At 47.8% G+C, this 139,235-nt stretch overlaps 60 non-coding genes across 60 annotated transcripts; all 60 read right to left on the bottom strand.

Moving 5' to 3' along the window:
* Positions 1 to 43,573: 43,573 nt before the first annotated feature.
* trnak-uuu (transfer RNA lysine (anticodon UUU)) lies at positions 43,574 to 43,646 on the bottom strand. The gene has a single exon. It is a non-coding gene; the product is annotated as a tRNA-Lys (tRNA).
* Positions 43,647 to 44,740: 1,094 nt separating this feature from the next.
* trnak-cuu (transfer RNA lysine (anticodon CUU)) lies at positions 44,741 to 44,813 on the bottom strand. Its single transcript has one exon. It is a non-coding gene; the product is annotated as a tRNA-Lys (tRNA).
* A 1,094-nt stretch (positions 44,814 to 45,907) lies between these two features.
* On the bottom strand, positions 45,908 to 45,980 carry trnak-cuu (transfer RNA lysine (anticodon CUU)). Its single transcript has one exon. It is a non-coding gene; the product is annotated as a tRNA-Lys (tRNA).
* Positions 45,981 to 47,074: 1,094 nt separating this feature from the next.
* On the bottom strand, positions 47,075 to 47,147 carry trnak-uuu (transfer RNA lysine (anticodon UUU)). The gene has a single exon. It is a non-coding gene; the product is annotated as a tRNA-Lys (tRNA).
* A 1,094-nt stretch (positions 47,148 to 48,241) lies between these two features.
* On the bottom strand, positions 48,242 to 48,314 carry trnak-uuu (transfer RNA lysine (anticodon UUU)). Its single transcript has one exon. It is a non-coding gene; the product is annotated as a tRNA-Lys (tRNA).
* A 1,094-nt stretch (positions 48,315 to 49,408) lies between these two features.
* Positions 49,409 to 49,481, bottom strand: trnak-uuu (transfer RNA lysine (anticodon UUU)). Its single transcript has one exon. It is a non-coding gene; the product is annotated as a tRNA-Lys (tRNA).
* Positions 49,482 to 50,565: 1,084 nt separating this feature from the next.
* trnak-uuu (transfer RNA lysine (anticodon UUU)) lies at positions 50,566 to 50,638 on the bottom strand. Its single transcript has one exon. It is a non-coding gene; the product is annotated as a tRNA-Lys (tRNA).
* Positions 50,639 to 51,732: 1,094 nt separating this feature from the next.
* Positions 51,733 to 51,805, bottom strand: trnak-uuu (transfer RNA lysine (anticodon UUU)). The gene has a single exon. It is a non-coding gene; the product is annotated as a tRNA-Lys (tRNA).
* Positions 51,806 to 52,899: 1,094 nt separating this feature from the next.
* Positions 52,900 to 52,972, bottom strand: trnak-uuu (transfer RNA lysine (anticodon UUU)). The gene has a single exon. It is a non-coding gene; the product is annotated as a tRNA-Lys (tRNA).
* A 1,093-nt stretch (positions 52,973 to 54,065) lies between these two features.
* trnak-cuu (transfer RNA lysine (anticodon CUU)) lies at positions 54,066 to 54,138 on the bottom strand. Its single transcript has one exon. It is a non-coding gene; the product is annotated as a tRNA-Lys (tRNA).
* Positions 54,139 to 55,232: 1,094 nt separating this feature from the next.
* trnak-uuu (transfer RNA lysine (anticodon UUU)) lies at positions 55,233 to 55,305 on the bottom strand. The gene has a single exon. It is a non-coding gene; the product is annotated as a tRNA-Lys (tRNA).
* Positions 55,306 to 56,399: 1,094 nt separating this feature from the next.
* On the bottom strand, positions 56,400 to 56,472 carry trnak-uuu (transfer RNA lysine (anticodon UUU)). Its single transcript has one exon. It is a non-coding gene; the product is annotated as a tRNA-Lys (tRNA).
* A 1,094-nt stretch (positions 56,473 to 57,566) lies between these two features.
* On the bottom strand, positions 57,567 to 57,639 carry trnak-uuu (transfer RNA lysine (anticodon UUU)). Its single transcript has one exon. It is a non-coding gene; the product is annotated as a tRNA-Lys (tRNA).
* Positions 57,640 to 58,734: 1,095 nt separating this feature from the next.
* Positions 58,735 to 58,807, bottom strand: trnak-cuu (transfer RNA lysine (anticodon CUU)). Its single transcript has one exon. It is a non-coding gene; the product is annotated as a tRNA-Lys (tRNA).
* Positions 58,808 to 59,901: 1,094 nt separating this feature from the next.
* Positions 59,902 to 59,974, bottom strand: trnak-cuu (transfer RNA lysine (anticodon CUU)). The gene has a single exon. It is a non-coding gene; the product is annotated as a tRNA-Lys (tRNA).
* Positions 59,975 to 61,068: 1,094 nt separating this feature from the next.
* Positions 61,069 to 61,141, bottom strand: trnak-uuu (transfer RNA lysine (anticodon UUU)). Its single transcript has one exon. It is a non-coding gene; the product is annotated as a tRNA-Lys (tRNA).
* Positions 61,142 to 62,234: 1,093 nt separating this feature from the next.
* On the bottom strand, positions 62,235 to 62,307 carry trnak-uuu (transfer RNA lysine (anticodon UUU)). Its single transcript has one exon. It is a non-coding gene; the product is annotated as a tRNA-Lys (tRNA).
* Positions 62,308 to 63,401: 1,094 nt separating this feature from the next.
* Positions 63,402 to 63,474, bottom strand: trnak-cuu (transfer RNA lysine (anticodon CUU)). The gene has a single exon. It is a non-coding gene; the product is annotated as a tRNA-Lys (tRNA).
* A 1,094-nt stretch (positions 63,475 to 64,568) lies between these two features.
* Positions 64,569 to 64,641, bottom strand: trnak-uuu (transfer RNA lysine (anticodon UUU)). Its single transcript has one exon. It is a non-coding gene; the product is annotated as a tRNA-Lys (tRNA).
* Positions 64,642 to 65,735: 1,094 nt separating this feature from the next.
* On the bottom strand, positions 65,736 to 65,808 carry trnak-cuu (transfer RNA lysine (anticodon CUU)). The gene has a single exon. It is a non-coding gene; the product is annotated as a tRNA-Lys (tRNA).
* Positions 65,809 to 66,903: 1,095 nt separating this feature from the next.
* On the bottom strand, positions 66,904 to 66,976 carry trnak-uuu (transfer RNA lysine (anticodon UUU)). The gene has a single exon. It is a non-coding gene; the product is annotated as a tRNA-Lys (tRNA).
* A 1,095-nt stretch (positions 66,977 to 68,071) lies between these two features.
* Positions 68,072 to 68,144, bottom strand: trnak-uuu (transfer RNA lysine (anticodon UUU)). Its single transcript has one exon. It is a non-coding gene; the product is annotated as a tRNA-Lys (tRNA).
* Positions 68,145 to 69,237: 1,093 nt separating this feature from the next.
* trnak-uuu (transfer RNA lysine (anticodon UUU)) lies at positions 69,238 to 69,310 on the bottom strand. The gene has a single exon. It is a non-coding gene; the product is annotated as a tRNA-Lys (tRNA).
* A 1,093-nt stretch (positions 69,311 to 70,403) lies between these two features.
* Positions 70,404 to 70,476, bottom strand: trnak-uuu (transfer RNA lysine (anticodon UUU)). Its single transcript has one exon. It is a non-coding gene; the product is annotated as a tRNA-Lys (tRNA).
* A 1,093-nt stretch (positions 70,477 to 71,569) lies between these two features.
* trnak-uuu (transfer RNA lysine (anticodon UUU)) lies at positions 71,570 to 71,642 on the bottom strand. Its single transcript has one exon. It is a non-coding gene; the product is annotated as a tRNA-Lys (tRNA).
* Positions 71,643 to 72,735: 1,093 nt separating this feature from the next.
* Positions 72,736 to 72,808, bottom strand: trnak-uuu (transfer RNA lysine (anticodon UUU)). The gene has a single exon. It is a non-coding gene; the product is annotated as a tRNA-Lys (tRNA).
* A 1,093-nt stretch (positions 72,809 to 73,901) lies between these two features.
* Positions 73,902 to 73,974, bottom strand: trnak-uuu (transfer RNA lysine (anticodon UUU)). Its single transcript has one exon. It is a non-coding gene; the product is annotated as a tRNA-Lys (tRNA).
* Positions 73,975 to 75,069: 1,095 nt separating this feature from the next.
* Positions 75,070 to 75,142, bottom strand: trnak-uuu (transfer RNA lysine (anticodon UUU)). Its single transcript has one exon. It is a non-coding gene; the product is annotated as a tRNA-Lys (tRNA).
* A 1,094-nt stretch (positions 75,143 to 76,236) lies between these two features.
* On the bottom strand, positions 76,237 to 76,309 carry trnak-uuu (transfer RNA lysine (anticodon UUU)). Its single transcript has one exon. It is a non-coding gene; the product is annotated as a tRNA-Lys (tRNA).
* Positions 76,310 to 77,402: 1,093 nt separating this feature from the next.
* On the bottom strand, positions 77,403 to 77,475 carry trnak-uuu (transfer RNA lysine (anticodon UUU)). The gene has a single exon. It is a non-coding gene; the product is annotated as a tRNA-Lys (tRNA).
* Positions 77,476 to 78,568: 1,093 nt separating this feature from the next.
* trnak-uuu (transfer RNA lysine (anticodon UUU)) lies at positions 78,569 to 78,641 on the bottom strand. The gene has a single exon. It is a non-coding gene; the product is annotated as a tRNA-Lys (tRNA).
* Positions 78,642 to 79,734: 1,093 nt separating this feature from the next.
* Positions 79,735 to 79,807, bottom strand: trnak-uuu (transfer RNA lysine (anticodon UUU)). The gene has a single exon. It is a non-coding gene; the product is annotated as a tRNA-Lys (tRNA).
* Positions 79,808 to 80,901: 1,094 nt separating this feature from the next.
* trnak-cuu (transfer RNA lysine (anticodon CUU)) lies at positions 80,902 to 80,974 on the bottom strand. Its single transcript has one exon. It is a non-coding gene; the product is annotated as a tRNA-Lys (tRNA).
* A 1,095-nt stretch (positions 80,975 to 82,069) lies between these two features.
* trnak-uuu (transfer RNA lysine (anticodon UUU)) lies at positions 82,070 to 82,142 on the bottom strand. The gene has a single exon. It is a non-coding gene; the product is annotated as a tRNA-Lys (tRNA).
* Positions 82,143 to 83,236: 1,094 nt separating this feature from the next.
* Positions 83,237 to 83,309, bottom strand: trnak-uuu (transfer RNA lysine (anticodon UUU)). The gene has a single exon. It is a non-coding gene; the product is annotated as a tRNA-Lys (tRNA).
* A 1,094-nt stretch (positions 83,310 to 84,403) lies between these two features.
* Positions 84,404 to 84,476, bottom strand: trnak-uuu (transfer RNA lysine (anticodon UUU)). Its single transcript has one exon. It is a non-coding gene; the product is annotated as a tRNA-Lys (tRNA).
* Positions 84,477 to 85,570: 1,094 nt separating this feature from the next.
* Positions 85,571 to 85,643, bottom strand: trnak-uuu (transfer RNA lysine (anticodon UUU)). Its single transcript has one exon. It is a non-coding gene; the product is annotated as a tRNA-Lys (tRNA).
* A 1,093-nt stretch (positions 85,644 to 86,736) lies between these two features.
* trnak-cuu (transfer RNA lysine (anticodon CUU)) lies at positions 86,737 to 86,809 on the bottom strand. Its single transcript has one exon. It is a non-coding gene; the product is annotated as a tRNA-Lys (tRNA).
* A 1,093-nt stretch (positions 86,810 to 87,902) lies between these two features.
* trnak-uuu (transfer RNA lysine (anticodon UUU)) lies at positions 87,903 to 87,975 on the bottom strand. The gene has a single exon. It is a non-coding gene; the product is annotated as a tRNA-Lys (tRNA).
* A 1,093-nt stretch (positions 87,976 to 89,068) lies between these two features.
* Positions 89,069 to 89,141, bottom strand: trnak-cuu (transfer RNA lysine (anticodon CUU)). The gene has a single exon. It is a non-coding gene; the product is annotated as a tRNA-Lys (tRNA).
* A 1,093-nt stretch (positions 89,142 to 90,234) lies between these two features.
* Positions 90,235 to 90,307, bottom strand: trnak-uuu (transfer RNA lysine (anticodon UUU)). The gene has a single exon. It is a non-coding gene; the product is annotated as a tRNA-Lys (tRNA).
* Positions 90,308 to 91,401: 1,094 nt separating this feature from the next.
* trnak-uuu (transfer RNA lysine (anticodon UUU)) lies at positions 91,402 to 91,474 on the bottom strand. Its single transcript has one exon. It is a non-coding gene; the product is annotated as a tRNA-Lys (tRNA).
* A 1,093-nt stretch (positions 91,475 to 92,567) lies between these two features.
* Positions 92,568 to 92,640, bottom strand: trnak-uuu (transfer RNA lysine (anticodon UUU)). Its single transcript has one exon. It is a non-coding gene; the product is annotated as a tRNA-Lys (tRNA).
* Positions 92,641 to 93,733: 1,093 nt separating this feature from the next.
* Positions 93,734 to 93,806, bottom strand: trnak-uuu (transfer RNA lysine (anticodon UUU)). Its single transcript has one exon. It is a non-coding gene; the product is annotated as a tRNA-Lys (tRNA).
* Positions 93,807 to 94,898: 1,092 nt separating this feature from the next.
* Positions 94,899 to 94,971, bottom strand: trnak-cuu (transfer RNA lysine (anticodon CUU)). The gene has a single exon. It is a non-coding gene; the product is annotated as a tRNA-Lys (tRNA).
* A 1,094-nt stretch (positions 94,972 to 96,065) lies between these two features.
* trnak-uuu (transfer RNA lysine (anticodon UUU)) lies at positions 96,066 to 96,138 on the bottom strand. The gene has a single exon. It is a non-coding gene; the product is annotated as a tRNA-Lys (tRNA).
* Positions 96,139 to 97,230: 1,092 nt separating this feature from the next.
* On the bottom strand, positions 97,231 to 97,303 carry trnak-cuu (transfer RNA lysine (anticodon CUU)). Its single transcript has one exon. It is a non-coding gene; the product is annotated as a tRNA-Lys (tRNA).
* Positions 97,304 to 98,397: 1,094 nt separating this feature from the next.
* trnak-uuu (transfer RNA lysine (anticodon UUU)) lies at positions 98,398 to 98,470 on the bottom strand. The gene has a single exon. It is a non-coding gene; the product is annotated as a tRNA-Lys (tRNA).
* Positions 98,471 to 99,564: 1,094 nt separating this feature from the next.
* Positions 99,565 to 99,637, bottom strand: trnak-uuu (transfer RNA lysine (anticodon UUU)). Its single transcript has one exon. It is a non-coding gene; the product is annotated as a tRNA-Lys (tRNA).
* A 1,093-nt stretch (positions 99,638 to 100,730) lies between these two features.
* On the bottom strand, positions 100,731 to 100,803 carry trnak-uuu (transfer RNA lysine (anticodon UUU)). The gene has a single exon. It is a non-coding gene; the product is annotated as a tRNA-Lys (tRNA).
* Positions 100,804 to 101,896: 1,093 nt separating this feature from the next.
* Positions 101,897 to 101,969, bottom strand: trnak-uuu (transfer RNA lysine (anticodon UUU)). Its single transcript has one exon. It is a non-coding gene; the product is annotated as a tRNA-Lys (tRNA).
* A 1,093-nt stretch (positions 101,970 to 103,062) lies between these two features.
* On the bottom strand, positions 103,063 to 103,135 carry trnak-cuu (transfer RNA lysine (anticodon CUU)). The gene has a single exon. It is a non-coding gene; the product is annotated as a tRNA-Lys (tRNA).
* A 1,092-nt stretch (positions 103,136 to 104,227) lies between these two features.
* On the bottom strand, positions 104,228 to 104,300 carry trnak-cuu (transfer RNA lysine (anticodon CUU)). The gene has a single exon. It is a non-coding gene; the product is annotated as a tRNA-Lys (tRNA).
* A 1,093-nt stretch (positions 104,301 to 105,393) lies between these two features.
* On the bottom strand, positions 105,394 to 105,466 carry trnak-uuu (transfer RNA lysine (anticodon UUU)). Its single transcript has one exon. It is a non-coding gene; the product is annotated as a tRNA-Lys (tRNA).
* A 1,094-nt stretch (positions 105,467 to 106,560) lies between these two features.
* trnak-uuu (transfer RNA lysine (anticodon UUU)) lies at positions 106,561 to 106,633 on the bottom strand. Its single transcript has one exon. It is a non-coding gene; the product is annotated as a tRNA-Lys (tRNA).
* A 1,093-nt stretch (positions 106,634 to 107,726) lies between these two features.
* On the bottom strand, positions 107,727 to 107,799 carry trnak-uuu (transfer RNA lysine (anticodon UUU)). Its single transcript has one exon. It is a non-coding gene; the product is annotated as a tRNA-Lys (tRNA).
* Positions 107,800 to 108,892: 1,093 nt separating this feature from the next.
* On the bottom strand, positions 108,893 to 108,965 carry trnak-uuu (transfer RNA lysine (anticodon UUU)). The gene has a single exon. It is a non-coding gene; the product is annotated as a tRNA-Lys (tRNA).
* Positions 108,966 to 110,059: 1,094 nt separating this feature from the next.
* On the bottom strand, positions 110,060 to 110,132 carry trnak-uuu (transfer RNA lysine (anticodon UUU)). Its single transcript has one exon. It is a non-coding gene; the product is annotated as a tRNA-Lys (tRNA).
* A 1,093-nt stretch (positions 110,133 to 111,225) lies between these two features.
* On the bottom strand, positions 111,226 to 111,298 carry trnak-uuu (transfer RNA lysine (anticodon UUU)). Its single transcript has one exon. It is a non-coding gene; the product is annotated as a tRNA-Lys (tRNA).
* Positions 111,299 to 112,391: 1,093 nt separating this feature from the next.
* trnak-cuu (transfer RNA lysine (anticodon CUU)) lies at positions 112,392 to 112,464 on the bottom strand. The gene has a single exon. It is a non-coding gene; the product is annotated as a tRNA-Lys (tRNA).
* Between the last annotated feature and the right edge of the window lie 26,771 nt (positions 112,465 to 139,235).

Here is a 139,235-nt window from a genome sequence, read left to right as displayed (position 1 = left end):
CAGCAAGCTGCAACAGAAATGCACTCAGAAAAGTGGCTAGCATTTCCACACAAACATTTGGTAACTTGATAAAGGTACACAAACACAGATGAATTAGGAGAATTCTTCAAGCCCCCTCTACTATTCAGTAAAGGCGTAACTACTACAAGATTATGAAACGATCAGATCATATTCATTCACTTCAGTGTACCAACAATTCATTTTGCTTGTTATGAATGATGCCAGCATTTGGATACAGAACCATTAACTTAGTTTGTTTTTGTTGTATTTGCAGCATCTAGTCTTGACTACTTAAGTTTATTTCTTAATGTTATTTCTGTCCTTTCCTGTCATTCTCTGGCCTGCATTTTCCACATAGTATTTTTCTGTCCTGCCTTGACTCCATTCCTTGATTTGTTACATTTAACCAAGCTTGGTTCCTCATCCAAGACTATGGTGCTGGAAATGCACAGCAAGTCAGGCAGCATCTGAGGAGCAGGAGAATCGGTGTTTCAGGCATAAGACCTTCCTGATGATCTCCAGCATCTGCAGTCATCATTTTCTCCCTTGGTTCCTCAGCCCCTTTGTTTAGAATTATAGAACACCAACAGTGTGGAAGCAGGCCATTCGGCCCATCAAGTGCACATTGACTGTTCGAAGATCATCCCATCCAGATCCATTCCCCCTGTATTTTCACCCAGTAACCCTGTATTTTCCATGGCTATCCTATCCTGCACGTCCCTGGACACAGGGCAATTTAGCATGGTCAATCCACCTAACCTGCACCATTTTGCACTGTGGGAGGTAACCAGAGCACCTGGAGGAAACTCTCCCAGATATGGGGAGAATGTCTGTTTGGAGTTTGCACATCATGAGGCTGGAATCAAACCCAGGTCCCTGGTACTGTGAGGCAGCAGTGCTAACCACTGAGCTACTATGCCAACCTTAGTCTAAAGCCCCCTCCATTTTAGTCATTGTGTTGCATGTGGGACCACTGGTCCCAGCATGGTGAAGGTGTAGACGATCCTAATGGCACAGAGTCCACTTTCCGTAAGTACTGGTGCTATCACCCCATGGTACAGAACCCCCTACTCCCACATGTTCAGTTCTTGACTCTTATTCATCCTTTGCCAAGTTGCATATGGCTCAGGTAATCATCCAGAGATTATTACATTTGACGTTCCAGTTTTATAATTTAACATCTAACATTGCAACATTTAAAGGGCATCAGGATGGGCATATAATAGGAGGGATTTGGAGAGATATGGGCCAGGTGCTGGCAGGTGGGACTAGATTGGGTTGGGATATCTGGCCAGTATGGATGATTTGGACCGAAGGATCTGTTTCTGTGCTATACATCTCTATGACTGTATGACTGTATCTCATGCTCCTGCAGCAGAACCTCTTTTGTTATGTTCGATCTGTGTCATTGGTATCAATGTGGACCACTGGATCCTCCCTTGCCCCCTGCAAATTCTACTCTGGGTCAGATCTGATGTGCTTGTCACGGGGGGAAAACACTACTATCTGAACTCGTTATTTAATGTCGAGAACACTTTCAATCCCCCTCACTATACTGTCACCGGCTACCATTACAGTCTTTCTTATTTCCCAGCTTGAATCTTCTTCCATCACAGATCATTCATCCTTGCAGCCCTTATTACCATCCAAAAATTCAAACCTGTTGGGCAAATGCTCCTGTATTCCTGCTCTCTGGGTCATCTTTCCCACCTCACTTGCAGTGACACCAACCTTCCCTGACCATTGATGAAATTAGAAGACTTAAACCGAGGGGGAGTTACCATCTCCCAGAATAAAGTGTCCAGTATATTTGCCCTGTCCACTATCCTGCAAAAATCTACAGATTTGGAATGGTTCTGGTGACTGGAATGTAAAAAATGTGGCGCACTATTAAACAAGAGAGGAAAAGGAGAAAGCAGGGAACCCCAAGCCCATTAACCTTACTTCAATAGTGGAGAATGTATCAAAAAGCATGTGATAAATGGAAGTGGGATTTAAGGAAAAAGATCTGATTGAATGTAATCGGCATGGACTTACAAATGGGAAATGGAGTTTGACAAAGTTGGTGTTTGATGATGTTATGAACAAATCTGATAAAAGGGTATTGGCGGATGTAGAATACTTGGGTTTTCAGAAGGATTTTAATGAAGTGCCCACAAAAGGCTCGTTAGCAAAATTAAAATAGGAGGTAATAAACTGGCATGGATCAAAAATTGGCAAACAGAGTGAGAATGTATGGATCATTCTTGCATCAGCAGGTTGTGACGAGTGGGGTTTGTACTTGAACACCAGCTGTTCACAATACATATCAATGTCATGGCTGTGGTGACCAAAGGTATTATGTCCAAGCTGGTGGATGAGTCACAACTAGATGAGAACATGTGCTGTCAGGAAGATGCAAAGCAGCTTCAAGACAAGTGTAAAATCACACAACTGAAAATGTGTTGCTGGAAAAGCGCAGCAGGTCAGGCAGCATCCAAGGAGCAGGAGAATCGACATTTCGAGCATGAGCCCTTCTTCAGGAAACCTGAAGAAGGGCTCATGCCCGAAAAGACGATTCTCCTGCTCCTTGGATGCTGCCTGACCTGCTGCGCTTTTTCAGCAACACACATTTTCAGCTCTGATCTCCAGCATCTGCAGTCCTCACTTTCTCCTAAAATCACACAACAGGTTTAATTGGAAGCACACTAGCTTTCGGAGCATCACTCCTTCCTCAGGTGATAGTGGAGGACTCAATCCTAAAACACAGAATATATAGCAAAAAATTTACAGTGTGATGTAACTGAAATTATATATTGATGGTATTCAAACAGATGAAAGACTCAACAGACAATCAAGATATTTTTCAATGTATAGTTTCAGTTACATCATACTGTAAATTTCTGCTATAAATTTTGTGTTTTAGGATTGAGTCCTCCACTATCACCTGATGAAGGTGCGACTCTCCGAAAGCTAGTGTGCTTCCAATTAAACCTATTGGACTATAACCTGGTGTTGTGTGATTTTTAACTTTGTACACCCCAGTCCAACACCGGCATCTCCAAATCAAGACAAGTGGACTGAGTGATTGCCCCTTTGTTCCTAATTTCCTTATTTATAGGAAAGAAAATTGGAGTTTATTTGTAATAAAAGCAGGAAAAAAGGACAGATGGATGTATGGGGTCAAGGATCTTCTGGCAAACTCTGAAATATCTCCACAAAAGGCCAGTATCCAGTCACCAAGTTACCCCTTACTTACATGTGTAGAATCCTTGACAATAACCCAGCTCCCTCAGAGCCAGCTCTCTGAACAGGATGTCTGACAATGTCAGTCAGGGCTCCCTGATTGGACAAAATTAAACAGCTCTGAGCAGGGAACTCATTCTATGAAGTCCATCTGGTTGACCTTGTTGCAACCACTACAATGATTCTGACTCAAGACCAAGCTTGTTATGGGCAATCCTAGAACAGACACCTCATCCACAGTCTTGCCTCATTCAAATTCTCCTTCTGTCCAGCTGAATCCAAGTGTCCACACGGAGAAGCTAAATTCCCATCACCTTTAGAAGGAAGTGATGACATGTTTGTAGACAATGAAATCACCATTGCAATCACCCATTTTAAAAAACAAATTGAAGTCAGGCTGTTGTATGAGTAGCATAATGGGTAGAATCAGACTTGGTGGGAGATGCTGGTTTCAGTCTGACTGTATGATATTTTAATGAGACACTTAAATATCACATGAAGTAATGCAAATCGTTTGATCTTGCTCTTGCCTGCAGACTCATGTCAAGATGAACTCACACCGAAATGTTTAATAAAGTTCATGGTTTCCTGTCCCCAGTACACTCTGTATATAGTTTCCAGGAACGAGACCAAAATATTCTAATTCTGTCAAGTTGGCACCAAACAAGAGTGAAACATCTGAGCAGCTCAGGAGTGATACACATTCATGTAATACAAGTACCAGTCTGGTATTCTGTTACTGTCTTGAAAAATTCAAACCATTTGGGTTCTGCTCAATATAATAATATTGTTCTAGTCTAGGACACAGTGCAAGATAACAAGACTTACTACAGTCTAATAGCTCTGGCATATTAGTACACCATTGGTACTTTACTGAAAGCAGCTTCATTCTTCCTATTAAGTTTGTCCGCAGGTTAAAGCATGTTTTGTTGGGATGGGTATGTGTGCTGCCGAATGTTTTTCTCTGTATAACTGGTCCAAGGAGGAAAAGGCTTGCAAACCATTACTCTAAGTTCCAACATAAGTTTAGCTATAACAATTATACATGAACAAAGGGCTGGATCCAACTTCAACACACTAAGTAGTGATTGTAGTTTATTACAAGTGCCTGAAAAGTCTGGAAAGTCTCAAGACTGATGACTAGTTGCTCTTTTTTGATGAAGTTTGTCAAATTTTCAAAGTAACTCCCCTGATTTTTTTACACAGCTCTTCTTCAGCCAGCATATGGTGCCCTTGCCATTTTCATTGTTGCTTGCATTTTTGGCTGTGCACATAATATTTCTTATAGCACTGAGATGTAAAATGACCACAGAATGTTTCAATTGTTACTTTGGCTGTGTCCAAATGGGAATTCAGCTTTTCAATTTGCAAGCCATATCACCATAACCTGGTGGAGTTGGAAAGTAGAAACCAAAACTTCAACACCCAAACAGTTGATTGAGCAGATTAAAACCTTTCTATCAATACTGGATCTATAAAGATCATTTTAATGTGTGGCTGAAACTGCAGAAATTTCCATGTCTCAATTGCAATGGAAATGCTATTTGTATGGGCAGCAAACCAAAAGCAATAAAAGTAATTGCAGGCACCATGTGATGGATGAATCTGCAAAAACACAAAATGAAGCATTGTCACCAATGCTATTTTCATGCAGCCTTCACAACAGGGATAGCCTGTGGGCTGTAATCCTGTGGCACTTCAATCATGACAATGCGATAAACTTGAAGGTCCACAATTACTGGTCACAAAAATGCAAATTTTATTTGTGGCCTCAATCATTACAATGAAGGTCCACACCATCAATGGTTTGAGAATCCCTATGGGGCATAGCTTTACTGTGCTGTTATCAATATGAAGCAGTTATCCAGCCTGCATCACTTATGAAACAGGGAACTGGGATTCTTTCCAGTGAGCTCTGGATGAGCTTGGGGGCTGAGTACCCGAATGAGTTGGATGCTTAAAATTGCATAGGTTTCTTTTCTCTCATTACATGTTTTTTTTTACTCTAATCTGACTGCTTCATGGCATTTATTGATTTTTTAAAAAGTCAAATTGCCATGGTGATAATTGAACACATTTTCTGGTAAATGTCTGAGTACCCAGTTTGTTAATGCAGGAGGATGGCTAGCACACATCCAAACCCCTCAGTATAGAAGAATATCAGCTTCAATTCTATTAGGTTTGGCAACGTGCATGAGGATTTTCTGTTATAAGTCACCTTTGTTCCAATGTCACCCAGAGTAAAAGTAAAAGCTAAGGCCAGCTCTAGTCAACCCAAAACATGCAGAAGTATCAAGAAAAACAGTAACAAAACCATGAGCAGACCAAAAGTTAACAAATTAACAGATAACGACACATTACAAATGTAGCCCAATATGAGCAGATAGACACTCTGGGCTGGACTCCAGAAAGCATATCATGTACAAGCAGAACTGTCAAATTTAAAAAAGTGTAAGTAGTGTTATCCAAGCAGCATCTGCAACCACACAGTGTTACTCAGCCCTCAGTCTGAGGTAAATGGGGACCTGATAAGATCAGGGTCGAGATTAGGGTGGTGCTGGAAAAGCACAGCATGTCAGGCAGCATTCAAAGAACAGGAAAATCGACGTTTCGGGCAAAAGCCCTTCATCAGGAACAGTCTATTCCTGATGAACAGCTTTTGCCCAAAATGTCAATTTTCCTGTTCCTCAGATGCTGCCTGACCTGCTGTGCTTTTTCCAGCATCACTCTAATCTCGACTCTGGTTTCCAGCATCTGCAGTCCTTGTTTTTACCTACTTGATAAGTTCATCCCACTGCTTACTAAAGAGGGCAAAATAAATAAACAGGACCTCACTTCAGATTTGCAATCAGTTTACAATTTCTACAATGAGTCATTTGTCTTCAGACCAATTCTTTCCTAATACTTCTTCTCCAAGGATTTACCAATCATAACTTAATGCAATGCCGAAAAACAAACTTGTATTTTAGAAAATAACTTTCTGCTTGTAATTAGTGAATTACAATTTGGTTCCTCGTGTTACTTAAGGGCACGTGTTACATGAGAAATGCCATAAATATTTTCCTATAAAGTGGAAAAAAGTTAAACAATGATTGGTGGGCAATCAGTAAAACATTGTAGACCGAACGTCCCATTCCTGTGCTGTATAGTTCTGTGTTCTTTTGCTAGCAATCCCTCCACAGTCCCCCGCTCACCCAGGTACTGCACTCCACACGAAGCATCATTCTAAGACCCCCATAACCAACACTATCTTCAATCTGTGTCAAAGCTTATCATCCTGTGGCATTCTCATTAAACCAACCAAAATAATTTTCCAATCAGTGTTAAGTCTTTGTTTAAATACTTTGAAATTTCCTGCCTAATTAAAAATCAAAAGGGAGACATTTAGGAAGAATGGCAAAATCATGACAATCAATATTTTAATGAATTAATCTACTTGAAACCCAGATATTGTCCAAAGACATATATCCCTTTGAATTAGGCTAAATGTAGCTAATCTTATGTCTCAAACTACCCAAAGAGCTGAAATAAAAACAGGAAGTGCTAGAGAAAGTCATTCAGGTCGAGCAGCACCTGTACAGACAGAAACATAGTTAACCTTTCAAGTCCAATCTGACTCTGGAATTGAAGGGAGCTGGAAAATAACCTTTATCTCATACTGTTGTCAAGGGGGAAAGAGGATAAAATGGAGTTTAAAAAACTAGAATCTTGCACAGTCTCAGTGTAGTTTTAGACCTCTTGTCAAAGGACGGATATGTTTACCACAGAGGGAGTGTAATAAGGATTCGCTAGACTGATCCCTGGCATAACTCCTCCTTTGAGGAGCCTGACAAATGGGTTTTGCCTGAAATGTCGATTTTCCTGCTGTGCCTTTCCAGCACCACACTAACCCTGACTATAATCATAACAGTTTAGACAAATGAGAGGTCATCTTATTGAAGCATAAAAATATTCAAACAAACAGGGGCACACTCAGTTTAATGTTATGATAGAGGTCAAACTCCTCTGCTGTTTAAAACCAAAACACACAGAAAAGCTCACCTCAATCTTTTAAGAGAGAGTGAAAGAAAGCCTTCTGATTTCTATTGTTTAAAGAAAACAATAACAATTTATTTTTCTAAGTCTAAAAATGAACACAAAACAAAAACTATTAGCAAACCTGTTAAGCTTTTCTCTTAAAGAAAAACTCTGACCACACCGCAATTAAAATGCTGCATCAATAACACAATTATTAAACATTAACTCAATTTTATCTCTCAAAGTCCATACAGTCACTTATCATATAACCCCCTACAGTGTGGAAAAAGGCCATTTCGGCCAACAAGTGCACACCAACCCACCAAAGAACAACCCACTCAGACCCATTCCCCTACTTTATTACTCTACATTTACTCCTGACTAATGCACCTAACCTACTCATCCCTGAACATTACTGGCAATTTAGCATGGCCAATTAACCTAACGTGTACATCTTTGGATGCTGTCTTCCTTCCAATTTTGCTGTTTCCGTTCCATTTTGCTGCCTTCTCCCTGGGTCATCTACTTTTTTGTGAATGTCTTTGTATACAATTTCATGGTACCTTAAATAGATGATACCTTCTGCGATATTTCTTTTGACAAAAAGATGTTTATTGCTTCAGAGAGCAGTTAGCGCTGACCAATTTTCAAAATGCCCTTCCGTTTACAACCCCCAGCGTCGTACCCTCTCATTGGTCTGATGTTTTCAATACAATAAATCCAAACTCAATTGGTTTATGGTATTCTGGGCATAATTAAAATTAATTGTTAAATTCAAATCCAATTGCCTGAGCATCAAATCCCAAGCTGTTTGTTATATATTATCCAACTCTCAGCATTCTCTGCACCTGTCAGCTCAACACAGATAAACATCTCTCAGCTCAGAAAAGACACTTGTCTCTGAAAGTGACCATACACTCTTTCGACTTCATAACAATAAGAGGCAGGCCCATTTAGGACTGAGATAAGGAAGAAATGAATTTTTGGAATTCTCTATCCCAGAAGCCTGGAGGGGGTTCAATCATTGAGTTCTGTTCAAGAGAGAAATTGACACATTTTTGGATATTAAAGATATCACGGCTTGAGGCATAGTAAAGGAAAATAGCCTTGGAGTAACTTGATCTAGTTGAGTGACGGATTGTGCTTGAGGGGCCACATGGCCTCTTCCTGCTTTTGTTTCTTGTCGTAATTTCTTGCTTTTGTACTCGATGGATAGTATCTTCTCAGGCCCTGAGCAACATGGGCTCTGGTGCGATGATTGGTAGAGTCACATGAGGCTCAGCTCATTGCATCGTATTTGCTTTACGGAAGTGACATAGCAATATTTATACTAGGCAGCAACTGAGTCTTTTTTGTTGCATGCTAAAAGCCTTATCAAGAGCCAAACTCACCATGACTTTCTATGTCACCAAACTTACCATACAAGCTAGTGTCAGGATACCTCAGTATGGAAATCTAATCAGTTTCTCAGTGGGTTCAACTCACCGAGAGTTAATCCAAGAGAGCCCCATGTTAAACACCAGGCACCAGCATCTTGGGGACACTTCACAGGCTCCAGCCACACACACAGTGCTGGACATCCTTCTAGATGGTTGAATTTACACTAACCCACTTGGCAACCTTGGACCAGGCTGGTATGTCTGCTGTGGTGGCCTACACTGCTGGTCCTTGGGGAAGAGGAAATTATGAGTCTGCAACACCTTGTCAATTTTCGCCTGGTCTTCCATATTTGGGGCAAATGCTAGGAGCCATGCAGGACAGCTCTAGATTGACAGTGCTTGGCCGGGTGCACAAAGGGCTTTTAAAGATGGTACTTGTGCCACGAAATCTGGGTCAGTTGGTATCTCCAATAAGAGGAGAGCTGCTCCAGGAATGGCATATGGTAAGTCGGGGTGAAAATCAGACCAACCATTCAGACTGAAACGTCAATGGATGTGATGAGTTTGAAAAGATACAGTGAGAAAACTTGCTCAGACCAGTGGTGAGACTTAGGCCACCAAACTTGATGTGCTTTGCCTGCAGCACATAAACCACACGATTCAGCCGTATGCCTCTCTCTTCAAAGTCAGCGGAGACTGAGAGACAAAAGAATTCAAGGAAAAATTTAAATTTGCACAAAATAAGTTAATTTGACGGTATGTAATGTTTGATTTTGGCATCAGGAACTCTTTTAATTTTATCACCTGCTGTTCTCTGGAGAATAAATTTCAGGCCTCAGCTCAGGGCTCACTGATGTTGTTAAAAACCTCCTTCTTGGAAACTTGACTGTTTCCTAGCCCCTGCCCTATTTTGATATCTTTGGGCAGTGAGAGGTCATCCCACAGAGTTCAGGAACAGTGCAAACTGTTGGAAAGTGATGGATTGCAGAAAGATTGAAATTGCTGATGCAAATATTTGTGTGAGATGTTTGGAAAATTAGGTATTTAGAAGAAACTGCCATCTAGTAATTGGAGGAACTGGCTCCAGACAGACTCATTAGTGGATCTTATCATCCTGAAGGAAAGTATGTAGTGACTGAGAATTGAATACTACACAGCAGCTAAAAAAAACAACCATAGTTACCTCTGCACCACTGCCTCAGTTGTCAATAACACTTAATACAGTGCCGAGTAATTTTGCAGTCTGCCCTGCAGCACCTTGAACTGAAATAAGCACACAAAACGGTTGAGGAGACAGAAAATGGAAAGAATTCCAAGGAAGGGGTTGAACAGTTCAACAAAACTGTTCACAGGCAAAACAATTTCAACAATTTTGCAAGTTGCATGCAGGATCATATGGAGAATCTTTTCACATATTTAGTCCCTCACTGTCATCTGAAATATAATGAAATCCCAGAGAGGATTGTCACTCTATAAGCACTTGTTTTTCCGTGGTGTTGAATACAGTGTCATCTACTCAGCAAAATCATGAGTCCACATTCACTCTGATTCAGGAAATCATTGTCCCCACGATCAGTCTCATTTAACAAAATTAAAACTCCACACATTGAGTCTGATTCAGCAAGTTCACTACTCCTACACTGACTCTGGTATGAGAGACACAAGGATTGCTTCAGGAAACTGGGATTATTATCCTTAAGAATGAGAAGCAAGAGAAAGACATTTGATCAGCAATTTAAAAACACAAAGGGGATAGGGAAAAACTGTTCCTGGTGTTGATTATTTCTGAGCCATACGGGGCACTGATTTAAAAAAATTGACCAAGGGGCCAGACTTCATGAGGAATGACCTTTCTGTTGAGTTAGAGGTTAGGATCAAAATTGCACTGTTGGAGTATGTATTCGAGACAGATTCAATTATTGCTGTCAAATGAGAATTAGTTAATTGCGTGAAGAGAAATTATTTGCAGGGCCGCAGTGTTGGAGGATCCCAAAGGTGGCAGATGAGGCCTTCTTCCTCCAGCTGTCAGGTAGCTTGGATTTGGCGGGGGAGGAGGCTCTGGACTTGCACGTCCTTGGCGGAATGGGTGGGTGTTGAGGTGGTTGGCCACAGGGCTATGGGATTGTTTGGTGCGTGCTTTCCAAAGATATTCCCTGCAACATTCTACAAATTGGCTTCCACTCTCCCTGATGTAAAGGAGACCAAATCAAAAGCAACAAACACAGAGATAACATGTTTGGATGTGCAGGAAAATCTCTGTTGGATGTGGTCTCTTCTATATCGGGGAGACAGGACACCAACTCATGGAATCATTTCAGTGAATATCACTGGGACACATGTACCAAACAATCCCATAGCCCTGTGGCCAACCACCTCAACACCCACCTCCAACTCTCCCAAGGACATGCAAATCCTGGGCCTCCTCCACTGCCAAAGCCAAACCACCCAATGGCTGGAAGAAGAAGGCCTTGTCTGCCGCCTTGGGACCCTTCAACCACACAGCATCAACATCAACTTCACTAGTTTCCTAACCTCCCCTCCCCCACTGTATTGCAGGTCCAACCCTCCAACTTGACACCACTTTCTAGACCTGTCCTACCTGTCTATCTTCCTTCTCAACTATCCACTCCACCCTCCCCTCTGACCTATCACTATCACCCTCCACCTGCATCTACCTATCGCCTTCCCAGCTACCTTCATCCACCCCTACACTCCTATTTATCTCACAGTTCCCTAACCTGCCCCATCCCTCCGCCACATTCTTGATGGAAAGCTTGTGCCTGAAATGTTGTCTCTCTTGTTCTTCAGATGTTGCTTAACCTGCTTTGCTTTTCCACTTTTCAACACTGACTCTCCAGCATTTGCAGTTCTCACTATCTTCATGAGTAGATTTGATCAGCTATGATCACGATGAATGGTACGGCAATAATAAAGGGCCAAAACACTTCCTCCTGCTCTCATTTTCAATGTCTCTCGATTCACTGTTGGGTTGACTGGGTTGCCAGGACAGTTCTAGTTCTCAATATATTCTGGATGTCAAATATCCCATCCTCTGAGACGCTGCAGGTTAATTCCTATCTCCTGTCTCTGGGTACTGAGAGCTCCTCAGCTGGGATGGGATGGCACTGTTGCCCTTCAGAATGTAATGGATTGATTGTACCAAGGGGAGCACACCTTTGTGGCATTTTGGACTCACACACGTCTCCTGGGAGTTAATTGTTGGAGCTGGTTTCAATCTTTCAGAAATCCCCTCATCCTCCCGTGAAAGCTGGGGATCGAACCCAGATCAATTGTGCACATAGCAACCATATTTCTTGGAAGCCGTTTGGATATTAATCAATCTCAATCCATCAGTAACTGTTTTAGACTTTATCTGGAGCAGTTTTAACAGAACAACCTGAGAGAGCCCATTGTTGCATATGTTTTAACTCAGCATTTTGTGCGGATTTCCCTGGGGCCATTATTTGGCTTCTCTTTGTGTGACCATGATTCTGCAAAATGACAGTCACATTTCCTTAATGCAGTTGAGATTGCATTAGAACATAGAACATAGAACAGTATAGCACAGGAATGGGCCTTCCAGCCCACGATTTTGTGCCAAACTTGACGCAAAATTAAAGTAATCCTTTCTGCCTGCCCTTGATCCATATCCTTCTATTTCTTGCATATTCCTGTGCTTATCTAAAACATCCCCATCGCAACTGCCTCCATCATTACCTCTGGCAACATCTTACAGACATCTACCACTCTCTGAGTAAAAGACTTGCCCCTCACATGTCCTTTGAACTTTTTCCCTCTCACCTTAAATACATGTCCCCTAGTAAAAGACATTTCAACTCTGGGAAAAAAATATTTCTGACTGTCAACCTTATCTAAGCATCTCCTAATTTTACAGACTTCAATCAAGTCTCCCCTTTGTCTCCACTGCTCCAGAGAAAACAACCCAAGTTTATCTAGCTTTTCTTATAGCTCTTACCCTCTAATCCAGGCAACATCCTGGTAAACCTCTTCTGCACCCTCTCCAAAGCCTTTATGTCCTTCCTGTAGTGTGGCAACCAGAATTAAATGCAATTTTGCATTGCAAAAGTACTTCATTGGCTGTGAAGCACTTTGAGATGTGTTGAGCTGAATTGTATCAATCGAGGTTCTCTCTTGCGCCTCGAACACAAAGCATTTCAGTATCATCTCTGTACCATATTGTGAGAAATAAAGCTCACTCACTTCAATAATTTTAGTCCGAGACAAGATCTGAAGCAATCAGTATGTTTATTATAATCTTGCAAGCCTGGTGCCTGGTATTGACACACAGAGTTTAGCAAGTACATATCTTATTTCGGATTCACTACTCCAAACCCGGTGCCCATTACTATTGTTTATCTCTTGCCTTATCCGGCCTTGTGCATAACAAAGCAGAAGCTTTACTCAGCCATTTCACCACATCCTGCTGTGGCCCATTGTTGGGTATATCCTTCTTCATGATTATCTACTTCCTCCACTTGTGCCATTTCCTCCCTTTCCCCAACCATATTGATCCTTATGACCTTTTAATTGGGGTTTGTTTTTGTGTTTTTGCAAAAGTGGGAAACAAACACTGATAATTACTGCTTGTACAAGCATATCTGGCTTAACCTACATCCTCACAGCACCTTTCTATTTGTCTACCATTGTTAGCAGGCACGTTTTCATTCTAGCATTCACATTTTAGCTTATACAAAATCAATTATATATTTCCTCCACATAGTTTTCATTCTTGTTGACTCAGCTCTTTGTTGAAACAATTATACACTGGTGTAAGTGCATTTACCTTGCATAAGTAATTATAATTGTAGAATTAACACTACTTTACCTATATCCCACAATATGACATACTAGCTGGTAGGAAATGGAATTATGGCCAAGGTGAGATCAGCCATGATCTCAATAAATGAAAGAGCGGGCAGGAGCTGCTGAATTGCCCACTCCCCCAATCCTTATGTGCATTGATCATGATCTCTCTCATGTAAGTTCTTCTTCACTGATCATAGAATCCTTAAAGTTGGAGATAGGCCATTCAGCCCAACAAATCCACACTAACTCTCCAAAGTGCTTCCCACCCAAATTCACTCCCTACTCGATCCCTGCATTTCCCATGGTCAATCCACCTAACCTGCACATCTTTGGACTGAGGTAGGAAACTACAGCACCCGAAGGAAACCCACACAGATGCAGGAAGGACATGCAAACTGCACACAGTCTGTCACCCAAGACTGGAATTGAATTTAGGTCACTAGAACCATAAGGCAGTGCTAACCACTGAGCCACTGAAATAGCTCTTCTCCCCATTGAACATGGATAACAAAAACAGGGAAAAGATTCCCCAGCCATCACCATTCCTTCCTCTTGGTGTATTTCTCAGACTTCTTCCCTTCTTTGAAGGTGTGGCCACATTATCCCTTTTGGTTCCAGTAATCACCTCCCAAGCTACTGTTTGGGATATTGTGTTTTCCGGCCTAGTCTTTGTCATTTCATAGACTCATAGGAACTCTACAATGCAGAAAGAGGTCATTCAGCCCATTGAGTCTGGACTGACCCTCCAAAGAGCATCCACCTAGACCTCATCCAATCCCATCCTCATAACCCTGCATTTCCCATGGCTAATCCGCCTAGCCTGCACATCTTTGGAATGCATTCTGCACAGTTTGCTGAAGGCCTCCTCAATGAAACAAAAACTCTCAAATTATTTTTAATCAACGTATTCAGACTTAAACCCACGCCTTCTAACCCATGGGTAGAGGTACTGGCACTGCACCAGAAGACCGTCAGTTCCCAATGCTTTTTCATACTCCTTCAAATTGATGCTGAGGGATTTGCAAATTGTCCATATCACTGGGATCAATTGAAGTTTCATCACCAGCTTTTCCTGAGTTTGTTGCTCCGCTCCAGATTCACTGTAGGATGTCTAATCTTCGGTATTGATTCCCGATCAATGCCATATAAGTGTTAAGAAGTCAGCGCATGAAAAATACCAGAGCGCTGCTGGCATTCTACACCTGCTCGCCCCGTTATTGGACAGGATTACAATATTAGAAAATGAAATTAGATTGAAATTAGTTTAGTGCACGATTAATGTGTTTAACAACCAGAAGGGAATTTAAGTGCCAGATTGAAAAAATAGCCAACAATATCCATTTCCTTTCTTAAATACTGTCTTTGTCAATGTGAGTTCAGGGAGAGACATAAATATTTTGGCTATGCTTTGTGGGTGGCATTGAGTGATTAAAGTCATTGACCTTACTCCGTTTATTCCTATGGTACAATGAAGGTAGCAGTATGTTTAGCTTCGAGACTGAGCAAAGGGCAGTGGGGATGTGGTGGAATTTTGATCATATCAACAGCCCTTCAGAAACACAGGGACATAAATTTCTATGTCTGTTTTACTCCTAGTATTTATTGTTCCTAGTGATTTTATCTTGAGCTCTCCCCGGAAAGAAAGAATCTGAAAAATCCAGAAAGCAGTGAGAATGTTCCAGCTTTTGTTTACTGGCTTCACCATGAGCTTAGTGCAGATATTCCCCATTCAAAGTAAGTTCTAATCATACATTTTTATTTTAACATAGTTTATACATTGACAACCCCCAAATAGTTTTGTTGAATCAACATTACTGCAAGTGTTTCTTTCTTTAGAATAATGGTATTTAATTTTAACAAAAGTATTTTATTCAAGAAGCATGTTCCCATCTGTGATTTACATCCAAAAATTAATCAAGTTCATTTGAGACTAAAAAGTAATCAAGACATGGAAATGTTGTAATTACACAATAACAAAAAGAGACAAATTCAGCAGCCAAAAAGAAAATGGTGGATGGGAAATTGAAGGAAAGATTGCATTAAATTCACAAACTGGGTTGCAATAAATGTCAACTTTCTTATATCACGGGTATAAATTTCATCATTTCAGCCAGGGCTACTCAAAGCTGAGGGTGTGGCCCCAAGTGGGTCAAGAGCTACAATTTTGAGGTTGAATCTGAGATGATTGGCTGCTGTAGAGTTGGAACCAAGTTACAACAGCTGTGTCCCAACTCTAAAGAACTCCCAGCTCTCACATTTCTCAAGGCGATTTTGCTATTGTATTCAAGCTTCAAGATAGATTCACAGAGTCATACTGTTGTACAGCACAGAAACTAGCCCTTCTGTCCATGCTGACCAGATATCCAAAATTAATCTCATCCCATTTGCAAGTACTTGGCCTATATCCCTCTAAATCCTTCCGATTGATGTACCCATCCAGATGCATTTATATGCTGTAATTGTCTCCGTCTCCATCACTTCGTCTGTCAGCTCATTCCATACACACATAGCACCCTCTATGTGAAAAGAAGTGCTCCTTAGGTCCCTTCTAAATCTTTCCACTCTCACCTTAAACCTATGCCCTCTAATTTTGTACTCTTCTAACCTGGGGAAAAGACCTTGGCTATTCATGGTATCCATACCCCTAAAGATTTCATAAACCTCTGTAATGTTACCCCTCAGCTTCCAACACTCCAGGGACAAAAGCCGCAGCCTATTCAGCCTTTCCCTATTGCTCAAACTCTACAAGCCCAGAAACATCCTTGTAAATCTATTCTGCATCCTTTCAAGTTTAACAACATCCTTCCTATAGGGGGGAGACCAGAACTGATTATAGTATTCCAAAAGTGGCCTCACCTATGTCCGGTATAGCTGCAACATGACATCCCAACTCCGAAACTCAGTACACTGACCAAAAAAGGCAAGCATAACAAATGTCTTTGTCAACACCCTGACTACCTGTGACTCCACCTTCAAGGAACCCCAAGATCTCTTGTTCGGCAACAATCCCCAGGGCCCGACCATTAAGTGTATAAGTCCTGCCTTGATTTGCTTATCAAAATGCAACATCTCACATTTATCTAAATTAAACTCCATGGGCCCATCTGATCAAGGTCCCGTTGTACTCTGAGAAAACCTTTTTCACTCTCCACTATCTCATCCATTTTGGTGTCATCTGCAAACTTACTAACCATTCCTCCTATATTCACATCAAAATCGCTTATAAAAATGAAGAAAATGTATTGGGATGAGATCACAATGAGCAAATATTTCAGATTCACTGACTGAGGGCCCAAACCATGTAAGGAGAGGATACACTTTTAACAACATAAGACATCAACTCCCTCTTCCTTCCCTCCTGCTTTCATTTGTCCTGAACTCTACCCCACTTCCCACTTTCCCCTCTTGATGCTGACTACTTTGCACTCATTGCTTCATTCACCACATCTCTCCACAAGAGCTCATGAGAAAAGCAATAAGAATTGAGAAAGGAATAAGGATGTGTAGGGAGGGATAGAGTGGGGTGAATGGCAGAAAGATGTGACATAAGAGATAGCCAGTGACAAGAATCAGTGAGTCACTGACTCACACAGTGATGTACAGCACGGAAACAGACCCTTCGGACAAATTTTTCCATTTCAATCCTAAATAAGTCGAGTCCCATCTTCCAGCATTTATAAACCTCTATAAGAGGTAAAAGTTAGGAATAGTATCTTTGAAGATAGATGGCTGCAGATTAGATTGGATTTAGATTAATTGTCATATGTATATAAAAATACAGTGAAAAGTGTTTTATCATGCGTTGTATGCAAAGTGTCACCATGCCCCTCTGCCATCTTGAAACACTGAATATAAGGCATGATTTTACTGCAATAGAGTTCTTCCTTCTCTCTTCTTGTTCCTCCTATTGATGCTTGGTAGTGGCCAGAGTCTGTGTAACGGGCTCTGGATTACCAGCTTCCCCAATCACAACTGCCGCATCAGAGCTGGATGTGGGGGTCCCATCCCTCCCATTCCCTATACAATGTCCCTCACAATGTTGCCAATATCCATCAGGGTCTCCCTCATCCCTTTCACCAATTCTTCCACTCCTTCAGGTACCCAGGCCCAGCCTCAAACCTGGAGCCTTGGCTCAGCCTGTGTGTCCAGGCTAGGTGAGTCAACCTTGCTTGCCAGGACACCCTGGGCTGGGTGGAGCTGTGTCCAGCACATCCTGGCTTTGTTGCTGCCGCCATTGGAAGCCTCTTCCTTTACCTGCCACACTCAAGGCAGAATTGCTAGAATTTTTGCCTGTGTCCTCGTAACAGGGATATTCGCCAATGACATCCAATGCAAGAGAGATGCCAGACCTGAGTGGTTACGGTCATGGATCAAAATTATTTTGGTGTTACCGCCTCCCCCCATGCCCACCCCACCCCCCACCACCACCACCCTATCCCACATTGGTTTGAATCCTGTTGACTACGATCCTTACCTTACTGAAGCAAGTGCGATAGTTTTATAAATTCATCTGTGTGGGAATCGCTGGCTGGACAGCATTTATTACCCATCCTTGGTTGCCCTTGAGAAGATAGTGGTGAGTTATCTCAGAGTCTCAGAGTCATGGAAATGTACAGAATGCAAACAGACCCTTCAGTCCAACTTGTCCATGATCAACAGATTTCCTAAACTGATCTAGTCCCATTTGCCAGCATTTGGCCCCTATCCCTCGAAATCCTTCCTATTCATATAACCATCCAGATGTTTTTTACATGTTGTAATTGTACCAGCCTCCACCACTTCCTCTGACAGCTCATTCCATACACGCACCACCCTCTGCATGAAAAAGTTGTTCTTTAGGTCCCTTTTAAATCTTTCTCCTCTCACCTTAAACCTACACCCTCTCGTTCTGGACTCCCCCATTCAAGGGAATTTCTATAAGGTCACCCCTCAACCTCTGACACTTCAGGGAAAACAACGCCAACCTGTTCAGCCTCTCCCTATAGCTCAAACCATCCAATCCTGGCAACATCCTTGTAACTCTTTTCTGGTCCCTTTCAAGTTTTACAACATCCTTTCTACAGGAGGGAAACCAGAATTGCACACAACATTCCATGAGGGAGTGAATGTCAGGATGTTGACCCAGCGACAGTGAAGGAATGGTGATATATTTCCAAGTCAGGATGGTGAGTGGCTCGGATGGGAACTTGAAAGAGGTGGTGACCCCATGCACCTGCAGGCCTTGTCCTTCCAAAGGGAAGTGGTTATGGGTTCAGAAGGTGCTGTGTGATGATCTTTGGTGAATTTCTACAGTGCATCTTATAGATAGTGTGCACTGCTCCTACTGAGCATTGGTGTTGGAGCTTCACTCATTCAGGCAAGTGGGGCGTATTCCATCATACTCCTGACTTGTGCTTTGCTAATAGTGGACTGGTTTTGTGTGTCAGAGGTGAGTTATACATCATGGTATTCCTTGCCTCTGACATGCTCTTGTAGTTGCTGTGTTTACGTGGTGAGTCCATTTAAGTTTCTGGTCAACGATAAACCCCAGGATGTTGTTAGTTGGGGATTCAGTGATGAAAACACCATTGAATATCAAAGGGTGGTAGTTAGACTGTCTCTTCTTGATGATAGTCATAGCCTGGCATTTGTGTAGCACAATTTGCTGGCTAAATTAGACACACTCACATTTTATCATGGTTTTTTCAAGGACATTTGCAACATACAAAAACATAGGAGAACAGGGAAATCTTAACAGGGAGTCAACAAAAGCAAGGCACATGCATTTCTGATGTCGTCGATGGGAATTTAACATAAAATTTACAGAACAGATAACATAGTTCCTTTATCATCTGCTTTCTGATAAGAAAGTGATTTTCAATTAGTACTTCCTAATTTAGTATGCCGTTTTCCAGGACCACATGTGGGATTGCTGGAATACTTTGGCTGAATGGAGAGCTTTGAACTATACCAATGACATTTATAACTCAGAGGCCACCAAAACCTTTTGAATAGAGATAAAAGGAGAAAAATAACTCCCAAAGGAAAGAGTGATCAATCGGAGTCTGCAAGGATCAAAGCTATGTCAGGATTTCAGATGTAACCCTAACTCATCAGTCCATTACTGGTGGAGATTTACTAACCTGTGCTCTCTCTCAGATGCTACAACCTCCCAATGTTTATTGCCTATCCAATGTGAGAAGTGATTTATGTTCCTGACCTGTAATTTTCACAATTAATACCTAGAAACTACCTACTCCCAAAATACCTTTCTGCAGTCACCATGGCAAATGTTTACCTTACAGTCACCTGCCACTTGGAGAACTTGTAAACCAAAGATGCCCCACTTGGTCTGAAATCTGTACATCAATGTCATATACACACAGTGTTCGAATGATCAGGGGTGTACAGAGATTGTGAACATTAGCAGAAAACAGACAGTGAAAATAAGGCAATCCAGTCCATTACATCTTTCCCAGAGCTAGTTCTGAAGAGGGAGAGACTGTTAACACGGTAGCCAGAGTGTTTCAGGGTCAGTAGAGGGGAGAGGGGGCTTAGGTGACACTGCCATGTGAGACGTATACTACAGCAAAGTAGATCTGTACCATAATAATATGCAAATGATGAAGGCATAACTAATATTAGTATTAGAGATTGAAATAAAGCATCAAACTGGAAGAAGTACATAGGGAGGTCTCAGACTACTATATTTAGTAACCTGCAATGCATAGATGTAATAAAAGAGTAAGGTAAAGTCAGTATTGTTTTATCAGACCAAAGGGCTGCTCTGTTGTTGCAGAGAGAGAAATGTCTGGTGGTGGTTTACCCTAAGGGTCACCACGCCTCAGGTGAGGGGTGAAATTGAGAAGGAGAATCTTTCCTGGTAACCTCAGCAGGTGTGGGAATTGAATCTATGCTGTTGAAATCACTCTGCATTACAAACCAGCCATTCAGCAAACAGACCACCACTAACTGTTACAGGAAGGTATATTGTTAAGCTGGAGGGAGCTCCGAAGAAATTTACCACAATGTTGCCACGAATGGAGGGTCTGAGTTATAAAGAAAGGCTGCTTAGGCTGGGATTGTTTTTCTCAGGAATACAGGAGGTTGAGGTGTAACCTTAGAGAGGTCTATGAAATCATGGAGGACACAGATAGGGTGAATAGCTGGTGTATTTTCCCGAGGATGTGGGATGTCAAAACAAAGGGTATTTGTTTTAAGTGAGAGGAGAAAGATTTTAAGAAGATGTGGCAATTTGGTTTTACACAGAGAGTGGTTTGTGTGTGGAATGAAATTCCAGAGGAAGTGGTGGATGCGGGCATAGTTATGAAGTTTAAATGATATTTGGATAACTACATGAATAAGAAATGTTTGGAGCAGGTGCAGGCAGGTGGGATGAGTTTGGTTAGGATTATGATTGGCATGAACTGATTGGACCAAAAGTTCTGTTTCTGTGAGGTTATATGACTCTATAATGTTATACATCAGGAGTTGAAGGGCATTACCTAAGGATAAGGAGACACTAGCAATGTTTCCTCTCTTTTTCCGACTCCTCTGTGGATCTCCAGGGTTTGTATTCAACATAAAATCATCGAGATGTACAGCATGGAAACAGACCCTTCGGACCAAATCATCCATGCCAACTAGATATCCCAACCCAATCTCGTCACATCTGCCAGCTCCTGGCCCATATCCCTCCAAACCCTTCCTATTAATATACCCATCCAAATGCCTCTTAAATGTTGCAATTGTACCAGCCTCCACCACGTTCTCTGGTAGCTCAATCCCATACACTTACCACTCTCTTGCTGGATTCACCATTGCTGGCTGAAGATTGCTGCAAATGATTGAGCTTCATCTTTCGCATTGAGAGATGAGAGTGTTTGTGGAGCTTTCTCCTCCAGTGAGTTGGCAGTTCATTCCATACATGCACCACTCTCTGAGTGAAAACATTGTCTCTTAGGTCTCTTTTATATCTTTCCCTTTTCATTCTAAACCTAAGCCCTCTAGTTCTGGACTCCCCGAACCCAGGGAAAAGACTTTGCCTATTTACCCTATCCATGCCCCTCATAATTTTGTAAACCTCTATAAAGTCACCCCTCAGCCTCCGACACTGCAGGGAAAACAGCCCTAGCCTATTCAACCTCTCCCTATAACTCAAATCCTCCAACCCTGGCAATATCCTTGTAAACTTTTTCTGGACCCTTTCAGGTTTCACAACATCTTCCCAATAAGAAGGAGACAGAATTGCATACAATATTCCAACAGTGGCCTAACTAATGTCCTGTACAGCCACAACATGACCTCCCGATTCCTGTATTCAATATTCTGACCAACAAAGGAAAGCCTTTTGCACTATCCTATCTTCCTGTGACTCCACTTTCAAGGAGCTATAAACATGCACTCCAAGGTCTCTTTGTTCAGCAACACTCCCTAGGACCTTACCATTAAGTGTATAAGTCCTGCCAAGATTTGCTTTCCCAAAATGCAACACTCACATTTATCTAAATTCAACTCGATCTGTCTCTTCTCAGCCCATTGGCCCATGTGTTCAAGATCCTGTTGTAATCTGAGATAACCTTCTTTGCTGTCCACAATACCTCCAATTTTGGTGTCATCTGCAAACTTAGTAACTATACGTCTTATGCTCACATCCTCATCTCTGTCATAAACCCTTGACTCTTTATTATGTCCTATGATCCTCAACCTCTCACAAGGAGTAAGGACCTTTCAGGGATACTATCAGCATGAATTTCCAAAGCTATTCAGAGACTTAGACAGCTTAAAGCAGGAATATCACATTGCTCCACAAGAAGGTAGTAAGCATATTCACTTACACGTATCCTTGGCAAGCTTCCATTCATAATCTATTTTCCCTCTCTCAATCAATTGTTTTGTCCTTCTTTGCTGGTATTTAAACTGTTCCCAATCCTTAGCTCTCCTACTTTTTTGGCTAATGTCCGTGTCTCTTACTTGGATCTAATATTATCACTAATTTCCATGTTACCATTCTCATGCCATTGTTTTCCATTGCATTTTTGATCCAAACAGGGATGAACACTTGTTCCAATTCCTCCATACACTCTTCAATGTTTGTCATTGCCCATCCCTTTTAATAACATTTCTCAACTTATCATAGCCAGCTTTTGCCTCATACCATTGTAGTTTCCTCTACCTTGATTCAGAACCTTAGCCTCAGAATCACTTGCATGCCTCTCATTTTGATGAGGAATTCTATTATATTATGGTCACTCATCCCTAAGGGGTGCTGCACAGCTAATTTGCCAAATACTCCTTTTTCATTATGCAATAACAAATTGAGGATAGCCTGTTCTCTAATTAAATCTTCAGCGTAGAGAGCCAGAAAACCATCCAGTGCACACTTCATGAATTCCTCCTCTACCATATTATTACTAATTTAATTTGCCCAATCCATAAACAGATTAAAGTAATTGATAATTACAGCTGTATCTTTATTCATTGTGCCTCTAATTTCCTTTTTAACCTCTTCTCTAACATTGCCTCTACAGTCAGGGGTCTAGTCAAATCTTCAGAAGGTTTATCATGGAGGGTCTAGACAGAGTGGATAGACAGAAACCTGTTCCTGCTCATAAGTGGATTGAGTACACAAAGGGAACGGTTTTAAAGTGTTTTGCAAAAGAAGCCAGTATGCGGGAAGAAAATGTTTTTCATAAAGCAAGGAATGTACTGCCTGGGAGTGGCATCAGATGATTATTTACATAGAAACATTGTGCAGGGTTATGGGAAAAGTCTGGAAGAATGGCACAAAGCTAAAATGTTCCGAGAGTCAGTCCAGACGTGATGGGCCAAATGGTCTTCTTCTGTAATAACAATTCCGTGATTCTGTAAAGTTGACATGATCATGACCCCATTCCTGCTGGGCTGGCTGTCCATTGACTTGCATATCCCTCCCTAGAGCTAATCTATAAAGTATATCTGTGTCTGAACTGGTTCCTTTGTCATGTCTTGCACTTGTATCACTGTCAGACAAAATTGCAGTTCTTCACCATCTGAAGGTGTTGCAGTGAAGGGAGTGGACAAATGTATGCAAAAATAAATCCTTAAACTGTCTGCAGCTTGTAATCAGAGGAGATTGGGGGAATGAGGCAAAAAAGGATAAGAACATTCTGACATTTTCATTCCGTCACTGGCCACAGCCTCGGCATGGCCACTCCAGTGATAGCATGCACTGTTTCCAAAAGCATCTTCTTCTTGGGATTATTTATTTTTTAAGCCATAGCTTCCGAGAACATGTGCTAACCTATCAGGACTTCTCTAATCCTATTGAAGCAAGCAGCTAGTTATGAATTCACATTGGCAATACAAGTATTTGTTGCCCATCCCTAATTGACCTTCAGAATGTCGAGTTCACTTACCTTCTTGAACTGTAGCTGTATACCCACTGCATATCCACAGTGCAGTTCAAAAGTGAGTTCCAGGAATTTAACCTGCTGGAAGTGAAGGAACTGTGACATAGTTTCAAATGAGGTTGGGATGTGAGTCTGAGGAGAACTTGCAGGTGATGGGTACCCATCTATCTAATGCCCTTGTCTTTCTAGATGGTAGAGGTTGCAGTTTTGAAGGGAGCTCTAGTCCAGTGAAATCTGCATGACAATGTCGAAAATTGCACAGGTAGTCCTGGCCTCAAATTCAATCCAATTTGTATCAGGAGAAGCACAGAGTAGGCCATTCAACCCTACTGCATCTTTGAATATGATCATGGTCTCTCATCCAATTCACTGCCCAGTTTCTCATACTCTATGATCCCTTTAGTCTTAAGTACTATATCTAACTCCTTCTTCAAAACATTCAATGTTTTGGCCTCGATCGTTTTTTTTGAGCAGAGTCCCATAAACTCACCACTCTGTGAATGAAGAAATTTCTCCTTAATCCTACATGGGCTACCTGTGAGCCCTGGGTTGGGACTCTCCAGTCAATTCAGGAACATAATTCCAGCATTTACCCTGTCTAATCCTGTGAGAGTTTTGTAGGTTTCTGTCACACACACACACACACAGTCCGATGATCCAGTCTCTCTCTTCATATGTCAGGTCTGCCATCCCAGGAATCAGTCTGATAAATCTTCCCTTTACACCAGAACACTTTTCCTATGGTGAGACCTAAACTGCAGACAAAACTCCAGAAGTTTCCTGGTTCAAGTCCCACTCCAGAGACTTGAAAACTTGACTGTCATACTGAGGCACTGTTGGTGGTGCTGTCTTTTTGTTGAGACATTAAAGAGGTGGCAGGCATTAGTCAATATGAATGACCCCATGGGACTATTTGAAAAGGTAGAGGGAGTCGCCCTCGGTCTGACCTTCAGGCCAAACATCCATCAGCTAACATGTGACCCAGCTCAGGCTGACCTAAGTGAAAATTTCAAGGCGTGAGCAGGAATCCACAAGGAATACCAACTCTTCCCAGTGAAAGGAAATACAACTGGAAACTGTATCCACCCATTGTTAGAGAACCAAAATAACATATTAGAATTCCAAGCCTTCAAGACCCATGTGAATAACCTCTTTCTACAATTATATAGATGACTGTAAATAGAGGTATAAAATACAAAAGCAAGACTGCTATGTTGAACTTATATACAATACTGGTTTAGCCACATCTGAAGTACGGGTCATCATACCTTGAAAAAAACATCGAGTATTTAAAGAGGCCACACAAGAGATTTACTGGAATATTGTGAGGCATGAGGAACTTCAGTCACATGGACAGTTGGGATTGGTTAATGATTAAAGCAAAGATTTAATATACATATCAAAATCATGAAGGATTTGATTGAGTAAATAAGCAGTAATAGTTTCCACTGGTGAGAGAACTGATGATCAGAGATTATTTGCCTAAAATCCAGGGATCGAGGCTGAAGCAAAATGTTTTTACATAGCAGGTTCTCACAGGTTGCAGAATATGTACTGCATGAAGTAACTTTCAACATGGCATATTGGTGACAAAAATGAACAGGGTACAAGTGGTGAGTAATACCGTTTGATGACTCCAACACATACTGTCTGTTTCCGATATTGCGACAACTACACAAAAGTAAACTGGAAATCACCAGGTTAAAAGGCTCAATCATTTGAAGCATCCAATCTAAAGAAAAAAACAGGACAAAATCTATTTTGGAAATTCTTGACATTTTTCTTTTTGCTGCATTGTAACTGTTCAACTGTTTCTTCCAGAGATTCTCTAATGCTTTCTTGGAGTGAAAGATGGCAAAAATTCTGACTAGGCTGCAGTACTCTAGCAGCCTAAGGCCCCTTCCATTAACTGCTCACTTAATTTGAGTTTCCGAACAGTGTCTTAACACACGGTTTCAGGCATTTATGCGCAATGGGATTACTGATGATGAATGGTCAGCTCATGACAGAATCTCAGGTCATCTTCGTTCACTTAGCAGAAATTTAACATTTGCCTTAAGGCTATAACCAAACTATTTGAGAATCTTCTGAACCTTCTGTCTTACAGTTACTGGTCTTTAAATCCCAACCCTCAATCAGAACAATTTAGAAGAAACTCCAGGACTCAGCAAATGATGTGAGGCTACAGTCATTTTGTTTACTTACATTCAGATCCAATGATGTTTATAAACTGTTTAACGTTCCCAGTCAGTATTAAATGTCTCCATTTGTATTTCAATGTTAGGTTCCCTCATTTCATTTCCCTCACAGACTGAAGTGAGCTAGCAGGTTTATTGCAATATTCTGGCTGAGGATAATTTGCAGTTTAGAAATTAATGGACATGTTCATTGTGTATTTATGTCCTTCCCCTCACTTTGTCGTTCTATTTCAAAACATTAGATTTATTCTGTTGCCAAACTAAAGGGTCATCTCACAAATATAGCGGTTAACCAAAGGCTAATTTTGTGAAGACTGATTAGATGAGATTAGATTAGATTCCCTACACTATGGAATACTGAAGATGCCTATTCATAGAATCCCTACAGTGCAGAAACAAGCCATTCAGCTCATTGAGTCCACACTGATCTTCTGAAGAGCACCCTCCCAGACCCACCTTCCCCTGTGATATCCCTGTAAACCAGCATTTCCCAGGTCTAACCCACCTAGCCTGCACACCTGTCCATGCTATGGGCAATTTAGCATGGTCAATCCACCTAACCTGTATATCTTTGGACTGTGGGAGGAAACCGAAGCACCCAAAGGAACCCCACACAGACACAGGGAGAATATGCAAGCTCCACGCAGATAGATGAGGCGGGAATCAAACCCGGGTAACGAGTGCTGTGAGGCAGTGGGTCTTATCACTGAGCTACCATGCCTCCCCAACCAACGAATTGTTCAAATGATTTACCTGATTATATCATTAGAGGGGACACAGTTTTACTATCTGTAGCATTGAAAGGGTTTTATATTTTTCACACAACACAGACAGCTTTTTGTGAAAGGCATGAATGATGTGTCTGATGGGAGCTATATTGCAGTTGATCAGGGAAGTTAACTGGAAACACTATTATAGCAAAGGGATCCAATTGATGGAGATGCGCAGATTGTCTTTTAGAATGTAAACATAACCTGCTTTACTGACAGGTTAGGGCACAGCATGAGTCAGCTCCAGCATTTAGTGTACAGTATGGAAGCAGAACTCAGGGATGTGAAGGCTAAAAGTGGGAGTCATGTGAGATACATCTCTGATAGGACCAGTCACCTGCACCAGTTCACAGGTCAAGGTGATCAACTGGACCACTTTTTTTTCATGGGATCACTATTGTCCTGCATTCCTTTCTCCTCAGGACAATATTTGTAACGTAATTTTGAAATTATTTATGCAGCCTCACTTCTGTTGTTGGCCAGAAGATGGCAGTGGTTTGGCATCCTAAGAAACTTTTTCACAGGGGGCAATAGGCTGCCAGAACATGTTTGTCCATCCTGGGTTAGGAAGCTGGATGAGAAGGACTTCAACATCCTTTCCCTCAACAAAGATTATCACTCTGTTGCCAGTGCATCACCTCACAACAAATCAAACCAGGCTCAAAGCCAACTGACAGGGAGCCAGTGACATAATGATAATTTACTGGGCTAGTAAGCCAGACTGTTGCTGCAGGGATATGAGCTCAAATAGCAAAGAGTTTGAATTTGATCGAGAATCTAAGTTGAAAACTAGTCTGTGATGACCATTCCATCTATTATCAATTATAGTCAAGAAATGTATTCTTTTAGGGAAGGAAATTTGTGGTCCTTACCTCATTTGCATATTGTTCTTTATTCACTTACTATTTGAGAGGCCCTTCCATGTTTCCAGAGCAATAGTGTTTGTAAGTTATCATAGAGTCATAGAATTTCATAGCATGAAAACAGACACTTTGCTCCAACTTTTCCATGCTGACCAGATATGTTAAATTAATCTAGTCCCATTTGCCAGCATGTAGCCCATATCACTCTAAATCATTCCTATTCATAAACCTATCCAAATTCCTTTTAAATGTTGCAATTATATCAGCCTCCACAACTTCCTCCAGCAGCTCATTTCATATACACACCATGCTCTGCATGAAAACGTTTCCTCTCAGATCCTTTTTAAATCTTTCTCCTCTCACTTTAAACCTATGGCCTCTAATTTTGGACATCCCCATTCCAGGGAACCAGAGTAATAGTGTTTGCAAGTTATCATAGAGTCATAGAATTTCATAACATGAAAACAGACCCTTTGGTCCAACTTGTCCATGCTGACCAGATATGCTAAATTATCTAGTCCCATTTGCCAGCATGTAGCCCATATCACTTTAACTCATTCTTATTCCTAAACCTATCCAGATCCCTTTTAAATTTTGTAATTATATCAGCCTCCCTCATGAATTTATAAGCCTCCATATGGTCACCCCTCAGCCTCGAATGCTCCAGGGAAAATAGTCACAGCATATTCAGCCTCTCCTTGTAGCTCAAACCCTCCAACCCTTGCAACATCCTTGTAAATCTTTTCTCAACCCTTTCCAGTTTTACAACATCCTTCCTATAGCATCAACAGCAGTATTGCACACAACATTACAAAAGTGGCCTAACCAATGTCCTGTACAGCTGCAACATGACCTGCCAACTCCTATACTCAATGCATTGCCCAATTAAAAACAAGCATACAAATGCCTCTTCACTCTCCTAACTACCTATGATTTCACTGTCAAAGAACTATGAACCTGTACTCCAATGTATCTGTTCAGTAACACTCCCCAGGACGTTATGATTAAGTGTAGAAGTGCTGCCTTGATTTGTCTTTCCAAAATGCAGCACCTCACATTTATTTGCGTTAAACCCCATCTAATCAAGATCCCGTTGTACTCTGATTGGTACCCTGCCCTCATTGGTAAAGAAACCTATGTTGACCTCATTTGAGGAAATGTAATGCATGTAGCATCTCAACCCTGTCCACCTCGTGTTTTTGGTCCATCTAGTTAATGAGTATGTTCCAGTTATGCAAAGCCTGTGTTAAACTAAGCCTCAAGTTGACCAGATTGATTACTGGGATGACAAGTTTGTCTTATCCAGAGCAATTGGTCAATTGATTTTATATTCACTGGAGTTTAGAGAAATGAACAGGAATCTTGTTAAAATGTAGAAAACTCTAAGGGTGCTGGACAGACTGGAAGTGAGGATGAAATTTCCCCTGACCAGCAGTGGGGAGGGGTGTTCCAGAAGGAGAGGCAACAGTATCAAGATATACGTTAATTCTATCCATTTCCGACTGAGATGATGAGAGATTTCTTCACTCAGAGGGTGGTGAACCTATGGAAGCCTCTCCTATAAAAGTCTGTGGAACCTAAGTCACTGAATATATTGAAGCAAAAGATAAATTTCTAGAGATTGCAGGTGTCAAAGGGTATAGACACAGAGTATGGTGTTGAGATAGACAATCAGCAGTGGTCATGTTGAATGCAGAGTGGGCTTGACGGGCCAAGTGGACTACACTTGCACATATTTCTGAGTCTTTATGTTTCTACAGTCAGCAGTTTTAGCCACCATCCTTAAAAAAGGATAAATGTGCCTTGGAAAGAGTTTAGAATTAATGGGTGAATATCTGCACTGCAAAGGTTTAATTAAAAGGTGTGATTGCACCAGATGGCCCTGCCTTGCTGGAATTTGATGAATAGTTTAGAGTTTACAAGCAGTTTGGAGGAACAGGTAAGTTCAATGGAGATAAACTATTTCCTGGAAGTTTAAGACTCGTCTAAATGATTAGAGCCTGAATTTTCATGAGTGAAATCAGGACATGCATCTTCACGTAAATGATTAGTTTCCCTACAGTGTGGAAACAGGCTCTTTGGCCCAACCAGTCCACACTGACCCTCCAGAGAGTAACCCATCCAGACCATTTCCCTCTGATTAATGCACCTAACACTATGGGCAATTTAGCATGGCCAATTCACCTGACCTGCAGAAAGAAACCCTCACAGACATGGGGAGAAAATGCAAACTCCACATCTGAAGTTGCCCTCGGCTGGAATCAAACCTGTGACCCTGGTGCTTTAAGGCAGACGTGCTAACCACTGAGCGACCATGCCACCCCATTTCTTGATCGAGGGCTTTGGCCCAAGACATTGACTTTCCTGCTCCTCAGATGCTGTGTGACCTGCTGTGCTTTTCCAGCTCCATATCTATTGACCCTTCATATCAATGGTGTTGGAAATTGGAGCATTTTTCCCAAATAACCATTGATATTGTATTGGTTGTAAATGTGAAACGTAAACTTGCTAGGTTCTTGTTATCCAGTGGTATTAAGGGATATAGGGATAGGTAGATGTGTTGAGTTGAGTCACAGATCAACCATGATCTTGTTGGATAGCGGAATATGTTCAAGGGACTAAATGGTCAAGCTCTGTTCCAATATCCTAAAGAATTACTCTTCAGATTTCAAGTATTGATGCAGTGCACATTAGCCCACACTGCTTATCAGCGTAAAGATTTATGAAATGTCCCAGGAGTTATAATGTCATTGGGAGTTGTATGTTACAGTATGAATGTATATCTTGTATTTGTATTGAAATGCTAGCTCAGCAACAACAGCTGTAAATGACCTGAAGGCTTGTCAGAGTGGCAATTACAGAGAGCACTTGATAAATTTGGGTACATTTCCCTGTCAGGCTGTTTTACCATTGTCATGTCCATAAACTGAAGCATATACCTCTGCATCAGTCTGAGATTGACCTCACGTGGAGACCAATAGCTCTGGGCAGGCTGCTATTCCCAGCCTTGGAGGGTGAATGCCTTGTGTACCAAGCTACACTCTCTTTCCAGGCTGGGAAACCAAATATCACTAGGTGGATTAAAGTTTTGATCTTGTATCATGTAGCCTCCCAGCTCCAGATCTATTAATTCCATCTTACCCCCTTATGGTCTTATTTCACACTGTAAATAGAAATGAATCCCTCTGTTAATTTACTCCTTGGCACCTATGGGAACCTCTTACAATAACAAATTAATACTAACTCGAGAAAGTCAGTGAAGATGGAGGCTGGTGAACACCAAGTTCATGATACTTTAGATTCCAGATAAATTGCCCACTATTTTTAATTTTAGGAATGCCTACATGATCGAGGATGCCCTGCATGATGTGCTAAAGGGTCCAAGCAGCCGAATAGTCTTTTCTGATTTGAAGCTTTCATACAGTGTTATATCAGACATTGTACATCCAGTTTCTTCCTTAGAGAAGGACCTATGAATGACAACGTCCTCAGAACCATAAGGCATTTCGAAGTGGAAAGGAGGAGCAAATAAAGAAATTAAGCTTCTGAGTTCTTGATTTGAGAGACACTGATTTCACCCTCTCATTTTAGAGGTTTTCATAAGAGTGGCTGCACTGTGTCATGACACCGACTCAGTACCTGATGTTGGAGTTGGGCTTGCTCATGGCATGTTCCGTGATCACAATATGCACCTTGTCAACCACTCCAAGTTCAAATATAGACTGGGAAACCTGGAAGACTATCCATGGGAAAAAGTACAACAGTAAGGTAAGAAAGGTCTCAGAGGTGAAGAATACTTATCCAGGATGCTTCTTTTTCCTTTTGAATTGGATAAATATCTGACAAACCAGTGTTCAGGTACATAATTCTTTGACGTTTGCATCACATATAGGCAGGGTGGTCGAGAAGGCATTTAGCACGCTTTTTAAAGGTTTTAAAAGGACATGAGGTGCAACGTTTTGACACAGAGATTGGTTTATATGTGGAATGAACCGCCAGAAGAAGTAGTGGATGTACAGTTTTAATATTTAAAGGGCATTTGGATAAGTACATGGATAAGAAAGGTATGAAGGGATAGGCCCAAATGCAGACAAGTGCGACTAGTTTAATTTGGGAGCGTGGTTGGCATGGATTGATTGGACATAGGGGTATGGTTCCATGCAGAGTGACTCTATGACTGTAAAACAAAATTTTAAATGGGCTGTTTCGTTCTGGAAGGTGACAAGTTTTCTTAGTGTTGTTGAAATCTTGCACTCATCTGTCCAATTGGAGACTATTCCTTCTGGCTCCTGGATTATCCTTTTTAAAAAGGCCTTTGGATATATCTCATTGAATCCCTGCAGTGTGGAACAGGCCATTAGGCCCAAGAAGTCCACACTGACCCTCAAAAGAGTAGCCCACCCAGACTCTTTCCCCTACCCTATTACTCTACATTTCCCCTGACTCGTGCACCTAGCCGACACATCTCTGCACACTATGAGCAATTTAACATGGCCAATTCACCTAACCTGCACATCTTTGTGACTGTGGGAGGAAACTGGAGCACCCGGAGGAAACCCACACAGACTCGGGTGGAATGTGCAAATTCCACAAATACAGTTGCCCGAGGCTGGAATCGAACCTGGAACCCTGGTACTGAGCCACCATGCCACTTAGGAGTTAGGAGGTTAATTACTCACTGCAGAATTTCTAGCCTTTGACTTACTGCTGCAGCCAGAGTGATTATAGAGCTGGTTCAATTCAGTTTCTGATCAATGATAACCCATGCGATGCTAATTCTGTAGGATTCATGATGGTAAAGTCATTGAAGGAGAGCTGCTGGGTTGACGGAGTGATTCTATGTTTCTATGGCCATTACCTGGTCCCGTGTGGTGCACATATTACGGGCTATTTATCAGCCCAAGATAGGATCTTGTCCAGGTCTTGCAGAAGGAGTTCCGCAGGGATCAGTTCTGGGTCCTCTGCTGTTCGTAATCTTTATTAATGACTTGGATGAGGGAGTCGAAGGGTGGGTCAGTAAATTTGCAGATGATACGAAGATTGGTGGAGTTGTTGATAGTGAGGAGGGCTGTTGTCGGCTGCAAAGGGACTTAGATATTTTGCAGAGCTGGGCTGAGGAGTGGCAGATGGAGTTCAACCCTGCCAAGTGTGAGGTTGTCCATTTTGGAAAGACAAATAAGAATGCGGAATACAGGGTTAACGGTAGGGTTCTTAGTGAGGTGGAGGAACCGAGTGATCTTGGGGTCTATGTTCATAGATCTTTGAAAGTTGCCACACAGGTGGATAGAGCTTGTAAGAAGGCCTATGGTGTATTAGCATTCATTAGCAGAGGGATTGAATTCAAGAGTCAGGCCACATTTGGAGTACTGTGTGCAGTTCTGGTCGCCTCACTTTAGGAAAGATGTGGAAGCTTTGGAGAGGGTGCCGAGAAGATTTACCAGGATGTTGCCTGGAATGGAGAATAGGTCGTACGAGGATAGGTTGAGAGTGCTAGGCCTTTTCTCGCTGGAACGGCGAAGGATGAGGGGTGACTTGATAGAGGTTTATAAGATGATCAGAGGAATAGATGGAGTAGACAGTCAGAAACTTTTTCCCCGGGTACAACAGAGTGTTACAAGGGGACATAAATTTAAGGTGAAGGGTGGAAGGTATAGGGGAGATGTCAGGGGTGGGTTCTTTACCCAGAGAGTGGTGGGGCATGGAATGCGCTGCCTGTGGGAGTGGTAGAGTCAGAATCTTTGGTGACCTTTAAGTGGCAATTGGATAGGTACATGGATGGGTGCTTAAGCTAGGACAAATGTTCGGCACAACATCATGGGCCGAAGGGCCTGTTCTGTGCTGTATTGTTCTATGTTCTATGTTCTAAGGAACACAAATTGCTTCGGCATCTGAGGAGGTACAAAGGGGATTGCTGAAGTTTCAAATTTGCAAAGCCGAGTACATGAGCAGAGATGGGGCAGGTCTCAGATCTAGGATTCACAAGCATTTGAGGTTGAGATGCTTTTAGTCATTATCGAATTGTAAGATCTCACTGGATCATTGGCTGAAGTTTGGATTAATTTCTTAACATTTTCAATTATGTCTTTAGGTACATTTGCCCCAGATTAACTTGTAAACAATAAAACGCTAGCATATGGTGCCCTTGCCATTTTCATTGTTGCTTGCATTTTTGGCTGTGCACATAATATTTCTTTTAGCACTGAGATGTAAAATGACCACAGAATGTTTCAATTGTTACTTTGGCTGTGTTCAAATGAGAATTCAGGGTTTCAATTTGCAAGCCATATCACCATAACCTGGTGGAGTTGGAAAGTAGAAACCAAAACTTCAACACACAAACAGCTAAATTAAGCAGATTAAAACCTTTCTATCAATATTGAAACTTTAAAGACCATTTTAATGTGTGGCTGAAACTGCAGAAATTTCCATGTCTCAATTGCAATCGAAATGCCATTTGCATGGGCAGCAAACCAAAAGCAATAAAAGTAATTGCAGGCACCATGTGATGGATGAATCTGCAAAAACACAAAATGAAGCATTGTCACCAATGCTATTTTTATGCAGATACCCAGAACAGGGATAGCCTGTGGGCTGTAATCCTGTGGGGGCACTTCAATCATAACAATGCGATAGACTTGAAGGTGCACAATTACTGGTCACAAAAATGCAAATTTTATTTGTGGCCTCAATTATTACAAAGAAAGTCCACACCATCAATGGTTTGAGAATCCCTATGGGGCATAGCTTTACTGTGCTGTTATCAATATGAAGCAGTTATCCAGCCTGCATCACTTACGAAACAGGGAACTGGGATTCTTTCCAGTGAGCTCTGGATGAGCTTGGGGGCTGAGTACCCGAATGAGTTGGATGCTTAAAATTGCATAGGTTTCTTTTCTCTCACTATCTGTTGTTTTACACTAATCTGACTTCTTCATGGCATTTATTGATTTTTTAAAAAGTCGAATTGCCATGGTGATAATTGAACACATTTTCTGGTAAATGTCTGAGTACCCAGTTTATTAATGCAGGAGATGGCGAGCACACAGCCAAACCCCTCAGTATAGAAGATTATCAGCTTCAATTCTATTAGGTTTGGCAACGTGCATGAGGATTTTCTGTTATAAGTCACCTTTGTTCCAATGTCACCCAGAGTAAAAGTAAAAGCTAAGGCCAGCTCTAGTCAACCCAAAACATGCAGAAGTATCAAGAAAAACAGTAACAAAACCATGAGCAGACCAAAAGTTAACAAATTAACAGATAAGGACACATTACAAATGTCGCCCAATGTGAGCAGATAGACACTCTGGGCTGGACTCCAGAAAGCATATCATTTACAAGCAGAACTGTCAAATTTAAAAAAGTGTAAGTAGTGTTATCCAAGCAGCATCTGCAACCACACAGTGTTACTCAGCCCTCAGTCTGAGGTAAATGGGGACCTGATAAGATCAGGGTCGAGATTAGGGTGGTGCTGGAAAAGCACAGCATGTCAGGCAGCACTCGAAGAACAGGAAAATCGACGTTTCGGGCAAAAGCCCTTCATCAGGAACAGTCTATTCCTGATGAAGAGCTTTTGCCCAAAATGTCGATTTTCCTGTTCCTCGGATGCTGCCTGACCTGCTGTGCTTTTTCCAGCATCATTCTAATCTCGACTCTGGTTTCCAGCATCTGCAGTCCTTGTTTTTACCTACTTGATAAGATCATCTCACTGCTTACTAAAGAGGGCAAAATAAATAAACAGGACCTCACTTCAGATTTGCAATCAGTTTACAATTTCTACAATGAGTCATTTGTCCTCAGACCAATTCTTTCCTAATACTTCTTTTCCAAGGATTTACCAATCATAACTTAATGCAACGCCGAAAAACAAACTTGTATTTTAGAAAATAACTTTCTGCTTGTAATTAGTGATGTAAACAATAAAATCCCGCAGACACACTCCACAATGAGTTCAAGAGAATAGAATTCTGTCAGTGAGAAGTTTCATGATTACAAGAACGTCAAATTATCTTTTGTTATCTGGAACAGATTGGTACAGACACTCTTTCTCATCTTTTTCTCCCAGACCCATTTTCCCATGGATTCAACTCCTTGGTTGAAAGGTCATATTTTCAACACTGTTTGGCCAATTTCCTAAAAGGTGCAATTAATGGACATTGCAAAGACAGACAGATTAAAATTTAACATCCCAGGGGTGCAGTAAAATGCTGCTGGTTCCTGACATACAGATCCCACATAACATGGGGTGTCATCAGGGTAAACCTACTAGATGCACCAAGACTAAGCAACGTTCCCTCACCAATATTCAAGCAGCTACACTTCAAAACTAATAGCTGTAAAACACTTTGGGACATTCTGAGGTCTCCAGACGTGCTATTGAAAGGCAGACACATCTTCAAGATGACAACACCTTATTTCTCAGTGTTCTGTGTCCAGAAAACAGAGGCTCTCAGAAAAGGAACCTGGCTGCAAAATCTGAAGAAAATTAAGGAGCATAATGAACATCAAAAGTCAACGTTTATGATGGCCATGAATAGTTTTGGTGATTTGGTGAGTGACGTCTTGGTTAAGGTGGCCTATTGGTTACATACATAATCCAGTGCTTCGAACTTAAATTCTACCAGGACAAGCTGAGAAATGAAACTCGACAGAATCGGGGATTTGTTGGTTAGTGTCGGATAAATGCATTCATGCTTTTATTGTGAAAGCCCAGCACAAGAATGGGGATCTGCTACATAAACCTGACGGAGTCACATATCATTCTGTCCTATACTACATAATTGGCTCTTAATGTTCTCAAGTCAACTACTCAGGTCAACTCAGGTCAATGAGCAATAAATACCCCATGTGGTTAATCCAAGATGGAGGACAGGAAAAAAATTGTGGCTGTAAGAACTGTTCCTTTTATGAGATTTTTCAGTGTTGGAGCTGATTTCCTCAAATTCTAGGAGCAGTAGTTAGTGTTTAATAAGCTGTTATATTGTTTTAGAACTTTGGAAAAAAAGAGATCGAAACAACAGCACTTGTAAAAGGAAGAAGAGAGACAGATAGCGACGACGTGGGAGGTGAAACAATCGGAGAAATCAGTCAGCACAACTGTCTGACCCAGCAATGAACCTGCACAGCTGACTGCCTCTGCTGTTTGGTTTCAAGTATCTTTGGACATCAGAGTTCTTCTAAGAAAAATAAAGAGTGAAGTTCACAGCTAACCTGTTTAGGGGAGCTCACAGCATGGGAACAGCTCAGTGGCTAGGTTTTAAAGTGTAATCTCACTTTTTTAAAATATAAATCTACAACAGTGAGTACAGTGGTTTTATTTTTGATTAAATGTTTTTGTTGAGGTCTGTCTCTTGATTAAACTTTAAAAATATAAAACATAGATACTAAGTTGGCCTGGAGAAGTGTTTTTACATCAGGAAGACTGGGCTATTTTCTGGGTCTGCAGATTGTTAAGGTGCAAAGGCGGCCTTTAGTAGAGTGATGTGCTCTTCCTGTCGGATGTGGAAGATTAGAGAGAGTTTCCATGTTACTGATGATTATATCTGCATGAAGTGTGTCTGGTTGATAATCTTATTGGATCGCATGGAGCAGTTGGAATGGCAGCTAGAGGCAATGAAGAGTTTACAGAAGCAAGGAGGGTGTGATAGATGGTAGTTGCAGGAAGGGAGATAAACCACAGATACATTCAGGTTGATAGATTACCTCCAGGAAACGTAGGCGAGGGAGGCAGGTAGTGCAGGCATCTCCTGTGGCTATCCCCAACTTGAACAAGTATGCTGTTTTGGAAAATTAGGGAATGATGGACTCATAGCTGTATGTAGTACTGACAGCCAGGTTTCTGGTACCGAACATCATAGCAGTTACTAACATGTGGCTCAGGGGTGGACAGGACTGGCAGTTTAATGTTCCAAGGTATAGATGCGATCAGAAGAATAGAAAGGGGGCAAGGGAGGAGGGGGATTGGCATTCTTGATCAAGGTTTAGTTAGCTGTACTTAGGGAAGGTATTCCAGGGAATATGTCCAGGGAAGTTATTTGAGTGGAACTGAGAAATAAACAAAGGGATGATCATCTTACAGGGACTGTACTATAGACCCTCCAATAGTCAGTGGGAAAATAGAGAAAATAACTTGTAAGGAGATCTCAGTTATTTGTCAGAATAATAGGGTGGTTATTGTAGGAGGCTTTAACTTTCCAAAAGTAGATTGGGACTGCCATAGTGTTAAGGGCTTAGATGGACAGGACTTTGTTAAGTGTCTACAAGAAAATGTTCTGAGTCAGGATGTGGATGTACCGACTCGAGAAGGTGCAAAACATGACCTACTCTTGAGCAATAAGGCAGAGCAGGTGACTGAGGTGTCAGTGGGGAAGCACTTTGGGGCCAATGTCCAAAATTCTATTAGTTTTGAAATAGAGATGGAAAAGGATCGATCGAATCTAAAAGTCAAAATTCTAAATTGCAGGAAGGGTGATTTTGATGGAATTTGGCAAGAACTTTCAAAAGGTGAATGGGGGCAGATGTTCACAGGTAAGGGACAGTAGGACATTGCGAAACCTTGATAAATGAGATGACGAGAGACCAGGGACAGTATATTCCTGTTAGGGTGAAAGGAAAGTCTGGTAGGTGTAGGGAATGCTGATGAATTGAGAAATTGAGGCTTTAGCTAAGAGAAAGAAGGAAGGTTATGTCAGGTATAGACAGCAGGGACAGAGTGGATGCCTAGAAGATTATAAAGGCAGTAGGAGTACACTTCAAAGGGAAATCAGGAAGGCAAAAAGGGGACATGAAGTAGCTTTGGCAAATAGGTGACTGGGAGGTCAGGTTGGCCTCTTCAGGCACTGCTGAAATGCTCGCTGAAACGTTCCCTTAGTTAACATTTGGTGTCTCCGATGTAGAGAAAACCACATCGGGAGCACCAGATACAGTAAACTAGGTTGGAGGCGAGGCAGGTGAACCCCTGTCTCACATGCAAGGATTGTTTAGGGCCCTGGATGGAGGTGTGTTGGGGGGTGGGGGGGGGTGTAACTGCAGGTTTTGCATCTTTTACGATTACAGGGGAAGGTCCCTGGGGATTCGGGGGGTCGGTGGGGAGAGTGGTGCAAACAAAGGATTGGCGAAGGGAGTAGTCCTTGCGGAAGGCAGAAATGGGTGGGGAGACGAAGATGTTCTTGGTGTTGGGGTCTAGTTGGAGTTGGCAGAAGTGTTTAAGGATATACATTGGATGCAGAGACTGATCGGGTGGGAGGCGAGGAGTGGGGGACTCTGTCTTTGTGGTGGTTGGAAGGGTGGGGGTTTAAAGCAGTGGAGCAGGGAATGGAGTAAGTGCAGAGGAGGGCTGTCTGGATGACAGAGGGGGAAAAGCATGTTGTTCAAAATGAGTGGACGTCTGGGATGCTTGCGAGTGGAAGGTCTCCTCATCTGAGGAGATGCAACAAAGGCAGAGGAATTGGAAAAATGGGATAGCATTCTTGCAGGCTACTGGGGTGGGTGGAGGTATTGTCCAGGTAGTTATGCGAGTCTGTGGGTTTATAGTAAAAGTCCGTGGTGGGTAAGTTGTTGGAGGGAATCTGGAGGGATAGGAGTTACATGTATTTGGAAATGCAAAAACTGATTAGGGACAGTCAACATGGCTTTGTGCGTGGGAAATCACAACTCATTAACTTGATTGAGTTTTTTAAAGAAGTAATTAAGGGGATTTATGAGTGGTGGACGTGATCTATATAGACTTCAGTATGGCATTCGACAAGTTTGCTCATGGTATATTGGTTAGCAAGGTTAGATCTCATGGAATATAGTGAGAATTAGCCATTTGGATACAGACTGGCTCAAAGGAAGCAGACAGATGGTGGTGGTGGAGGGTTGCTTGTCAGATTGGAGGACTGTGACAAGTGGAATGCCACAAGGATCGGTGCTGGGTCCACTGCTTTTCATTATTTATATAAATGGTTTGGATGCGAACATAGGAGGTTCATAAGTTTGCAGATGACACCAAAATTGGAGATGTAGTGGACAATGAAGAAGGTTACCTCATAGTACAATATGACCTTGATCAGATAGGTAAATGGGCTGAGGAGTGTCAGATAGAGTTTAATTCAGATAAATGTGAGGTGTTGCATTTTGTAAAGGCAAATCAGGGCAGGACTTATACACTTAATAGTAAGGTCCTGGGGAGTGTTGCTAAATAAAGACAGCTTGGAGTGGAGGTTCATAGATCCTTGAAAGTGGGCTCCCTGGTTGATAGAATAGTGAAGATGGCATTTGGTATGCTTGCTTTTATTGGTCAGTGCATTGAGAATAGGAGTTGGCAGATCATGTTGTGGCTGTAAAGAACAGTGATTAGTCCACTTTTGGAATCATGCATGCAGTAGGAAGAATGTTGTGAAACGTGAAAGGATTCAGAAAAGATTTATAAGGATGTTGCCAGGGTAGGGAGGTTTGAGCTATAGGGAGAGGCTGAATAGAATGGGGCTGTTTTCCCTGGAGCATCGGAGGCTGAGGGGTGATCTTATAGAGGTTTATAAAATCACAAGGGGCATGGATAGATTGAATAGCCAAGGTCTTTTCCCCAGACTGGGAGAGTTCAAGACTAGAGGACATATGTTTAAGGTGAGAGGGGAAAGATTTGAATGGGATCTGAAGGACTATATTTTCATGCAGACAGTGGTGCAAGTATGGAATGAGTTGCCAGAGGAAGTGGTGGAGGCTGGTACAATTACAACATTGAAAAGGCACTTGGATGTATAGAAAAGGGTTAGAGGGATATGGCCCAAGTGCTGGAAAATGGGACTAGATTAATTTATGATATAAGGTCGGCATGGATGAAATGGACTGAAGGAATTGTTTCTGTTCTGTACATCTCTATGACTTTCTGACTCCAAATGTTGTTTTAACAGCATTGTTTATATCTTGAGGGCCCACATGTTCAAGTAACAAATCACCACAAAATCTGCTTTTTGTAATGCATTTACAAGATGAAGACATTGCTGGCTGGGCCAGAATGTTTTGCCAGAGGCTAGTTAAGAGTCAACCACATTGCTATAAGTCTGGAATCATATGTAGTCCCGACCAGGTAAGGATGGCAGTTTTCTTTTCTAAAGGATATTAGTGAACCAGTTGCATTTCTTTTCGGACAATGGTTTCATAATCATCATTCAATTTGGAACTCCAAATTTCTGTTGAATTCAAATTCTGCCATCTACCATGAAGACTTTCAAACCTAGGCCCCCAGAACATTACCTGAGTCTTTGGATTAACTGTCCAGTGATAATACCACGAGGCAACAACCTCCACCCATAGCTACCATGATCCAGAGTGATGAAATGCGAGAGAAACACAAGCTTAGATTTTGACCTGAGATCAAATGTTTGGACATAGCATAGTGCAAATAAAAAAAAAAAAATCAAGGCGCAGATACAAATGTTGTCCTGTCTTTATAATAGAATACTGCATCCCAAACAGCATCATTTACAAAGCTGAAAATGTGTTGCTGGAAAAGCGCAGGAAGTCTTCCCGCAACACATTTTCAGCTCTGATCTCTAGCATTTGCTGTCCTCACTTTCTCCTCGAGCATCATGTACAAACACCAGAAAGAATTGGTGCAGTTTCCTGGTCAATGTTGACTTTCCAGATAGCATTAGCAGAAGACTATCTGATCATTTACCACATTACTGTCCATGCAATTTCCTATGCACAAATTGGCAGCTGTGTTTCCTAAATCCCTATTGCATTAGATGGCCTGAGTCTGTGAGACATACTGTAGAAAATCTAATTCTTTCTTTTTCTTCAGACACTAAAAGAATTTGCTGAATTATTAAACACATATGAGAGGAAAGCTGTGCCAATGAATAACCAGACACGAGAGCCAATGAAGGCTCGACACTATTACCGTATTCCAGAGAGTGTGGACTGGCGCACAGCTGGTTATGTTAACCCACCAAAGAACCAGGTTCCTAATCTTCTTATTTGTTTCTACCATGCATGAGTATTGCTTCAAAATTCCTCAATCATTATTGTATTATTGTTTGGATCAGTAATGTGTCCTTATTCTAAGAGTAGGGAAATTCCACAGCAGAATAGTGTCGTTGAGGAAGAAATACTGTTCTGTGCAACAAAATGTAGACTCCCGAAGGCTACATTGATAGCAAGATTCAGGAAAACTCTTCAGGGCTGGATAACAATTTGCAGTGGTAGTTGAAGGTTGTAGTTGTAAATCTGTAGTTGTCATGGTCCATGTAGGTATGGACAATATAGACAGGACTAAGAAAGATTTGTGCTGAGGGATTGCAAACTGCTCAAAGCTAAATAAAAGAGCAGAACCAAATGGAATTTTTGTCAGGTTACTATCGGAGCCAGGTGCAAATTGGTGTAGGGTAAATAAGTTTCAAGAGATAAATATGTGATTCAAAGATTGTTATGGGAGCAATGGGCTCTGTACATGGGATTCTGGCTCCAGTATTGGGTAAAGACAGCGCTGTGTTGTGGGGACAGGATTCATTTGAACCAGACTTTGGGACTGCTGTCCTAGTGAATAGTATAACTAGGGTGTGAACTAACTAATTCGTTGAGGGTGGTTTCAATTGTAGGGGAGTTTCAAAAGTCGAAAAAATTCAAACAGAGGTGCGGGAATAAAGTATCAAAACCTAGTGGTAGGCCATAGGATTGGGATTTTTTTAGAAACCAGCAGTAGATGATCAAACGGCTAATAAAGGTAGAGAACATTTACTATGAATGTAAATTGGATAAATATAACAAAATAGATAGCAAGAATGCTTATGGGCATATAATAAGCAAGCAAGTAACTGAACTAAGTGTGTGGAAGATGTGACTAAATAATTACAGGGAAACTACAGATGGTTGAAACCCATATTTTGAACTTCATGATCAAGGACACGATAAATATCCCAAAGTTAACAAATAAGCGAAGTGCTAATTTGAGGACAGATCTGGCAATAATCTGTATCATGAGGAAAAAAGCATTGAACAAACGAATTGGATAAAAGTCAGACAATTTGCCAGAACCTGATGGCTTACATCCAAGGGTTTTAAAGGAAGTGGCTGCAGAGATAATGGAGGCACTGTTTTTAATTTAGTAAAGTGTGAGGCCATGCACTTTGGTAGGAAGAACCAAAAAGCTGGCTATTATTTAAATGGAGAGACAGTCTAAAAAGACCAGCATTGAAGGATTTTGGAGTTCTCAAAACAAAAGCAGTTAGTGTTTGGGTTCAGCAAGTAATTAAAAAGGGAAATAGAATTTGGCTTTTATTGATGGTAACTTGGAATTAAAATTAAGGAATTCTTATTATAACTGTACAGGCTGTTGGAAAGGCTGCATCTGGAGAACTGTGTACAGTTTTGATCCTTGTGTTTCAGAAAAGCTAATGTATAGCATTAGAGGCTGCTCAAGAGAGATTCACAAGGTTTATTCTTGGGATATAGCGTTTGATTTATTCTGAACGGTTAAATGGGTTAGGTTTTTTTTCATTAGAGTTAAGGATGATCTTGTTGAATCATACAAATTCTGTGGGAGCTTGAAAGGGTGAAAGTTGAGAAGATGATTCCATTACTGGTGGACACAGTTACAGAATAAGGGAGGCACTCATGTAGAACGAAGAAGTGAAAGCATTTCTTCTCCCAGAATGTATGGAGAATGCAGTCCAAAGAGCTGCAAAGATAGCGAACTAAAAGTATCGAAAGAGGTGGTGAGTCGATTTTTGAAATATCAGGAAGTTGAGATCTATGAGGAGCTGGTATGAAAAAGGAACCGAGTTGTGACACATAGCACTTCCGATCTTGTTGGAAAAGAGGACTTAGGAGACTTCTCACACTCCTATTTCCCCTGTTCATCTGATGACGAGAGTGTTGGATTTAACCAAAGAAACGAGAACACCATCCCATCTGATTGTAGTACGCTTACTTCACATAATGCGAAGCCCGAGCAGGGACTTGAACCCTGGACCCTCCGATTAAGAGTCTGATGCCCTACCGACTGAGCTACCCGGGCTCGCGGCAAGCCGCCGCCCTGCTGCGGCTTTTCCTGCTTGAGCTGGAAAAGACGTTCGCGCTTCACACTCTCGCGCAGCCATTCTGACACAATCCACACAATTCAGTAGGAAAGACGGGCAGCCCCGACTGTGCAGGGCCGATTCCAAACCGCTGTCTCTCTTCATCACCCCCATTCCATTGCCGCCCCGACCTCTCTCTACTGTAACAACCCTCCTCAACACACACCTCTGGCACCGTCAAAGCCATCAGCAAGCTTACAACACAGCACCGCCAAAGTAAGAACGGTGCTCATGAGACGGCCTCATCATCATCCCTCCAACACCACGCACAGTCCCTACCCCCAGCATCCACTCTCTGCTCGACACAATCCACCCGAACACAAGCCGCAGGCACCGACACTCCCACACGCACTGCCACATCACCATCAGCTCCAAAACAAGGAAGATGTGCATGAAAGGTTCCGTTTGAAGTGTCTGACTTGATTTTAAAAAAGCAGACCATCGATGACAGCAGTGTCCATAAATCGAAGCTTCAGCACGTGCAAATAGAATCAGGATTTCACTGCTGCCTCCCAGCGCCACGGACCCTTGTCGGATTCGAGCCTCGGGCGACTACCTGTGTGCAGTTTGCACATTCTACCCGTGTCTGCGTGGATTTCGTCGGACGGATCCGGTTTCCTCCCACAGTCCAAAGGTGTGCAGGTCAGGTGTTCTGGCCATGCTAAATTGCCCATTGTTTTCAGGGATGTGTAGGTTCGGTGCATTTGTTCGGGGTAAATAGAGTCATGCGGTAGGGGTTTGGGTGTGTGGGGGATACTACTGGGAGAGTCGGGAGCCTGTTTCCACAGTCGAGGGATTCGATGCTAATTTCTGATTACGCACATTTGGAGGACCTGAAAGAGATCAATTCAAACAGAAGCCACGCTTTGCGGGAGAAACACCGCGAGTTTGGCAGCAACTGCCACATTTCGGAAATGCAGGCAAAAGTGGCCTGTGCTTGCTTCCCACCGCCACAATGTGAGGGCCATTCAGTCTGATTTGCTCGCACTACGCCTTCGCTGTTGTCCCGTGGCAGTGCAATTTAAAAGCGACCCGCCCGAGCAGGCACTTGAACCCTGGACCCTCAGATTAAGAGTCTGATGCTCTACCGACTGAGCTACCCGGGCTCGCGGCAAGCCGCCGCCCTGCTGCGGCTTTTCCTGCTTGAGCTGGAAAAGACGTTCGCGCTTCACACTCTCGCGCAGCCATTCTGACACAATCCACACAATTCAGTAGGAAAGACGGGCAGCCCCGACTGTGCAGGGCCGATTCCAAACCGCTGTCTCTCTTCATCACCCCCATTCCATTGCCGCCCCGACCTCTCTCTACTGTAACAACCCTCCTCAACACACACCTCTGGCACCGTCAAAGCCATCAGCAAGCTTACAACACAGCACCGCCAAAGTAAGAACGGTGCTCATGAGACGGCCTCATCATCATCCCTCCAACACCACGCACAGTCCCTACCCCCAGCATCCACTCTCTGCTCGACACAATCCACCCGAACACAAGCCGCAGGCACCGACACTCCCACACGCACTGCCACATCACCATCAGCTCCAAAACAAGGAAGATGTGCATGAAAGGTTCCGTTTGAAGTGTCTGACTTGATTTTAAAAAAGCAGACCATCGATGACAGCAGTGTCCATAAATCGAAGCTTCAGCACGTGCAAATAGAATCAGGATTTCACTGCTGCCTCCCAGCGCCACGGACCCTTGTCGGATTCGAGCCTCGGGCGACTACCTGTGTGCAGTTTGCACATTCTACCCGTGTCTGCGTGGATTTCGTCGGACGGATCCGGTTTCCTCCCACAGTCCAAAGGTGTGCAGGTCAGGTGTTCTGGCCATGCTAAATTGCCCATTGTTTTCAGGGATGTGTAGGTTCGGTGCATTTGTTCGGGGTAAATAGAGTCATGCGGTAGGGGTTTGGGTGTGTGGGGGATACTACTGGGAGAGTCGGGAGCCTGTTTCCACAGTCGAGGGATTCGATGCTAATTTCTGATTACGCACATTTGGAGGACCTGAAAGAGATCAATTCAAACAGAAGCCACGCTTTGCGGGAGAAACACCGCGAGTTTGGCAGCAACTGCCACATTTCGGAAATGCAGGCAAAAGTGGCCTGTGCTTGCTTCCCACCGCCACAATGTGAGGGCCATTCAGTCTGATTTGCTCGCACTACGCCTTCGCTGTTGTCCCGTGGCAGTGCAATTTAAAAGCGACCCGCCCGAGCAGGCACTTGAACCCTGGACCCTCAGATTAAGAGTCTGATGCTCTACCGACTGAGCTACCCGGGCTCGCGGCAAGCCGCCGCCCTGCTGCGGCTTTTCCTGCTTGAGCTGGAAAAGACGTTCGCGCTTCACACTCTCGCGCAGCCATTCTGACACAATCCACACAATTCAGTAGGAAAGACGGGCAGCCCCGACTGTGCAGGGCCGATTCCAAACCGCTGTCTCTCTTCATCACCCCCATTCCATTGCCGCCCCGACCTCTCTCTACTGTAACAACCCTCCTCAACACACACCTCTGGCACCGTCAAAGCCATCAGCAAGCTTACAACACAGCACCGCCAAAGTAAGAACGGTGCTCATGAGACGGCCTCATCATCATCCCTCCAACACCACGCACAGTCCCTACCCCCAGCATCCACTCTCTGCTCGACACAATCCACCCGAACACAAGCCGCAGGCACCGACACTCCCACACGCACTGCCACATCACCATCAGCTCCAAAACAAGGAAGATGTGCATGAAAGGTTCCGTTTGAAGTGTCTGACTTGATTTTAAAAAAGCAGACCATCGATGACAGCAGTGTCCATAAATCGAAGCTTCAGCACGTGCAAATAGAATCAGGATTTCACTGCTGCCTCCCAGCGCCACGGACCCTTGTCGGATTCGAGCCTCGGGCGACTACCTGTGTGCAGTTTGCACATTCTACCCGTGTCTGCGTGGATTTCGTCGGACGGATCCGGTTTCCTCCCACAGTCCAAAGGTGTGCAGGTCAGGTGTTCTGGCCATGCTAAATTGCCCATTGTTTTCAGGGATGTGTAGGTTCGGTGCATTTGTTCGGGGTAAATAGAGTCATGCGGTAGGGGTTTGGGTGTGTGGGGGATACTACTGGGAGAGTCGGGAGCCTGTTTCCACAGTCGTGGGATTCGATGCTAATTTCTGATTACGCACATTTGGAGGACCTGAAAGAGATCAATTCAAACAGAAGCCACGCTTTGCGGGAGAAACACCGCGAGTTTGGCAGCAACTGCCACATTTCGGAAATGCAGGCAAAAGTGGCCTGTGCTTGCTTCCCACCGCCACAATGTGAGGGCCATTCAGTCTGATTTGCTCGCACTGCGCCTTCGCTGTTGTCCCGTGGCAGTGCAATTTAAAAGCGACCCGCCTGAGCAGGGACTTGAACCCTGGACCCTCAGATTAAAAGTCTGATGCTCTACCGACTGAGCTACCCGGGCTCGCGGCAAGCCGCCGCCCTGCTGCGGCTTTTCCTGCTTGAGCTGGAAAAGACGTTCGCGCTTCACACTCTCGCGCAGCCATTCTGACACAATCCACACAATTCAGTAGGAAAGACGGGCAACCCCGACTGTGCAGGGCCGATTCCAAACCGCTGTCTCTCTTCATCACCCCCATTCCATTGCCGCCCCGACCTCTCTCTACTGTAACAACCCTCCTCAACACACACCTCTGGCACCGTCAAAGCCATCAGCAAGCTTACAACACAGCACCGCCAAAGTAAGAACGGTGCTCATGAGACGGCCTCATCATCATCCCTCCAACACCACGCACAGTCCCTACCCCCAGCATCCACTCTCTGCTCGACACAATCCACCCGAACACAAGCCGCAGGCACCGACACTCCCACACGCACTGCCACATCACCATCAGCTCCAAAACAAGGAAGATGTGCATGAAAGGTTCCGTTTGAAGTGTCTGACTTGATTTTAAAAAAGCAGACCATCGATGACAGCAGTGTCCATAAATCGAAGCTTCAGCACGTGCAAATAGAATCAGGATTTCACTGCTGCCTCCCAGCGCCACGGACCCTTGTCGGATTCGAGCCTCGGGCGACTACCTGTGTGCAGTTTGCACATTCTACCCGTGTCTGCGTGGATTTCGTCGGACGGATCCGGTTTCCTCCCACAGTCCAAAGGTGTGCAGGTCAGGTGTTCTGGCCATGCTAAATTGCCCATTGTTTTCAGGGATGTGTAGGTTCGGTGCATTTGTTCGGGGTAAATAGAGTCATGCGGTAGGGGTTTGGGTGTGTGGGGGATACTACTGGGAGAGTCGGGAGCCTGTTTCCACAGTCGAGGGATTCGATGCTAATTTCTGATTACGCACATTTGGAGGACCTGAAAGAGATCAATTCAAACAGAAGCCACGCTTTGCGGGAGAAACACCGCGAGTTTGGCAGCAACTGCCACATTTCGGAAATGCAGGCAAAAGTGGCCTGTGCTTGCTTCCCACCGCCACAATGTGAGGGCCATTCAGTCTGATTTGCTCGCACTGCGCCTTCGCTGTTGTCCCGTGGCAGTGCAATTTAAAAGCGACCCGCCTGAGCAGGGACTTGAACCCTGGACCCTCAGATTAAAAGTCTGATGCTCTACCGACTGAGCTACCCGGGCTCGCGGCAAGCCGCCGCCCTGCTGCGGCTTTTCCTGCTTGAGCTGGAAAAGACGTTCGCGCTTCACACTCTCGCGCAGCCATTCTGACACAATCCACACAATTCAGTAGGAAAGACGGGCAACCCCGACTGTGCAGGGCCGATTCCAAACCGCTGTCTCTCTTCATCACCCCCATTCCATTGCCGCCCCGACCTCTCTCTACTGTAACAACCCTCCTCAACACACACCTCTGGCACCGTCAAAGCCATCAGCAAGCTTACAACACAGCACCGCCAAAGTAAGAACGGTGCTCATGAGACGGCCTCATCATCATCCCTCCAACACCACGCACAGTCCCTACCCCCAGCATCCACTCTCTGCTCGACACAATCCACCCGAACACAAGCCGCAGGCACCGACACTCCCACACGCACTGCCACATCACCATCAGCTCCAAAACAAGGAAGATGTGCATGAAAGGTTCCGTTTGAAGTGTCTGACTTGATTTTAAAAAAGCAGACCATCGATGACAGCAGTGTCCATAAATCGAAGCTTCAGCACGTGCAAATAGAATCAGGATTTCACTGCTGCCTCCCAGCGCCACGGACCCTTGTCGGATTCGAGCCTCGGGCGACTACCTGTGTGCAGTTTGCACATTCTACCCGTGTCTGCGTGGATTTCGTCGGACGGATCCGGTTTCCTCCCACAGTCCAAAGGTGTGCAGGTCAGGTGTTCTGGCCATGCTAAATTGCCCATTGTTTTCAGGGATGTGTAGGTTCGGTGCATTTGTTCGGGGTAAATAGAGTCATGCGGTAGGGGTTTGGGTGTGTGGGGGATACTACTGGGAGAGTCGGGAGCCTGTTTCCACAGTCGAGGGATTCGATGCTAATTTCTGATTACGCACATTTGGAGGACCTGAAAGAGATCAATTCAAACAGAAGCCACGCTTTGCGGGAGAAACACCGCGAGTTTGGCAGCAACTGCCACATTTCGGAAATGCAGGCAAAAGTGGCCTGTGCTTGCTTCCCACCGCCACAATGTGAGGGCCATTCAGTCTGATTTGCTCGCACTGCGCCTTCGCTGTTGTCCCGTGGCAGTGCAATTTAAAAGCGACCCGCCCGAGCAGGGACTGGAACCCTGGACCCTCAGATTAAAAGTCTGATGCTCTACCGACTGAGCTACCCGGGCTCGTGGCCAGCCGCCGGGCTGCTGCGGCTTTTCCTGCTTGAGCTGGAAAAGACGTTCGCGCTTCACACTCTCGCGCAGCCATTCTGACACAATCCACACAATTCAGTAGGAAAGACGGGCAGCCCCGACTGTGCAGGGCCGATTCCAAACCGCTGTCTCTCTTCATCACCCCCATTCCATTGCCGCCCCGACCTCTCTCTACTGTAACAACCTTCCTCAACACACACCTCTGGCACCGTCAAAGCCATCAGCAAGCTTACAACACAGCACCGCCAAAGTAAGAACGGTGCTCATGAGACGGCCTCATCATCATCCCTCCAACACCACGCACAGTCCCTACCCCCAGCATCCACTCTCTGCTCGACACAATCCACCCGAACACAAGCCGCAGGCACCGACACTCCCACACGCACTGCCACATCACCATCAGCTCCAAAACAAGGAAGATGTGCATGAAAGGTTCCGTTTGAAGTGTCTGACTTGATTTTAAAAAAGCAGACCATCGATGACAGCAGTGTCCATAAATCGAAGCTTCAGCACGTGCAAATAGAATCAGGATTTCACTGCTGCCTCCCAGCGCCACGGACCCTTGTCGGATTCGAGCCTCGGGCGACTACCTGTGTGCAGTTTGCACATTCTACCCGTGTCTGCGTGGATTTCGTCGGACGGATCCGGTTTCCTCCCACAGTCCAAAGGTGTGCAGGTCAGGTGTTCTGGCCATGCTAAATTGCCCATTGTTTTCAGGGATGTGTAGGTTCGGTGCATTTGTTCGGGGTAAATAGAGTCATGCGGTAGGGGTTTGGGTGTGTGGGGGATACTACTGGGAGAGTCGGGAGCCTGTTTCCACAGTCGAGGGATTCGATGCTAATTTCTGATTACGCACATTTGGAGGACCTGAAAGAGATCAATTCAAACAGAAGCCACGCTTTGCGGGAGAAACACCGCGAGTTTGGCAGCAACTGCCACATTTCGGAAATGCAGCCTGTGCTTGCTTCCCACCGCCACAATGTGAGGGCCATTCAGTCTGATTTGCTCGCACTGCGCCTTCGCTGTTGTCCCGTGGCAGTGCAATTTAAAAGCGACCCGCCCGAGCAGGGACTTGAACCCTGGACCCTCAGATTAAAAGTCTGATGCTCTACCGACTGAGCTACCCGGGCTCGTGGCCAGCCGCCGGGCTGCTGCGGCTTTTCCTGCTTGAGCTGGAAAAGACGTTCGCGCTTCACACTCTCGCGCAGCCATTCTGACACAATCCACACAATTCAGTAGGAAAGACGGGCAGCCCCGACTGTGCAGGGCCGATTCCAAACCGCTGTCTCTCTTCATCACCCCCATTCCATTGCCGCCCCGACCTCTCTCTACTGTAACAACCTTCCTCAACACACACCTCTGGCACCGTCAAAGCCATCAGCAAGCTTACAACACAGCACCGCCAAAGTAAGAACGGTGCTCATGAGACGGCCTCATCATCATCCCTCCAACACCACGCACAGTCCCTACCCCCAGCATCCACTCTCTGCTCGACACAATCCACCCGAACACAAGCCGCAGGCACCGACACTCCCACACGCACTGCCACATCACCATCAGCTCCAAAACAAGGAAGATGTGCATGAAAGGTTCCGTTTGAAGTGTCTGACTTGATTTTAAAAAAGCAGACCATCGATGACAGCAGTGTCCATAAATCGAAGCTTCAGCACGTGCAAATAGAATCAGGATTTCACTGCTGCCTCCCAGCGCCACGGACCCTTGTCGGATTCGAGCCTCGGGCGACTACCTGTGTGCAGTTTGCACATTCTACCCGTGTGTGCGTGGATTTCGTCGGACGGATCCGGTTTCCTCCCACAGTCCAAAGGTGTGCAGGTCAGGTGTTCTGGCCATGCTAAATTGCCCATTGTTTTCAGGGATGTGTAGGTTCGGTGCATTTGTTCGGGGTAAATAGAGTCATGCGGTAGGGGTTTGGGTGTGTGGGGGATACTACTGGGAGAGTCGGGAGCCTGTTTCCACAGTCGAGGGATTCGATGCTAATTTCTGATTACGCACATTTGGAGGACCTGAAAGAGATCAATTCAAACAGAAGCCACGCTTTGCGGGAGAAACACCGCGAGTTTGGCAGCAACTGCCACATTTCGGAAATGCAGGCAAAAGTGGCCTGTGCTTGCTTCCCACCGCCACAATGTGAGGGCCATTCAGTCTGATTTGCTCGCACTGCGACTTCGCTGTTGTCCCGTGGCAGTGCAATTTAAAAGCGACCCGCCCGAGCAGGGACTTGAACCCTGGACCCTCAGATTAAAAGTCTGATGCTCAACCGACTCAGCTACCCGGGCTCGCGGCAAGCCGCCGCCCTGCTGCGGCTTTTCCTGCTTGAGCTGGAAAAGACGTTCGCGCTTCACACTCTCGCGCAGCCATTCTGACACAATCCACACAATTCAGTAGGAAAGACGGGCAGCCCCGACTGTGCAGGGCCGATTCCAAACCGCTGTCTCTCTTCATCACCCCCATTCCATTGCCGCCCCGACCTCTCTCTACTGTAACAACCCTCCTCAACACACACCTCTGGCACCGTCAAAGCCATCAGCAAGCTTACAACACAGCACCGCCAAAGTAAGAACGGTGCTCATGAGACGGCCTCATCATCATCCCTCCAACACCACGCACAGTCCCTACCCCCAGCATCCACTCTCTGCTCGACACAATCCACCCGAACACAAGCCGCAGGCACCGACACTCCCACACGCACTGCCACATCACCATCAGCTCCAAAACAAGGAAGATGTGCATGAAAGGTTCCGTTTGAAGTGTCTGACTTGATTTTAAAAAAGCAGACCATCGATGACAGCAGTGTCCATAAATCGAAGCTTCAGCACGTGCAAATAGAATCAGGATTTCACTGCTGCCTCCCAGCGCCACGGACCCTTGTCGGATTCGAGCCTCGGGCGACTACCTGTGTGCAGTTTGCACATTCTACCCGTGTCTGCGTGGATTTCGTCGGACGGATCCGGTTTCCTCCCACAGTCCAAAGGTGTGCAGGTCAGGTGTTCTGGCCATGCTAAATTGCCCATTGTTTTCAGGGATGTGTAGGTTCGGTGCATTTGTTCGGGGTAAATAGAGTCATGCGGTAGGGGTTTGGGTGTGTGGGGGATACTACTGGGAGAGTCGGGAGCCTGTTTCCACAGTCGAGGGATTCGATGCTAATTTCTGATTACGCACATTTGGAGGACCTGAAAGAGATCAATTCAAACAGAAGCCACGCTTTGCGGGAGAAACACCGCGAGTTTGGCAGCAACTGCCACATTTCGGAAATGCAGGCAAAAGTGGCCTGTGCTTGCTTCCCACCGCCACAATGTGAGGGCCATTCAGTCTGATTTGCTCGCACTACGCCTTCGCTGTTGTCCCGTGGCAGTGCAATTTAAAAGCGACCCGCCCGAGCAGGGACTTGAACCCTGGACCCTCAGATTAAAAGCCGGATGCTCTACCGACTGAGCGACCCGGGCTCGTGGCAAACTGCCGTCCTGCTGCGGCTTTTCCTGCTTGAGCTGGAAAAGACGTTCGCGCTTCACACTCTCGCGCAGCCATTCTGACACAATCCACACAATTCAGTAGGAAAGACGGGCAGCCCCGACTGTGCAGGGCCGATTCCAAACCGCTGTCTCTCTTCATCACCCCCATTCCATTGCCGCCCCGACCTCTCTCTACTGTAACAACCCTCCTCAACACACACCTCTGGCACCGTCAAAGCCATCAGCAAGCTTACAACACAGCACCGCCAAAGTAAGAACGGTGCTCATGAGACGGCCTCATCATCATCCCTCCAACACCACGCACAGTCCCTACCCCCAGCATCCACTCTCTGCTCGACACAATCCACCCGAACACAAGCCGCAGGCACCGACACTCCCACACGCACTGCCACATCACCATCAGCTCCAAAACAAGGAAGATGTGCATGAAAGGTTCCGTTTGAAGTGTCTGACTTGATTTTAAAAAAGCAGACCATCGATGACAGCAGTGTCCATAAATCGAAGCTTCAGCACGTGCAAATAGAATCAGGATTTCACTGCTGCCTCCCAGCGCCACGGATCCTTGTCGGATTCGAGCCTCGGGCGACTACCTGTGTGCAGTTTGCACATTCTACCCGTGTCTGCGTGGATTTCGTCGGACGGATCCGGTTTCCTCCCACAGTCCAAAGGTGTGCAGGTCAGGTGTTCTGGCCATGCTAAATTGCCCATTGTTTTCAGGGATGTGTAGGTTCGGTGCATTTGTTCGGGGTAAATAGAGTCATGCGGTAGGGGTTTGGGTGTGTGGGGGATACTACTGGGAGAGTCGGGAGCCTGTTTCCACAGTCGAGGGATTCGATGCTAATTTCTGATACGCACATTTGGAGGACCTGAAAGAGATCAATTCAAACAGAAGCCACGCTTTGCGGGAGAAACACCGCGAGTTTGGCAGCAACTGCCACATTTCGGAAATGCAGGCAAAAGTGGCCTGTGCTTGCTTCCCACCGCCACAATGTGAGGGCCATTCAGTCTGATTTGCTCGCACTACGCCTTCGCTGTTGTCCCGTGGCAGTGCAATTTAAAAGCGACCCGCCCGAGCAGGGACTTGAACCCTGGACCCTCAGATTAAGAGTCTGATGCTCTACCGACTGAGCTACCCGGGCTCGCGGCAAGCCGCCGCCCTGCTGCGGCTTTTCCTGCTTGAGCTGGAAAAGACGTTCGCGCTTCACACTCTCGCGCAGCCATTCTGACACAATCCACACAATTCAGTAGGAAAGACGGGCAGCCCCGACTGTGCAGGGCCGATTCCAAACCGCTGTCTCTCTTCATCACCCCCATTCCATTGCCGCCCCGACCTCTCTCTACTGTAACAACCCTCCTCAACACACACCTCTGGCACCGTCAAAGCCATCAGCAAGCTTACAACACAGCACCGCCAAAGTAAGAACGGTGCTCATGAGACGGCCTCATCATCATCCCTCCAACACCACGCACAGTCCCTACCCCCAGCATCCACTCTCTGCTCGACACAATCCACCCGAACACAAGCCGCAGGCACCGACACTCCCACACGCACTGCCACATCACCATCAGCTCCAAAACAAGGAAGATGTGCATGAAAGGTTCCGTTTGAAGTGTCTGACTTGATTTTAAAAAAGCAGACCATCGATGACAGCAGTGTCCATAAATCGAAGCTTCAGCACGTGCAAATAGAATCAGGATTTCACTGCTGCCTCCCAGCGCCACGGACCCTTGTCGGATTCGAGCCTCGGGCGACTACCTGTGTGCAGTTTGCACATTCTACCCGTGTCTGCGTGGATTTCGTCGGACGGATCCGGTTTCCTCCCACAGTCCAAAGGTGTGCAGGTCAGGTGTTCTGGCCATGCTAAATTGCCCATTGTTTTCAGGGATGTGTAGGTTCGGTGCATTTGTTCGGGGTAAATAGAGTCATGCGGTAGGGGTTTGGGTGTGTGGGGGATACTACTGGGAGAGTCGGGAGCCTGTTTCCACAGTCGAGGGATTCGATGCTAATTTCTGATTACGCACATTTGGAGGACCTGAAAGAGATCAATTCAAACAGAAGCCACGCTTTGCGGGAGAAACACCGCGAGTTTGGCAGCAACTGCCACATTTCGGAAATGCAGGCAAAAGTGGCCTGTGCTTGCTTCCCACCGCCACAATGTGAGGGCCATTCAGTCTGATTTGCTCGCACTGCGACTTCGCTGTTGTCCCGTGGCAGTGCAATTTAAAAGCGACCCGCCCGAGCAGGGACTTGAACCCTGGACCCTCAGATTAAAAGTCGGATGCTCTACCGACTGAGCTACCCGGGCTCGCGGCAAGCCGCCGCCCTGCTGCGGCTTTTCCTGCTTGAGCTGGAAAAGACGTTCGCGCTTCACACTCTCGCGCAGCCATTCTGACACAATCCACACAATTCAGTAGGAAAGACGGGCAGCCCCGACTGTGCAGGGCCGATTCCAAACCGCTGTCTCTCTTCATCACCCCCATTCCATTGCCGCCCCGACCTCTCTCTACTGTAACAACCCTCCTCAACACACACCTCTGGCACCGTCAAAGCCATCAGCAAGCTTACAACACAGCACCGCCAAAGTAAGAACGGTGCTCATGAGACGGCCTCATCATCATCCCTCCAACACCACGCACAGTCCCTACCCCCAGCATCCACTCTCTGCTCGACACAATCCACCCGAACACAAGCCGCAGGCACCGACACTCCCACACGCACTGCCACATCACCATCAGCTCCAAAACAAGGAAGATGTGCATGAAAGGTTCCGTTTGAAGTGTCTGACTTGATTTTAAAAAAGCAGACCATCGATGACAGCAGTGTCCATAAATCGAAGCTTCAGCACGTGCAAATAGAATCAGGATTTCACTGCTGCCTCCCAGCGCCACGGACCCTTGTCGGATTCGAGCCTCGGGCGACTACCTGTGTGCAGTCTGCACATTCTACCCGTGTCTGCGTGGATTTCGTCGGACGGATCCGGTTTCCTCCCACAGTCCAAAGGTGTGCAGGTCAGGTGTTCTGGCCATGCTAAATTGCCCATTGTTTTCAGGGATGTGTAGGTTCGGTGCATTTGTTCGGGGTAAATAGAGTCATGCGGTAGGGGTTTGGGTGTGTGGGGGATACTACTGGGAGAGTCGGGAGCCTGTTTCCACAGTCGAGGGATTCGATGCTAATTTCTGATTACGCACATTTGGAGGACCTGAAAGAGATCAATTCAAACAGAAGCCACGCTTTGCGGGAGAAACACCGCGAGTTTGGCAGCAACTGCCACATTTCGGAAATGCAGGCAAAAGTGGCCTGTGCTTGCTTCCCACCGCCACAATGTGAGGGCCATTCAGTCTGATTTGCTCGCACTGCGACTTCGCTGTTGTCCCGTGGCAGTGCAATTTAAAAGCGACCCGCCCGAGCAGGGACTTGAACCCTGGACCCTCAGATTAAAAGTCTGATGCTCAACCGACTGAGCTACCCGGGCTCGCGGCAAGCCGCCGCCCTGCTGCGGCTTTTCCTGCTTGAGCTGGAAAAGACGTTCGCGCTTCACACTCTCGCGCAGCCATTCTGACACAATCCACACAATTCAGTAGGAAAGACGGGCAGCCCCGACTGTGCAGGGCCGATTCCAAACCGCTGTCTCTCTTCATCACCCCCATTCCATTGCCGCCCCGACCTCTCTCTACTGTAACAACCCTCCTCAACACACACCTCTGGCACCGTCAAAGCCATCAGCAAGCTTACAACACAGCACCGCCAAAGTAAGAACGGTGCTCATGAGACGGCCTCATCATCATCCCTCCAACACCACGCACAGTCCCTACCCCCAGCATCCACTCTCTGCTCGACACAATCCACCCGAACACAAGCCGCAGGCTCCAACACTCCCACACGCACTGCCACATCACCATCAGCTCCAAAACAAGGAAGATGTGCATGAAAGGTTCCGTTTGAAGTGTCTAACTTGATTTTAAAAAAGCAGACCATCGATGACAGCAGTGTCCATAAATCGAAGCTTCAGCACGTGCAAATAGAATCAGGATTTCACTGCTGCCTCCCAGCGCCACGGACCCTTGTCGGATTCGAGCCTCGGGCGACTACCTGTGTGCAGTTTGCACATTCTACCCGTGTCTGCGTGGATTTCGTCGGACGGATCCGGTTTCCTCCCACAGTCCAAAGGTGTGCAGGTCAGGTGTTCTGGCCATGCTAAATTGCCCATTGTTTTCAGGGATGTGTAGGTTCGGTGCATTTGTTCGGGGTAAATAGAGTCATGCGGTAGGGGTTTGGGTGTGTGGGGGATACTACTGGGAGAGTCGGGAGCCTGTTTCCACAGTCCAGGGATTCGATGCTAATTTCTGATTACGCACATTTGGAGGACCTGAAAGAGATCAATTCAAACAGAAGCCACGCTTTGCGGGAGAAACACCGCGAGTTTGGCAGCAACTGCCACATTTCGGAAATGCAGGCAAAAGTGGCCTGTGCTTGCTTCCCACCGCCACAATGTGCGGGCCATTCAGTCTGATTTGCTCGCACTACGCCTTCGCTGTTGTCCCGTGGCAGTGCAATTTAAAAGCGACCCGCCCAAGCAGGGACTTGAACCCTGGACCCTCAGATTAAAAGCCTGATGCTCTTCCGACTGGGCTACCCGGGCTCGTGGCAAGCCGCCACGCCCTGGTGCGGCTTTTCCTGCTTGAGCTGGAAAAGACGTTCGCGCTTCACACTCTCGCGCAGCCATTCTGACACAATCCACACAATTCAGTAGGAAAGACGGGCAGCCCCGACTGCGCAGGGCCGATTCCAAACCGCTGTCTCTCTTCATCACCCCCATTCCATTGCCGCCCCGACCTCTCTCTACTGTAACAACCCTCCTCAACACACACCTCTGGCACCATCAAAGCCATCAGCAAGCTTACAACACAGCACCGCCAAAGTAAGAACGGTGCTCATGAGACGGCCTCATCATCATCCCTCCAACACCACGCACAGTCCCTACCCCCAGCATCCACTCTCTGCTCGACACAATCCACCCGAACACAAGCCGCAGGCACCGACACTCCCACACGCACTGCCACATCACCATCAGCTCCAAAACAAGGAAGATGTGCATGAAAGGTTCCGTTTGAAGTGTCTGACTTGATTTTAAAAAAGCAGACCATCGATGACAGCAGTGTCCATAAATCGAAGCTTCAGCACGTGCAAATAGAATCAGGATTTCACTGCTGCCTCCCAGCGCCACGGACCCTTGTCGGATTCGAGCCTCGGGCGACTACCTGTGTGCAGTTTGCACATTCTACCCGTGTCTGCGTGGATTTCGTCGGACGGATCCGGTTTCCTCCCACAGTCCAAAGGTGTGCAGGTCAGGTGTTCTGGCCATGCTAAATTGCCCATTGTTTTCAGGGATGTGTAGGTTCGGTGCATTTGTTCGGGGTAAATAGAGTCATGCGGTAGGGGTTTGGGTGTGTGGGGGATACTACTGGGAGAGTCGGGAGCCTGTTTCCACAGTCGAGGGATTCGATGCTAATTTCTGATACGCACATTTGGAGGACCTGAAAGAGATCAATTCAAACAGAAGCCACGCTTTGCGGGAGAAACACCGCGAGTTTGGCAGCAACTGCCACATTTCGGAAATGCAGGCAAAAGTGGCCTGTGCTTGCTTCCCACCGCCACAATGTGAGGGCCATTCAGTCTGATTTGCTCGCACTACGCCTTCGCTGTTGTCCCGTGGCAGTGCAATTTAAAAGCGACCCGCCCGAGCGGGGACTTGAACCCTGGACCCTCAGATTAAGAGTCTGATGCTCTACCGACTGAGCTACCCGGGATCGCGGCAAGCCGCCGCCCTGCTGCGGCTTTTCCTGCTTGAGCTGGAAAAGACGTTCGCGCTTCACACTCTCGCGCAGCCATTCTGACACAATCCACACAATTCAGTAGGAAAGACGGGCAGCCCCGACTGTGCAGGGCCGATTCCAAACCGCTGTCTCTCTTCATCACCCCCATTCCATTGCCGCCCCGACCTCTCTCTACTGTAACAACCCTCCTCAACACACACCTCTGGCACCGTCAAAGCCATCAGCAAGCTTACAACACAGCACCGCCAAAGTAAGAACGGTGCTCATGAGACGGCCTCATCATCATCCCTCCAACACCACGCACAGTCCCTACCCCCAGCATCCACTCTCTGCTCGACACAATCCACCCGAACACAAGCCGCAGGCACCGACACTCCCACACGCACTGCCACATCACCATCAGCTCCAAAACAAGGAAGATGTGCATGAAAGGTTCCGTTTGAAGTGTCTGACTTGATTTTAAAAAAGCAGACCATCGATGACAGCAGTGTCCATAAATCGAAGCTTCAGCACGTGCAAATAGAATCAGGATTTCACTGCTGCCTCCCAGCGCCACGGACCCTTGTCGGATTCGAGCCTCGGGCGACTACCTGTGTGCAGTTTGCACATTCTACCCGTGTCTGCGTGGATTTCGTCGGACGGATCCGGTTTCCTCCCACAGTCCAAAGGTGTGCAGGTCAGGTGTTCTGGCCATGCTAAATTGCCCATTGTTTTCAGGGATGTGTAGGTTCGGTGCATTTGTTCGGGGTAAATAGAGTCATGCGGTAGGGGTTTGGGTGTGTGGGGGATACTACTGGGAGAGTCGGGAGCCTGTTTCCACAGTCGAGGGATTCGATGCTAATTTCTGATTACGCACATTTGGAGGACCTGAAAGAGATCAATTCAAACAGAAGCCACGCTTTGCGGGAGAAACACCGCGAGTTTGGCAGCAACTGCCACATTTCGGAAATGCAGGCAAAAGTGGCCTGTGCTTGCTTCCCACCGCCACAATGTGAGGGCCATTCAGTCTGATTTGCTCGCACTACGCCTTCGCTGTTGTCCCGTGGCAGTGCAATTTAAAAGCGACCCGCCCGAGCAGGGACTTGAACTCTGGACCCTCAGATTAAGAGTCTGATGCTCTACCGACTGAGCTACCCGGGCTCGAGGCAAGCAGCCGCCCTGCTGCGGCTTTTCCTGCTTGAGCTGGAAAAGACGTTCGCGCTTCACACTCTCGCGCAGCCATTCTGACACAATCCACACAATTCAGTCGGAAAGACGGGCAGCCCCGACTGTGCAGGGCCGATTCCAAACCGCTGTCTCTCTTCATCACCCCCATTCCATTGCCGCCCCGACCTCTCTCTACTGTAACAACCCTCCTCAACACACACCTCTGGCACCGTCAAAGCCATCAGCAAGCTTACAACACAGCACCGCCAAAGTAAGAACGGTGCTCATGAGACGGCCTCATCATCATCCCTCCAACACCACGCACTGTCCCTACCCCCAGCATCCACTCTCTGCTCGACACAATCCACCCGAACACAAGCCGCAGGCACCGACACTCCCACACGCACTGCAACATCACCATCAGCTCCAAAACAAGGAAGATGTGCATGAAAGGTTCCGTTTGAAGTGTCTGACTTGATTTTAAAAAAGCAGACCATCGATGACAGCAGTGTCCATAAATCGAAGCTTCAGCACGTGCAAATAGAATCAGGATTTCACTGCTGCCAACCAACGCCACGGACCCTTGTCGGATTCGAGCCTCGGGCGACTACCTGTGTGCAGTTTGCACATTCTACCCGTGTCTGCGTGGATTTCGTCGGACGGATCCGGTTTCCTCCCACAGTCCAAAGGTGTGCAGGTCAGGTGTTCTGGCCATGCTAAATTGCCCATTGTTTTCAGGGATGTGTAGGTTCGGTGCATTTGTTCGGGGTAAATAGAGTCATGCGGTAGGGGTTTGGGTGTGTGGGGGATACTACTGGGAGAGTCGGGAGCCTGTTTCCACAGTCGAGGGATTCGATGCTAATTTCTGATTACGCACATTTGGAGGACCTGAAAGAGATCAATTCAAACAGAAGCCACGCTTTGCGGGAGAAACACCGCGAGTTTGGCAGCAACTGCCACATTTCGGAAATGCAGGCAAAAGTGGCCTGTGCTTGCTTCCCACCGCCACAATGTGAGGGCCATTCAGTCTGATTTGCTCGCACTACGCCTTCGCTGTTGTCCCGTGGCAGTGCAATTTAAAAGCGACCCGCCCGAGCAGGGACTTGAACCCTGGACCCTCAGATTAAAAGTCTGATGCTCTACCGACTGAGCTACCCGGGCTCGTGGCAAGCCGCCGCCCTGCTGCGGCTTTTCCTGCTTGAGCTGGAAAAGACGTTCGCGCTTCACACTCTCGCGCAGCCATTCTGACACAATCCACACAATTCAGTAGGAAAGACGGGCAGCCCCGACTGTGCAGGGCCGATTCCAAACCGCTGTCTCTCTTCATCACCCCCATTCCATTGCCGCCCCGACCTCTCTCTACTGTAACAACCCTCCTCAACACACACCTCTGGCACCGTCAAAGCCATCAGCAAGCTTACAACACAGCACCGCCAAAGTAAGAACGGTGCTCATGAGACGGCCTCATCATCATCCCTCCAACACCACGCACAGTCCCTACCCCCAGCATCCACTCTCTGCTCGACACAATCCACCCGAACACAAGCCGCAGGCACCGACACTCCCACACGCACTGCCACATCACCATCAGCTCCAAAACAAGGAAGATGTGCATGAAAGGTTCCGTTTGAAGTGTCTGACTTGATTTTAAAAAAGCAGACCATCGATGACAGCAGTGTCCATAAATCGAAGCTTCAGCACGTGCAAATAGAATCAGGATTTCACTGCTGCCTCCCAGCGCCACGGACCCTTGTCGGATTCGAGCCTCGGGCGACTACCTGTGTGCAGTTTGCACATTCTACCCGTGTCTGCGTGGATTTCGTCGGACGGATCCGGTTTCCTCCCACAGTCCAAAGGTGTGCAGGTCAGGTGTTCTGGCCATGCTAAATTGCCCATTGTTTTCAGGGATGTGTAGGTTCGGTGCATTTGTTCGGGGTAAATAGAGTCATGCGGTAGGGGTTTGGGTGTGTGGGGGATACTACTGGGAGAGTCGGGAGCCTGTTTCCACAGTCGAGGGATTCGATGCTAATTTCTGATACGCACATTTGGAGGACCTGAAAGAGATCAATTCAAACAGAAGCCACGCTTTGCGGGAGAAACACCGCGAGTTTGGCAGCAACTGCCACATTTCGGAAATGCAGGCAAAAGTGGCCTGTGCTTGCTTCCCACCGCCACAATGTGAGGGCCATTCAGTCTGATTTGCTCGCACTACGCCTTCGCTGTTGTCCCGTGGCAGTGCAATTTAAAAGCGACCCGCCCGAGCAGGGACTTGAACCCTGGACCCTCAGATTAAAAGTCTGATGCTCTACCGACTGAGCTACCCGGGCTCGTGGCAAGCCGCCGCCCTGCTGCGGCTTTTCCTGCTTGAGCTGGAAAAGACGTTCGCGCTTCACACTCTCGCGCAGCCATTCTGACACAATCCACACAATTCAGTAGGAAAGACGGGCAGCCCCGACTGTGCAGGGCCGATTCCAAACCGCTGTCTCTCTTCATCACCCCCATTCCATTGCCGCCCCGACCTCTCTCTACTGTAACAACCCTCCTCAACACACACCTCTGGCACCGTCAAAGCCATCAGCAAGCTTACAACACAGCACCGCCAAAGTAAGAACGGTGCTCATGAGACGGCCTCATCATCATCCCTCCAACACCACGCACAGTCCCTACCCCCAGCATCCACTCTCTGCTCGACACAATCCACCCGAACACAAGCCGCAGGCACCGACACTCCCACACGCACTGCCACATCACCATCAGCTCCAAAACAAGGAAGATGTGCATGAAAGGTTCCGTTTGAAGTGTCTGACTTGATTTTAAAAAAGCAGACCATCGATGACAGCAGTGTCCATAAATCGAAGCTTCAGCACGTGCAAATAGAATCAGGATTTCACTGCTGCCTCCCAGCGCCACGGACCCTTGTCGGATTCGAGCCTCGGGCGACTACCTGTGTGCAGTTTGCACATTCTACCCGTGTCTGCGTGGATTTCGTCGGACGGATCCGGTTTCCTCCCACAGTCCAAAGGTGTGCAGGTCAGGTGTTCTGGCCATGCTAAATTGCCCATTGTTTTCAGGGATGTGTAGGTTCGGTGCATTTGTTCGGGGTAAATAGAGTCATGCGGTAGGGGTTTGGGTGTGTGGGGGATACTACTGGGAGAGTCGGGAGCCTGTTTCCACAGTCGATGGATTCGATGCTAATTTCTGATTACGCACATATGGAGGACCTGAAAGAGATCAATTCAAACAGAAGCCACGCTTTGCGGGAGAAACACCGCGAGTTTGGCAGCAACTGCCACATTTCGGAAATGCAGGCAAAAGTGGCCTGTGCTTGCTTCCCACCGCCACAATGTGAGGGCCATTCAGTCTGATTTGCTCGCACTACGCCTTCGCTGTTGTCCCGTGGCAGTGCAATTTAAAAGCGACCCGCCCGAGCAGGGACTTGAACCCTGGACCCTCAGATTAAGAGTCTGATGCTCTACCGACTGAGCTATCCGGGCTCGCGGCAAGCCGCCGCCCTGCTGCGGCTTTTCCTGCTTGAGCTGGAAAAGACGTTCGCGCTTCACACTCTCGCGCAGCCATTCTGACACAATCCACACAATTCAGTAGGAAAGACGGGCAGCCCCGACTGTGCAGGGCCGATTCCAAACCGCTGTCTCTCTTCATCACCCCCATTCCATTGCCGCCCCGACCTCTCTCTACTGTAACAACCCTCCTCAACACACACCTCTGGCACCGTCAAAGCCATCAGCAAGCTTACAACACAGCACCGCCAAAGTAAGAACGGTGCTCATGAGACGGCCTCATCATCATCCCTCCAACACCACGCACAGTCCCTACCCCCAGCATCCACTCTCTGCTCGACACAATCCACCCGAACACAAGCCGCAGGCACCGACACTCCCACACGCACTGCCACATCACCATCAGCTCCAAAACAAGGAAGATGTGCATGAAAGGTTCCGTTTGAAGTGTCTGACTTGATTTTAAAAAAGCAGACCATCGATGACAGCAGTGTCCATAAATCGAAGCTTCAGCACGTGCAAATAGAATCAGGATTTCACTGCTGCCTCCCAGCGCCACGGACCCTTGTCGGATTCGAGCCTCGGGCGACTACCTGTGTGCAGTTTGCACATTCTACCCGTGTCTGCGTGGATTTCGTCGGACGGATCCGGTTTCCTCCCACAGTCCAAAGGTGTGCAGGTCAGGTGTTCTGGCCATGCTAAATTGCCCATTGTTTTCAGGGATGTGTAGGTTCGGTGCATTTGTTCGGGGTAAATAGAGTCATGCGGTAGGGGTTTGGGTGTGTGGGGGATACTACTGGGAGAGTCGGGAGCCTGTTTCCACAGTCGAGGGATTCGATGCTAATTTCTGATTACGCACATTTGGAGGACCTGAAAGAGATCAATTCAAACAGAAGCCACGCTTTGCGGGAGAAACACCGCGAGTTTGGCAGCAACTGCCACATTTCGGAAATGCAGGCAAAAGTGGCCTGTGCTTGCTTCCCACCGCCACAATGTGAGGGCCATTCAGTCTGATTTGCTCGCACTACGCCTTCGCTGTTGTCCCGTGGCAGTGCAATTTAAAAGCGACCCGCCCGAGCAGGGACTTGAACCCTGGACCCTCAGATTAAAAGTCTGATGCTCTACCGACTGAGCTACCCGGGCTCGTGGCAAGCCGCCGCCCTGCTGCGGCTTTTCCTGCTTGAGCTGGAAAAGACGTTCGCGCTTCACACTCTCGCGCAGCCATTCTGACACAATCCACACAATTCAGTAGGAAAGACGGGCAGCCCCGACTGTGCAGGGCCGATTCCAAACCGCTGTCTCTCTTCATCACCCCCATTCCATTGCCGCCCCGACCTCTCTCTACTGTAACAACCCTCCTCAACACACACCTCTGGCACCGTCAAAGCCATCAGCAAGCTTACAACACAGCACCGCCAAAGTAAGAACGGTGCTCATGAGACGGCCTCATCATCATCCCTTCAACACCACGCACAGTCCCTACCCCCAGCATCCACTCTCTGCTCGACACAATCCACCCGAACACAAGCCGCAGGCACCGACACTCCCACACGCACTGCCACATCACCATCAGCTCCAAAACAAGGAAGATGTGCATGAAAGGTTCCGTTTGAAGTGTCTGACTTGATTTTAAAAAAGCAGACCATCGATGACAGCAGTGTCCATAAATCGAAGCTTCAGCACGTGCAAATAGAATCAGGATTTCACTGCTGCCTCCCAGCGCCACGGACCCTTGTCGGATTCGAGCCTCGGGCGACTACCTGTGTGCAGTTTGCACATTCTACCCGTGTCTGCGTGGATTTCGTCGGACGGATCCGGTTTCCTCCCACAGTCCAAAGGTGTGCAGGTCAGGTGTTCTGGCCATGCTAAATTGCCCATTGTTTTCAGGGATGTGTAGGTTCGGTGCATTTGTTCGGGGTAAATAGAGTCATGCGGTAGGGGTTTGGGTGTGTGGGGGATACTACTGGGAGAGTCGGGAGCCTGTTTCCACAGTCGAGGGATTCGATGCTAATTTCTGATTACGCACATTTGGAGGACCTGAAAGAGATCAATTCAAACAGAAGCCACGCTTTGCGGGAGAAACACCGCGAGTTTGGCAGCAACTGCCACATTTCGGAAATGCAGGCAAAAGTGGCCTGTGCTTGCTTCCCACCGCCACAATGTGAGGGCCATTCAGTCTGATTTGCTCGCACTACGCCTTCGCTGTTGTCCCGTGGCAGTGCAATTTAAAAGCGACCCGCCCGAGCAGGGACTTGAACCCTGGACCCTCAGATTAAGAGTCTGATGCTCTACCGACTGAGCTATCCGGGCTCGCGGCAAGCCGCCGCCCTGCTGCGGCTTTTCCTGCTTGAGCTGGAAAAGACGTTCGCGCTTCACACTCTCGCGCAGCCATTCTGACACAATCCACACAATTCAGTAGGAAAGACGGGCAGCCCCGACTGTGCAGGGCCGATTCCAAACCGCTGTCTCTCTTCATCACCCCCATTCCATTGCCGCCCCGACCTCTCTCTACTGTAACAACCCTCCTCAACACACACCTCTGGCACCGTCAAAGCCATCAGCAAGCTTACAACACAGCACCGCCAAAGTAAGAACGGTGCTCATGAGACGGCCTCATCATCATCCCTCCAACACCACGCACAGTCCCTACCCCCAGCATCCACTCTCTGCTCGACACAATCCACCCGAACACAAGCCGCAGGCACCGACACTCCCACACGCACTGCCACATCACCATCAGCTCCAAAACAAGGAAGATGTGCATGAAAGGTTCCGTTTGAAGTGTCTGACTTGATTTTAAAAAAGCAGACCATCGATGACAGCAGTGTCCATAAATCGAAGCTTCAGCACGTGCAAATAGAATCAGGATTTCACTGCTGCCTCCCAGCGCCACGGACCCTTGTCGGATTCGAGCCTCGGGCGACTACCTGTGTGCAGTTTGCACATTCTACCCGTGTCTGCGTGGATTTCGTCGGACGGATCCGGTTTCCTCCCACAGTCCAAAGGTGTGCAGGTCAGGTGTTCTGGCCATGCTAAATTGCCCATTGTTTTCAGGGATGTGTAGGTTCGGTGCATTTGTTCGGGGTAAATAGAGTCATGCGGTAGGGGTTTGGGTGTGTGGGGGATACTACTGGGAGAGTCGGGAGCCTGTTTCCACAGTCGAGGGATTCGATGCTAATTTCTGATTACGCACATTTGGAGGACCTGAAAGAGATCAATTCAAACAGAAGCCACGCTTTGCGGGAGAAACACCGCGAGTTTGGCAGCAACTGCCACATTTCGGAAATGCAGGCAAAAGTGGCCTGTGCTTGCTTCCCACCGCCACAATGTGAGGGCCATTCAGTCTGATTTGCTCGCACTACGCCTTCGCTGTTGTCCCGTGGCAGTGCAATTATAAAAGCGACCCGCCCGAGCAGGGACTTGAACCCTGGACCCTCAGATTAAAAGTCTGATGCTCTACCGACTGAGCTACCCGGGCTCGTGGCAAGCCGCCGCCCTGCTGCGGCTTTTCCTGCTTGAGCTGGAAAAGACGTTCGCGCTTCACACTCTCGCGCAGCCATTCTGACACAATCCACACAATTCAGTAGGAAAGACGGGCAGCCCCGACTGTGCAGGGCCGATTCCAAACCGCTGTCTCTCTTCATCACCCCCATTCCATTGCCGCCCCGACCTCTCTCTACTGTAACAACCCTCCTCAACACACACCTCTGGCACCGTCAAAGCCATCAGCAAGCTTACAACACAGCACCGCCAAAGTAAGAACGGTGCTCATGAGACGGCCTCATCATCATCCCTCCAACACCACGCACAGTCCCTACCCCCAGCATCCACTCTCTGCTCGACACAATCCACCCGAACACAAGCCGCAGGCACCGACACTCCCACACGCACTGCCACATCACCATCAGCTCCAAAACAAGGAAGATGTGCATGAAAGGTTCCGTTTGAAGTGTCTGACTTGATTTTAAAAAAGCAGACCATCGATGACAGCAGTGTCCATAAATCGAAGCTTCAGCACGTGCAAATAGAATCAGGATTTCACTGCTGCCTCCCAGCGCCACGGACCCTTGTCGGATTCGAGCCTCGGGCGACTACCTGTGTGCAGTTTGCACATTCTACCCGTGTCTGCGTGGATTTCGTCGGACGGATCCGGTTTCCTCCCACAGTCCAAAGGTGTGCAGGTCAGGTGTTCTGGCCATGCTAAATTGCCCATTGTTTTCAGGGATGTGTAGGTTCGGTGCATTTGTTCGGGGTAAATAGAGTCATGCGGTAGGGGTTTGGGTGTGTGGGGGATACTACTGGGAGAGTCGGGAGCCTGTTTCCACAGTCGAGGGATTCGATGCTAATTTCTGATTACGCACATTTGGAGGACCTGAAAGAGATCAATTCAAACAGAAGCCACGCTTTGCGGGAGAAACACCGCGAGTTTGGCAGCAACTGCCACATTTCGGAAATGCAGGCAAAAGTGGCCTGTGCTTGCTTCCCACCGCCACAATGTGAGGGCCATTCAGTCTGATTTGCTCGCACTACGCCTTCGCTGTTGTCCCGTGGCAGTGCAATTATAAAAGCGACCCGCCCGAGCAGGGACTTGAACCCTGGACCCTCAGATTAAAAGTCTGATGCTCTACCGACTGAGCTACCCGGGCTCGTGGCAAGCCGCCGCCCTGCTGCGGCTTTTCCTGCTTGAGCTGGAAAAGACGTTCGCGCTTCACACTCTCGCGCAGCCATTCTGACACAATCCACACAATTCAGTAGGAAAGACGGGCAGCCCCGACTGTGCAGGGCCGATTCCAAACCGCTGTCTCTCTTCATCACCCCCATTCCATTGCCGCCCCGACCTCTCTCTACTGTAACAACCCTCCTCAACACACACCTCTGGCACCGTCAAAGCCATCAGCAAGCTTACAACACAGCACCGCCAAAGTAAGAACGGTGCTCATGAGACGGCCTCATCATCATCCCTCCAACACCACGCACAGTCCCTACCCCCAGCATCCACTCTCTGCTCGACACAATCCACCCGAACACAAGCCGCAGGCACCGACACTCCCACACGCACTGCCACATCACCATCAGCTCCAAAACAAGGAAGATGTGCATGAAAGGTTCCGTTTGAAGTGTCTGACTTGATTTTAAAAAAGCAGACCATCGATGACAGCAGTGTCCATAAATCGAAGCTTCAGCACGTGCAAATAGAATCAGGATTTCACTGCTGCCTCCCAGCGCCACGGACCCTTGTCGGATTCGAGCCTCGGGCGACTACCTGTGTGCAGTTTGCACATTCTACCCGTGTCTGCGTGGATTTCGTCGGACGGATCCGGTTTCCTCCCACAGTCCAAAGGTGTGCAGGTCAGGTGTTCTGGCCATGCTAAATTGCCCATTGGTTTCAGGGATGTGTAGGTTCGGTGCATTTGTTCGGGGTAAATAGAGACATGCGGTAGGGGTTTGGGTGTGTGGGGGATACTACTGGGAGAGTCGGGAGCCTGTTTCCACAGTCGATGGATTCGATGCTAATTTCTGATACGCACATTTGGAGGACCTGAAAGAGATCAATTCAAACAGAAGCCACGCTTTGCGGGAGAAACACCGCGAGTTTGGCAGCAACTGCCACATTTCGGAAATGCAGGCAAAAGTGGCCTGTGCTTGCTTCCCACCGCCACAATGTGAGGGCCATTCAGTCTGATTTGCTCGCACTACGCCTTCGCTGTTGTCCCGTGGCAGTGCAATTTAAAAGCGACCCGCCCGAGCAGGGACTTGAACCCTGGACCCTCAGATTAAAAGTCTGATGCTCTACCGACTGAGCTACCCGGGCTCGTGGCAAGCCGCCGCCCTGCTGCGGCTTTTCCTGCTTGAGCTGGAAAAGACGTTCGCGCTTCACACTCTCGCGCAGCCATTCTGACACAATCCACACAATTCAGTAGGAAAGACGGGCAGCCCCGACTGTGCAGGGCCGATTCCAAACCGCTGTCTCTCTTCATCACCCCCATTCCATTGCCGCCCCGACCTCTCTCTACTGTAACAACCCTCCTCAACACACACCTCTGGCACCGTCAAAGCCATCAGCAAGCTTACAACACAGCACCGCCAAAGTAAGAACGGTGCTCATGAGACGGCCTCATCATCATCCCTCCAACACCACGCACAGTCCCTACCCCCAGCATCCACTCTCTGCTCGACACAATCCACCCGAACACAAGCCGCAGGCACCGACACTCCCACACGCACTGCCACATCACCATCAGCTCCAAAACAAGGAAGATGTGCATGAAAGGTTCCGTTTGAAGTGTCTGACTTGATTTTAAAAAAGCAGACCATCGATGACAGCAGTGTCCATAAATCGAAGCTTCAGCACGTGCAAATAGAATCAGGATTTCACTGCTGCCTCCCAGCGCCACGGACCCTTGTCGGATTCGAGCCTCGGGCGACTACCTGTGTGCAGTTTGCACATTCTACCCGTGTCTGCGTGGATTTCGTCGGACGGATCCGGTTTCCTCCCACAGTCCAAAGGTGTGCAGGTCAGGTGTTCTGGCCATGCTAAATTGCCCATTGGTTTCAGGGATGTGTAGGTTCGGTGCATTTGTTCGGGGTAAATAGAGACATGCGGTAGGGGTTTGGGTGTGTGGGGGATACTACTGGGAGAGTCGGGAGCCTGTTTCCACAGTCGATGGATTCGATGCTAATTTCTGATACGCACATTTGGAGGACCTGAAAGAGATCAATTCAAACAGAAGCCACGCTTTGCGGGAGAAACACCGCGAGTTTGGCAGCAACTGCCACATTTCGGAAATGCAGGCAAAAGTGGCCTGTGCTTGCTTCCCACCGCCACAATGTGAGGGCCATTCAGTCTGATTTGCTCGCACTACGCCTTCGCTGTTGTCCCGTGGCAGTGCAATTTAAAAGCGACCCGCCCGAGCAGGGACTTGAACCCTGGACCCTCAGATTAAAAGTCTGATGCTCTACCGACTGAGCTACCCGGGCTCGTGGCAAGCCGCCGCCCTGCTGCGGCTTTTCCTGCTTGAGCTGGAAAAGACGTTCGCGCTTCACACTCTCGCGCAGCCATTCTGACACAATCCACACAATTCAGTAGGAAAGACGGGCAGCCCCGACTGTGCAGGGCCGATTCCAAACCGCTGTCTCTCTTCATCACCCCCATTCCATTGCCGCCCCGACCTCTCTCTACTGTAACAACCCTCCTCAACACACACCTCTGGCACCGTCAAAGCCATCAGCAAGCTTACAACACAGCACCGCCAAAGTAAGAACGGTGCTCATGAGACGGCCTCATCATCATCCCTCCAACACCACGCACAGTCCCTACCCCCAGCATCCACTCTCTGCTCGACACAATCCACCCGAACACAAGCCGCAGGCACCGACACTCCCACACGCACTGCCACATCACCATCAGCTCCAAAACAAGGAAGATGTGCATGAAAGGTTCCGTTTGAAGTGTCTGACTTGATTTTAAAAAAGCAGACCATCGATGACAGCAGTGTCCATAAATCGAAGCTTCAGCACGTGCAAATAGAATCAGGATTTCACTGCTGCCTCCCAGCGCCACGGACCCTTGTCGGATTCGAGCCTCGGGCGACTACCTGTGTGCAGTTTGCACATTCTACCCGTGTCTGCGTGGATTTCGTCGGAGGGATCCGGTTTCCTCCCACAGTCCAAAGGTGTGCAGGTCAGGTGTTCTGGCCATGCTAAATTGCCCATTGTTTTCAGGGATGTGTAGGTTCGGTGCATTTGTTCGGGGTAAATAGAGTCATGCGGTAGGGGTTTGGGTGTGTGGGGGATACTACTGGGAGAGTCGGGAGCCTGTTTCCACAGTCGAGGGATTCGATGCTAATTTCTGATACGCACATTTGGAGGACCTGAAAGAGATCAATTCAAACAGAAGCCACGCTTTGCGGGAGAAACACCGCGAGTTTGGCAGCAACTGCCACATTTCGGAAATGCAGGCAAAAGTGGCCTGTGCTTGCTTCCCACCGCCACAATGTGAGGGCCATTCAGTCTGATTTGCTCGCACTTCGCCTTCGCTGTTGTCCCGTGGCAGTGCAATTTAAAAGCGACCCGCCCGAGCAGGGACTTGAACCCTGGACCCTCAGATTAAAAGTCTGATGCTCTACCGACTGAGCTACCCGGGCTCGTGGCAAGCCGCCGCCCTGCTGCGGCTTTTCCTGCTTGAGCTGGAAAAGACGTTCGCGCTTCACACTCTCGCGCAGCCATTCTGACACAATCCACACAATTCAGTAGGAAAGACGGGCAGCCCCGACTGTGCAGGGCCGATTCCAAACCGCTGTCTCTCTTCATCACCCCCATTCCATTGCCGCCCCGACCTCTCTCTACTGTAACAACCCTCCTCAACACACACCTCTGGCACCGTCAAAGCCATCAGCAAGCTTACAACACAGCACCGCCAAAGTAAGAACGGTGCTCATGAGACGGCCTCATCATCATCCCTCCAACACCACGCACAGTCCCTACCCCCAGCATCCACTCTCTGCTCGACACAATCCACCCGAACACAAGCCGCAGGCACCGACACTCCCACACGCACTGCCACATCACCATCAGCTCCAAAACAAGGAAGATGTGCATGAAAGGTTCCGTTTGAAGTGTCTGACTTGATTTTAAAAAAGCAGACCATCGATGACAGCAGTGTCCATAAATCGAAGCTTCAGCACGTGCAAATAGAATCAGGATTTCACTGCTGCCTCCCAGCGCCACGGACCCTTGTCGGATTCGAGCCTCGGGCGACTACCTGTGTGCAGTTTGCACATTCTACCCGTGTCTGCGTGGATTTCGTCGGACGGATCCGGTTTCCTCCCACAGTCCAAAGGTGTGCAGGTCAGGTGTTCTGGCCATGCTAAATTGCCCATTGGTTTCAGGGATGTGTAGGTTCGGTGCATTTGTTCGGGGTAAATAGAGACATGCGGTAGGGGTTTGGGTGTGTGGGGGATACTACTGGGAGAGTCGGGAGCCTGTTTCCACAGTCGATGGATTCGATGCTAATTTCTGATACGCACATTTGGAGGACCTGAAAGAGATCAATTCAAACAGAAGCCACGCTTTGCGGGAGAAACACCGCGAGTTTGGCAGCAACTGCCACATTTCGGAAATGCAGGCAAAAGTGGCCTGTGCTTGCTTCCCACCGCCACAATGTGAGGGCCATTCAGTCTGATTTGCTCGCACTACGCCTTCGCTGTTGTCCCGTGGCAGTGCAATTTAAAAGCGACCCGCCCGAGCAGGGACTTGAACCCTGGACCCTCAGATTAAAAGTCTGATGCTCTACCGACTGAGCTACCCGGGCTCGTGGCAAGCCGCCGCCCTGCTGCGGCTTTTCCTGCTTGAGCTGGAAAAGACGTTCGCGCTTCACACTCTCGCGCAGCCATTCTGACACAATCCACACAATTCAGTAGGAAAGACGGGCAGCCCCGACTGTGCAGGGCCGATTCCAAACCGCTGTCTCTCTTCATCACCCCCATTCCATTGCCGCCCCGACCTCTCTCTACTGTAACAACCCTCCTCAACACACACCTCTGGCACCGTCAAAGCCATCAGCAAGCTTACAACACAGCACCGCCAAAGTAAGAACGGTGCTCATGAGACGGCCTCATCATCATCCCTCCAACACCACGCACAGTCCCTACCCCCAGCATCCACTCTCTGCTCGACACAATCCACCCGAACACAAGCCGCAGGCACCGACACTCCCACACGCACTGCCACATCACCATCAGCTCCAAAACAAGGAAGATGTGCATGAAAGGTTCCGTTTGAAGTGTCTGACTTGATTTTAAAAAAGCAGACCATCGATGACAGCAGTGTCCATAAATCGAAGCTTCAGCACGTGCAAATAGAATCAGGATTTCACTGCTGCCTCCCAGCGCCACGGACCCTTGTCGGATTCGAGCCTCGGGCGACTACCTGTGTGCAGTTTGCACATTCTACCCGTGTCTGCGTGGATTTCGTCGGAGGGATCCGGTTTCCTCCCACAGTCCAAAGGTGTGCAGGTCAGGTGTTCTGGCCATGCTAAATTGCCCATTGTTTTCAGGGATGTGTAGGTTCGGTGCATTTGTTCGGGGTAAATAGAGTCATGCGGTAGGGGTTTGGGTGTGTGGGGGATACTACTGGGAGAGTCGGGAGCCTGTTTCCACAGTCGAGGGATTCGATGCTAATTTCTGATACGCACATTTGGAGGACCTGAAAGAGATCAATTCAAACAGAAGCCACGCTTTGCGGGAGAAACACCGCGAGTTTGGCAGCAACTGCCACATTTCGGAAATGCAGGCAAAAGTGGCCTGTGCTTGCTTCCCACCGCCACAATGTGAGGGCCATTCAGTCTGATTTGCTCGCACTTCGCCTTCGCTGTTGTCCCGTGGCAGTGCAATTTAAAAGCGACCCGCCCGAGCAGGGACTTGAACCCTGGACCCTCAGATTAAAAGTCTGATGCTCTACCGACTGAGCTACCCGGGCTCGTGGCAAGCCGCCGCCCTGCTGCGGCTTTTCCTGCTTGAGCTGGAAAAGACGTTCGCGCTTCACACTCTCGCGCAGCCATTCTGACACAATCCACACAATTCAGTAGGAAAGACGGGCAGCCCCGACTGTGCAGGGCCGATTCCAAACCGCTGTCTCTCTTCATCACCCCCATTCCATTGCCGCCCCGACCTCTCTCTACTGTAACAACCCTCCTCAACACACACCTCTGGCACCGTCAAAGCCATCAGCAAGCTTACAACACAGCACCGCCAAAGTAAGAACGGTGCTCATGAGACGGCCTCATCATCATCCCTCCAACACCACGCACAGTCCCTACCCCCAGCATCCACTCTCTGCTCGACACAATCCACCCGAACACAAGCCGCAGGCACCGACACTCCCACACGCACTGCCACATCACCATCAGCTCCAAAACAAGGAAGATGTGCATGAAAGGTTCCGTTTGAAGTGTCTGACTTGATTTTTAAAAAGCAGACCATCGATGACAGCAGTGTCCATAAATCGAAGCTTCAGCACGTGCAAATAGAATCAGGATTTCACTGCTGCCTCCCAGCGCCACGGACCCTTGTCGGATTCGAGCCTCGGGCGACTACCTGTGTGCAGTTTGCACATTCTACCCGTGTCTGCGTGGATTTCGTCGGACGGATCCGGTTTCCTCCCACAGTCCAAAGGTGTGCAGGTCAGGTGTTCTGGCCATGCTAAATTGCCCATTGTTTTCAGGGATGTGTAGGTTCGGTGCATTTGTTCGGGGTAAATAGAGTCATGCGGTAGGGGTTTGGGTGTGTGGGGGATACTACTGGGAGAGTCGGGAGCCTGTTTCCACAGTCGAGGGATTCGATGCTAATTTCTGATTACGCACATTTGGAGGACCTGAAAGAGATCAATTCAAACAGAAGACACGCTTTGCGGGAGAAACACCGCGAGTTTGGCAGCAACTGCCACATTTCGGAAATGCAGGCAAAAGTGGCCTGTGCTTGCTTCCCACCGCCACAATGTGAGGGCCATTCAGTCTGATTTGCTCGCACTACGCCTTCGCTGTTGTCCCGTGGCAGTGCAATTATAAAAGCGACCCGCCCGAGCAGGGACTTGAACCCTGGACCCTCAGATTAAAAGTCTGATGCTCTACCGACTGAGCTACCCGGGCTCGTGGCAAGCCGCCGCCCTGCTACGGCTTTTCCTGCTTGAGCTGGAAAAGACGTTCGCGCTTCACACTCTCGCGCAGCCATTCTGACACAATCCACACAATTCAGTAGGAAAGACGGGCAGCCCCGACTGTGCAGGGCCGATTCCAAACCGCTGTCTCTCTTCATCACCCCCATTCCATTGCCGCCCCGACCTCTCTCTACTGTAACAACCCTCCTCAACACACACCTCTGGCACCGTCAAAGCCATCAGCAAGCTTACAACACAGCACCGCCAAAGTAAGAACGGTGCTCATGAGACGGCCTCATCATCATCCCTCCAACACCACGCACAGTCCCTACCCCCAGCATCCACTCTCTGCTCGACACAATCCACCCGAACACAAGCCGCAGGCACCGACACTCCCACACGCACTGCCACATCACCATCAGCTCCAAAACAAGGAAGATGTGCATGAAAGGTTCCGTTTGAAGTGTCTGACTTGATTTTAAAAAAGCAGACCATCGATGACAGCAGTGTCCATAAATCGAAGCTTCAGCACGTGCAAATAGAATCAGGATTTCACTGCTGCCTCCCAGCGCCACGGACCCTTGTCGGATTCGAGCCTCGGGCGACTACCTGTGTGCAGTTTGCACATTCTACCCGTGTCTGCGTGGATTTCGTCGGACGGATCCGGTTTCCTCCCACAGTCCAAAGGTGTGCAGGTCAGGTGTTCTGGCCATGCTAAATTGCCCATTGTTTTCAGGGATGTGTAGGTTCGGTGCATTTGTTCGGGGTAAATAGAGTCATGCGGTAGGGGTTTGGGTGTGTGGGGGATACTACTGGGAGAGTCGGGAGCCTGTTTCCACAGTCGAGGGATTCGATGCTAATTTCTGATACGCACATTTGGAGGACCTGAAAGAGATCAATTCAAACAGAAGCCACGCTTTGCGGGAGAAACACCGCGAGTTTGGCAGCAACTGCCACATTTCGGAAATGCAGGCAAAGGTGGCCTGTGCTTGCTTCCCACCGCCACAATGTGAGGGCCATTCAGTCTGATTTGCTCGCACTACGCCTTCGCTGTTGTCCCGTGGCAGTGCAATTATAAAAGCGACCCGCCCGAGCAGGGACTTGAACCCTGGACCCTCAGATTAAAAGTCTGATGCTCTACCGACTGAGCTACCCGGGCTCGTGGCAAGCCGCCGCCCTGCTGCGGCTTTTCCTGCTTGAGCTGGAAAAGACGTTCGCGCTTCACACTCTCGCGCAGCCATTCTGACACAATCCACACAATTCAGTAGGAAAGACGGGCAGCCCCGACTGTGCAGGGCCGATTCCAAACCGCTGTCTCTCTTCATCACCCCCATTCCATTGCCGCCCCGACCTCTCTCTACTGTAACAACCCTCCTCAACACACACCTCTGGCACCGTCAAAGCCATCAGCAAGCTTACAACACAGCACCGCCAAAGTAAGAACGGTGCTCATGAGACGGCCTCATCATCATCCCTCCAACACCACGCACAGTCCCTACCCCCAGCATCCACTCTCTGCTCGACACAATCCACCCGAACACAAGCCGCAGGCACCGACACTCCCACACGCACTGCCACATCACCATCAGCTCCAAAACAAGGAAGATGTGCATGAAAGGTTCCGTTTGAAGTGTCTGACTTGATTTTAAAAAAGCAGACCATCGATGACAGCAGTGTCCATAAATCGAAGCTTCAGCACGTGCAAATAGAATCAGGATTTCACTGCTGCCTCCCAGCGCCACGGACCCTTGTCGGATTCGAGCCTCGGGCGACTACCTGTGTGCAGTTTGCACATTCTACCCGTGTCTGCGTGGATTTCGTCGGAGGGATCCGGTTTCCTCCCACAGTCCAAAGGTGTGCAGGTCAGGTGTTCTGGCCATGCTAAATTGCCCATTGTTTTCAGGGATGTGTAGGTTCGGTGCATTTGTTCGGGGTAAATAGAGTCATGCGGTAGGGGTTTGGGTGTGTGGGGGATACTACTGGGAGAGTCGGGAGCCTGTTTCCACAGTCGAGGGATTCGATGCTAATTTCTGATACGCACATTTGGAGGACCTGAAAGAGATCAATTCAAACAGAAGCCACGCTTTGCGGGAGAAACACCGCGAGTTTGGCAGCAACTGCCACATTTCGGAAATGCAGGCAAAAGTGGCCTGTGCTTGCTTCCCACCGCCACAATGTGAGGGCCATTCAGTCTGATTTGCTCGCACTTCGCCTTCGCTGTTGTCCCGTGGCAGTGCAATTTAAAAGCGACCCGCCCGAGCAGGGACTTGAACCCTGGACCCTCAGATTAAAAGTCTGATGCTCTACCGACTGAGCTACCCGGGCTCGTGGCAAGCCGCCGCCCTGCTGCGGCTTTTCCTGCTTGAGCTGGAAAAGACGTTCGCGCTTCACACTCTCGCGCAGCCATTCTGACACAATCCACACAATTCAGTAGGAAAGACGGGCAGCCCCGACTGTGCAGGGCCGATTCCAAACCGCTGTCTCTCTTCATCACCCCCATTCCATTGCCGCCCCGACCTCTCTCTACTGTAACAACCCTCCTCAACACACACCTCTGGCACCGTCAAAGCCATCAGCAAGCTTACAACACAGCACCGCCAAAGTAAGAACGGTGCTCATGAGACGGCCTCATCATCATCCCTCCAACACCACGCACAGTCCCTACCCCCAGCATCCACTCTCTGCTCGACACAATCCACCCGAACACAAGCCGCAGGCACCGACACTCCCACACGCACTGCCACATCACCATCAGCTCCAAAACAAGGAAGATGTGCATGAAAGGTTCCGTTTGAAGTGTCTGACTTGATTTTTAAAAAGCAGACCATCGATGACAGCAGTGTCCATAAATCGAAGCTTCAGCACGTGCAAATAGAATCAGGATTTCACTGCTGCCTCCCAGCGCCACGGACCCTTGTCGGATTCGAGCCTCGGGCGACTACCTGTGTGCAGTTTGCACATTCTACCCGTGTCTGCGTGGATTTCGTCGGACGGATCCGGTTTCCTCCCACAGTCCAAAGGTGTGCAGGTCAGGTGTTCTGGCCATGCTAAATTGCCCATTGTTTTCAGGGATGTGTAGGTTCGGTGCATTTGTTCGGGGTAAATAGAGTCATGCGGTAGGGGTTTGGGTGTGTGGGGGATACTACTGGGAGAGTCGGGAGCCTGTTTCCACAGTCGAGGGATTCGATGCTAATTTCTGATACGCACATTTGGAGGACCTGAAAGAGATCAATTCAAACAGAAGCCACGCTTTGCGGGAGAAACACCGCGAGTTTGGCAGCAACTGCCACATTTCGGAAATGCAGGCAAAAGTGGCCTGTGCTTGCTTCCCACCGCCACAATGTGAGGGCCATTCAGTCTGATTTGCTCGCACTTCGCCTTCGCTGTTGTCCCGTGGCAGTGCAATATAAAAGCGACCCGCCCGAGCAGGGACTTGAACCCTGGACCCTCAGATTAAAAGTCTGATGCTCTACCGACTGAGCTACCCGGGCTCGTGGCAAGCCGCCGCCCTGCTGCGGCTTTTCCTGCTTGAGCTGGAAAAGACGTTCGCGCTTCACACTCTCGCGCAGCCATTCTGACACAATCCACACAATTCAGTAGGAAAGACGGGCAGCCCCGACTGTGCAGGGCCGATTCCAAACCGCTGTCTCTCTTCATCACCCCCATTCCATTGCCGCCCCGACCTCTCTCTACTGTAACAACCCTCCTCAACACACACCTCTGGCACCGTCAAAGCCATCAGCAAGCTTACAACACAGCACCGCCAAAGTAAGAACGGTGCTCATGAGACGGCCTCATCATCATCCCTCCAACACCACGCACAGTCCCTACCCCCAGCATCCACTCTCTGCTCGACACAATCCACCCGAACACAAGCCGCAGGCACCGACACTCCCACACGCACTGCCACATCACCATCAGCTCCAAAACAAGGAAGATGTGCATGAAAGGTTCCGTTTGAAGTGTCTGACTTGATTTTTAAAAAGCAGACCATCGATGACAGCAGTGTCCATAAATCGAAGCTTCAGCACGTGCAAATAGAATCAGGATTTCACTGCTGCCTCCCAGCGCCACGGACCCTTGTCGGATTCGAGCCTCGGGCGACTACCTGTGTGCAGTTTGCACATTCTACCCGTGTCTGCGTGGATTTCGTCGGACGGATCCGGTTTCCTCCCACAGTCCAAAGGTGTGCAGGTCAGGTGTTCTGGCCATGCTAAATTGCCCATTGTTTTCAGGGATGTGTAGGTTCGGTGCATTTGTTCGGGGTAAATAGAGTCATGCGGTAGGGGTTTGGGTGTGTGGGGGATACTACTGGGAGAGTCGGGAGCCTGTTTCCACAGTCGAGGGATTCGATGCTAATTTCTGATACGCACATTTGGAGGACCTGAAAGAGATCAATTCAAACAGAAGCCACGCTTTGCGGGAGAAACACCGCGAGTTTGGCAGCAACTGCCACATTTCGGAAATGCAGGCAAAAGTGGCCTGTGCTTGCTTCCCACCGCCACAATGTGAGGGCCATTCAGTCTGATTTGCTCGCACTACGCCTTCGCTGTTGTCCCGTGGCAGTGCAATTTAAAAGCGACCCGCCCGAGCAGGGACTTGAACCCTGGACCCTCAGATTAAAAGTCTGATGCTCTACCGACTGAGCTACCCGGGCTCGTGGCAAGCCGCCGCCCTGCTGCGGCTTTTCCTGCTTGAGCTGGAAAAGACGTTCGCGCTTCACACTCTCGCGCAGCCATTCTGACACAATCCACACAATTCAGTAGGAAAGACGGGCAGCCCCGACTGTGCAGGGCCGATTCCAAACCGCTGTCTCTCTTCATCACCCCCATTCCATTGCCGCCCCGACCTCTCTCTACTGTAACAACCCTCCTCAACACACACCTCTGGCACCGTCAAAGCCATCAGCAAGCTTACAACACAGCACCGCCAAAGTAAGAACGGTGCTCATGAGACGGCCTCATCATCATCCCTCCAACACCACGCACAGTCCCTACCCCCAGCATCCACTCTCTGCTCGACACAATCCACCCGAACACAAGCCGCAGGCACCGACACTCCCACACGCACTGCCACATCACCATCAGCTCCAAAACAAGGAAGATGTGCATGAAAGGTTCCGTTTGAAGTGTCTGACTTGATTTTAAAAAAGCAGACCATCGATGACAGCAGTGTCCATAAATCGAAGCTTCAGCACGTGCAAATAGAATCAGGATTTCACTGCTGCCTCCCAGCGCCACGGACCCTTGTCGGATTCGAGCCTCGGGCGACTACCTGTGTGCAGTTTGCACATTCTACCCGTGTCTGCGTGGATTTCGTCGGACGGATCCGGTTTCCTCCCACAGTCCAAAGGTGTGCAGGTCAGGTGTTCTGGCCATGCTAAATTGCCCATTGTTTTCAGGGATGTGTAGGTTCGGTGCATTTGTTCGGGGTAAATAGAGTCATGCGGTAGGGGTTTGGGTGTGTGGGGGATACTACTGGGAGAGTCGGGAGCCTGTTTCCACAGTCGATGGATTCGATGCTAATTTCTGATTACGCACATATGGAGGACCTGAAAGAGATCAATTCAAACAGAAGCCACGCTTTGCGGGAGAAACACCGCGAGTTTGGCAGCAACTGCCACATTTCGGAAATGCAGGCAAAAGTGGCCTGTGCTTGCTTCCCACCGCCACAATGTGAGGGCCATTCAGTCTGATTTGCTCGCACTACGCCTTCGCTGTTGTCCCGTGGCAGTGCAATTTAAAAGCGACCCGCCCGAGCAGGGACTTGAACCCTGGACCCTCAGATTAAGAGTCTGATGCTCTACCGACTGAGCTATCCGGGCTCGCGGCAAGCCGCCGCCCTGCTGCGGCTTTTCCTGCTTGAGCTGGAAAAGACGTTCGCGCTTCACACTCTCGCGCAGCCATTCTGACACAATCCACACAATTCAGTAGGAAAGACGGGCAGCCCCGACTGTGCAGGGCCGATTCCAAACCGCTGTCTCTCTTCATCACCCCCATTCCATTGCCGCCCCGACCTCTCTCTACTGTAACAACCCTCCTCAACACACACCTCTGGCACCGTCAAAGCCATCAGCAAGCTTACAACACAGCACCGCCAAAGTAAGAACGGTGCTCATGAGACGGCCTCATCATCATCCCTCCAACACCACGCACAGTCCCTACCCCCAGCATCCACTCTCTGCTCGACACAATCCACCCGAACACAAGCCGCAGGCACCGACACTCCCACACGCACTGCCACATCACCATCAGCTCCAAAACAAGGAAGATGTGCATGAAAGGTTCCGTTTGAAGTGTCTGACTTGATTTTAAAAAAGCAGACCATCGATGACAGCAGTGTCCATAAATCGAAGCTTCAGCACGTGCAAATAGAATCAGGATTTCACTGCTGCCTCCCAGCGCCACGGACCCTTGTCGGATTCGAGCCTCGGGCGACTACCTGTGTGCAGTTTGCACATTCTACCCGTGTCTGCGTGGATTTCGTCGGACGGATCCGGTTTCCTCCCACAGTCCAAAGGTGTGCAGGTCAGGTGTTCTGGCCATGCTAAATTGCCCATTGTTTTCAGGGATGTGTAGGTTCGGTGCATTTGTTCGGGGTAAATAGAGTCATGCGGTAGGGGTTTGGGTGTGTGGGGGATACTACTGGGAGAGTCGGGAGCCTGTTTCCACAGTCGAGGGATTCGATGCTAATTTCTGATTACGCACATTTGGAGGACCTGAAAGAGATCAATTCAAACAGAAGCCACGCTTTGCGGGAGAAACACCGCGAGTTTGGCAGCAACTGCCACATTTCGGAAATGCAGGCAAAAGTGGCCTGTGCTTGCTTCCCACCGCCACAATGTGAGGGCCATTCAGTCTGATTTGCTCGCACTACGCCTTCGCTGTTGTCCCGTGGCAGTGCAATTATAAAAGCGACCCGCCCGAGCAGGGACTTGAACCCTGGACCCTCAGATTAAAAGTCTGATGCTCTACCGACTGAGCTACCCGGGCTCGTGGCAGGCCGCCGCCCTGCTGCGGCTTTTCCTGCTTGAGCTGGAAAAGACGTTCGCGCTTCACACTCTCGCACAGCCATTCTGACACAATCCACACAATTCAGTAGGAAAGACGGGCAGCCCCGACTGTGCAGGGCCGATTCCAAACCGCTGTCTCTCTTCATCACCCCCATTCCATTGCCGCACCGACCTCTCTCTACTGTAACAACCCTCCTCAACACACACCTCTGGCACCGTCAAAGCCATCAGCAAGCTTACAACACAGCACCGCCAAAGTAAGAACGGTGCTCATGAGACGGCCTCATCATCATCCCTCCAACACCACGCACAGTCCCTACCCCCAGCATCCACTCTCTGCTCGACACAATCCACCCGAACACAAGCCGCAGGCACCGACACTCCCACACGCACTGCCACATCACCATCAGCTCCAAAACAAGGAAGATGTGCATGAAAGGTTCCGTTTGAAGTGTCTGACTTGATTTTAAAAAAGCAGACCATCGATGACAGCAGTGTCCATAAATCGAAGCTTCAGCACGTGCAAATAGAATCAGGATTTCACTGCTGCCTCCCAGCGCCACGGACCCTTGTCGGATTCGAGCCTCGGGCGACTACCTGTGTGCAGTTTGCACATTCTACCCGTGTCTGCGTGGATTTCGTCGGACGGATCCGGTTTCCTCCCACAGTCCAAAGGTGTGCAGGTCAGGTGTTCTGGCCATGCTAAATTGCCCATTGTTTTCAGGGATGTGTAGGTTCGGTGCATTTGTTCGGGGTAAATAGAGTCATGCGGTAGGGGTTTGGGTGTGTGGGGGATACTACTGGGAGAGTCGGGAGCCTGTTTCCACAGTCGAGGGATTCGATGCTAATTTCTGATTACGCACATTTGGAGGACCTGAAAGAGATCAATTCAAACAGAAGCCACGCTTTGCGGGAGAAACACCGCGAGTTTGGCAGCAACTGCCACATTTCGGAAATGCAGGCAAAAGTGGCCTGTGCTTGCTTCCCACCGCCACAATGTGAGGGCCATTCAGTCTGATTTGCTCGCACTACGCCTTCGCTGTTGTCCCGTGGCAGTGCAATTTAAAAGCGACCCGCCCGAGCAGGGACTTGAACCCTGGACCCTCAGATCAAAAGTCTGATGCTCTACCGACTGAGCTACCCGGGCTCGTGGAAAGCCGCCGCCCTGCTGCGGCTTTTCCTGCTTGAGCTGGAAAAGACGTTCGCGCTTCACACTCTCGCGCAGCCATTCTGACACAATCCACACAATTCAGTAGGAAAGACGGGCAGCCCCGACTGTGCAGGGCCGATTCCAAACCGCTGTCTCTCTTCATCACCCCCATTCCATTGCCGCCCCGACCTCTCTCTACTGTAACAACCCTCCTCAACACACACCTCTGGCACCGTCAAAGCCATCAGCAAGCTTACAACACAGCACCGCCAAAGTAAGAACGGTGCTCATGAGACGGCCTCATCATCATCCCTCCAACACCACGCACAGTCCCTACCCCCAGCATCCACTCTCTGCTCGACACAATCCACCCGAACACAAGCCGCAGGCACCGACACTCCCACACGCACTGCCACATCACCATCAGCTCCAAAACAAGGAAGATGTGCATGAAAGGTTCCGTTTGAAGTGTCTGACTTGATTTTAAAAAAGCAGACCATCGATGACAGCAGTGTCCATAAATCGAAGCTTCAGCACGTGCAAATAGAATCAGGATTTCACTGCTGCCTCCCAGCGCCACGGACCCTTGTCGGATTCGAGCCTCGGGCGACTACCTGTGTGCAGTTTGCACATTCTACCCGTGTCTGCGTGGATTTCGTCGGACGGATCCGGTTTCCTCCCACAGTCCAAAGGTGTGCAGGTCAGGTGTTCTGGCCATGCTAAATTGCCCATTGTTTTCAGGGATGTGTAGGTTCGGTGCATTTGTTCGGGGTAAATAGAGTCATGCGGTAGGGGTTTGGGTGTGTGGGGGATACTACTGGGAGAGTCGGGAGCCTGTTTCCACAGTCGAGGGATTCGATGCTAATTTCTGATTACGCACATTTGGAGGACCTGAAAGAGATCAATTCAAACAGAAGCCACGCTTTGCGGGAGAAACACCGCGAGTTTGGCAGCAACTGCCACATTTCGGAAATGCAGGCAAAAGTGGCCTGTGCTTGCTTCCCACCGCCACAATGTGAGGGCCATTCAGTCTGATTTGCTCGCACTACGCCTTCGCTGTTGTCCCGTGGCAGTGCAATTTAAAAGCGACCCGCCCGAGCAGGGACTTGAACCCTGGACCCTCAGATTAAAAGTCTGATGCTCTACCGACTGAGCTACCCGGGCTCGTGGCAAGCCGCCGCCCTGCTGCGGCTTTTCCTGCTTGAGCTGGAAAAGACGTTCGCGCTTCACACTCTCGCGCAGCCATTCTGACACAATCCACACAATTCAGTAGGAAAGACGGGCAGCCCCGACTGTGCAGGGCCGATTCCAAACCGCTGTCTCTCTTCATCACCCCCATTCCATTGCCGCCCCGACCTCTCTCTACTGTAACAACCCTCCTCAACACACACCTCTGGCACCGTCAAAGCCATCAGCAAGCTTACAACACAGCACCGCCAAAGTAAGAACGGTGCTCATGAGACGGCCTCATCATCATCCCTCCAACACCACGCACAGTCCCTACCCCCAGCATCCACTCTCTGCTCGACACAATCCACCCGAACACAAGCCGCAGGCACCGACACTCCCACACGCACTGCCACATCACCATCAGCTCCAAAACAAGGAAGATGTGCATGAAAGGTTCCGTTTGAAGTGTCTGACTTGATTTTAAAAAAGCAGACCATCGATGACAGCAGTGTCCATAAATCGAAGCTTCAGCACGTGCAAATAGAATCAGGATTTCACTGCTGCCTCCCAGCGCCACGGACCCTTGTCGGATTCGAGCCTCGGGCGACTACCTGTGTGCAGTTTGCACATTCTACCCGTGTCTGCGTGGATTTCGTCGGACGGATCCGGTTTCCTCCCACAGTCCAAAGGTGTGCAGGTCAGGTGTTCTGGCCATGCTAAATTGCCCATTGTTTTCAGGGATGTGTAGGTTCGGTGCATTTGTTCGGGGTAAATAGAGTCATGCGGTAGGGGTTTGGGTGTGTGGGGGATACTACTGGGAGAGTCGGGAGCCTGTTTCCACAGTCGAGGGATTCGATGCTAATTTCTGATTACGCACATTTGGAGGACCTGAAAGAGATCAATTCAAACAGAAGCCACGCTTTGCGGGAGAAACACCGCGAGTTTGGCAGCAACTGCCACATTTCGGAAATGCAGGCAAAAGTGGCCTGTGCTTGCTTCCCACCGCCACAATGTGAGGGCCATTCAGTCTGATTTGCTCGCACTACGCCTTCGCTGTTGTCCCGTGGCAGTGCAATTTAAAAGCGACCCGCCCGAGCAGGGACTTGAACCCTGGACCCTCAGATTAAAAGTCTGATGCTCTACCGACTGAGCTACCCGGGCTCGTGGCAAGCCGCCGCCCTGCTGCGGCTTTTCCTGCTTGAGCTGGAAAAGACGTTCGCGCTTCACACTCTCGCGCAGCCATTCTGACACAATCCACACAATTCAGTAGGAAAGACGGGCAGCCCCGACTGTGCAGGGCCGATTCCAAACCGCTGTCTCTCTTCATCACCCCCATTCCATTGCCGCCCCGACCTCTCTCTACTGTAACAACCCTCCTCAACACACACCTCTGGCACCGTCAAAGCCATCAGCAAGCTTACAACACAGCACCGCCAAAGTAAGAACGGTGCTCATGAGACGGCCTCATCATCATCCCTCCAACACCACGCACAGTCCCTACCCCCAGCATCCACTCTCTGCTCGACACAATCCACCCGAACACAAGCCGCAGGCACCGACACTCCCACACGCACTGCCACATCACCATCAGCTCCAAAACAAGGAAGATGTGCATGAAAGGTTCCGTTTGAAGTGTCTGACTTGATTTTAAAAAAGCAGACCATCGATGACAGCAGTGTCCATAAATCGAAGCTTCAGCACGTGCAAATAGAATCAGGATTTCACTGCTGCCTCCCAGCGCCACGGACCCTTGTCGGATTCGAGCCTCGGGCGACTACCTGTGTGCAGTTTGCACATTCTACCCGTGTCTGCGTGGATTTCGTCGGACGGATCCGGTTTCCTCCCACAGTCCAAAGGTGTGCAGGTCAGGTGTTCTGGCCATGCTAAATTGCCCATTGTTTTCAGGGATGTGTAGGTTCGGTGCATTTGTTCGGGGTAAATAGAGTCATGCGGTAGGGGTTTGGGTGTGTGGGGAATACTACTGGGAGAGTCGGGAGCCTGTTTCCACAGTCGATGGATTCGATGCTAATTTCTGATACGCACATTTGGAGGACCTGAAAGAGATCAATTCAAACAGAAGCCACGCTTTGCGGGAGAAACACCGCGAGTTTGGCAGCAACTGCCACATTTCGGAAATGCAGGCAAAAGTGGCCTGTGCTTGCTTCCCACCGCCACAATGTGAGGGCCATTCAGTCTGATTTGCTCGCACTACGCCTTCGCTGTTGTCCCGTGGCAGTGCAATTTAAAAGCGACCCGCCCGAGCAGGGACTTGAACCCTGGACCCTCAGATTAAGAGTCTGATGCTCTACCGACTGAGCTACCCGGGCTCGTGGCAAGCCGCTGCCCTGCTGCGGCTTTTCCTGCTTGAGCTGGAAAAGACGTTCGCGCTTCACACTCTCGCGCAGCCATTCTGACACAATCCACACAATTCAGTAGGAAAGACGGGCAGCCCCGACTGTGCAGGGCCGATTCCAAACCGCTGTCTCTCTTCATCACCCCCATTCCATTGCCGCCCCGACCTCTCTCTACTGTAACAACCCTCCTCAACACACACCTCTGGCACCGTCAAAGCCATCAGCAAGCTTACAACACAGCACCGCCAAAGTAAGAACGGTGCTCATGAGACGGCCTCATCATCATCCCTCCAACACCACGCACAGTCCCTACCCCCAGCATCCACTCTCTGCTCGACACAATCCACCCGAACACAAGCCGCAGGCACCGACACTCCCACACGCACTGCCACATCACCATCAGCTCCAAAACAAGGAAGATGTGCATGAAAGGTTCCGTTTGAAGTGTCTGACTTGATTTTAAAAAAGCAGACCATCGATGACAGCAGTGTCCATAAATCGAAGCTTCAGCACGTGCAAATAGAATCAGGATTTCACTGCTGCCTCCCAGCGCCACGGACCCTTGTCGGATTCGAGCCTCGGGCGACTACCTGTGTGCAGTTTGCACATTCTACCCGTGTCTGCGTGGATTTCGTCGGACGGATCCGGTTTCCTCCCACAGTCCAAAGGTGTGCAGGTCAGGTGTTCTGGCCATGCTAAATTGCCCATTGTTTTCAGGGATGTGTAGGTTCGGTGCATTTGTTCGGGGTAAATAGAGTCATGCGGTAGGGGTTTGGGTGTGTGGGGGATACTACTGGGAGAGTCGGGAGCCTGTTTCCACAGTCGATGGATTCGATGCTAATTTCTGATACGCACATTTGGAGGACCTGAAAGAGATCAATTCAAACAGAAGCCACGCTTTGCGGGAGAAACACCGCGAGTTTGGCAGCAACTGCCACATTTCGGAAATGCAGGCAAAAGTGGCCTGTGCTTGCTTCCCACCGCCACAATGTGAGGGCCATTCAGTCTGATTTGCTCGCACTACGCCTTCGCTGTTGTCCCGTGGCAGTGCAATTTAAAAGCGACCCGCCCGAGCAGGGACTTGAACCCTGGACCCTCAGATTAAAAGTCTGATGCTCTACCGACTGAGCTACCCGGGCTCGTGGCAAGCCGCCGCCCTGCTGCGGCTTTTCCTGCTTGAGCTGGAAAAGACGTTCGCGCTTCACACTCTCGCGCAGCCATTCTGACACAATCCACACAATTCAGTAGGAAAGACGGGCAGCCCCGACTGTGCAGGGCCGATTCCAAACCGCTGTCTCTCTTCATCACCCCCATTCCATTGCCGCCCCGACCTCTCTCTACTGTAACAACCCTCCTCAACACACACCTCTGGCACCGTCAAAGCCATCAGCAAGCTTACAACACAGCACCGCCAAAGTAAGAACGGTGCTCATGAGACGGCCTCATCATCATCCCTCCAACACCACGCACAGTCCCTACCCCCAGCATCCACTCTCTGCTCGACACAATCCACCCGAACACAAGCCGCAGGCACCGACACTCCCACACGCACTACCACATCACCATCAGCTCCAAAACAAGGAAGATGTGCATGAAAGGTTCCGTTTGAAGTGTCTGACTTGATTTTAAAAAAGCAGACCATCGATGACAGCAGTGTCCATAAATCGAAGCTTCAGCACGTGCAAATAGAATCAGGATTTCACTGCTGCCTCCCAGCGCCACGGACCCTTGTCGGATTCGAGCCTCGGGCGACTACCTGTGTGCAGTTTGCACATTCTACCCGTGTCTGCGTGGATTTCGTCGGACGGATCCGGTTTCCTCCCACAGTCCAAAGGTGTGCAGGTCAGGTGTTCTGGCCATGCTAAATTGCCCATTGTTTTCAGGGATGTGTAGGTTCGGTGCATTTGTTCGGGGTAAATAGAGTCATGCGGTAGGGGTTTGGGTGTGTGGGGAATACTACTGGGAGAGTCGGGAGCCTGTTTCCACAGTCGATGGATTCGATGCTAATTTCTGATACGCACATTTGGAGGACCTGAAAGAGATCAATTCAAACAGAAGCCACGCTTTGCGGGAGAAACACCGCGAGTTTGGCAGCAACTGCCACATTTCGGAAATGCAGGCAAAAGTGGCCTGTGCTTGCTTCCCACCGCCACAATGTGAGGGCCATTCAGTCTGATTTGCTCGCACTACGCCTTCGCTGTTGTCCCGTGGCAGTGCAATTTAAAAGCGACCCGCCCGAGCAGGGACTTGAACCCTGGACCCTCAGATTAAGAGTCTGATGCTCTACCGACTGAGCTACCCGGGCTCGTGTCAACCCGCCGCCCTGCTGCGGCTTTTCCTGCTTGAGCTGGAAAAGACGTTCGCGCTTCACACTCTCGCGCAGCCATTCTGACACAATCCACACAATTCAGTAGGAAAGACGGGCAGCCCCGACTGTGCAGGGCCGATTCCAAACCGCTGTCTCTCTTCATCACCCCCATTCCATTGCCGCCCCGACCTCTCTCTACTGTAACAACCCTCCTCAACACACACCTCTGGCACCGTCAAAGCCATCAGCAAGCTTACAACACAGCACCGCCAAAGTAAGAACGGTGCTCATGAGACGGCCTCATCATCATCCCTCCAACACCACGCACAGTCCCTACCCCCAGCATCCACTCTCTGCTCGACACAATCCACCCGAACACAAGCCGCAGGCACCGACACTCCCACACGCACTGCCACATCACCATCAGCTCCAAAACAAGGAAGATGTGCATGAAAGGTTCCGTTTGAAGTGTCTGACTTGATTTTAAAAAAGCAGACCATCGATGACAGCAGTGTCCATAAATCGAAGCTTCAGCACGTGCAAATAGAATCAGGATTTCACTGCTGCCTCCCAGCGCCACGGACCCTTGTCGGATTCGAGCCTCGGGCGACTACCTGTGTGCAGTTTGCACATTCTACCCGTGTCTGCGTGGATTTCGTCGGACGGATCCGGTTTCCTCCCACAGTCCAAAGGTGTGCAGGTCAGGTGTTCTGGCCATGCTAAATTGCCCATTGTTTTCAGGGATGTGTAGGTTCGGTGCATTTGTTCGGGGTAAATAGAGTCATGCGGTAGGGGTTTGGGTGTGTGGGGGATACTACTGGGAGAGTCGGGAGCCTGTTTCCACAGTCGATGGATTCGATGCTAATTTCTGATACGCACATTTGGAGGACCTGAAAGAGATCAATTCAAACAGAAGCCACGCTTTGCGGGAGAAACACCGCGAGTTTGGCAGCAACTGCCACATTTCGGAAATGCAGGCAAAAGTGGCCTGTGCTTGCTTCCCACCGCCACAATGTGAGGGCCATTCAGTCTGATTTGCTCGCACTACGCCTTCGCTGTTGTCCCGTGGCAGTGCAATTTAAAAGCGACCCGCCCGAGCAGGGACTTGAACCCTGGACCCTCAGATTAAAAGTCTGATGCTCTACCGACTGAGCTACCCGGGCTCGTGGCAAGCCGCCGCCCTGCTGCGGCTTTTCCTGCTTGAGCTGGAAAAGACGTTCGCGCTTCACACTCTCGCGCAGCCATTCTGACACAATCCACACAATTCAGTAGGAAAGACGGGCAGCCCCGACTGTGCAGGGCCGATTCCAAACCGCTGTCTCTCTTCATCACCCCCATTCCATTGCCGCCCCGACCTCTCTCTACTGTAACAACCCTCCTCAACACACACCTCTGGCACCGTCAAAGCCATCAGCAAGCTTACAACACAGCACCGCCAAAGTAAGAACGGTGCTCATGAGACGGCCTCATCATCATCCCTCCAACACCACGCACAGTCCCTACCCCCAGCATCCACTCTCTGCTCGACACAATCCACCCGAACACAAGCCGCAGGCACCGACACTCCCACACGCACTGCCACATCACCATCAGCTCCAAAACAAGGAAGATGTGCATGAAAGGTTCCGTTTGAAGTGTCTGACTTGATTTTAAAAAAGCAGACCATCGATGACAGCAGTGTCCATAAATCGAAGCTTCAGCACGTGCAAATAGAATCAGGATTTCACTGCTGCCTCCCAGCGCCACGGACCCTTGTCGGATTCGAGCCTCGGGCGACTACCTGTGTGCAGTTTGCACATTCTACCCGTGTCTGCGTGGATTTCGTCGGACGGATCCGGTTTCCTCCCACAGTCCAAAGGTGTGCAGGTCAGGTGTTCTGGCCATGCTAAATTGCCCATTGTTTTCAGGGATGTGTAGGTTCGGTGCATTTGTTCGGGGTAAATAGAGTCATGCGGTAGGGGTTTGGGTGTGTGGGGGATACTACTGGGAGAGTCGGGAGCCTGTTTCCACAGTCGAGGGATTCGATGCTAATTTCTGATTACGCACATTTGGAGGACCTGAAAGAGATCAATTCAAACAGAAGCCACGCTTTGCGGGAGAAACACCGCGAGTTTGGCAGCAACTGCCACATTTCGGAAATGCAGGCAAAAGTGGCCTGTGCTTGCTTCCCACCGCCACAATGTGAGGGCCATTCAGTCTGATTTGCTCGCACTACGCCTTCGCTGTTGTCCCGTGGCAGTGCAATTTAAAAGCGACCCGCCCGAGCAGGGACTTGAACCCTGGACCCTCAGATTAAAAGTCTGATGCTCTACCGACTGAGCTACCCGGGCTCGTGGAAAGCCGCCGCCCTGCTGCGGCTTTTCCTGCTTGAGCTGGAAAAGACGTTCGCGCTTCACACTCTCGCGCAGCCATTCTGACACAATCCACACAATTCAGTAGGAAAGACGGGCAGCCCCGACTGTGCAGGGCCGATTCCAAACCGCTGTCTCTCTTCATCACCCCCATTCCATTGCCGCCCCGACCTCTCTCTACTGTAACAACCCTCCTCAACACACACCTCTGGCACCGTCAAAGCCATCAGCAAGCTTACAACACAGCACCGCCAAAGTAAGAACGGTGCTCATGAGACGGCCTCATCATCATCCCTCCAACACCACGCACAGTCCCTACCCCCAGCATCCACTCTCTGCTCGACACAATCCACCCGAACACAAGCCGCAGGCACCGACACTCCCACACGCACTGCCACATCACCATCAGCTCCAAAACAAGGAAGATGTGCATGAAAGGTTCCGTTTGAAGTGTCTGACTTGATTTTAAAAAAGCAGACCATCGATGACAGCAGTGTCCATAAATCGAAGCTTCAGCACGTGCAAATAGAATCAGGATTTCACTGCTGCCTCCCAGCGCCACGGACCCTTGTCGGATTCGAGCCTCGGGCGACTACCTGTGTGCAGTTTGCACATTCTACCCGTGTCTGCGTGGATTTCGTCGGACGGATCCGGTTTCCTCCCACAGTCCAAAGGTGTGCAGGTCAGGTGTTCTGGCCATGCTAAATTGCCCATTGTTTTCAGGGATGTGTAGGTTCGGTGCATTTGTTCGGGGTAAATAGAGTCATGCGGTAGGGGTTTGGGTGTGTGGGGGATACTACTGGGAGAGTCGGGAGCCTGTTTCCACAGTCGATGGATTCGATGCTAATTTCTGATACGCACATTTGGAGGACCTGAAAGAGATCAATTCAAACAGAAGCCACGCTTTGCGGGAGAAACACCGCGAGTTTGGCAGCAACTGCCACATTTCGGAAATGCAGGCAAAAGTGGCCTGTGCTTGCTTCCCACCGCCACAATGTGAGGGCCATTCAGTCTGATTTGCTCGCACTACGCCTTCGCTGTTGTCCCGTGGCAGTGCAATTTAAAAGCGACCCGCCCGAGCAGGGACTTGAACCCTGGACCCTCAGATTAAAAGTCTGATGCTCTACCGACTGAGCTACCCGGGCTCGTGGCAAGCCGCTGCCCTGCTGCGGCTTTTCCTGCTTGAGCTGGAAAAGACGTTCGCGCTTCACACTCTCGCGCAGCCATTCTGACACAATCCACACAATTCAGTAGGAAAGACGGGCAGCCCCGACTGTGCAGGGCCGATTCCAAACCGCTGTCTCTCTTCATCACCCCCATTCCATTGCCGCCCCGACCTCTCTCTACTGTAACAACCCTCCTCAACACACACCTCTGGCACCGTCAAAGCCATCAGCAAGCTTACAACACAGCACCGCCAAAGTAAGAACGGTGCTCATGAGACGGCCTCATCATCATCCCTCCAACACCACGCACAGTCCCTACCCCCAGCATCCACTCTCTGCTCGACACAATCCACCCGAACACAAGCCGCAGGCACCGACACTCCCACACGCACTGCCACATCACCATCAGCTCCAAAACAAGGAAGATGTGCATGAAAGGTTCCGTTTGAAGTGTCTGACTTGATTTTAAAAAAGCAGACCATCGATGACAGCAGTGTCCATAAATCGAAGCTTCAGCACGTGCAAATAGAATCAGGATTTCACTGCTGCCTCCCAGCGCCACGGACCCTTGTCGGATTCGAGCCTCGGGCGACTACCTGTGTGCAGTTTGCACATTCTACCCGTGTCTGCGTGGATTTCGTCGGACGGATCCGGTTTCCTCCCACAGTCCAAAGGTGTGCAGGTCAGGTGTTCTGGCCATGCTAAATTGCCCATTGTTTTCAGGGATGTGTAGGTTCGGTGCATTTGTTCGGGGTAAATAGAGTCATGCGGTAGGGGTTTGGGTGTGTGGGGGATACTACTGGGAGAGTCGGGAGCCTGTTTCCACAGTCGATGGATTCGATGCTAATTTCTGATACGCACATTTGGAGGACCTGAAAGAGATCAATTCAAACAGAAGCCACGCTTTGCGGGAGAAACACCGCGAGTTTGGCAGCAACTGCCACATTTCGGAAATGCAGGCAAAAGTGGCCTGTGCTTGCTTCCCACCGCCACAATGTGAGGGCCATTCAGTCTGATTTGCTCGCACTACGCCTTCGCTGTTGTCCCGTGGCAGTGCAATTTAAAAGCGACCCGCCCGAGCAGGGACTTGAACCCTGGACCCTCAGATTAAAAGTCTGATGCTCTACCGACTGAGCTACCCGGGCTCGTGGCAAGCCGCCGCCCTGCTGCGGCTTTTCCTGCTTGAGCTGGAAAAGACGTTCGCGCTTCACACTCTCGCGCAGCCATTCTGACACAATCCACACAATTCAGTAGGAAAGACGGGCAGCCCCGACTGTGCAGGGCCGATTCCAAACCGCTGTCTCTCTTCATCACCCCCATTCCATTGCCGCCCCGACCTCTCTCTACTGTAACAACCCTCCTCAACACACACCTCTGGCACCGTCAAAGCCATCAGCAAGCTTACAACACAGCACCGCCAAAGTAAGAACGGTGCTCATGAGACGGCCTCATCATCATCCCTCCAACACCACGCACAGTCCCTACCCCCAGCATCCACTCTCTGCTCGACACAATCCACCCGAACACAAGCCGCAGGCACCGACACTCCCACACGCACTGCCACATCACCATCAGCTCCAAAACAAGGAAGATGTGCATGAAAGGTTCCGTTTGAAGTGTCTGACTTGATTTTAAAAAAGCAGACCATCGATGACAGCAGTGTCCATAAATCGAAGCTTCAGCACGTGCAAATAGAATCAGGATTTCACTGCTGCCTCCCAGCGCCACGGACCCTTGTCGGATTCGAGCCTCGGGCGACTACCTGTGTGCAGTTTGCACATTCTACCCGTGTCTGCGTGGATTTCGTCGGACGGATCCGGTTTCCTCCCACAGTCCAAAGGTGTGCAGGTCAGGTGTTCTGGCCATGCTAAATTGCCCATTGTTTTCAGGGATGTGTAGGTTCGTGCATTTGTTCGGGGTAAATAGAGTCATGCGGTAGGGGTTTGGGTGTGTGGGGAATACTACTGGGAGAGTCGGGAGCCTGTTTCCACAGTCGATGGATTCGATGCTAATTTCTGATACGCACATTTGGAGGACCTGAAAGAGATCAATTCAAACAGAAGCCACGCTTTGCGGGAGAAACACCGCGAGTTTGGCAGCAACTGCCACATTTCGGAAATGCAGGCAAAAGTGGCCTGTGCTTGCTTCCCACCGCCACAATGTGAGGGCCATTCAGTCTGATTTGCTCGCACTACGCCTTCGCTGTTGTCCCGTGGCAGTGCAATTTAAAAGCGACCCGCCCGAGCAGGGACTTGAACCCTGGACCCTCAGATTAAGAGTCTGATGCTCTACCGACTGAGCTACCCGGGCTCGTGTCAACCCGCCGCCCTGCTGCGGCTTTTCCTGCTTGAGCTGGAAAAGACGTTCGCGCTTCACACTCTCGCGCAGCCATTCTGACACAATCCACACAATTCAGTAGGAAAGACGGGCAGCCCCGACTGTGCAGGGCCGATTCCAAACCGCTGTCTCTCTTCATCACCCCCATTCCATTGCCGCCCCGACCTCTCTCTACTGTAACAACCCTCCTCAACACACACCTCTGGCACCGTCAAAGCCATCAGCAAGCTTACAACACAGCACCGCCAAAGTAAGAACGGTGCTCATGAGACGGCCTCATCATCATCCCTCCAACACCACGCACAGTCCCTACCCCCAGCATCCACTCTCTGCTCGACACAATCCACCCGAACACAAGCCGCAGGCACCGACACTCCCACACGCACTGCCACATCACCATCAGCTCCAAAACAAGGAAGATGTGCATGAAAGGTTCCGTTTGAAGTGTCTGACTTGATTTTAAAAAAGCAGACCATCGATGACAGCAGTGTCCATAAATCGAAGCTTCAGCACGTGCAAATAGAATCAGGATTTCACTGCTGCCTCCCAGCGCCACGGACCCTTGTCGGATTCGAGCCTCGGGCGACTACCTGTGTGCAGTTTGCACATTCTACCCGTGTCTGCGTGGATTTCGTCGGACGGATCCGGTTTCCTCCCACAGTCCAAAGGTGTGCAGGTCAGGTGTTCTGGCCATGCTAAATTGCCCATTGTTTTCAGGGATGTGTAGGTTCGGTGCATTTGTTCGGGGTAAATAGAGTCATGCGGTAGGGGTTTGGGTGTGTGGGGGATACTACTGGGAGAGTCGGGAGCCTGTTTCCACAGTCGAGGGATTCGATGCTAATTTCTGATTACGCACATTTGGAGGACCTGAAAGAGATCAATTCAAACAGAAGCCACGCTTTGCGGGAGAAACACCGCGAGTTTGGCAGCAACTGCCACATTTCGGAAATGCAGGCAAAAGTGGCCTGTGCTTGCTTCCCACCGCCACAATGTGAGGGCCATTCAGTCTGATTTGCTCGCACTACGCCTTCGCTGTTGTCCCGTGGCAGTGCAATTTAAAAGCGACCCGCCCGAGCAGGGACTTGAACCCTGGACCCTCAGATTAAAAGTCTGATGCTCTACCGACTGAGCTACCCGGGCTCGTGGCAAGCCGCCGCCCTGCTGCGGCTTTTCCTGCTTGAGCTGGAAAAGACGTTCGCGCTTCACACTCTCGCGCAGCCATTCTGACACAATCCACACAATTCAGTAGGAAAGACGGGCAGCCCCGACTGTGCAGGGCCGATTCCAAACCGCTGTCTCTCTTCATCACCCCCATTCCATTGCCGCCCCGACCTCTCTCTACTGTAACAACCCTCCTCAACACACACCTCTGGCACCGTCAAAGCCATCAGCAAGCTTACAACACAGCACCGCCAAAGTAAGAACGGTGCTCATGAGACGGCCTCATCATCATCCCTCCAACACCACGCACAGTCCCTACCCCCAGCATCCACTCTCTGCTCGACACAATCCACCCGAACACAAGCCGCAGGCACCGACACTCCCACACGCACTGCCACATCACCATCAGCTCCAAAACAAGGAAGATGTGCATGAAAGGTTCCGTTTGAAGTGTCTGACTTGATTTTAAAAAAGCAGACCATCGATGACAGCAGTGTCCATAAATCGAAGCTTCAGCACGTGCAAATAGAATCAGGATTTCACTGCTGCCTCCCAGCGCCACGGACCCTTGTCGGATTCGAGCCTCGGGCGACTACCTGTGTGCAGTTTGCACATTCTACCCGTGTCTGCGTGGATTTCGTCGGACGGATCCGGTTTCCTCCCACAGTCCAAAGGTGTGCAGGTCAGGTGTTCTGGCCATGCTAAATTGCCCATTGTTTTCAGGGATGTGTAGGTTCGTGCATTTGTTCGGGGTAAATAGAGTCATGCGGTAGGGGTTTGGGTGTGTGGGGAATACTACTGGGAGAGTCGGGAGCCTGTTTCCACAGTCGATGGATTCGATGCTAATTTCTGATACGCACATTTGGAGGACCTGAAAGAGATCAATTCAAACAGAAGCCACGCTTTGCGGGAGAAACACCGCGAGTTTGGCAGCAACTGCCACATTTCGGAAATGCAGGCAAAAGTGGCCTGTGCTTGCTTCCCACCGCCACAATGTGAGGGCCATTCAGTCTGATTTGCTCGCACTACGCCTTCGCTGTTGTCCCGTGGCAGTGCAATTTAAAAGCGACCCGCCCGAGCAGGGACTTGAACCCTGGACCCTCAGATTAAGAGTCTGATGCTCTACCGACTGAGCTACCCGGGCTCGTGTCAACCCGCCGCCCTGCTGCGGCTTTTCCTGCTTGAGCTGGAAAAGACGTTCGCGCTTCACACTCTCGCGCAGCCATTCTGACACAATCCACACAATTCAGTAGGAAAGACGGGCAGCCCCGACTGTGCAGGGCCGATTCCAAACCGCTGTCTCTCTTCATCACCCCCATTCCATTGCCGCCCCGACCTCTCTCTACTGTAACAACCCTCCTCAACACACACCTCTGGCACCGTCAAAGCCATCAGCAAGCTTACAACACAGCACCGCCAAAGTAAGAACGGTGCTCATGAGACGGCCTCATCATCATCCCTCCAACACCACGCACAGTCCCTACCCCCAGCATCCACTCTCTGCTCGACACAATCCACCCGAACACAAGCCGCAGGCACCGACACTCCCACACGCACTGCCACATCACCATCAGCTCCAAAACAAGGAAGATGTGCATGAAAGGTTCCGTTTGAAGTGTCTGACTTGATTTTAAAAAAGCAGACCATCGATGACAGCAGTGTCCATAAATCGAAGCTTCAGCACGTGCAAATAGAATCAGGATTTCACTGCTGCCTCCCAGCGCCACGGACCCTTGTCGGATTCGAGCCTCGGGCGACTACCTGTGTGCAGTTTGCACATTCTACCCGTGTCTGCGTGGATTTCGTCGGACGGATCCGGTTTCCTCCCACAGTCCAAAGGTGTGCAGGTCAGGTGTTCTGGCCATGCTAAATTGCCCATTGTTTTCAGGGATGTGTAGGTTCGGTGCATTTGTTCGGGGTAAATAGAGTCATGCGGTAGGGGTTTGGGTGTGTGGGGGATACTACTGGGAGAGTCGGGAGCCTGTTTCCACAGTCGAGGGATTCGATGCTAATTTCTGATTACGCACATTTGGAGGACCTGAAAGAGATCAATTCAAACAGAAGCCACGCTTTGCGGGAGAAACACCGCGAGTTTGGCAGCAACTGCCACATTTCGGAAATGCAGGCAAAAGTGGCCTGTGCTTGCTTCCCACCGCCACAATGTGAGGGCCATTCAGTCTGATTTGCTCGCACTACGCCTTCGCTGTTGTCCCGTGGCAGTGCAATTTAAAAGCGACCCGCCCGAGCAGGGACTTGAACCCTGGACCCTCAGATTAAAAGTCTGATGCTCTACCGACTGAGCTACCCGGGCTCGTGGCAAGCCGCCGCCCTGCTGCGGCTTTTCCTGCTTGAGCTGGAAAAGACGTTCGCGCTTCACACTCTCGCGCAGCCATTCTGACACAATCCACACAATTCAGTAGGAAAGACGGGCAGCCCCGACTGTGCAGGGCCGATTCCAAACCGCTGTCTCTCTTCATCACCCCCATTCCATTGCCGCCCCGACCTCTCTCTACTGTAACAACCCTCCTCAACACACACCTCTGGCACCGTCAAAGCCATCAGCAAGCTTACAACACAGCACCGCCAAAGTAAGAACGGTGCTCATGAGACGGCCTCATCATCATCCCTCCAACACCACGCACAGTCCCTACCCCCAGCATCCACTCTCTGCTCGACACAATCCACCCGAACACAAGCCGCAGGCACCGACACTCCCACACGCACTGCCACATCACCATCAGCTCCAAAACAAGGAAGATGTGCATGAAAGGTTCCGTTTGAAGTGTCTGACTTGATTTTAAAAAAGCAGACCATCGATGACAGCAGTGTCCATAAATCGAAGCTTCAGCACGTGCAAATAGAATCAGGATTTCACTGCTGCCTCCCAGCGCCACGGACCCTTGTCGGATTCGAGCCTCGGGCGACTACCTGTGTGCAGTTTGCACATTCTACCCGTGTCTGCGTGGATTTCGTCGGACGGATCCGGTTTCCTCCCACAGTCCAAAGGTGTGCAGGTCAGGTGTTCTGGCCATGCTAAATTGCCCATTGTTTTCAGGGATGTGTAGGTTCGGTGCATTTGTTCGGGGTAAATAGAGTCATGCGGTAGGGGTTTGGGTGTGTGGGGGATACTACTGGGAGAGTCGGGAGCCTGTTTCCACAGTCGAGGGATTCGATGCTAATTTCTGATTACGCACATTTGGAGGACCTGAAAGAGATCAATTCAAACAGAAGCCACGCTTTGCGGGAGAAACACCGCGAGTTTGGCAGCAACTGCCACATTTCGGAAATGCAGGCAAAAGTGGCCTGTGCTTGCTTCCCACCGCCACAATGTGAGGGCCATTCAGTCTGATTTGCTCGCACTACGCCTTCGCTGTTGTCCCGTGGCAGTGCAATTTAAAAGCGACCCGCCCGAGCAGGGACTTGAACCCTGGACCCTCAGATTAAAAGTCTGATGCTCTACCGACTGAGCTACCCGGGCTCGTGGAAAGCCGCCGCCCTGCTGCGGCTTTTCCTGCTTGAGCTGGAAAAGACGTTCGCGCTTCACACTCTCGCGCAGCCATTCTGACACAATCCACACAATTCAGTAGGAAAGACGGGCAGCCCCGACTGTGCAGGGCCGATTCCAAACCGCTGTCTCTCTTCATCACCCCCATTCCATTGCCGCCCCGACCTCTCTCTACTGTAACAACCCTCCTCAACACACACCTCTGGCACCGTCAAAGCCATCAGCAAGCTTACAACACAGCACCGCCAAAGTAAGAACGGTGCTCATGAGACGGCCTCATCATCATCCCTCCAACACCACGCACAGTCCCTACCCCCAGCATCCACTCTCTGCTCGACACAATCCACCCGAACACAAGCCGCAGGCACCGACACTCCCACACGCACTGCCACATCACCATCAGCTCCAAAACAAGGAAGATGTGCATGAAAGGTTCCGTTTGAAGTGTCTGACTTGATTTTAAAAAAGCAGACCATCGATGACAGCAGTGTCCATAAATCGAAGCTTCAGCACGTGCAAATAGAATCAGGATTTCACTGCTGCCTCCCAGCGCCACGGACCCTTGTCGGATTCGAGCCTCGGGCGACTACCTGTGTGCAGTTTGCACATTCTACCCGTGTCTGCGTGGATTTCGTCGGACGGATCCGGTTTCCTCCCACAGTCCAAAGGTGTGCAGGTCAGGTGTTCTGGCCATGCTAAATTGCCCATTGTTTTCAGGGATGTGTAGGTTCGGTGCATTTGTTCGGGGTAAATAGAGTCATGCGGTAGGGGTTTGGGTGTGTGGGGGATACTACTGGGAGAGTCGGGAGCCTGTTTCCACAGTCGATGGATTCGATGCTAATTTCTGATACGCACATTTGGAGGACCTGAAAGAGATCAATTCAAACAGAAGCCACGCTTTGCGGGAGAAACACCGCGAGTTTGGCAGCAACTGCCACATTTCGGAAATGCAGGCAAAAGTGGCCTGTGCTTGCTTCCCACCGCCACAATGTGAGGGCCATTCAGTCTGATTTGCTCGCACTACGCCTTCGCTGTTGTCCCGTGGCAGTGCAATTTAAAAGCGACCCGCCCGAGCAGGGACTTGAACCCTGGACCCTCAGATTAAAAGTCTGATGCTCTACCGACTGAGCTACCCGGGCTCGTGGCAAGCCGCTGCCCTGCTGCGGCTTTTCCTGCTTGAGCTGGAAAAGACGTTCGCGCTTCACACTCTCGCGCAGCCATTCTGACACAATCCACACAATTCAGTAGGAAAGACGGGCAGCCCCGACTGTGCAGGGCCGATTCCAAACCGCTGTCTCTCTTCATCACCCCCATTCCATTGCCGCCCCGACCTCTCTCTACTGTAACAACCCTCCTCAACACACACCTCTGGCACCGTCAAAGCCATCAGCAAGCTTACAACACAGCACCGCCAAAGTAAGAACGGTGCTCATGAGACGGCCTCATCATCATCCCTCCAACACCACGCACAGTCCCTACCCCCAGCATCCACTCTCTGCTCGACACAATCCACCCGAACACAAGCCGCAGGCACCGACACTCCCACACGCACTGCCACATCACCATCAGCTCCAAAACAAGGAAGATGTGCATGAAAGGTTCCGTTTGAAGTGTCTGACTTGATTTTAAAAAAGCAGACCATCGATGACAGCAGTGTCCATAAATCGAAGCTTCAGCACGTGCAAATAGAATCAGGATTTCACTGCTGCCTCCCAGCGCCACGGACCCTTGTCGGATTCGAGCCTCGGGCGACTACCTGTGTGCAGTTTGCACATTCTACCCGTGTCTGCGTGGATTTCGTCGGACGGATCCGGTTTCCTCCCACAGTCCAAAGGTGTGCAGGTCAGGTGTTCTGGCCATGCTAAATTGCCCATTGTTTTCAGGGATGTGTAGGTTCGGTGCATTTGTTCGGGGTAAATAGAGTCATGCGGTAGGGGTTTGGGTGTGTGGGGGATACTACTGGGAGAGTCGGGAGCCTGTTTCCACAGTCGATGGATTCGATGCTAATTTCTGATACGCACATTTGGAGGACCTGAAAGAGATCAATTCAAACAGAAGCCACGCTTTGCGGGAGAAACACCGCGAGTTTGGCAGCAACTGCCACATTTCGGAAATGCAGGCAAAAGTGGCCTGTGCTTGCTTCCCACCGCCACAATGTGAGGGCCATTCAGTCTGATTTGCTCGCACTACGCCTTCGCTGTTGTCCCGTGGCAGTGCAATTTAAAAGCGACCCGCCCGAGCAGGGACTTGAACCCTGGACCCTCAGATTAAAAGTCTGATGCTCTACCGACTGAGCTACCCGGGCTCGTGGCAAGCCGCCGCCCTGCTGCGGCTTTTCCTGCTTGAGCTGGAAAAGACGTTCGCGCTTCACACTCTCGCGCAGCCATTCTGACACAATCCACACAATTCAGTAGGAAAGACGGGCAGCCCCGACTGTGCAGGGCCGATTCCAAACCGCTGTCTCTCTTCATCACCCCCATTCCATTGCCGCCCCGACCTCTCTCTACTGTAACAACCCTCCTCAACACACACCTCTGGCACCGTCAAAGCCATCAGCAAGCTTACAACACAGCACCGCCAAAGTAAGAACGGTGCTCATGAGACGGCCTCATCATCATCCCTCCAACACCACGCACAGTCCCTACCCCCAGCATCCACTCTCTGCTCGACACAATCCACCCGAACACAAGCCGCAGGCACCGACACTCCCACACGCACTGCCACATCACCATCAGCTCCAAAACAAGGAAGATGTGCATGAAAGGTTCCGTTTGAAGTGTCTGACTTGATTTTAAAAAAGCAGACCATCGATGACAGCAGTGTCCATAAATCGAAGCTTCAGCACGTGCAAATAGAATCAGGATTTCACTGCTGCCTCCCAGCGCCACGGACCCTTGTCGGATTCGAGCCTCGGGCGACTACCTGTGTGCAGTTTGCACATTCTACCCGTGTCTGCGTGGATTTCGTCGGACGGATCCGGTTTCCTCCCACAGTCCAAAGGTGTGCAGGTCAGGTGTTCTGGCCATGCTAAATTGCCCATTGTTTTCAGGGATGTGTAGGTTCGGTGCATTTGTTCGGGGTAAATAGAGTCATGCGGTAGGGGTTTGGGTGTGTGGGGAATACTACTGGGAGAGTCGGGAGCCTGTTTCCACAGTCGATGGATTCGATGCTAATTTCTGATACGCACATTTGGAGGACCTGAAAGAGATCAATTCAAACAGAAGCCACGCTTTGCGGGAGAAACACCGCGAGTTTGGCAGCAACTGCCACATTTCGGAAATGCAGGCAAAAGTGGCCTGTGCTTGCTTCCCACCGCCACAATGTGAGGGCCATTCAGTCTGATTTGCTCGCACTACGCCTTCGCTGTTGTCCCGTGGCAGTGCAATTTAAAAGCGACCCGCCCGAGCAGGGACTTGAACCCTGGACCCTCAGATTAAGAGTCTGATGCTCTACCGACTGAGCTACCTGGGCTCGTGGCAAGCCGCTGCCCTGCTGCGGCTTTTCCTGCTTGAGCTGGAAAAGACGTTCGCGCTTCACACTCTCGCGCAGCCATTCTGACACAATCCACACAATTCAGTAGGAAAGACGGGCAGCCCCGACTGTGCAGGGCCGATTCCAAACCGCTGTCTCTCTTCATCACCCCCATTCCATTGCCGCCCCGACCTCTCTCTACTGTAACAACCCTCCTCAACACACACCTCTGGCACCGTCAAAGCCATCAGCAAGCTTACAACACAGCACCGCCAAAGTAAGAACGGTGCTCATGAGACGGCCTCATCATCATCCCTCCAACACCACGCACAGTCCCTACCCCCAGCATCCACTCTCTGCTCGACACAATCCACCCGAACACAAGCCGCAGGCACCGACACTCCCACACGCACTGCCACATCACCATCAGCTCCAAAACAAGGAAGATGTGCATGAAAGGTTCCGTTTGAAGTGTCTGACTTGATTTTAAAAAAGCAGACCATCGATGACAGCAGTGTCCATAAATCGAAGCTTCAGCACGTGCAAATAGAATCAGGATTTCACTGCTGCCTCCCAGCGCCACGGACCCTTGTCGGATTCGAGCCTCGGGCGACTACCTGTGTGCAGTTTGCACATTCTACCCGTGTCTGCGTGGATTTCGTCGGACGGATCCGGTTTCCTCCCACAGTCCAAAGGTGTGCAGGTCAGGTGTTCTGGCCATGCTAAATTGCCCATTGTTTTCAGGGATGTGTAGGTTCGTGCATTTGTTCGGGGTAAATAGAGTCATGCGGTAGGGGTTTGGGTGTGTGGGGAATACTACTGGGAGAGTCGGGAGCCTGTTTCCACAGTCGATGGATTCGATGCTAATTTCTGATACGCACATTTGGAGGACCTGAAAGAGATCAATTCAAACAGAAGCCACGCTTTGCGGGAGAAACACCGCGAGTTTGGCAGCAACTGCCACATTTCGGAAATGCAGGCAAAAGTGGCCTGTGCTTGCTTCCCACCGCCACAATGTGAGGGCCATTCAGTCTGATTTGCTCGCACTACGCCTTCGCTGTTGTCCCGTGGCAGTGCAATTTAAAAGCGACCCGCCCGAGCAGGGACTTGAACCCTGGACCCTCAGATTAAGAGTCTGATGCTCTACCGACTGAGCTACCCGGGCTCGTGTCAACCCGCCGCCCTGCTGCGGCTTTTCCTGCTTGAGCTGGAAAAGACGTTCGCGCTTCACACTCTCGCGCAGCCATTCTGACACAATCCACACAATTCAGTAGGAAAGACGGGCAGCCCCGACTGTGCAGGGCCGATTCCAAACCGCTGTCTCTCTTCATCACCCCCATTCCATTGCCGCCCCGACCTCTCTCTACTGTAACAACCCTCCTCAACACACACCTCTGGCACCGTCAAAGCCATCAGCAAGCTTACAACACAGCACCGCCAAAGTAAGAACGGTGCTCATGAGACGGCCTCATCATCATCCCTCCAACACCACGCACAGTCCCTACCCCCAGCATCCACTCTCTGCTCGACACAATCCACCCGAACACAAGCCGCAGGCACCGACACTCCCACACGCACTGCCACATCACCATCAGCTCCAAAACAAGGAAGATGTGCATGAAAGGTTCCGTTTGAAGTGTCTGACTTGATTTTAAAAAAGCAGACCATCGATGACAGCAGTGTCCATAAATCGAAGCTTCAGCACGTGCAAATAGAATCAGGATTTCACTGCTGCCTCCCAGCGCCACGGACCCTTGTCGGATTCGAGCCTCGGGCGACTACCTGTGTGCAGTTTGCACATTCTACCCGTGTCTGCGTGGATTTCGTCGGACGGATCCGGTTTCCTCCCACAGTCCAAAGGTGTGCAGGTCAGGTGTTCTGGCCATGCTAAATTGCCCATTGTTTTCAGGGATGTGTAGGTTCGGTGCATTTGTTCGGGGTAAATAGAGTCATGCGGTAGGGGTTTGGGTGTGTGGGGGATACTACTGGGAGAGTCGGGAGCCTGTTTCCACAGTCGATGGATTCGATGCTAATTTCTGATACGCACATTTGGAGGACCTGAAAGAGATCAATTCAAACAGAAGCCACGCTTTGCGGGAGAAACACCGCGAGTTTGGCAGCAACTGCCACATTTCGGAAATGCAGGCAAAAGTGGCCTGTGCTTGCTTCCCACCGCCACAATGTGAGGGCCATTCAGTCTGATTTGCTCGCACTACGCCTTCGCTGTTGTCCCGTGGCAGTGCAATTTAAAAGCGACCCGCCCGAGCAGGGACTTGAACCCTGGACCCTCAGATTAAAAGTCTGATGCTCTACCGACTGAGCTACCCGGGCTCGTGGCAAGCCGCCGCCCTGCTGCGGCTTTTCCTGCTTGAGCTGGAAAAGACGTTCGCGCTTCACACTCTCGCGCAGCCATTCTGACACAATCCACACAATTCAGTAGGAAAGACGGGCAGCCCCGACTGTGCAGGGCCGATTCCAAACCGCTGTCTCTCTTCATCACCCCCATTCCATTGCCGCCCCGACCTCTCTCTACTGTAACAACCCTCCTCAACACACACCTCTGGCACCGTCAAAGCCATCAGCAAGCTTACAACACAGCACCGCCAAAGTAAGAACGGTGCTCATGAGACGGCCTCATCATCATCCCTCCAACACCACGCACAGTCCCTACCCCCAGCATCCACTCTCTGCTCGACACAATCCACCCGAACACAAGCCGCAGGCACCGACACTCCCACACGCACTGCCACATCACCATCAGCTCCAAAACAAGGAAGATGTGCATGAAAGGTTCCGTTTGAAGTGTCTGACTTGATTTTAAAAAAGCAGACCATCGATGACAGCAGTGTCCATAAATCGAAGCTTCAGCACGTGCAAATAGAATCAGGATTTCACTGCTGCCTCCCAGCGCCACGGACCCTTGTCGGATTCGAGCCTCGGGCGACTACCTGTGTGCAGTTTGCACATTCTACCCGTGTCTGCGTGGATTTCGTCGGACGGATCCGGTTTCCTCCCACAGTCCAAAGGTGTGCAGGTCAGGTGTTCTGGCCATGCTAAATTGCCCATTGTTTTCAGGGATGTGTAGGTTCGGTGCATTTGTTCGGGGTAAATAGAGTCATGCGGTAGGGGTTTGGGTGTGTGGGGGATACTACTGGGAGAGTCGGGAGCCTGTTTCCACAGTCGAGGGATTCGATGCTAATTTCTGATTACGCACATTTGGAGGACCTGAAAGAGATCAATTCAAACAGAAGCCACGCTTTGCGGGAGAAACACCGCGAGTTTGGCAGCAACTGCCACATTTCGGAAATGCAGGCAAAAGTGGCCTGTGCTTGCTTCCCACCGCCACAATGTGAGGGCCATTCAGTCTGATTTGCTCGCACTACGCCTTCGCTGTTGTCCCGTGGCAGTGCAATTTAAAAGCGACCCGCCCGAGCAGGGACTTGAACCCTGGACCCTCAGATTAAAAGTCTGATGCTCTACCGACTGAGCTACCCGGGCTCGTGGAAAGCCGCCGCCCTGCTGCGGCTTTTCCTGCTTGAGCTGGAAAAGACGTTCGCGCTTCACACTCTCGCGCAGCCATTCTGACACAATCCACACAATTCAGTAGGAAAGACGGGCAGCCCCGACTGTGCAGGGCCGATTCCAAACCGCTGTCTCTCTTCATCACCCCCATTCCATTGCCGCCCCGACCTCTCTCTACTGTAACAACCCTCCTCAACACACACCTCTGGCACCGTCAAAGCCATCAGCAAGCTTACAACACAGCACCGCCAAAGTAAGAACGGTGCTCATGAGACGGCCTCATCATCATCCCTCCAACACCACGCACAGTCCCTACCCCCAGCATCCACTCTCTGCTCGACACAATCCACCCGAACACAAGCCGCAGGCACCGACACTCCCACACGCACTGCCACATCACCATCAGCTCCAAAACAAGGAAGATGTGCATGAAAGGTTCCGTTTGAAGTGTCTGACTTGATTTTAAAAAAGCAGACCATCGATGACAGCAGTGTCCATAAATCGAAGCTTCAGCACGTGCAAATAGAATCAGGATTTCACTGCTGCCTCCCAGCGCCACGGACCCTTGTCGGATTCGAGCCTCGGGCGACTACCTGTGTGCAGTTTGCACATTCTACCCGTGTCTGCGTGGATTTCGTCGGACGGATCCGGTTTCCTCCCACAGTCCAAAGGTGTGCAGGTCAGGTGTTCTGGCCATGCTAAATTGCCCATTGTTTTCAGGGATGTGTAGGTTCGGTGCATTTGTTCGGGGTAAATAGAGTCATGCGGTAGGGGTTTGGGTGTGTGGGGGATACTACTGGGAGAGTCGGGAGCCTGTTTCCACAGTCGATGGATTCGATGCTAATTTCTGATACGCACATTTGGAGGACCTGAAAGAGATCAATTCAAACAGAAGCCACGCTTTGCGGGAGAAACACCGCGAGTTTGGCAGCAACTGCCACATTTCGGAAATGCAGGCAAAAGTGGCCTGTGCTTGCTTCCCACCGCCACAATGTGAGGGCCATTCAGTCTGATTTGCTCGCACTACGCCTTCGCTGTTGTCCCGTGGCAGTGCAATTTAAAAGCGACCCGCCCGAGCAGGGACTTGAACCCTGGACCCTCAGATTAAAAGTCTGATGCTCTACCGACTGAGCTACCCGGGCTCGTGGCAAGCCGCCGCCCTGCTGCGGCTTTTCCTGCTTGAGCTGGAAAAGACGTTCGCGCTTCACACTCTCGCGCAGCCATTCTGACACAATCCACACAATTCAGTAGGAAAGACGGGCAGCCCCGACTGTGCAGGGCCGATTCCAAACCGCTGTCTCTCTTCATCACCCCCATTCCATTGCCGCCCCGACCTCTCTCTACTGTAACAACCCTCCTCAACACACACCTCTGGCACCGTCAAAGCCATCAGCAAGCTTACAACACAGCACCGCCAAAGTAAGAACGGTGCTCATGAGACGGCCTCATCATCATCCCTCCAACACCACGCACAGTCCCTACCCCCAGCATCCACTCTCTGCTCGACACAATCCACCCGAACACAAGCCGCAGGCACCGACACTCCCACACGCACTGCCACATCACCATCAGCTCCAAAACAAGGAAGATGTGCATGAAAGGTTCCGTTTGAAGTGTCTGACTTGATTTTAAAAAAGCAGACCATCGATGACAGCAGTGTCCATAAATCGAAGCTTCAGCACGTGCAAATAGAATCAGGATTTCACTGCTGCCTCCCAGCGCCACGGACCCTTGTCGGATTCGAGCCTCGGGCGACTACCTGTGTGCAGTTTGCACATTCTACCCGTGTCTGCGTGGATTTCGTCGGACGGATCCGGTTTCCTCCCACAGTCCAAAGGTGTGCAGGTCAGGTGTTCTGGCCATGCTAAATTGCCCATTGTTTTCAGGGATGTGTAGGTTCGGTGCATTTGTTCGGGGTAAATAGAGTCATGCGGTAGGGGTTTGGGTGTGTGGGGGATACTACTGGGAGAGTCGGGAGCCTGTTTCCACAGTCGATGGATTCGATGCTAATTTCTGATACGCACATTTGGAGGACCTGAAAGAGATCAATTCAAACAGAAGCCACGCTTTGCGGGAGAAACACCGCGAGTTTGGCAGCAACTGCCACATTTCGGAAATGCAGGCAAAAGTGGCCTGTGCTTGCTTCCCACCGCCACAATGTGAGGGCCATTCAGTCTGATTTGCTCGCACTACGCCTTCGCTGTTGTCCCGTGGCAGTGCAATTTAAAAGCGACCCGCCCGAGCAGGGACTTGAACCCTGGACCCTCAGATTAAAAGTCTGATGCTCTACCGACTGAGCTACCCGGGCTCGTGGCAAGCCGCCGCCCTGCTGCGGCTTTTCCTGCTTGAGCTGGAAAAGACGTTCGCGCTTCACACTCTCGCGCAGCCATTCTGACACAATCCACACAATTCAGTAGGAAAGACGGGCAGCCCCGACTGTGCAGGGCCGATTCCAAACCGCTGTCTCTCTTCATCACCCCCATTCCATTGCCGCCCCGACCTCTCTCTACTGTAACAACCCTCCTCAACACACACCTCTGGCACCGTCAAAGCCATCAGCAAGCTTACAACACAGCACCGCCAAAGTAAGAACGGTGCTCATGAGACGGCCTCATCATCATCCCTCCAACACCACGCACAGTCCCTACCCCCAGCATCCACTCTCTGCTCGACACAATCCACCCGAACACAAGCCGCAGGCACCGACACTCCCACACGCACTGCCACATCACCATCAGCTCCAAAACAAGGAAGATGTGCATGAAAGGTTCCGTTTGAAGTGTCTGACTTGATTTTAAAAAAGCAGACCATCGATGACAGCAGTGTCCATAAATCGAAGCTTCAGCACGTGCAAATAGAATCAGGATTTCACTGCTGCCTCCCAGCGCCACGGACCCTTGTCGGATTCGAGCCTCGGGCGACTACCTGTGTGCAGTTTGCACATTCTACCCGTGTCTGCGTGGATTTCGTCGGACGGATCCGGTTTCCTCCCACAGTCCAAAGGTGTGCAGGTCAGGTGTTCTGGCCATGCTAAATTGCCCATTGTTTTCAGGGATGTGTAGGTTCGGTGCATTTGTTCGGGGTAAATAGAGTCATGCGGTAGGGGTTTGGGTGTGTGGGGGATACTACTGGGAGAGTCGGGAGCCTGTTTCCACAGTCGAGGGATTCGATGCTAATTTCTGATTACGCACATTTGGAGGACCTGAAAGAGATCAATTCAAACAGAAGCCACGCTTTGCGGGAGAAACACCGCGAGTTTGGCAGCAACTGCCACATTTCGGAAATGCAGGCAAAAGTGGCCTGTGCTTGCTTCCCACCGCCACAATGTGAGGGCCATTCAGTCTGATTTGCTCGCACTACGCCTTCGCTGTTGTCCCGTGGCAGTGCAATTTAAAAGCGACCCGCCCGAGCAGGGACTTGAACCCTGGACCCTCAGATTAAAAGTCTGATGCTCTACCGACTGAGCTACCCGGGCTCGTGGAAAGCCGCCGCCCTGCTGCGGCTTTTCCTGCTTGAGCTGGAAAAGACGTTCGCGCTTCACACTCTCGCGCAGCCATTCTGACACAATCCACACAATTCAGTAGGAAAGACGGGCAGCCCCGACTGTGCAGGGCCGATTCCAAACCGCTGTCTCTCTTCATCACCCCCATTCCATTGCCGCCCCGACCTCTCTCTACTGTAACAACCCTCCTCAACACACACCTCTGGCACCGTCAAAGCCATCAGCAAGCTTACAACACAGCACCGCCAAAGTAAGAACGGTGCTCATGAGACGGCCTCATCATCATCCCTCCAACACCACGCACAGTCCCTACCCCCAGCATCCACTCTCTGCTCGACACAATCCACCCGAACACAAGCCGCAGGCACCGACACTCCCACACGCACTGCCACATCACCATCAGCTCCAAAACAAGGAAGATGTGCATGAAAGGTTCCGTTTGAAGTGTCTGACTTGATTTTAAAAAAGCAGACCATCGATGACAGCAGTGTCCATAAATCGAAGCTTCAGCACGTGCAAATAGAATCAGGATTTCACTGCTGCCTCCCAGCGCCACGGACCCTTGTCGGATTCGAGCCTCGGGCGACTACCTGTGTGCAGTTTGCACATTCTACCCGTGTCTGCGTGGATTTCGTCGGACGGATCCGGTTTCCTCCCACAGTCCAAAGGTGTGCAGGTCAGGTGTTCTGGCCATGCTAAATTGCCCATTGTTTTCAGGGATGTGTAGGTTCGGTGCATTTGTTCGGGGTAAATAGAGTCATGCGGTAGGGGTTTGGGTGTGTGGGGGATACTACTGGGAGAGTCGGGAGCCTGTTTCCACAGTCGATGGATTCGATGCTAATTTCTGATACGCACATTTGGAGGACCTGAAAGAGATCAATTCAAACAGAAGCCACGCTTTGCGGGAGAAACACCGCGAGTTTGGCAGCAACTGCCACATTTCGGAAATGCAGGCAAAAGTGGCCTGTGCTTGCTTCCCACCGCCACAATGTGAGGGCCATTCAGTCTGATTTGCTCGCACTACGCCTTCGCTGTTGTCCCGTGGCAGTGCAATTTAAAAGCGACCCGCCCGAGCAGGGACTTGAACCCTGGACCCTCAGATTAAAAGTCTGATGCTCTACCGACTGAGCTACCCGGGCTCGTGGCAAGCCGCTGCCCTGCTGCGGCTTTTCCTGCTTGAGCTGGAAAAGACGTTCGCGCTTCACACTCTCGCGCAGCCATTCTGACACAATCCACACAATTCAGTAGGAAAGACGGGCAGCCCCGACTGTGCAGGGCCGATTCCAAACCGCTGTCTCTCTTCATCACCCCCATTCCATTGCCGCCCCGACCTCTCTCTACTGTAACAACCCTCCTCAACACACACCTCTGGCACCGTCAAAGCCATCAGCAAGCTTACAACACAGCACCGCCAAAGTAAGAACGGTGCTCATGAGACGGCCTCATCATCATCCCTCCAACACCACGCACAGTCCCTACCCCCAGCATCCACTCTCTGCTCGACACAATCCACCCGAACACAAGCCGCAGGCACCGACACTCCCACACGCACTGCCACATCACCATCAGCTCCAAAACAAGGAAGATGTGCATGAAAGGTTCCGTTTGAAGTGTCTGACTTGATTTTAAAAAAGCAGACCATCGATGACAGCAGTGTCCATAAATCGAAGCTTCAGCACGTGCAAATAGAATCAGGATTTCACTGCTGCCTCCCAGCGCCACGGACCCTTGTCGGATTCGAGCCTCGGGCGACTACCTGTGTGCAGTTTGCACATTCTACCCGTGTCTGCGTGGATTTCGTCGGACGGATCCGGTTTCCTCCCACAGTCCAAAGGTGTGCAGGTCAGGTGTTCTGGCCATGCTAAATTGCCCATTGTTTTCAGGGATGTGTAGGTTCGGTGCATTTGTTCGGGGTAAATAGAGTCATGCGGTAGGGGTTTGGGTGTGTGGGGGATACTACTGGGAGAGTCGGGAGCCTGTTTCCACAGTCGATGGATTCGATGCTAATTTCTGATACGCACATTTGGAGGACCTGAAAGAGATCAATTCAAACAGAAGCCACGCTTTGCGGGAGAAACACCGCGAGTTTGGCAGCAACTGCCACATTTCGGAAATGCAGGCAAAAGTGGCCTGTGCTTGCTTCCCACCGCCACAATGTGAGGGCCATTCAGTCTGATTTGCTCGCACTACGCCTTCGCTGTTGTCCCGTGGCAGTGCAATTTAAAAGCGACCCGCCCGAGCAGGGACTTGAACCCTGGACCCTCAGATTAAGAGTCTGATGCTCTACCGACTGAGCTACCCGGGCTCGTGGCAAGCCGCCGCCCTGCTGCGGCTTTTCCTGCTTGAGCTGGAAAAGACGTTCGCGCTTCACACTCTCGCGCAGCCATTCTGACACAATCCACACAATTCAGTAGGAAAGACGGGCAGCCCCGACTGTGCAGGGCCGATTCCAAACCGCTGTCTCTCTTCATCACCCCCATTCCATTGCCGCCCCGACCTCTCTCTACTGTAACAACCCTCCTCAACACACACCTCTGGCACCGTCAAAGCCATCAGCAAGCTTACAACACAGCACCGCCAAAGTAAGAACGGTGCTCATGAGACGGCCTCATCATCATCCCTCCAACACCACGCACAGTCCCTACCCCCAGCATCCACTCTCTGCTCGACACAATCCACCCGAACACAAGCCGCAGGCACCGACACTCCCACACGCACTGCCACATCACCATCAGCTCCAAAACAAGGAAGATGTGCATGAAAGGTTCCGTTTGAAGTGTCTGACTTGATTTTAAAAAAGCAGACCATCGATGACAGCAGTGTCCATAAATCGAAGCTTCAGCACGTGCAAATAGAATCAGGATTTCACTGCTGCCTCCCAGCGCCACGGACCCTTGTCGGATTCGAGCCTCGGGCGACTACCTGTGTGCAGTTTGCACATTCTACCCGTGTCTGCGTGGATTTCGTCGGACGGATCCGGTTTCCTCCCACAGTCCAAAGGTGTGCAGGTCAGGTGTTCTGGCCATGCTAAATTGCCCATTGTTTTCAGGGATGTGTAGGTTCGGTGCATTTGTTCGGGGTAAATAGAGTCATGCGGTAGGGGTTTGGGTGTGTGGGGGATACTACTGGGAGAGTCGGGAGCCTGTTTCCACAGTCGATGGATTCGATGCTAATTTCTGATACGCACATTTGGAGGACCTGAAAGAGATCAATTCAAACAGAAGCCACGCTTTGCGGGAGAAACACCGCGAGTTTGGCAGCAACTGCCACATTTCGGAAATGCAGGCAAAAGTGGCCTGTGCTTGCTTCCCACCGCCACAATGTGAGGGCCATTCAGTCTGATTTGCTCGCACTACGCCTTCGCTGTTGTCCCGTGGCAGTGCAATTTAAAAGCGACCCGCCCGAGCAGAAGCCACGCTTTGCGGGAGAAACACCGCGAGTTTGGCAGCAACTGCCACATTTCGGAAATGCAGGCAAAAGTGGCTTGTGCTTGCAAAGCCATCAGCAAGCTTACAACACAGCACCGCCAAAGTATTTTCTGATGGTGTTTCTTCACTTTGCGTAACCAGTAAATCATTGACCTTTTGCTTTGATTCCATCTCGAAATCGCTTTTGAGCAATTTCACAAAACACTCAGATATCTCTGCCTGGAGTCAAATCGTTCACCTCACTCACTCTTCTTTTGATTTGACAAAACGTCCTCTACACCTTACTTTTAAAGGTTTACCTATCACAGGAAGTAACACCAACACTTCAGCTTTGTTCGCAAAATTTAGGTTAGGATTTCTTGTCTGCTTCCTGTTTAATCTCATGCTATGATTTTTTCAAGTGCTGCCTAGTCAACTCCTGCTCCATTTAATTGCTCCCTACAATTTGACACAGTCCAAACATGTGGTCTCTGAATTCTGATTTACCTATTTTTCTTTAATTTCAGAGGCCCTTTCATCTCATGCGCAAAATCTAAATCAAGTCTACTGAATGTGGTCGATTCATTTTGAGCATCGCAAATGGCAAAGAAAACAAAAGGAATTCCTTTCTCCCAGTCGTCTGTCTAATCTTGACTGTAAACTCTTAACATTGTCTTAACACTCCTTGCAATTCCAGATGATATGCATTGTTTTGAATTGTTTTATTCCTCATCTATCCATTACTTTACCGAAAAGTTTTAGTGTAAAATTTGCCCCTTGATGTGATTGTTTTGTTGTTGTCCATACCCAGTGAAAAATTTGAGTAACTCGTCTCTAATTTTAGCTGTGATGTTGTGTGATGAAATGACCTTTGGAAATCTAGGGGACACGTCCAGTATTAACAAATACTGATTCCCACTTTTGGTTTTAGTTTGGGGTCCTACACAATCGATTATGGCACTTGTTAAAAGGTTTCTCAATTGCAGGAATGGGTATTAAAGGTGCTGCTTTTTATCTTTGCCTGAGGTTTTCCAATTAACTGACACGTGTGAAATATCTGGCAAAATCCATCTACATCCTTATGCAGTCCAGGGCAGTAAAAATGTTTTTGTATTTTAGCTTCAGTTTGTGTTACCCCAAATAACCTTCTACTGATAATTCATGCACTCTCCGGAGTGCCTCCTTTCTCTAACCCATGGTAATACAACTTGTAGAACGTCTGTTCATTTCTCACCTGCCTGACTATGTGATGGTCTCCATTTCCTCACGAACAGTTCATTTTTTAGATGGTAACATTTGGGAATAAACTCAGATTCCACTTCTGTGTACACTTTCTAATGTAATTGCATCAATTTTACATCTTTGTTGTAATTCAGTTAAATTCCTTGAGCGAAAAATATCCACTTTGTCTTCCACGTGTTCCTGTTTTGTCTCAACCATTTGATCAAACATGGTCTGATAGTTCTACATCAACTTCCTTTTTGTATTCTTTGACTTGTCCTCCTGTTTCAACTGTTGGCTTTGTGACCTTGTAATTACAGTCAGGTAAATTTCTAGGATATACTTCTTGTAATGCCTTAGTTGCCTGATTCTCTACTGGCTTTTCAACCACAGTAGACCCACTTCTGTGATCCAGCTAATATGTTATCAAGGAGAAATTGTATTCCTGGAACCGAGTGTTCCTGCAGTACCCCTACCACCACTTCTCCATTTGTCACGATAGACTGTAACTTCACTCTACATAAATTGAAGACTTCCTGTCTTACCATGAATTCCACAAATTGGCGTTTTTTCTGGCAATAGTTCTTCTGAATTACGTATCTCCTCATCTCACAAAGAGAGGCACGATCCCACATCTGTTAACACTGTAAGTTATTACCTACTGCTGGTAATGCTAGCAATAAATCTTACCTTTGCAAGTAAGTAGTTTAAGAAAATCTGGCACTTCCTCCTCAACCAACCTCTGACCAGGTTGTACTTTCTGGTGCAGCGTTTTGGCCGCCACTGTGCTTTTTGCTACTTTAACAAAATTTACTGGCTTATCCTGTTTTCCTACATCAATCTTCCCAAGTGCTTTTCTAACCCACCAACACTGACTCCATGTGGCCTACCTTATTGCAATGAAAATACCTGAGGTTTTCAACTTCTCTTTTCCCTTCCTGGCTTTCCTTTTTATACCTGTAGTAAGCTATCTTTATCATCTTCACCGAGATCTACTTTTTCCTTACCATGTGAGTACTTTTCTTGACCTCAATTTCTATGCCTCACAGAATGAAATCGAGGTTGGATGCTAAACATTAATTTATGACCCAACTCAATCATAAATTCAGCTGTTTACCCTGCTATTTTAAACCTCTGCACTTCCACGTGAGTTCTCACTACATCAGGAAGTGAATTTTTGAACTCCTCCAAAATAATTGTCTCTCAGAGCGTCATGTGTTTTGGTCTATTATTAATGTCCTGATGAGTGAAAAATGCCATCCTAAGTACATTTGAGCTAACACCAGAAGCCTCCAGCCAACATTTCATGAATCTAAGGAGGGAACCTGATCAAACATATACATGTGTTGAGTTTGAAAGAATCAAACAAAGTAATTTTGATCGGTGGATAAAGGCATTGAAAATAGATCAAACACATGATGGTATTAGGGATTACTTTGGAGTTCGAAGAATTCACTTCCTGAAGTTATAAGAACTCATGTGGAATAGCAAGTTAAGGCTGCCCCATTAGGAGTGGAAATGGCATATTTCATAATGGCAGATATGCAAACAAACACACAAGCTAACACGCACACCTACACAAAAACACAGGGACATATGTCAGCACAATGAAACACACACACACATAAGTACGCATATAAATTACAAAAACACATGCCAAATGTATGTTTGGAGATGTGACTCTAGGATTGGGCTCATCAGGTGCACAAGGACCCAGAGAATCCAGTAGCAATGACACAGAATTTCCAAGGGGGCAATTGCACTCATATTGTTGCCACTGACAATGACTAAGTAGTGGGGCCCATGGTCAAGTGAAGGGGAGACATCATAAAGTGATGGGAAACAACAAAATGATAGAGCAGGGTAATATCTTGAGTGATGAGTTCAAAAGTGTGTCAGATAGGGACAGAACATACAAATATAAGAGTGCAGCAGTAGAATGGAGCCTTGATTGCAAAAAAATGGTCAAGAGAATGAATTTAAGGCACTGTAGCTGAATGCACAACACATTCGGATGAATTGTCAGTGATTGGTGTTTGTGAAAATGGGTTGAAAAGAATTACAAAAATATAGTCGAAAAGTAAGAAAGACTGGGATGTGAGTGTTGAAGGGTATTTGAGGCATGCCAAGCTAGGAAAGGTTGATGTATTGGCTCTGTTAATTAGGTTTGACATTAGTTCAATACTGAGGGATGGTCTTAACTTGAAAAATCCATCTGTCAAATCAGCTTGGGTGGAGACAAGAGTAGGAAAGATAAGAGGTCACAGTTTATAAGGTCCTTGAGAGTAGTGACAAAGAGCAGAGCATACAGGAGGTAAAATTGAGCAATGTACCAACATAATTATTGATGACTTTAAACTTAAGGTAAACTGGGAAAATAAAATTCACAAAGACAGCAGGAAAAATGAGTCAGTGTTTCTGTGACCAAGCTATTTTAGACGTGGCAGTTTGCAAGGAGATAGGAATGATCAATAATCTCATGGTAAAGGAGCCTCGAGGTGACAGCTGCCGGGTTTGCAATGTTGTCAGCCAGGTGGACCTCAGAATGAGTTTCCGAATTGGAGCTGTTAACCTGATCCAGTCAGAGAGCCTTGGTTGAGAAATATACAGTAAACAGGATTGTCAGACATTCCTGCTCACTCTAACAGCTGGATCAGTGTCAAGGGCTCACAACATGTCAATAAAGGGTGACTTGGTGAAAGGATACTGGCCTCTGGAGTTATTTCAGGGGCAACACGAATGAGATTTATGATGTAACCATGAAAGATAATCTATTAGCTAAATAGCAACTGGATTTCCAACACCAGCATCTCCAAATCAGGACTTCCAAAGGGCAGTACAATTGGCTTTATCATTGGAAAATATGGCAAATTGAGTCTATGAGTTGCAGTGCACACCAATGGAAGTGGACGCCCCTGTGAGTCAGACTGAACTTGGGGAACACCACTTGAGTGAAAATAATTGCATAGCCTCACTCAAGACATATCCTGATCAGAGGGACTGCAGGTCTGCCCCACAGCAAAACCTGAAAACAAAGCCAAGCCTTGGCCAAATAATCAAGCTTTCTTCAGGATCCAGGCTGGCATGTTGATGTAGTTGCTACCAATTGAGGACTCAAGCCAGTAAAAAGGTGCCATTAGACCTAAATTCAGTAAGAGAACTCATGGACCTATATCCATGTAAGTGCACATCTGGAAAATCCTCTTCCATCTGGCTGAGAACAGTTAAATTGCTTCACAACATCCAAGCCAGAGTCAATCAAAATAAACATCTGATTAAATGGTCACCTGCTTCTAATGGAGGTTGATGCTGGTGCAACTGTTTCAATGATTGCAGAACCGGTTTTAAGCAAAGTTCACTCTGGACTCCAACCCTTAAGTTAGTGCAAGACCTCAGCTAGACTGAGAACCTATATTGGGGAGCCTTTCCAGATTAAATGAATGACTTTGGCTCTGGTCTCTGAGAAGCTGCAGGTTCAGTGACCACTGGTTATAGTAAAAGGCTTGGGCCCAAGCTTAATGAGATGAAATTGATTGAGAAAGATTCACTGAGATTGACTCAATATTTTAATTAGAAAATTCATGACACCAGCCTCAAGTTGTTTCAACAGTGATCATAAGGAAATTAATGTTGAGTTTGAAATGATGGATTGTGTGTCATAGAGTCATGCAGCACAGAAACCCTTAAGCCCAAATTGTCCATGCCAACCAGGTTTTCTCAACTAAATTAGTCCCTTCAGCTTGTGTTTGGCCCATATCCCACTAAACCTATCTTACCCATGTACCTATCCTAATGTCTTTTAAATGTTGTAATTGCATCTGCTGCTACCATGTTTTTGGTCAATTCATTCCATTTTACACCACCCCTTCTTTGAAAATGTTGCCTCTTAGGACCCTTTTAAGTCTTTCCCTTCTCATCTTAATCCTATGACCTCTAGTTTTGGACTCATTCCCTAGGGAAGAGATCTTAGCTATTCAGATTATCCATGCCCCTCATGATTTTATAAACCTGTATAAGGTCACCCCTCAGAACTGTATCAGGGAGAAAGATTCCAGCCTATCCTTATAGCTCATCTCATCCAGTCTCAGTAACATCCTTGTAAATCTTTTTTGCCCTTCCCAGTTTAATAATATCCTTCATATAGCAAAGCAACTCGAATTGTACACATTGCCAAGGCCACATTTAGATTAATATCTTACACAGCCATAAAACAATGTCACAATTCCCGTACTCAATTCTCTGACCATTACTTGTGATTTAAAATGAATTAAAGGTAACTGAGAATATGATGGCAGACCTGACTCAGGTGAACTGGGAAACTGGGATAAGATGTATCATAGTAAAGTTTGAGGCATTTTTTAAAAAGATATTTAATAGCCCAGTCGAGAATTGTTGTTGAACGAAAGGCTCCTTGCGAAACAGCCTTCATCCATTGCTCAATGCATAAACCCAGGAGACCATTAAATAGAAAGAAAACGTTACAGCTCTGCAAAGATGAGTGCTGAATTAGAGGACTGGACAGACTTCAAGAAGCAGCAAAGAATGACGAAACTGTCAAAATGTTGTGGCTAAGGCAAAACCTGTCTCAAAAGACTGAATTGTCTCTTGTATTTAGCCAGAAGATGGCGATCTTGGACTGTCAGAGTCACAGAGTGAGAGCTGAGGCTGTTTTAACTGGGCCCTCTATTTTATAAAGTTAAAAAATCACACAACACCAGGTTATAGTCCAACAGGTTTAATTGGAAGCATGCTAGCTTTCGGAGCGACGCTCCTTCATCAGGTGATAGTGGAGGGCTCGATCATAACACAGAATTTATCTATTTTATAGTTCATCATCAAGTTCTTTCTTTTGAGCACAATGCCTGTGCCCTAAACCACAGCAAGCTGCAACAGAAATGCACTCAGAAAAGTGGCTAGCATTTCCACACAAAAATTTGGTAACTTGATAAAGGTACACAAACACAGATGAATTAGGAGAATTCTTCAAGCCCCCTCTACTATTCAGTAAAGGCGTAACTACTACAAGATTATGAAACAATCAGATCATATTCATTCACTTCAGTGTACCAACAATTCATTTTGCTTGTTATGAATGATGCCAGCATTTGGATAGAGAACCATTAACTTAGTTTGTTTTTGTTGTATTTGCAGCATCTAGTCTTGACTACTTAAGTTTATTTCTTAATGTTATTTCTGTCCTTTCCTGTCATTCTCTGGCCTGCATTCCACATAGTATTTTTCTGTCCTGCCTTGACTCCATTCCTTGATTTGTTACATTTAACCAAGCTTGGTTCCTCAGCCAAGACTATGGTGCTGGAAATGCACAGCAAGTCAGGCAGCATCTGAGGAGTAGGAGAATCGGTGTTTCAGGCATAAGACCTTCCTGATGATCTCCAGCATCTGCAGTCATCATTTCCTCCCTTGGTTCCTCAGCCCCTTTGTTTAGAATTATAGAACACCAACAGTGTGGAAGCAGGCCATTCGGCCCATCAAGTGCACATTGACTGTTCGAAGATCATCCCACCCAGATCCATTCCCCCTGTATTTTCACCCAGTAACATTGTATTTTCCATGGCTAACCTATCCTGCACTTCCCTGGACACAGGGCAATTTAGCATGGCCAATCCACCTTACCTGCACCATTTGGCACTGTGGGAAGTAACCGGAGCACCTGGAGGAAACTCTCACAGATATGGGGAGAATGTCTGTTTGGAGTTTGCACATCATGAGGCTGGAATCAAACCCAGGTCCCTGGTACTGTGAGGCAGCAGTGCTAACCAATGAGCTACTATGCCATCCTTAGTCTAAAGCCCCCTCCATTTTAGTCATTGTGTTGCATGTGGGACCACTGGTCCCAGCATAGTGAAGGTGTAGACGATCCTAATGGCACAGAGTCCACTTTCCGTAAGTACTGGTGCTATCACCCCATGATACAGAACCCCCTACTCCCACATGTTCAGTTCTTGACTCTTATTCATCCTTTGCCAAGTTGCATATGGCTCAGGTAATAATCCAGAGATAATTACATTTGACATTCCAGTTTTATAATTTATCATCTAACATTGCAACATTTAAAAGGCATCAGGATGGGCATACAATAGGAGGGGTTTGGAGAGATATGGGCCAGGTGATGGCAGGTGGGACTAGATTGGGTTGGGATATCTGGCCAGTATGGATGAGTTGGACCGAAGGGTCTGTTTCTGTTCTATACATCTCTATGACTGTATGACTGTATCTCATGCTCCTGCAGCAGAACCTCTTTCTTATGTTTGATCTGTGTCATTGGTATCAATGTGGACCACTGGATCCTCCCTTGCAACCTGCAAGTTCTACTCTGCGTCAGATCTGATGTGCTTGTCACGGGGGGAAAACACTACTATCTGAACTTGTTATTTAATGTTGAGAACACTTTCAATCCCCCTCACTATACTGTCACCGGCTACCATTACACTCTTTCTTATTTCCCAGCTTGAATCTTCTTCCATCACAGATCATTCATCCTTGCAGCCCTTATTACCATCCAAAAATTCAAACCTGTTGGGCAAATGCTCCTGTATTCCTGCTCTCTGTGTCATCTTTCCCACCTCACTTGAAGTGACACCAACCTTCCCTGACCATTGATGAAATTAGAAGACTTAAACCGAGGGGGTGTGACCATCTCCCAGAATAAAGTGTCCAGTATATTTGTCCTGTCCACTATCCTGCAAAAATCTACAGATTTGGAATGGTTCTGGTGACTGGAATGTAAAAAATCTGGCGCACTATTAAACAAGAGAGGAAAAGGAGAAAGCAGGGAACCCCAAGCCCATTAACCTTACTTCAATAGTGGAGAATGTATCAAAAAGCATGTGATAAATGGATGTGGGATTGAAGGAAAAAGATCTGATTGAGTGTAATCGGCATGGACTTACAAATGGGAAATGGAGTTTGACAAAGTTGGTGTTTGATGATGTTGTGAACAAATCTGATAAAGGGTGTTGGCGGATGTAGAATACTTGGGTTTTCAGAAGGATTTTAATGAAGTGCCCACAAAAGGCTGGTTCGCAAAATTAAAATAGGAGGTAATAAACTGGCATGGATCAAAAATTGGCAAACAGAGTGAGAATATATGGATCATTCTTGCATCAGCAGGTTGTGACTAGTGGGGTCTGTACTTGAACACCAGCTGTTCACAATACATATCAATGTCATGGCTGTGGTGACCAAAGGTATTATGTCCAAGCTGGTGGATGAGTCACAACTAGATGAGAACATGTGCTGTCAGGAAGCTGCAAAGCAGCTTCAAGACAAGTGTAAAATCACACAACTGAAAATGTGTTGCTGGAAAAGCGCAGCAGGTCAGGCAGCATCCAAGGAGCAGGAGAATCGACGTTTCGAGCATGAGCCCTTCTTCAGGAAACCTGAAGAAGGGCTCATGCCCGAAAAGACGATTCTCCTGCTCCTTGGATGCTGCCTGACCTGCTGCGCTTTTTCAGCAACACACATTTTCAGCACTGATCTCCAGCATCTGCAGTCCTCACTTTCTCCTAAAATCACACAACAGGTTTAATTGGAAGCACACTAGCTTTCGGAGCATCACTCCTTTGTCAGGTGATAGTGGAGGACTCAATCCTAAAACACAGAATTTATAGCAAAAAATTTACAGTGTGATGTAACTGAAATTATATATTGATGGTATTCAAACAGATGAAAGACTCAACAGACAATCAAGATATTTTTCAATGTATAATTTCAGTTACATCATACTGTAAATTTCTGCTATAAATTTTGTGTTTTAGGATTGAGTCCTCCACTATCACCTGATGAAGGTGCGACTCTCCGAAAGCTAGTGTGCTTCCAATTAAACCTGTTGGACTATAACCTGGTGTTGTGTGATTTTTAACTTTGTACACCCCAGTCCAACACCGGCATCTCCAAATCAAGACAAGTGGACAGAGTGATTGCCCCTTTGTTCCTAATTTTCTTATTTATAGGAAAGAAAATTGGAGTTTATTTGTAATAAAAGCAGGAAAAAAGGGCAGATGGATGTATGGGGTCAAGGATCTTCTGGCAAACTCTGAAGTATCTCCACAAAAGGCCAGTATCCAGTCACCAAGTTACCCCTTACTTACATGTGGAGAATCCTTGACAATAACCCAGCTCCCTCAGAGCCAGCTCTCTGAACAGGATGTCTGACAATGTCACTCAGTGCTCCCTGATTGGACACAATTAAACAGCTCTGAGCAGGGAACTCATTCTATGAAGTCCATCCGGTTGACATTGTTGCAACCACTACAATGATTCTGACTCAAGACCAAGCTTATTATGGACAATCCTAGAACAGACACCTCATCCACAGTCTTGCCTCATTCAAATTCTCCTTCTGTCCAGCTGAATCCAAGTGTCCACATGGAGAACCTAAATTCCCATCACCTTTAGAAGGAAGTGATGACATGTTTGTAGACTGATGAAATCACCATTGCAATCACCCATTTTAAAAAACAAATTGAAGTCAGGATGTTGTATGAGTAGCATAATGGGTAGAATCAGACTTGGTGGGAGATGCTGGTTTCAGTCTGACTGTATGATATTTTAATGAGACACTTAAATATCACATGAAGTAATGCAAATCGTTTGATCTTGCTCTTGCCTGCAGTCTCATGTCAAGATGAAATCACACCGAAATGTTTAAGAAAGTTCATGGTTTCCTTTCCCCAGTACACTCTGTATATAGTTTCCAGGAACGAGACCAAAATATTCTAATTCTGTCAAGTTGGCACCAAACAAGAATGAAACATCTGACCAACTCAGGAGTGATACACATTCAGGTAATACAAGTACCAGTCTGGTATTCTGTTACTGTCTTGAAAAATTCAAACCATTTGGGTTTTGCTCAATATAATAATAATATTGTTCTAGTCTAGGACACAGTGCAAGATAACATGACTTACTACAGTCTAATAGCTCTGGCATATTAGTACACCATTGGTACTTTACTGAAAGCAGCTTCATTCTTCCTATTAAGTTTGTCCGCAGGTTAAAGCATGTTTTGTTGGGATGGGTATGTGTGCTGCCGGATGTTTTTCTCTGCATAACCGGTCCAAGGAGGAAAAAGCTTGCAAACCATTACTCTAAGTTCCAACATAAGTTTAGCTATAACAATTATACATGAACAAAGGGCTGGATCCAACTTCAGCACACCAAGTAGTGATTGTAGTTTATTATAAGGGCCTGAAAAGTCTGGACAGTCTCAAGACTGATGACTAGTTGCTCTGTTTTGATGAAGTTTGTCAAATTTTCAAAGTAACTCCCCTGATTTTTTTACACAGCTCTTCTTCAGCCAGCGTATGGTGCCCTTGCCATGTTCATTGTTGCTTGCATTTTTGGCTGTGCACATAATATTTCTTACAGCACTGAGATGTAAAATGACCACAGAATGTTTCAATTGTTACTTTGGCTGCGTTCAAATGGGAATTCAGCTTTTCAATTTGCAAGCCATATCACCATAACCTGGTGGAGTTGGAAAGTAGAAACCAAAACTTCAACACCCAAACAGCTAAATTGTGCAGATTAAAACCTTTCTATCAATATTGAAACTTTAAAGATCATTTTAATGTGTGGCTGAAACTGCAGAAATTTCCATGTCTCAATTGCAATGGAAATGCCATTTGCATGGGCAGCAAACCAAAAACAATAAAAGTAATTGCAGGCACCATGTGATGGATGAATCTGCAAAAACACAAAATGAAGCATTGTCACCAATGCTATTTTTATGCAGCTACCCAGAACAGGGATAGCCTGTGGGCTGTGATCCTGTAGCACTTCAATCATTACAATGCGATAGACTTGAAGGTGCACAAATACTGGTCACAAAAATGCAAATTTTATTTGTGGCCTCAATTATTACAATGACAGTCCACACCATCAATGGTTTGAGAATCCCCATTGGACATAGCTTTACTGTGCTGTTATCAATATGAAGCAGTTATCCAGCCTGCATCACTTACGAAACAGGGAACTGGGATTCTTTCCAGTGAGCTCTGGATGAGCTTGGGGGCTGAGTACCCGAATGAGCTGGATGCTTAAAATTGCATAGGTTTCTTTTCTCTCAATACATGTTTTTTTTCCCCTTTTGCCTCCCGAGCTCAGACATCATCCACGGTGAAAGCGAGCATTGACTTAGTCTCCCAGCACTCCCAGCCTCATGGTGAAGCCCAGTGCCATCTGGTTGGAAGGACTGTTAATCTGAACTCTTACTTCTGTATTTTGAATTTATTGCTGGACTTTATTTTTCTTTTTCCCCTAAAAATTTATATTTAATTTGTACCTTGGTACCTAAGTGGCATTACAGGTGATTTGTAAACTTTTCACTGCACTCATGTGAATACATGTGACAATAAAACTAATCCTAAAAGCTACGTTGTTGGTCTACTTGGGCAATTTTGGCAGCTTTAGTCAGCTTTACTGAGCATAAATCCTTGATCTGCTACCAAACTCTCAGGCTCCTGGGTTCAGCTAGGTGGCCTGACTTCCTAGAGGGACAATGTCTTCATTCCATTTTCAGTAAACAGAAGCTCCATAAAACTGCTCTCAACTCCACATCCACAAAAAGGTAAAGTCAAAGATCAGGTAGTGTGGCTCAAGGGGAGTGACCTTATTTGCTTTCTTGTGAAATGGATGTGATTAGAAAAGTGGGTTTTTATTGTCTGACTCCAGCTATTGAAAAGCGGGGGTTAAGCATTCTACCTGAACTATTTCACACAACTGAGTAGGGTTCTGCACCTCTTTAAGAATGTAGTTAGTGTTAAGTGTGGAGTAGAACCACATATGGGGCAGATAGGATAAGAACACTCAAAGAAAGGCAAAATACTGCAGATGCTGAGACAAACAGAGAACACTGGAAAAACTCAGCAAGTCTGGCAGAATCTGTCAAGAAGGAAAGACATAACGTCTCAAATCCAGTAAGAAGAGTATTAATGAACAGTCATATTGCACTCAAACATTAACTCTCGCTGCACAGACCACCAAACCCATAGACTCTCAGTTACTCTGTATATTTAGGAACAGGACAGTGAGTTTCCATCATTACACCAGACAATTTCTTTTACAGTAATCTGACTGCTTCATGGCATTTATTGATTTTTTAAAAGGTCAAATTGCCATGCTGATAACTGAACCAATTTTCTGGTAAATGTCTGAGTACCCAGTTTATTAATGCAGGAGGATGGCTAGCACACAGCCAAACCCCTCAGTATAGAAGATTATCAGCTTCAATTCTATTAAGTTTGGCAACGTGCATGAGGATTTTCTGTTATAAGTCACCTTTGTTCCAATGTCACCCAGAGTAAAAGTAAAAGCTAAGGCCAACTCTAGTCAACCCAAAATATGCAGAAGTATCAAGAAAAACAGTAACAAAACCATTAGCAGACCAAAAGTTAACAAATTAACAGATAACGACACATTACAAATGTAGCCCAATGTGAGCAGATAGACACTCTGGGCTGGACTCCAGAAAGCATATCATTTACAAGCAGAACTGTCAAATTTAAAAAAGTGTAAGTAGTGTTATCCAAGCAGCATCTGCAACCACACAGTGTTACTCAGCCCTCAGTCTGAGGTAAATGGGGACCTGATAAGATCAGGGTTGAGATTAGGGTGGTGCTGGAAAAGCACAGCATGTCAGGCAGCATTCGAAGAACAGGAAAATCGACGTTTCGGGCAAAAGCCCTTCATCAGGAACAGTCTATTCCTGATGAAGAGCTTTTGCCCAAAATGTCAATTTTCCTGTTCCTCGGATGCTGCCTGACCTGCTTTGCTTTTTCCAGCATCACTCTAATCTAGACTCTGGTTTCCAGCATCTGCAGTCCTTGTTTTTACCTACTTGATAAGATCATCCCACTGCTTACTAAAGAGGGCAAAATAAATAAACAAGACCTCACTTCAGATTTGCAATCAGTTTACAATTTCTACAATGAGTCATTTGTCCTCAGACCAATTCTTTCCTAATACTTCTTTTCCAAGGATTTACCAATCATAACTTAATGCAACGCCGAAAAACAAACTTGTATTTTAGAAAATAACTTTCTGCCTGTAATTAGTGAATTACAATTTGGCTCCCAGTGTTACTTAAGGGCACATGTTACATGAGAAATGCCATAAATATTTTCCTATAAAGTGGAAAACAGTTAAACAATGATTGGTGGGCAATCAGTAAAACATTGTAGACCGAACGTCCCATTCCTGTGCTGTATAGTTCTGTGTTCTTTTGCTAGCAATCCCTCCACAGTCCCCCGCTCACCCAGGTACTGCACTCCACACGAAGCATCATTCTATGCCAAGACCCCCATAACCAACACTATCTTCAATCTGTGGCAAAGCTTATTATCCTGTGGCATTCTCATTAAACCAACCAAAATAATTTTCCAATCAGTGTTAACTCTTTGTTTAAATACTTTGAAATTTCCTGCCAAATTAAAAATCAAAAGGGAGACATTTAGGAAGAATGATAATGAAGTCATTGGCTAAATCATGATAATCAATTTTTTAATGAATTAATCTACTGGAAACCCAGATATTGTCCAAAGACACATATCCCTTTGAATTAGGCTAAATGTAGACTGATCCCTGGCGTAGCTCCTCCTTTGAAGAGCCTGACAAATGGGTTTTGCCTGAAATGTCGATTTTCCTGCTGTGCCTTTCCAGCACCACACTGACCCTGACTATAATCATAACAGTTTAGACAAATGAGAGGTAATCTTATTGAAGCATAAAAATATTCAAACAAACAGGGGCACACTCAGTTTAATGTTATGATAGAGGTCAAACTCCTCTGCTGTTTAAAACCAAAACACACAGAAAAGCTCACCTCAATCTTTTCAGAGGGAGTGAAAGAAAGCCTTCTGATTTCTATTGTTTAAAGAAAACAATAACAGTTTATTTTTCTAAGTCTAAAAATGAACACAAAACAAAAACTATTAGCAAACCTGTTAAGCCTTTCTCTTAAAGAAAATCTCTGACCACACTGCAATTAAAATGCTGCATCAATAACACAATGATTAAACATTAACTCAATTTTATCTCTCAAAGTCTATACAGTCACTTATCATATAACCCCTACAGTGTGGAAAAAGACCTTTTCGGCCAACAAGTGCACACCAACCCACCAAAGAACAACCCACTCATACCCATTCCCCTACTTTATTACTCTACATTTACTCCTGACTAATGCACCTAACCTACACATGCCTGAACACTACTGGCAATTTAGCATGGCCAATTCACCTAATGTGTACATCTTTGGATGCTGTCTTCCTTCCAATTTTGCTGTTTCCTTTCCATTTTGCTGCCTTCTCCCTGGGTCATCTACTTTTTTGTGAATGTCTTTGTATACAATTTCATGGTACCTTAAATAGATGATACCTTCTGCGATATTTCTTTTGAGAAAAAGATGTTTATTGCTTCAGAGAGCAGTTAGCGCTGACCAATTTTCAAAATGCCCTTCCTTTTACAACCCCCAGCGTCGTACCCTCTCATTGGTCTGATGTTTTCAATACAATAAATCCAAACTCAATTGGTTTATGGTATTCTGGGCATAATTAAAATTAATTGTTAAATTCAAATCCAATTGCCTGAACATCAAATCCCAAGCTGATTGTTATATATTATCCAACTCTCAGCATTCTCAGTCACGTCAAGGGGATGGCCTTCACTCAGGGGCTGTGGGCGCAGTTAGTCAGAGGCAGCCTCTGATACCGTCTCGGCCCTTCTCAGGGTGGTTAGAGACCGGATCCTATCCTCATGAGAAGTGCGGAGCTAAACAATGGGCAGCACTCCTCCTGGCTTGACTCATCTTGTCCTGTTTTGGATAGTTTTGCTCCTGGAATGCTCAACATAGACAAACATGTGCTGTCACAATCTCTCAGCTCAGAAAAGATACTTGTCTCTTAAAGTGACCATATACTCTTTCGACTTCATAACAATAAGAGGCAGGCCCATTCAGGACTGAGATAAGGTAGAAATGAATTTTTGGAATTCTCTATCCCAGAAGCCTGGAGGGGGTTCAATCATTGAGTTCTGTTCAAGAGAGAAATTGACACATTTTTGGATATTAAAGATATCACGGCTTGAGGCATAGTAAAGGAAAATAGCCTTGAAGTAACATGATCTAGTTGAGTGACGGATTGTGCTTGAGGGGCCAAATGGCCTCTTCCTGCTTTTGTTTCTTGTCATAATTTCTTGCTTTTGCACTCGATGGATAGTATCTTCGCAGGCCCTGAGCAACATGGGCTCTGGTGCGATGATTGGTAGAGTCACATGAGGCTCAGCTCATTGCATCCTATTTGCTTTACAGAAGTGACATAGCAATATTTATACTAGGGAGCAACTGAGTCTCTTTTGGTGCATGCTAAAAGCCTTATCAAGAGCCAAACTCACCATGACTTTCTATCTCACCAAACTTACCATACAAGCTAGTGTCAGGATACCTCAGTATGGAAATCTCATCAGTTTCTCGGTGGGTTCAACTCACCACTTAATCCAAGAGAGCCCCATGTTGAACACCAGGCACCAGCATCTTGGGGACACTTTACAGGCTCCAGCCACACACACCCCAGATCCTCGAATATTAACCTTCGACATGTGCCGGCCTTTCAGTAACCTCATGGCGTGTCTCCAATCTATTCAGAAGATGCTTCTACACTTCACTGTACCTTAGGCTGCCCCAATAACTCCCATTGTAATGCTGCGGGAAAGACACTGTGTGCTCAGGGACATACACCCAGCCCCTGGACTGGACCAGGCTGTACCTCTGGGCTCTTTACTCATAGTGCTCGCTCACTCTGAGCCTACCCGAATGCTTGCAGCATCCTACCTTACATTGCCTTGCCTTTTTAGGGCATTACCCCTTCAGCCAGGGATACCAGGCTCAAAATACTAAAGTCTTGCCAACCACAAAGCCAACAAGCTTGCCATGGTTGTCAGAAGACCTCAGTGAAGTCAAGGGGATGGCCTTCACTCAGGGGCTGTGGGCACAGTTAGTCAGAGGCAGCCTCTGATACAGTCGAGGCCCTTCTCGGGGTGGTTAGAGACCGGATCCTATCCTCATGAGAAGTGCGGAGCTAAACGATGGGCAGCACCCCTCCTGGCTTGACTCATCTTGTCCTGTTTTGGATAGTTTTGCTCCTGGAATGAGAGAGAGCAGTAGCCATTACACTGGCATCAATGGTACTTATGGTGCAGGTGGGGATGTGTAGTTTGTGAGTGAATAGGCAGTGCAGATGGCACACAGGGTTAATAATGACAGAGGTTGTGATGGAAAAGAGGGAAAGTGTTCGAGGACATAATGAAAGTGGTTGAGCATGAGTCTTGGTGGGAGGTGACGACAGAAGCAGCGATAGAGTACGAGGTAGCAAAGAGAAGCTGGTGGCATTTACACTGGTGGAGAGAAAGACCGACATTGACTTTCTTCCTACAGTGCTGGACATCCTTCTAGATGGTTGAATTTACACTAACCCACTTGGCAACCTTGGACCAGGCTGGTATGTCTGCTGTGGTGGCCTACACTGCTGGTCCTTGGGGAAGAGGAAATTATGTGTCTGCAACACCTTGTCAATTTTCCCCTGGTCTTCCATATTTGGGGCAAATGCTAAGAGCCATGCAGGACAGCTCTAGATTGACAGTGCTTGGCCGGGTGCACAAAGGGCTTTTAAAGATGGTACTTGTGCCAAGAAATCTGGGTCAGTTGGTGATCTCCAACAAGAGGAGAGCTGCTCCAGGAATGGCATATGGTACGTAGGGGTGAAAATCAGATACCAACCATTCAGACTGAAACGTCAATGGATGTGATGAGTTTGAAAAGATACAGTGAGAAAACTTGCTCAGACCAGTGGTGAGACTTAGGCCACCAAACTTGATGTGATTTTCATGCAGCACATAAACCACACGATTCAGCCGTATGCCTCTCTCTTCAAAGTCAGCGGAGACTGAGAGACAAAAGAATTCAAGGAAAAATTTAAATTTGCACAAAATAAAATAATTTGACGGTATGTAATGTTTGATTTTGGCATCAGGAACTCTTTTAATTTTATCACCTGCTGTTCTCTGGGGAATAAATTTCAGGCCTCAGCTCAGGCCTCACTGATGCTGTTAAAAACCTCCTTCTTGGAAACTTGACTGTTTCCTAGCCCCTGCCCTATTTTGATATCTTTGGGCAGTGAGAGGTCATCCCACAGAGTTCAGGAACAGTGCAAACTGTTGGAAAGTGATGGATTGCAGAAAGATTGAAATTGCTGATGCAAGTATTTGTGTGAGATGTTTGGAAAATTAGGTATTTAGAAGAAACTGCCGTCTAGTAATTGCCAGAACTGGCTCCAGACAGACTCATTAGTGGATCTTGTCATCCTGAAGGAAAGTATGTAGTGACTGAGAATTGAATACTATACAGCAGCTAAAAAAAGCAATCATAGTTACCACTGCACCACTGTCTCAGCTGTCAATAACACTAATACAGTGCCAAGTAATTTTGCAGTCTGCCCTGCAGCACCTTGAACTGAAATAATCACACAAAAGGGTTGAGGTAGACAGAAAATGGAAAGAATTCCAAGGAAAGGGTTGAACAGTTCAACAAAACTGTTCACAGGCAAAACAATTTCAACAATTTTTCAAGTTGCATGCAGGATCGTATGGAGAATCTTTTCACATATTTAGTCCCTCACTGTCATCTGAAATATAATGAAATCCCAGAGAGGATTGTCACTCTCTAAGCACTTGTTTTTCCATAGTGTTGAATACAGTGTCAACTACTCAGCAAAATCATGAGTCCACATTTACTCTGATTCAGGAAATCATTGTCCCCACGATCAGTCTCATTTAACAAAATTAAAACCCCACACATTGAGTCTGATTCAGCAAGATCACTACTCCTACACTGACTCTGGTATGAGAGACACAAGGATTGCTTCAGGAAACCGGGACAACTATCCTTAAGAATGAAAAGCTCGAGAAAGACATTTGATCAACAATTTAAAACACGAGGGGCATGGACAAAGGGGATAGGGAAAAACTGTTCCTGGTGTTGATTATTTCTGAGCCATATGGGGCACTGATTTAAAAAAATTGACCAAGGGGCCAGACTTCATGAGGAATGACCTTTCTGTTGAGTTCGTGGTTAGGATCTAAATTGCACTGTTGGAGTATGTATTCGAGACAGATTCAATTATTGCTGTCAAATGAGAATTAGATAATTATGTGAAGAGAAATTGTTTGCAGGGCCGCAGGTTGGAGGGTCCCAAGGCGGCAGATGAGGCCTTCTTCCTCCAGCTGTCGGGTGGCTTGGATTTGGCGGTGGAGGAGGCCCAGGACTTGCACGTCCTTGGCGGAATGGGGGGGTGTTGAAGTGGTTGGCCACAGGGCTATGGGATTGTTTGGTGCGTGCTTTCCAAAGATATTCTCTGCAAGATTCCACAAATTGGCTTCCCCTCTCTAAAGGAGACCAAATCGAAAGCAACAAACACAGAGATAACATGTTTGGATGTGCAGGAAAATCTCTGTTGGATGTGGTCTCTTCTATATCAGGGAGACAGGATACTAACTCATGGAACATTTCAGGGAACATCACTGGGACACATGTACCAAACAACTGCACTGATCTGTGGCCGACCACTTCAACTCCCCCTCCAACTCTCCCAAGGCCATGCAAATCCTGGGCCTCCTCCACCACCGAAGCCAAGCCACCCAATGGTTGGAAGAAGAAGGCCTCGTCTGCCGCCTTCGGACCCTTCAACCACACAGCTTCAACATCAACTTCACTAGTTTCCTAACCTCCCCTCCCCACTATATTGCAGATCCAACCCTCCAACTTGACACCACTTTCTTGACCTGTCCTACCTGTCCATCTTTCTTCTCAACTATCCATTCCACCCTCCCCTCTGAGCTATCACTATCACCATCCACCTGCATCTACCTATCGCCTTCCCAGCTACCTTCCTTCACCCCTATACTCCTATTTATCTCACAGTTCCCTTACCCGCCCCATCCCTCCGCCACATTCTTGATGAAAAGCTTGTGCCTGAAATGTCGACTCTCTTGTTCTTCGGATGTTTCTTAACCTGCTTTGCTTTTCCACTTTTCGACTCTGACTCTCCAGCATTTGCAGTTCTCACTATCTTCATGAGTAGATTTGATCAGCTGTGATCACGATGAATGGTACGACAATAATAAAGGGCCAAAACACTTCCTCCTGCTCTCATTTTCGATGTCTCTCGATTCACTGTTGGGTTGACTGGGTTGCCAGAACAGTTCTAGTTCTCAATCTATTCTGGATGTCAAATATCCCATCCTCTGAGACGCTGCAGGTTAATTCCTTCCTCCTGTCTCTGGGTACTGAGAGCTCCGCAGCTGGGCTGGGATGGCACTGTTGCCCTTCAGAATGTAATGGATCGATTGTACCAAGGGGAACACACCTTTGTGGCATTTTGGACTCACACACGTCTCCTGGGAGTTAATTGTTGGAGCGGGCTGCAATCTTTCAGAAATCCCCACATCCTCCGGTGATAGGTGGGGATCGAACCCAGGTCAATTGTGCACATAGCCACCATATTTCTTGGAAGCCGTTTGGATATTAATCAATCTCAATCCATCAGTAACTGTTTTAGACTTTATCTGGAGCAGTTTTAACAGAACAACCTGAGAGAGCCCATTGTTGGAAACAACAGGTATTTTTGCATATGTTTTAACTCAGCATTTTGTGCGGATTTCCCTGGGGCCATTATTTGGCTTCTCTTTGTGTGACCATGATTCCGCAAAATGACAGTCATATTTCCTTAATGCAGTTGAGATTGCATTAGAACATAGAACATAGAACAGTATCGCACAGGAACGAGCATTTCAGCCCACGATTTTGTGCCAAACTTGACGCAAAATTAAAGTAATCCTTTCTGCCTGCCCTTGATCCATATCCTTCTATTTCTTGCATATTCCTGTGCTTATCTAAAACATCCCCATTGTAACTGCCTCCATCATTACCTCTGGCAACATCTTACAGACATCTACCACTCTCTGAGTAAAAGCATTGCCCCTCACATGTCCTTTGAATTTTTTCCCTCTCACCTTAAATACATGTCCCCTAGTATAAGACATTTTAACTCTGGGAAAAAAGTATTTCTGACTGTCATCCTTATCTAAGCATCTCCTAATTTTACAGAATTCAATCAAGTCTCCCCTTTGTCTCCACTGCTCCAGAGAAAACAACCCAAGTTTATCTAGCTTTTCCTTATAGCTCTTACCCTCTAATCCAGGCAACATCCTGGTAAACCTCTTCTGCACCCTCTCCAAAGCCTTTATGTCCTTCCTGTAGTGTGGCAACCAGAATTAAATGCAATTTTGCATTGCAAAAGTACTTCATTGGCTGTGAAGCACTTTGAGATGTGTTGAGCTGAATTGTATCAGTCGAGGTTCTCTCTTACTCCTCAAACACAAAACATTTCAGTATCATCTCTGTACCATATTGTGACAAACAAAGCACACTCACTTCAATAATTTCAGTCCGAGACAAGATCTGAAGCAATCAGTATGTTTATTAAAAGCTTGCAAGCGTGGTGCCTGGAATTGACACACAGAGTTTAGCAAGTACATATCTTATATAGGATTCACTACTCCAAACCCAGTGCCCATTACTATTGTTTATCTCTTGCCTTATCCGGCCTTGTGCATAACAAAGCACAAGCTTTACTCGGCCATTTCACCACGTCCTGCTGTGGCCCATTGTTGGGTATATCCTTCTTCATGATTATCTACTTCCTCCACCTGTGCCATTTCCTCCCTTTCCCCAACCATATTGATCCTTATGACCTTTTAATTGGGGTTTGTTTTTGTGTTTTTGCAAAAGTGGGAAACAGACGCTTATAATTACTGCTTGTACAAGCATATCTGGCTTAACCTACATCCTCACAGCACCTTATCTATTTGTCTTCCATTGTTAACAAGGCAGTGCTAACCACTGAGCCACTGAAATAACTCTTCTCCCCATTGAACATGGATAACAAAAAAAAGGGAAAAGATTCCCCAGCCATCACCATTCCTTGCTCTTGGTGTATTTCTCAGACTGCTTCCCTTCTTTGAAGGTGTGGCCACATTATCCCTTTTGGTTCCAGTAATCACCTCCCAAGCTACTGTTTGGGATATTGTGTTTTCTGGCCTAGTCTTTGTCATTTCATAGACTCATAGGAACTCTACAATGCAGAGAAGAGGTCATTTGGCCATTCGAGTCTGGACTGACCCTCCAAAGAGCATCCACCGAGACCTCATCCCATCCCATCCTCATATACCTGCATTTCCCATGGCTAATCCGCCTAGCCTGCACATCTTTGGAATGCATTCTGCACAGTTTGCTAAAGGCCTCCTCAAAGAAACAAAAACTCTCAAATTATTTTTAATCAACGTATTCAGAATTAAACCCACGCCTTCTAACCCATAGGTAGAGGTACTGGTACTGCACCAGAAGACCGTCAGTTCCCAATGCTTTTTCATACTCCTTCAAATTGATGCTGAGGGACTTGCAAATTGTCCATATCACTGGGATCAATTGAAGTTTCAACACCAGCTTTTCCTTAGTTTGCTGCTCCGCTCCAGATTCACTGTAGGATGTCTAATCTTGAGTATTGATTCCCGATCAATGCCATGTAAATGTTAAGAAGTCAGCTCATGAAAAATACCAGAGAGCTGCTGGCATTCCACACCTGGTAGCCCCTTTATTGGACAGGGTTACAATATTAGAAAATGAAATTAGATTGAAATTAGTTTAGTGCACGATTAATGTGTTTAACAACCAGAAGGGAATTTGAGTGCCAGATTGAGAAAATAGCCAACAATATCCATTTCCTTTCTTAAATACTGTCTTTGTCAATGTGAGTTCAGGGAGAGACATAAATATTTTGGCTATGCTTTGTGGATGGCATTGAGTGATTAAAGTCATTGACCTTACTCCGTTTATTCCTATGGTACAATGAAGGTAGCAGTATGTTTAGCTTCGAGACTGAGCAAAGGGCAGTGGGGATGTGGTGGAATTTTGATCATATCAACAGCCCTTCAGAAACACAGGGACATAAAAATTCCATGTCTGTTTTACTCCTAGTATTTATTGTTCCTAGTGATTTTATCTTCAGCTCTCCCTGGAAAGAAAGAATTTGAAAAATCCAGAAAGCAGTGAGAATGTTCCAGCTTTTGTTTACTGGCTTCACCATGAGCTTAGTGCAGATATTCCCCATTCAAAGTAAGTTCTAATCATACATTTTTATTTTAACATAGTTTATACATTGACAACCCCCAAATATTTTTGTTTAATCAACATTACTGCAAGTGTTTCTTTCTTTAGAATAATGGTATTTAATTTTAACACAAGTATTTTATTCAAGAAGCATGTTCCCAGCTGTGATTTACATCCAAAAATTAATCAAGTTCATATTGAGACTAAAACATAATCAAGACATGGAAATGTTGCAATTACACAATAACAAAAAGAGACAAATTCAGCAGCCAAAAAGAAAATGGTGGATGGGACATTGAAGGAAAGATTGCATTAAATTCACAAACTGGGTTACAATAAATATCAACTTTCTTATATCACGGGTATAAATTTCATCATTTCAGCCAGGGCTACTCAAAGCTAAGGGTATGGCCCCAAGTGGGTCATGAGCTACAATTTTGAGGTTGAATCTGAGATGATTGGCTGCTGTCGAGTTGGAACCAAGTTACAACAGCTGTGTCCCAACTCTAAAGAACTCCCAGCTCTCACATTTCTCAAGGAGATTTTGCAATTGTATTCAAGCTTCAAGATAGATTCACAGAGTCATATTGTTGTACAGCACAGAAACGAGCCCTTCTGTCCATGCTGACCAGATATCCAAAATTAATCTCGTCCCATTTGCAAGCATTTGGCCTATATCCCTCTAAATCCTTCCTATTGATGTACCCATCCAGGTGCATTTTAAATGCTGTAATTGTCTCTGTCTCCATCACTTCCTCTGCCAGCTCATTCCATACACACATAGCACACTCTATGTGAAAAGAAGTGGTCCTTAGGTCCCTTCTCAATCTTTCCACTCTTACCTTAAACCTATGCCCTCTAACTTTGTACTCTTCTACCCTGGGGAAAAGACCTTGGCTGTTCATCGTATCCATACCCCTAAAGATTTCATAAACCTCTGTGATGTTACCCCTCAGCTTCCAACACTCCAGGGAGAAAAGCCACAGCCTATTCAGCCTTTCCCTATTGCTCAAACTCTACAACCCCAAAAACATCCTTGTAAATCTATTCTACACCCTTTCAAGTTCAACAACATCCTTCCTATAGGAGGGAGACGAGAACTGATTACAGTATTCCAAAAGTGGCCTAACCTATGTCCGTTATAGCTGCAACATGACATCCCAACTTCTATACTCAGTACACTGACCAAAAAAGGCAAGCATAACAAATGCCTTCGTCAACACCCTGACTACCTGTGACTCCACCTTCAAGGAATCCCAAGATCTCTTGTTCGGCAACAATCCCCAGGGCCCGACCATTAAGTGTATAAGTCCAGCCTTGATTTGCTTTACCAAAATACAACACCTCACATTTATCTCAAGTAAACTCCATGGGCCCAAGTGATCAAGGTCCCGTTGTACTCTGAGAAAACCTTTTTCACTGTCCACTATCTCATCTATTTTGGTGTCATCTGCCAACTTACTAACCATTCCTCCTATATTCACATCAAAATCACTTATAAAAATGAAGAAAATGTATTGGGATGAGATCACAATGAGCAAACATTTCAGATTCACTGACTGAGGGCCCAAACCATGTAAGGATAGGATACACTGGCAACAACATAAGACATCAACTCCCTCTTCCTTCCCTCCTGCTTTCATTTGCCCTGAACTCTACCCCACTTCCCACTTACCCCTCTTGATGCTGACTACTTTGCACTCATTACTTCACTCACCGCATCTCTCCACAAAGTTCATGAGAAAAGCAATAAGAATTGAGGAAGGAATAAGGATGTGTAGGGAGGGATAGAGTGGGGTGAATGGCAGAAAGATGTGACATAAGAGATAGGCAGTGACAAGTTGGAGACATTTAGAAAGAGTTAATAAGTCATCAAGAATCAGTGAATCACTGAGTCACACAGTGATGTACAACACGGAAACAGACCCTTCGATCCAATATTTCCATTTGAATCCTAAATAAATCTAGTCCCATCTGCCAGCATTTGGCCCATATCACTCTAAACCTTTCCCATTCTATACCCATCCAGATGCCTTCCAAATGTTGTAATTTTACCAATATTCACCACTTCCTCTTGCAGTTCATTCCATATATGCATCACCTTCTGCGTGAAAATGTTTCCTTTTAGCTCCCTTTAAAATTTTTCCCCTCTCACCTTAAACTTATGCCCTCTAGTTTTGGATTCCCTGACCCCGGGGAAAAGAACTTGTCTATTCACCCTATCCATGCCCCTCATGGTTTTATAAACCTCGATAAGAGGTAAAAGTTAGGAATAGTATCTTTGAAGATAGATGGCTGCAGATTAGATTGGATTTAGATTAATTGTCATATGTATATAAAAATACAGTGAAAAGTGTTTTATCATGCGTTGTATGCAAAGTGTCACCATGCCCCTCTGCCATCTTGAAACACTGAATATAAGGCATGATTTTACTGCAATAGAGTTCTTCTTTCTCTCTTCCTGTTCCTCCTATTGATGCTTGGCAGTGGCCAGAGTCTCTGTAACGGGCTCTGGATTACCAGCCTCCCCAATCACAACTGCCGCATCAGAGCTGGAACCGTAGACATTGGGATGTGGGGGTCCCATCCCTCCCATTCCCTATGCAATGTCCCTCACAATGTTGCCAACATCCATCAGGGTCCTCCCTCATCCCTTTCTCCAAATCTTCCGCTCCTTCAGGTACCCAGGCCTAGCCTCAAACCTGGAGCCTTGGCTCAGCCTGTGTGTCCAGGCTAGGTGAGTCAAACTTGCTTGCCAGGAGACTCTGGGCTGGGGTGGAGCTGTGTCCAGCACATTCTGGCTTTGTTGCTGCCACCATTGGAAGCCTCTTCCTTTACCTGCCACTCTCCAGGCAGAATTGCTAGAATTTTTGCATGTGTCCTCGTAACAGGGATATTCGCCAATGACATCCAATGCAAGAGAGATGCCAGACCTGAGTGGTTACGGTCATGGATTAAAAATCATTTGGTGTTACCACCTCCCCACACCTCCCCGCCCCCCCACCTCCACCACCACCCTACCCCACATTGGTTTGAATCATGTTGACTACGATCCTCACCTTACTGAAGCAAGTGCGATAGTTTTATAAATTCATCTGTGTGGGTATCGCTGGCTGGACAGCATTTATTGCCCATCCCTGGTTGCCCTTGAGAAGATAGTAGTGAGTTATCTCAGAGTCTCAGAGTCATAGAAATATACAGAATGCAAAC

Source organism: Chiloscyllium plagiosum, unplaced genomic scaffold, assembly GCF_037043375.1.
Source record: "Chiloscyllium plagiosum isolate Xiang-an unplaced genomic scaffold, Cpla_swu_hap1 HiC_scaffold_28, whole genome shotgun sequence".
Lineage (NCBI taxonomy): Eukaryota > Metazoa > Chordata > Chondrichthyes > Orectolobiformes > Hemiscylliidae > Chiloscyllium > Chiloscyllium plagiosum.
This window is presented reverse-complemented; position numbering and strand designations above follow the sequence as displayed.